The following is a 144,179-nucleotide window of genomic DNA, read 5'->3' on the forward strand; positions in this document are numbered from 1 at the left end:
ACGTGACACTTCCCACGTCGTCCATAGGCTCTCAGAGCCCGGGAAAAAAGAGAATGTCGTCATTCCAGCCCCAGGCTGAAACACATTATCGCCTTTCTCAAGTGGCCCATCAAGAGACACTAGCTTATGCGCGTGACCCCGACCGCCCCCGCCTTTGGGATTTTTTCCTCTGTTTGCCGAAAAGGAGATTCCCTGTCGGAATATTATCGCTTTTCTACGAGAAAAATGACGTAAAAATTGATTTTAAACAGCGGTTGACATGCTTCGACGTACGGCAATGGAATACTTTGAATTTTATTGTCAGGAATTGCGCCAAGCGCGCGACACTTCTTTACTATTTCGGATAGTGTCTGGAACGCATACGAACAAAACGCCGCTATTCGGATATAACGATGGATTATTTTGGACCAAACCAACATTTGTTATTGAAGTAGACGTCCTGGGTGTGCATTCTGACGAAGACAACAAAAGGTAATGACATTTTTATAATAGTAAATATGATTATGGTGAGTGCTAAACTTGCCGGGTGTCTAAATAGCGAGCCCGTGATGCCTGGGCTATGTACTTAGAATATTGCAAAATGTGCTTTCACCAAAAAGCTATTTTAAAATCGGACATATCGAGTGCATAGAGGAGGTCTGTATCTATAATTCTTAAAATAATTGTTATGCTTTTTGTGAACGTTTATCGTGAGTAATTTAGTAAAATGTTAGCGAATTCCCCGTAAGTTTGCGGGGGTATGCTAGTTCTGAACGTCACATGCTAATGTAAAAAGCTGTTTTTTGATATAAATATGAACTTGATTGAACAAAACATGCATGTATTGTATAACATAATGTCCTAGGGTTGTCATCTGATGAAGATCATCAAAGGTGAGTGCTGCATTTAGCTGTCTTCTGGGTTTTGGTGACATTATATGCTGGCTTGAAAAATGGGTGTCTGATTATTTCTGGCTTGGTACTCTGCTGACATAATCTAATGTTTTGCTTTCGTTGTAAAGCCTTTTTGAAATCGGACAGTGTGGTTAGATTAACGAGAGTCTTATCTTTAAATGGCTGTAAAATAGTCATATGTTTGAGAAATTGAAGTAATAGGATTTTGAAGATTTTGAAAATCGCGCCACAGGCTGGCAGTGGCTGTTACGTAGGTGGGACGAATTCGTCCCGCCGGTCCCATAGAGGTTAACGAGAGTCTTGTCTTTAAAATGGTGTAAAATAGTCATATGTTTGAAAAATTGAAGGTTTTGCATTTCTAAGGTATTTGAATAACGCGCCACGGGATTACACTGGCTGTTGAGTAGGTGGGAAGCAAGCGTCCCACCTAGCCCATAGAGGTTAAGCATGTTAACCCTCGCAAGTCTGCCGGCCCAGACAACATCCCTAGCCGCGTCCTCATGCGCAAACCAGCAGGCTGGAGTGTTTACGGACATATTCAATCTCTTCCTATCCCAGTCTGCTGTCCCCACTTAATTCAAAATGTCCACCATTGTTCCTGTACCCAAGAAAGCAAAAGGTAATTGAACTAAATTCCTATCGATCTGTAGCACTCACTTCTGTCATAACAAAGTGCTTTGAGAAGCTAGTTAAGGATCATATCACTTCCACCTTACACCCTAGACCTACTTCAATTTGCATACCACCCCAAAGAATTGAAAGACGATGCAATCGCCATTGCACTGCACACTGCCCTATCCCATCTGGACAAGAGGAATACAGTATCTATGTAAGAATGTTGTTCATTGACTACAGCTCAGCCTTCAACACCACACTACCCTCCAAGCTCATCATTAAACTCGGGGCCCTGGGTCTGAACCCCACCCGTGTAACTGGGTCCTATATTCCCTGACGCGCCGCCCGACGGTGGTGAAGGTAGGAAACAACACTTCCATTATGCTGATCCTCAACACAGGGGCCCCACAAGAGTGAATGCTCAGCCCCCTCCTGTAATTCCTGTTCACCCATGACTGTGTGGCAATGCGCGCCACCAACTCAATCATCAAGTTTGCTGACGAAACAGTAGTAGGCCTGATTAAATCAAATCAAATTGTATTTGTTACATGTGCCGAATACAACAGGTGTAGACCTTAGTGAAAAGCTTACTTACAAGCCCTTAACCAACAATGCAGTTTTAAGAACAATGCCAACAAAAATAAGAAATAAAAGTAACAAATAATTCAAGAGCAGCAGTAAAATAACAATAGCGAGGCTATATGCAGGGGGTACCGGTACAGAGTCAATGTAAAGGGCCCCGGTTAGTCGAGGTAATTGAGGTAATATGTACATGTCGGTAGAGTTATTAAAGTAGATAACAGAGTAGCAGCAGCATAAAGGGGGGCAAAGCATAGAGTATGGGTAGCCATATGATTACTCGTTCAGGATTCTTATGGCTTGGGGATAGAAGGTGTTTAGAAGCCCCTTGGACCTAAACTTGTTGCTCCGGTACCACTTGCCGTGCGGTCTTTCTGCCACAGGGTGGCTGGAGTCTTTGACAATTTTTAGGACCTTCCTCTGACACCGCCTGTTATAGAGGTCCTGGATGGCAGGAAGCTTGACCCCAGTAATGTACTGGGGCGTACGCACTACCCTCTGTAGTGCCTTGCGGTCGGAGGCCAAGCACTTGCCATACCAGGCAGTGATGCAACCAGTCAGGATGCTCTCGATGGTGCAGCTGTGGAACCTTTTGAGGATCTGAGGACCCATTCCAAATCTTTTCAGTCTCCTGATGGGGAATAGGTTTTGTCGTGCCTTTTTCTTGACTGTCTTGGTGTGCTTCAACCATGTTAGTTTGTTGGTGATGTGGACACCAAGGCACTTGAAGTTCCCAACCTCCTCTACTACAGCCGTGTCGATGAGAATGGGGGCGTGCTCGATCCTCCTTTTCCTGTAGTCAATCTCCTTTGTCTTGATCATGTTGAGGGAGAGGTTGTTGTCCTGGCACCACACGGCCAGGTCTTTGTACTCCATGTTCACTCACGACTGCACGGCCAGGCATGACTCCGCCACCATTAAGTTCGCCGATGACACAACAGTGGTAGGCCTGATCACCAACAATGATGAGACAGCCTAAAGGGAGGTCAGAAACCTGGCCGTGTGGTGCACTTCATGGCTACAGATGTGAATGCTACGGGTCGGTAGTAATTTAGGCAGGTTACCTTAATCCCTGTGCCCAAGAACACTATGGGGGTCTGCTTGAAACATGTTGGTGTTACAGACTCAGACAGGGATAGGTTGAAAATGTCAGTGAAGACACTTGCCAGCTGGTCAGCGCTTGCTCGGAGTACACGTCCTGGTAATCCATGTGGCCCTGCGGCCTTGTGAATGTTGACCTGTTTAAAGGTCTTACTCACATCGGCTGCAGAGAGTGTGATCACACAGTTGTCTGGAACAGCTGATGCTCTCATGCAAGTTTCAGTGTTACTTGCCTCGACGTGAGCATAGAAGTAATTTAGCTCATCTGGTATGCTCGTGTCACTGGGCAGCTCTCGGCTGTGCTTCCCTTCTGTAGTCTGTAAAGTTTGCAAGCCTTGCCACATCCGACGAGCATCGGAGCCGGTGTAGTACGATTCCATTGTAGTCCTGTGTTGACGCTTTGCCTGTTTGATGGTTCATCGGAGAGCATTGCGGGATTTCTTTAAGCTTCCGGCTTAGAGTCCCGCTCCCTGAAAGCGGCAGCTCTACACTTTAGCTCTGCACGTACAGTCACTGTGGGGACGACTTCATCAATGCACTTATTGATGAAGCCTGTGACTGATGTGTACTCCTCAAAGCCATCGGAAGAATCCCAGAACATATTCCAGTCTGTGCTAGCAAAACATTCCTGTAGCATAGCATCTGCTTCATCTGACTGCTTTTTTTATTGACTGAGTCACTGGTGCTTCCTGCTTTCATTGTTGCTTGTAAGCAGGAATCAGGAGGATAGAATTATGGTCAGATTTGCCAAATGGCGGGCAAAGGAGAGCTTTGTACACGTCTCAGTGTGTGGAGTAAAGGTGGTCTTGAGTTTTTTTCCTCCCCTCTGGTTGCACATTTAACATGCTGGTAGAAATGAGGTAAAACGGATTTAAGTTTCTCTGCATTAAAGTCCACGGCCACTAGGAGCGCCACCTCTGGATAAGCGTTTTCCTGTTTGCTTATGGCCATATATAGCTCATTGATGCTGGCACTAAGACCGCACTCAGTTTGTTGTGGTAAATAGACAGCTACGAAGAATATAGATGAAAAGCTGTAGACCACACTATCATGAGATACTCTACCTCAGGCAAGCAAAACCTTGAGACTTCCTTACCAACAATGACTAAACAGCCTTCAGGGAGGAGGTGAGGGCTTTGGCGGAGTGGTGCTAGGAAAATAACCTCTCCCCCAATGTAAAAAAAAAAAAGGAGCTGATCGTTTACTTCAGGAGACAGCAGAGGGAGCACGCCCACATCAACGGGACCGCAGTGGAGAAATAGAAAAGCTTCAAGTTCCTCGGCGTACTGACAATCTGAATGGTCCACCCACACAGACAGTATGGTGAAGAAGGTGCAACAGCGCCTCTTCAACCTCAGAAGGCTGAAAAATATGGCTTGGCCACTAAGACCCTCAAACTTTTACAGATGCACCATTGAGAGCATCCTTTCAGGCTTTATCACTGCCTGGTATGGAAACTGCACGGTCTGCCCAACGCATCACCGGGGGCACACTGACTGCCCTCCAGGACACCTACAGCACCCGATGTCACAGGAAGGCCAAAAAGATCAAGGACATCAACCACCTGAGCCACAGTTACTCAACCCTTCACCTTAGAGGCTGCTGCCCAATGTACTGTGCATTTGGAAAGTGTTCAGACTCCTCTGCTTTTCCCACATTTTGTCACGTTAAAAAAAATCTACACACAATACCGGAAAATGACAAAGCAAAAACTGGTTTGTAAAAAAATGATATTTCACATTTGCAAAAGTATTCAGACCCTTTACTCAGTACTTTATTGAAGCACCTTTGGCAGCGATTACAGCCTAGTCTTTTTGGGTATGACGTGACAATCTTGGCACACCTGTATTTGGGGAGTTTCTCACATTCTTCTCTGCAGATCCTCTCAAGCTCTGTCAGCTTGGATGGGGAGCGTTGCTACACAGCTATTTTCAGGTCTCTCCGGAAATATTAGATCGGATTCAAGTCAGGGCTCTGACTGGGCCACTCAAGGACATTCAGAGACTTGTCCCGAAGCCACTCCTGCATTGTCTTGGATGTGTGCTTAGGGTCGGTGTCCTGTTGGAAGTTGAACCTTCTTCCCAGTTCATCTTTCCTACGATCCTGACTAGTCCCGCTGAAAAACATCTCCACAGCATGATGCTGCACCACCATGCTTCACCGTTAGGATGGTTTTGGCCAGGTGATGAGCGGTGCCTGGTTTCCTCCAGACGTTACACTTGGCATTTAGGCCAAATAGTTTCATCTTGGTTTCATCAGACCAAAGAATCTTGCTTGTCATGGTCTGAGAGTCCTTTAGGTGCCTTTTGGCAAACTCCAAGTGGGCTGTCATGTGCCTTTTACTGAGGAGTGGCTTCCGTCTGGCCACTCTACCATAAAGGCAAGGGGTCTAAATACTTTCCAAATGCTCTGTATATCAGGCAATGGGTAAATCAGGCACTGGCTGAGAAGGACGTGGAGGTTTTTGACCAGGTAAAAATTGTCTGCTGTTCATTTATTTTCTGTCCCTCTAAGAGATATGTAAGAGATGTATTTGTAATAATGTGAAATATATTTGCATGTATTTCTGAAGGAAGAAAGGAAGGTGAGACCAAGGACACCTTGTTGCTCTTTCGTGCCTAGCTGTGGTCATCATCAGCTAAGGTGAGCATAGATCTTATCTGAGATTTTTTATTTGAATTTGCACACAAAATAACCCGTGCCCGGTCAGTATTCAGCCATGGGTTGAATTGAAACAATAGCTTTGCAAACGCTATGTGGGCCTTAATAGTATCATTGATATGACTTTTAAAGTATGGGTACATTTCAGTTGCTTTGTTAAAACCTCTTAGGGATCCCTTCACCCCCATTCCCGCTCAAATCCCGTTAACGGGATTGCTTTGACAATACAGTGAAATTGCAGTGCGCCAAATTCAAAAACAGAAATACTCATAAGAATTCATAAAACATACAAGTGTTACACGTCAAAATACAGCTTAACTTCCTGTTAATCCAGCCGCAGTGTCAGATTTCAAAAAGGCTTTACGGCAAAAGCAGACCATGCGATTATCTGAGGACAGCACCCCGCATACAAACACATGAAAGTCATATGTCAATCAGCCAGGTGCGACACAAAAGTCAGAAATAACGATATAATTCATGCCTTACCTTTGAAGATCTTCTGTTGGCACTCCAAAATGTCCCAGAAACATCACAAATGGTCCTTTTGTTCGATAAATTCCTTCTTTTATATCCCCAAAATGTCAATTTATTTGGCGCGTTTGATTCAGAAATACACTGGTTTCAACTCACCCAACATGCCTACAAAGTATCTGAGAAGTTACCTGCAAACTTGGTCCAAACATTTCAAACAATTTTCCTAATCCAAACGTAGGTACCCTAAAACGTAAATAATCGATACATTTTAAGACGGGATATACTGTGTTCAATACAGCGTATTCCAGTGACTTGAGTCACTCTGAGTGACACATGGAAAGAACAGGATTACTTCATCATTTCTCAAAAGAAAATTATCAACCAATTTCTAAAGACTGTTGACATCTAGTGGAAGCCATAGGAACTGCAACCATATTCCTATTAAAAAGGGCTTCCCATAGAAACCTAATGGAAAACAGATTGACCTAAAAAACAAATTCCCTGGATGGATTGTGCTCGGGGTTTCATCTGCCAAATCAGTTCTGTTATACTCACAGACATTATTCAAACAGTTTTAGAAACTTCAGAATGTTTTCTATCCAAATCTACTAATAATATGCATATCCTAGCTTCTGGCCCTGAGTAGCAGGCAGTTTACTTTGGGCACGCTTTTCATCCGGATGTCAAAATACTGCCCCCCCCCCCCGCCCAGCCTTAACAAGTTTTAAACCTGCCCTTTCAAATGACTTCAATAGCAACAGTGAATCAATTTAGTTATCAAGCGATCACTCAGTAACTATTCTCAAAATAGCACATTGCTAGTAGTCCGTGACAAATATCAAAGGACCGAGAGACAGCTTCTATCTCAAGGCCATCAGACTGTTAAACAGCCATCACTAAACAGAGGATGCTGCCTACATACAGACTTGAAATCATTGGCCACTTTAACGGATCACTAGTCACTTTAGTAATGTTTACATATCTTGCATTAATCATCTCATATGTATATACTGTATTTTATACCATCTATTGCATCTTGCCTATGCCACTGTCATTGCTCATCCATATATTAATATGTATATATTCTTATTCCATTACTTAGATTTGTGTGTATTAGGTAGGTGTAGAGGTAGACCGATTAATCGGAATGGCCGATTTAATTAGGGCCAATTTCAAGTTTTCATAACAATCGGAAATCGATATTTTTGGATGCCGATTTGTCCTTTCCCCCCCCCCCACCTTTATTTAACTAGGCAAGTCAGTTAATTAAGAACACATTCTTATTTTCAATGACGGCCTAGGAATGGTGGGTTAACTGCCTTGTTCAGGGGCAGAACAACAGATTTTTACCTTGTCAGCTCGAGGATTCAATCTTGCAACCTTACGGTTAACTAGTCCAACGCTCTAACCACCTGCTTTACATTGCACTCCATGAAGAGCCTGCCTGTTACACGAATGCAGTGAGAAGCCAAGGTAAGTTGCTAGCTAGCATTAATCTTATCTTATAAAAAACAATCAATCAATCATAATCACTAGTTAACTACACATGGTTGATGATATTACTAGTTTATCTAGCCTGTCCTGCGTTGCATATAATCGCTTAGGTACACGTTGCTCCAACCATAAACATAAATGTCTTTCTTAAAATCAATACACAAGTATATATTTTTAAACCTGCATATTTAGTTAATATTGCCTGCTAACATACATTTATTTTAACTAGGGAAAATGTGTCACTTCTCTTGCACCAGTCAGGGTATATGCAGCAGTTTGGGCCGCCTGGCTCGTTGCGAACTGTGAAGCGCATTTGCGAAAAAAGCACAATCGTTGCACGACTGTACCTAACCATAAACATCAATGTCTTTCTTAAAATCAATACACAGGTATATATTTTTAAACTTGCATATTTAGCTAAAAGAAATCCAGGTTAGCAGGCAATATTAGCCAGGTGAAATTGTGTCATTTCTCTTGCGTTCATTGCACGCAGAGTCAGGGTATATGCAACAGTTTGGGCCGCCTGGCTTGTTGCGAACTAACTTGCCAGAATTTTACGTAATTATGACATAACATTGAAGGTTGTGCAATGTAACAGGAATATTTAGACTTAGGGATGCCACCCGTTAGATAAAATACGGAACGGTTCCGTATTTCACTGAAAGGAAAAATGTTTTGTTTTTGAGAGTTTCCGGATTCGACCATATTAATGACCAAAGGCTCGTATTTCTGTGTCTTATTATGTTATAATTAAGTCTATGATGAGATAGAGCAGTCTGACTAAGCGGTGGTAGGCAGCAGCATGCTCGTAAGCATTCATTCAAACAGCACTTTCGTGCGTTTTGCCAGCAGCTCTTCGCTGTGCTTCAAGCATTGCGCTGTTTGACTTCAAGCCTATCAACTCCCAAGATTAGGCTGGTGTAACTGATGTGAAATGGCTAGCTAGTTAGCCGGGTGCGCGCTAATAGCGTTTCAAACGTCACTCGCTCTGAGACTTAGTTGTTCCCCTTGCTCTGCATGGGTAACGCTGCTTCGAGGGTGGCTGTTGTCGATGTGTTCCTTGTTCGAGCCCAGGTTGGAGCGAGGAGAGGGACGGAAGCTATACTGTTACACTGGCAATACTAAAGTGCCTATAAGAACATCCAATAGTCAAAGGTATATGAAATACAAATCGTATAGAGAGAAATAGTCTTATAATTCCTATAACTACAACCTAAAACTTCTTACCTGGGAATATTGAAGACTCATGTTAAAAGGAACCACCAGCTTTCATATGTTCTCATATTCTGAGCAAGGAACTTAAACGTTAGCTTTTTTACATGGCACATACTGCACGTTTACTTTCTTCGCCAACATTTTGTTTTTGCATTATTTAAACCAAATTGAACATGTTTCATTATTTATTTGAGACTAAATTGATTTTATTGATGTATTATATTAAGTTCAAATAAGTGTTCATTCAGTATTGTTGTAATTGTCATTATTACAAATAAAAAAAATTAAAAAATTGGCCGATTAATCGGCAGCGGCTTTTTTTTTTGGGCCCTCCAACAATCGGTATCGGTGTTGAAAAATCATAAATCGGTCGACCTCTAGGTAGGTGTTGAAATCTAACAATTCCACATGTTAGATACTGCTGCACTGTCAGAACTAGAAGCACAAGCATTTCACTACACTCGCAATAACATCTTCTAACAATGTGCATGTGACCGATTTGATGTAAGTAGGGCTTGGTTAACCCTGGATGGGAGACCAAATGAATGGCTGTAGATACAGTTGAAGTCGGAAGTTTACATACACCTTAACCAAATACATTTAAACTCAGTTTTTCACAATTCCTGACATTTAATCCTAGTAAAAATTCCCTGTTTTAGGTCAGTTAGGATCACCACTTTATTTTAAGAATGTGAAATGTCAGAATGACAGTAGAGAATTATTTATTTCAGCTTTTATTTCTCTCATCACATTCCCAGTGGGTCAGAAGGTTACATATCCTGTTGGGGATAGGGGGCAGTATTTGCACGGCCGGATAAAAAACGTACCCGATTTAATCTGGTTACTACTCCTGCCCAGTAACTAGAATATGCATATAATTGTTTTGATTTGGATAGAAAACACGCTAAAGTTTCTAAAACTGTTTGAATGGTGTCTGTGAGTATAACAGAACTCATATGGCAGGCCAAAACCTGAGACGATTCCAAACAGGAAGCGCCCTCTCTGACCATTTCTTGGCCTTCTTTGTCATCTCCATCCAAAACAAAGGATCTCTGCTGTAACGTGACACTTTCTAAGGCTCCCATAGGTTCTCAGAAGGCGCCAGAACGTTGAATAATGACTCTGCAGTTACTGGCTGAAAAACAGTAGCGCATTTGGTAAGTGGTCGATCTGAGAACAATGAGACGGGCGCGCGCATGCACGAGTCCATTTTACTCTCTGTCTTTGAACGAAAACAACGACTCCCGGTCGGAATATTATCGCTATTTTACGAGAAAAATCGCATCAAAATTGATTTTAAACAGCGTTTGACATGCTTCGAAGTACGGTAATGGAATATTTTGATTTTTTTTGTCACGAAACGTTTGAGAAATTGAAGTAATAGCATTTCTAAGGTATTTGAATATCGCGCCACAGGATTCCACTGGCTGACTAGGGTGGGACGCAAACGTCCCACCTAGCACAGAGAGGTTAAACACTCAATTAGTATTTGGTAGCATTGCCTTTAAATTGTTTAACCTCTATGAATTCGTCCCACCTACGTAACAGCCACCTGAATTCAGTGGCGCGATTTTTGAATCGTTTGAAATACTATTACTTCAATTTCTCAAACATATGACTATTTTACAGCTATTTAAAGACAAGACTCTCCTTAATCTAACCACACTGTCCGATTTCAAAAAGGCTTTACAACGAAAACAAAACATTAGATTATGTCAGGAGAGTGCCCAGCCAGAAATAATCAGACACCCATTTTTCAAGCTAGCATATAATGTCACAAAAACCCAAACCACAGCTAAATGCAGCACTAACCTTTTATGATCTTCATCAGATGACACACCTAGGACATTATGTTATACAATACATGCATGTCTGTTCAATCAAGTTCATATTTATATCAAAAAACAGCTTTTTACATTAGCATGTGACGTTCAGAAAAAGCATACCCCCCGCAAACTTCCGGGGAATTTACTAACAGTTTGCTAAATTACTCACGATAAACGTTCACAAAAAGCATAACAATTATTTTAAGAATTATAGATACATTACTCCTCTATATTCTAAGTACATAGCCCAGCCATCACAGCTAGCTATTTAGACACCCGTCAAGATTAGCCTTCACCAAAATCCTATTTCCTATAAGAAAAATGTTCTTACCTTTCCTGTTCTTCGTCAGAATGCACTCCCAGGACTTCTACTTCAATAACAAATGTAGGTTTGGTCCCAAATAATCCATCGTTATATCCAAATATCCTCTGTTTTGTTCGTGCGTTCTAGACACTATACGAATGGTAAATAACGGTCGTGCGCATGGCGCATGGCGTAACAAAAAATGTCTAAATATTCCATTACCGTACTTCGAAGCATGTCAATCGCTGTTTAAAACCAATTTTTATGCCATTTATCTCGTAGAAAAGCGATAATATTCCGACCGGGAATCTGCAATAAGCTAAACAGCCGAATGAAATTTCTCCACGGGGGCGAATCGTGCACGCGCCTCATTCAATGGTCCTCTGATCGGCCACTTGGATAAGGCGATAATCTGTTTCAGCCAGAGGCTGCCTCGTCATCGTTCAGGTTTTTCCCGGGTTCTGAGAGCCTATTGGAAACCTGGGAATTGTCACGTTACAGCTAAGATCCTTACTCTTCAATAAACAGATGCAAGACGCACGACTCCTTGTCAGACAGGCCACTTCCTGCATGAAACCTTGTCAGGTTTTTGCCTGCCATAGGAGTTCTGTTATACTCACAGACACCATTCAAACAGTTTTAGAAACTTTAGGGTGTTTTCTATCCAAACCTGAACAATAATATGCATATTCTAGCTTCTGAGTTGGTGTAGGAGGCAGTTAAAAATGGGCACATATTTCTTCCAAAATTCTCAATACTGCCCCCTAGCCCAAACAGGTTAACTTGGGACAAATGTTTTGGGTAGCCATCCACAAGCTTACCACAATAAGTTGGGTGAATTTTGGCCCATTCCTTCTGACAGAGCCGGTGTAACTGAGTCAGGTTTGTAGGCCTCCTTGCTCGAACACGCTTTTTCAGTTCTGCCCACAAATTTTCTATGGGATTGAGGTTAGGACTTTGTGATGGTCACTCCAATACCTTGACTTTGTCCTTAAGCATTTTGCAACAACTTTGGAAGTATGCTTGGGGTCATCGTCCATTTGGAAGACCCATTTGCGACCAAGCTTTAACTTTTTGACTGATGTCTTGATGTTGCTTCTGTGTGGCTCAGTTGGTAGAGCATGGTGTTTGCAACGCCAGGGTTGTGGGTTTGATTCCCACGGGGGGCCAGTACGGAAGAAAAAAAAAAATGTATGAAATGTATGCATTCACTACTGTAAGTCGCTCTGGATAAGAGTATCTGCTAAAATGTAAATATCATATCTATGTCATTTTCCTAGCTCATGATGCCATCGATTTTGTAAAGTGTACCAGTCCCTCCTGCAGCAAAGCACCCCCACAACATGATGCTGCCACCCCCGTGCTTCACGATTGGGATGGTGTTCTTCGGCTTGCAAGCATCCCCCTTTTTTCCTCCAAACATAACGATGGTCATTATGGCCAAACAGTTCTATTTTTGTTTCATCAGACCAGAGGACATTTCTCCAAAAAGTACGATCTTTGTCTCCATGTGCAGTTGCAAACCGTAGTCTGGCTTTTTTTATGGCGGTTTTGGAGCAATGGCTTCTTCCTTGCTGAGCGGCCTTTCAGGTTATGTCAATGTAGGAGTCTTTTTACTGTGGATATAGATCATTTTGTACCTGTTTCCTCCAGCATCTTCACAAGGTCCTTTGCTGTTGTTCTGGCATTAATTTGCACTTTTCGCACCAAAGTACGTTTATCTTTAGGAGACAGAACGCGTCTACTTCAAGTCTGGTTCATCCACCAAACTTGTGGAGGTCTTGGCTGATTTCCTTTGATTTTCCCATGATGTCAAGCAAAGAGTCATGGAGTTAAAAGGTAGGCCTTGAAATATATCCACAGGTACACCTCCAATTGACTCAAATGATGTCAATTAGCCTATCAGAAGCTTCTAAAGCCATGACATAATTTTCTGAAATTTTCCAAGCTGTTTGAAGGTACAATCAACTTAGTGTATGTAACTTCTGACCCACCGGAATTGTGATACAGTGAATTATAAGTTAAATAATCTGACTGTAAACAATTGTTGGAAAAATTACTTGTGTCATGCACAAAGTAGATGTCCTAACCGACTTGCCAAAACTATAGTTTGTTAACAAGAAATTTGTGGAGTGGTTCAAAAAGGAGTTTTAATGATTCCAACCTAAGTGTATGTAAACTTCCGACTTTAACTGTAGATCAATTCTCTAGTAGGAGGTGCTGCCCAGCCTATAGTTTGTTTCTGCTAGTGGATATAACGTTGAAGATTTGACCTTTCTAAAAGGTAATAATTCAACATACTAATTCATTTTGACCTTTCAAAAAGGTACTAATTCAACATATTTTATACAAGGTTTGTCTATGATGAAAACTGGTTACAATGATGACATAATCCTGTGATTGAAAAAACTGTTTACGTTAACTTTTTTAAATCCAATGTATTTTCCATGTAGATTCCATGTCACAATATGTTGACAAATTACGTTGATTCAACCAATTTGTGCCCAGTGGGAACCTGATACAAGGGAAGGATAAAAAAAATAAAAAATCAAGAACACATCAAGTTCCTGTTGACCTTCCATAGGAAGGATTACATAACCTTATTTGGAAGAGGAATTATAATGCAGAACAAAAAATTAAACACTTAGTTTCCATCCATTTTTACAGGTATTTTTTAATTACAGCTTTTACAATCATTATTGTTATAATATTTTCAATTATCATCACTACTCTTCATTAATTTAAATCATAAGTTGTTTTAAAAATGTACATATACTTGTATATCTTAAATGTCCATAATTTAAAACACATTTACTTTAAACAAAAATTACAGTCTTAACTAAGTATTAAATGAACATACAGTTCAGACACACACCATTAAAAAAATTACACAAATAAAACACACATTTTACAAATTACCCGTACCCACGCTTTCATGTCATTACATGATTGATATCATTAATCTCACTCTAAAATGTTTTTGTTTTGGCATGCATATTAACAAACTTTTTTGTTGTTGGAACAGGATTTTGTCATAACGCACTTCACTCATTGTCCATTGTGCACCTCATGGTGTATGTTATGGCTTAAGAACATGATTCCATTCCCTCATATACTCTCCCTTCATAACTGTTTATAACCCTTATAACTTATTTCGTAACCTCCCTCTCCCTCTGTCCTAACACAGTGTTCCTCAACCTCTGGTCCATGGACCGACCAGTTCCTTGGATGATGCTGACTGGTCCCTCAGATGGTTAGCTGTACCTGATTTAGTCAGTTCTCAAGTGCTTGTTTTAATGTAAATGGTTCCCCAAGAGAGAAGGACCATAACTTGTGGGTCCTTAGGAAAGACCTTATCTTGCCTGTCCATGTTACAAAAAGGTTGAGAAACACGATCCCAATACTATGTTCTGAGATTTTAACAAATAGGGTATGCATGTTCTCTAGACAGTCCCAAAAAATCTGGGTCATCATTCTGTTGATCAGAATAGGAATGCAGTTTTACATCTCAAAGAAAGAGTCATTATGTCAGTCATTTCACACTCACAACTGAAGATGGGCGATGGAGTCACTTTCTACAGCATCAAACAGCTTCATGCCACAACTGTAGAGAGAGAGACATGGACATTCACTCTATTTTCACATCTTTTCATTCTCTCACATTGTCCTTGTTTCTTGAAGGATTCCAATTGAATTCTTGTTGTATGTGTTCTATTCTCCATTTTGTTGATGATCTTCATCTTATTGTTCTTAAACTGGGTAGATTTGTTTTGGACCCTAAAACAAAGACATGGTTGATAAATAATGAAGCAACCAAAAAATAACTACATTTCAGTATGGGTCGGCTCTTTTCTGAAATGTGTTTGGATGACGGAGAAGACTGAAATGACAAATGTGTTCTGATGACAGGACTGAAATATTTTTGGATGATGGCTCACTGAAATTAGTGGAATGTTTTTGGATAACTGATCTTTTTTTATTTTACTAGGCAGGTCAGTTAAGAACAAATTCTTATTTTCAATGACGGCCTAGGAACAGTGGGTTAACTGCCTTGTTCAGGGGCAGAACGACAGATTTGTACCTTGTCAGCTTGGGGATTTGAATTTGCAACCTTTCGATTGCTAATCCAACTGTAATTTCTGAAATTACATGTTTAGGTGATTGAAATTCAGACACTTACAGAAGGTGACACAAGCACCATTCTAAATGTAAAAAAGTTGATGCTTTGTTGAGCCAGGAATGACCATTGACTACTTTACAACCAGTGGTGGAAAAAGTACCCAATTGTCATACTTGAGTAAAAATAAAGATGCCTTAATAGAAAATGACTCAACTAAAAGTGTAAGACACCCAGTAAAATCCTACTTGAGTAAAAGTCTAAAAGTATTTGGTTTTAAATATACTTAGGTATATTTTTACAATTACATTAAATGTTATACTTAAGTATCAAAAGTAAAAGTTGGAATCATTTCACATTCCTTATATTAAGCAATCCAGATGGCACCATGTGCTTGTTTTTATAATTGACAGATAGCCAGGGGCACGCTCCAACACGCAGACATAATTTACAAACAAAGCATGTGTTAAGTGAGTCCGCCAGATCAGGGGCAGTAGGGATGACCAGGGATGTTCTCTTGATAAGTGTGTGAATTAGACCATTTTCCTGTCCTGCTAATAAGCATTCCAAATGTAGCAAGTACTTTCAGGTGTCAGGGAAAACATACGGAGTAAAAAGTACATACTTTCGATAAGAATGTAGTGAAATAAAAGTTGTCAAAAATATAAATAGTAAAGTACAGATACCCCAAAAAATGACTTAAGTAGTACTTTCAAGTATTTTTACTTCAGTACTTTACACCACTGTTTACAACTTTTTGTACACGTTTATGATATTATTTGGCAATTAAGTATTTTTCTCACCTGGTGTGCTTATCTCTAGCAGGAATATGTTCTCACTGACCCTGACTCACCCCTGGGCCCGGAGTTCACTGAAACAGATAGCATTACGATTTTAAATACCAGTCAATGACACGAGATTTCCAGTCAATAACACTGAAATGATTGGTAAGCATGGAACCAATGACTCAAATAGCAGGTACCCAGGGGGAAGGAGATGAAAGAGACGACCACCTCACCTTCACTTTGGACTTTCCTCAGGGTGACGGAGGGCGTGGAGATGGCGGAGGCACGGAAGTTGGCGGGTAACGTTTCCGAGGAATCAGAGGTCACGCCCCGGAGGTCCTTCTCTCTGAACATCTTTCTCCACGAGGGTGAACGAGTGAACGTCTTAGTGCCATCCTGTCAACGAGACAATATTGTATGATGATACAAGATTTACCAAGTGCTAGTCAGAAGTTTACATACACCTTAGCCAAAAACATTTAAACTCAGTTTTTCACAATTCCTGACATTTAATCCAAGTAAAACATTCCCTGTCTTAGGTCAGTTAGGATCACCACTTTATTTTAAGAATGTGAAATGTCAGAATATTAGAGAATTATTTATTTCAGCTTCTATTTCTTTCATCACATTCCCAGTGGGTCAGAAGTTTACATGCACTCAATTAGTATTTGGTAGCATTGTCTTTAAATTGTTTAACCCCTGTGCGGCCTCCGTCCCGTATGCGGGACAGACATCCAGCGAAAAATCCTATCTCCATTAGCATAACAACATTTAATAATTAAAAAAATAAAAATAAAAATTCAAATTATATCGTTTTATAGATACACCTCTCCTGAATCGAACCACGTTGTCCGATTTCAAAAAGGCTTTACAGCAAAAGCAAAACATTAGATTATGTTAGAGGAGTATATCGTAAAAGTAGCCACATAGCCATTTTCCGACCAACCACATGCATCACAAATAACCAAAAAACAGCTAAATGCAGCACTAACCTTTGACAATCTTCATCAGATGACACACCTAGGACATCATGTTACACAATACATGCATTCTTTTGTTCGATAAAGTTCATATTTATATATAAAAACAGCATTTTACATCGGTGCGTAACGTTGACTAACTATTTTCCCTCAAATGCATCCGATGAAACAGAGCTACAATTTACTAAATTACTATTCGAAAACATTTTTAAAATGTAATATTGTCATTCTAATATTTATAGATGAATATCTCTTGAAAGCACCTGTAATGCCAGATTTAAAAATAACTTTACTGGGTAATCATACTTTGCGATGAAAGGGGATGCGATACTCTGAAAAATAGGCTAACGTTACAGGTCAGCGCCATCTTGGAACAATCGCATATCACATCTAGTCTTGTATACTATTGTCAATAATCCCTTACCTTTGGTTGTCTTCATCAGAAAGCACTTCCAGGAATCCCAGGTCCACAACAAATGTATTTTCGTTCGAAAAAGTTAATCCATTATGTTCCATTAGCTTGTTCTTGTTAGCGCGTCTGAAGGCTGATCCAAATCCTCCGTCGGTCACGGGCCAGCCATTTCGACAAAAAGCATTTTTTCCCCATTTAGGTTCGTTCAAACATGTCAAACGTTGTATAACACATCTTCAGGGCGTTTTTCAACTAGAGAGCCAATAACATTCGAGGTGGACGATTGCATTGTTTCAAAACGTTTCGAAAGGGGAGGGTAACCAGGGGCGCCGGCGTCATAATGGTGATGGCCCTCTCCGTGTGACCACGTTCCACAGCGTCTCATTCATTCAGTTTTCACAGTAGGAGTCTCAAATCACTTTGTAAAGACTGGGGACATCTAGTGGAAGCAATAGGAAGTGCTCAATGAACCATAGCTCACGGTGTGATTAATAGGCAACGTGATGAAGTTGAGTTCGCTATTCAGAATTCCACTTCCTGTTTCGATCTGTCTCAGGGTTTTGACTGCCATATGAGTTCTGTTATACACAGACACCATTCAAACAGTTTTAGAAACTTTAGGGTGTTTTCTATCCACAAGTATTAATTCTATGCATATCCTAGCTTCTGAGTTTGAATAGGAGGCCGTTTAAAATGGGCACGATTTTTTAAAAAAAAATCGCTTTAGCGCCCCCCATCCTAGGGGAACGCCAAGAGGTTTTAACTTGGGTCAGACGTTTTGGGTAGCCTTCCACAAGCTTCCCACAATAAGTTGGGTGACTTTTGGCCCATTCCTCCTGAGAGAGCTGGTGTAACCGAGTCAGGCATGTAGGCCTCCTTGCTCACACGCACTTTTTCAGTTCTGCCCACAAATTTTCTATAGGGTTGAAGTCAGGGCTTTGTGATGGCCACTTGAATACCTTGACTTTGTTGTCCTTAAGCCATTTTGCCACAAGTTTGGAAGTATGCTTGGGGTCATCGTCCATTTGGAAGACCCATTTGAAACCAAGCTTTAACTTCCTGACTGATGTCTTGAGATGTTGCTTCAATATATACACATAATTGTCCTGCCTCATGATGCCATCTATTTTGTGAAGTGCACCAGTCCCTCCTGCAGCAAAGCACCCCAACAACATGATGCTGCCACCCCTGTGCTTCACAGTTGGGATGGTGTTCTTCGGCTTGCAAGCATCCCCCTTTTTCCTCCAAACATAATGATGGTCATTATGGCCAAACAGTTCTATTTTTGTTTCATCTGACCAGAGGACATTTCTCCAAAAAGTACAATCTTTGTCCCCATGTGCAGTTGCAAACCGTAGTCTGGCTTTTTTAATGGCAGTTTTGGAGCAGTGGCTTCTTCCTTGCTGAGTGGCCTTTCAGGTTATGTCGATATAGGGCTCGTTTTACTGTGGATATTAGATCATTTTGTACCTGTTTCCTCCAGCATCTTCACAAGGTCCTTTGCTGTTGTTCTGGGATTGATTTGCACTTTTTGCACCAAAGTACATTCATCTCTAGGAGACAGAACGCGTCTCCTTCCTGAGCGGTATGACGGCTGCGTGGTCCCATGGTGTTAATACTTGCATACTATTGTTTGTACAGATGAACGTGGTACCTTCAGGCGTTTGGAAATTGCTCCCAAGGATGAACCTGACTTGTGGAGGTCTACAATTTTGTTTCTGAGGTCTTGGCTGATTTCCTTTTGATTTTCACCTGATGTCAAGCAAAAGGGGCACTGAGTTTGATGGGAGGCCTTGAAATACATCCACAGGTACACCTCCAATTGCCTAACATGATGTCAATTAGCCTAACATGATGTCAATTAGCCTATCAGAAGCTTCTAAAGCCATTAGAATTTTCTGGAATTTTCCAAGCTGTTTAAAGGCACAGTCAACTTAGTGTATGTCAACTTCTGACCCACTGGAATTGTGATACAGAGAATTATAAGTGAAATAATCTGTCTGTAAACAACTGTTGGAAAAATGACTTTGTCATGCACAAAGTAGATATCCTAACCAACTTGCCAACAGCATGTGGGGAGAAATACAAGCACATGGTTCCCAGTTAATGTTGGTAGAAACAAAATGCCTTTCTTCATGAGCAATAGCCTTCGGCAGGCAACTATCCATCTACCATTTCATAAAGATTGTAACGCTTGCTTGTATGAGTCATTAACATTGAGCAAAACTTTATTGATGTTTTCATTGGCATTCTTTTATTATTATTTTTACCTCATCTGGTCTTCTCTCAGTTCCAATGGAGATGAGAGCATTGTACTCCTTCTCCAGCATCTGCCTCGCCTGGGAGAGAAAGAATGAGTGTTAAGATTATCAAGGGAATTTATTGATTACATTGAATTACAAAACAGTTGTAAATGAAGTAGGTTGGTGATTGTGGTGAACGATGGTTGTTCTGATTAGACTACGATAGTAGAATGGGGAATGCCTGTGCTCTGATTGGATAGCGGTCAGCCCGTCGGCATGGCTGGATTTTAGAGAACATTTTAGAGGACCCCATCTTGGCTGTGTAGAGACTTTTTTTTAAATTTAAGGACATTTTCTGCAATTCTACAAGTTTCTCAATGGAGTTGAAAGAAACTGTGTCAGTTTTAAAGGTGTGATATGCAGAAATCGCATCACCATTTCCTGGTTAAAAAAATTCTTATAGTTTGCCTAATTTCAATTTGTGTGACAAAATAAGCAACAAAAACAAACATATGAATCATTGTACCATTTAAATTGCTGTGAAAAATATTTGAACTAAAAACATTGTATTTTCAGCTTGTTTGAAGCTGGTGTACAAAAGTACCAAAGTACGAGAGTAAAAGATGCAAAAACTAAACATAAGAATGGTAAGCATAGAATATGCACAATGAACACATCTACCGCTTCTTAGACTTGCTTTCAATGAGAATGACAGATCTATAACTCACATTTCTATATGAATTGAAAGGTGAAATGAAAGGTCACCCAAAAAGTTACATATTGCAGCTTTAAAGTAAATGCCTTAGCTTTTATTTTGGTGATTGTTAGTTCTTAAACATATTATTAAAATATATATTTTATTATCTTTGTCTGGTTTTAGTCATTTAAGTTTACACTGAAAGCATTTTTCCATCATAAAATAAATATGAAAACTTCGACGGCCCGTCCAAGGATTTCCATGGCAGAAAAATCCCTGGTGGTGAGTACTTGCATGTTCTGATTGGACTACTGTACACACATGCTGGGTTGTTTGTATGATCCAACTGCTGGGTTGCAGGCATTGGGCCACTTAGTTGGGTTGTTTACTTTAAAAAGAGCAAGGTTGGGTTATTGATGCTGATAGACCGTAGGCGTGGCTTAGCAGGGGCGTGGCTTTCAGGAAGTTTTTGGCCACACATGAGTGCAAATGTGATTCCGGTTAATCTGAACACTAATGCTTTTATAGCTTTAAGGGTTACACAAGTGTATGAGTCAAAAGCCTATGCATATCCGAATGTTGGGATAGTTACCACTTTGTTACAATATTAAAATACTATTGATATTAATTTCATATTAGAATATGGAAAGATTAAAAATATTCAAGGAAAATTGAAATTTGCAGTGTACAAACTTAACATGATGAACAGGACTAACATTTACTCTCACGGGTGGGCAAAAATAACTGCCTGAAAGCCACGCCTGCAAATTACCTATGGATTAGAATAAAAAAGGGTTTGTGCTATCCTTGGGATGTCCCTACCCTAACCTTAACGATTTTAAATTTCAACTGCCATGGGGTGACGTCAGCGTTGGGACGTCCCAAGGATTCCTGATAGCAAAGACCAATAAAAATGTGAATAGCAGCAGTCTTACCCCTAACCAATTCTGCCATAGTTTTTTTTACGCTGTTCTTAATTTTTTTTGTACATAATGTCTCCACCATCATTTCCTATGACCAAAAACAGCTTACTCATTCACTGTATTTATTCCTCGAGTCTATTTTAATTTTCTATTTTTTATCCTTAACTCTGCATTGTAGGAAAATAACCATAAGTAAGCATTTTACTGTTAGTCTACATCTGTTGTTTACGAAGCTTGTGACAAATACAATTTGAATGGATAAAGCCATCGATAACGGGACACCATTCATTCCTATGTGAAGACTCAATAGTGCATTGAAGCCAAATGAAGTCGGTTAAGATGGCGTCTCATGGAGACATACCATGCACAGTTTGAGCTACTCCAGGAAGTGATGTGGCAGGCTAGCTCAGTGCTTCACCTCTCACTGAGTAACTCAAGTTGAAGGCTGACCGGGGTACTGCAGGCTGCCATTAGCAACTAAATTATAACTTCTTCTGTGTGCGATTTTAAAATAATAACTTAAAGGACATAGGCCAGTTTATTAAGTACACCATCCACGGTCACGGAAATTATTATTTCTACAGACAGTGAGTCACGTGGCTGTGCCTTGCTATACAAAGCAGGCAGACAGGCATCAAGGCATTCAGTTACCATTCGATTGAATGGGCAAAATGAGTGACCTAAGCGACTTTGAGCGTGGTATGATCGATGGTGCCAGGCGTGCTGGATCCAGTATCTCAGAAACAGCCACCCTCCTGGGCTTTTCACACACGAGTGTCTAGGGTTTACAGAGAATGGTGTGACAAAAAATAAATAATCATCCAGTCAGCGGCAGTCCTGTGGGCGAAAACAGCTCATTGATGAGTGAGGTCGAAAGAGAATGGCAAGAATTGTGCAAGCTAACAGGTGGGCCACGAACAGGCAGGCAAATAAATGCGCAGTACAACAGTGGTTTGCAGAACGACATCTCAGAACGCACAACTGGTCGATCCTTTCTATGGATCAGCTATTGCGGCAGACGACCACAACGGGTTCCACCACTATCAGCTAAAAACAAGAAGTGGCTCCAGTGGGCACACGATCACCAACACTGGACAATTGGACGGTTTCTGTTGTGTCATGTTGATGGCAGAGTCATGATTTGGCGTAAGCAGCATGAGTCCATGGTGTACTGGTGTGGGGAATGTTTTCATGGCAGACATTAGGTCCCTTGATACCAATTGAGCAACGAATGTTTTCAACACCTTGTAGAATCCATGCACCGAAGATTTCAGGCTATCTGGAGGCAAAAGGTGGTCTGACCCGGAAGAAGACGGGTGTACTTAATACACTGTCAGGTGACTGTACATCTGGTGTATTAGAAGCTATTATTGGTACCATGACTGTGTTCAAAAACTTTACACAAACATTTACCACGAAGTTTGAAATTTTTCCATTCACTATAACGGGATCCTGTTTTCTGCTAACGATTCCTGCAGTACCGCGGTTGGCTTTGAACTTCCGTGGCTTCAATGAGAGGGGGCAGTCATTCACCCCTGGGTCAACCCAGCATGAAAGTGATGGTTAAATTAGCCTATGTTTGTGTAATCCAAACATATTGGGTTATTCACACAACACAACTGGCTAGGTCAAAATAACCCAGTGTGTGTTCTGTCCAATATTTACCCGAATATCCGAACAGAGATTATTCCATTACTTGTGAGAGTATATCTTTTTTTATTTCAAAAATGTATTATACTTTTTATTTTTATTAAAAGGCTTTGACTAAAATTGTATTATCTATGTGACATTGCTACATGCAAGGAAAGACCATGACATTGCAAAATGTTTATAAAACAGTTTTGATGACAGTTTTTATGAGTGTGCCCATAAAAAAAGACTTACCGGCAGCCTACACACTTTTCACGCGTGTAGCTTGTTATTGTCAGTCAATCAAAACAGCTTTACTGTCAGAGGCTCTATGTGTAGCAGTGAATGATCATCCAATAGGTAGGCTGTTGTTTAATATGAATGGAGTTGTTGGCCGGGGAGCGCAGCAAAATAGCCTCAATTAGCCTTGCTAGCTAGCTGGCTAACTTAGCTGGCTAGTGTAGCTAGCTAGCTTCTTTACTTCAATTTGATGCAGTCAAGACAGACACTACCAGATGAGATGATAAACTTGTTGCTGCAATAGGTTGTCTAACTTGCGCGAGTTGGTTTGGCTACTTTCTCTCTCCGTTCTGTGCTGAAATAAGCAGAGTACACCTCTTGAGTCGCACGAGCAAGTCCCCATTGAAGTTTAAAATGTATTTAGACTATCCGGATATCATGATATTATTCGAATAGTGAAATTATTTCAAAAGCCCATCCCTAGCATTGGGTTAGCAAACTGGGTCGTTTTTAACCCAGCATTTTTTGGAGTGTAGCAGGAAGGGAAGGTACCTGTGTGTTCTGATTGGGCATCTGGAGGAGCAGGGCTAGGTCGGTGTAATCAAACGTGTCATCCAGGGCTAGGAGGGCCCCATGGACCCCACTCTCTGTGAGATTATCTGCAAACTCCTTTAGCCCAATGGCCTGGACCCAACACATCACTCGATCATTGGACCATACCATCACATCTAGGAGGCGAACAGAAAGAGGCAGCTACTGTAGTACAATAACAATCAAGTGGGGTTACAAATACAGTGAACATTTGCATTTGAGAGACAAAGAATATGGCGACGTTATAGCCCAAGTTACCCGTTTTATTTGCAAGACAACAATCATTGGCAATATCAGACGAGCCCCCAAATACGTTATGGTTCAAGATACCTGTACGTATGCTCACCTTGGTTCTGATGTTGGTTCTCATCCCTCCTCCTTTCAAGCTCCTTCCTGTCATAGTTCAAACGCTTCAAGCACATGATGCCATAATGCAGACTGACCCTGAGAGAGAGAAAGAGAGGGAGAAAGAGAGCGAAAAGAGCATTATTGTTGATGTCCTCACAACCAAACACACAAACACATTAAAAACCCTGATGCAGAGAATCTGGAGAAAAGAAAAAACGTGAGAAGGGGAGACCAGGGTTGGTTGTCACAGTGCTAATTACTCCCAATCTAAATGTCACTCAATATTTTTAAGGTTAAAATATGTAAATTCTTTGAAAGAACTCAAGACACCTGGTCAATTCATGTCAACATGACATGCATCCAGTAACTAGCATCTTAATTAGCATGGGGGGGTAGTGGTTGGGGATGGTTGTCACACGGAATATGGGGTTGGTTGTCACTATCAACTCCATTATAGTAAATCCAAAGCTCTTTTGTGCATGTGCTATAAAGAGCTCCCTTTGTTGCCCCTCTCTCACACATTTGTTTCTGTCACACACCCACATGTGCAAAGACACGCATACACTCACACATTTACTAAAAAGGTAATTTGTTATTCTCACAGCCTAAAATGATGAATTTTGTTAGCCTTTCTTTGATCGAATGATATTCCTATTTTTTTTGTATGCTATATTGCTTTATTTCCTGTAACAAAAGGTATACGCTTCTAGCAAAAACCAACCCCATACTGTGTGACATCCTCCCACAATGGGGCTGGTTGTCACAAGTGGACAGTGTTTGATGGCTTATGGAATAAGATATGAGGATAAAAATGGTCCCCCGTTTCAAATCAAGTCCTTGGTCTTTCTCCTGATATTGAAAAAAATTATTGTAAGATTCACTACATAACCAAAAATATGTGGACACCTGCTCGTCGATCATCTCATAATATCATTCCACTAGATGTTGGAACATTGTTGCAGGGACTTGCTTCAATTTAGCCACAAGAGCATTAGTGAGGTCACGCACTGATGTTGGGTGATTAGGCCTGGCTTGCAGTTGGCGTTCCAATTCATCCCAAAGGTATTCGAGGGGGTTGAGGTCAGGGCTCTGTGCAGGCCAGTCAAGTTCTTCCACACCGATCTCAACAAACCATTTCTATATGGACCTCGCTTAGTGCACGGGGGCATTGTCATGCTGAAACGGGACTGGGCCTTCCCCAAACTGTTGGCACAAAGATGGAAGCACAGAATCGTCTAGAATGTCATTGTATGCTGTAGCGTTAAGATTTCCCTTCAATGGAACTAAGGTGCCTAGGCCGAAATATGAAAAATAGCTGCTCCAGAGTCCAATGGCGACAAGCTTTACACAACTCCAGCCGACGCTTGGCATTGTGCATGGTGAGGCTTTTTCATGAAAACCCATTTCACGACGCTCCCGACGGACAGTTCTTGTGCTGACGTTCCAAACTGCCTCTGGAAGCAACTTGGTAGTGAGTGTTGCAACCGAGGACAGACCATTTAAACGCGTTATGCACTTCAGCAGTCCCGTCCTGTGAGCTTGTCTGGCTATCACTTCTCGGCAAAGCCGTTGATGCTCCTAGACGTTTCCATTTCACAATAACAGCACTTACAGTTGACCGGGGCAGCTCTGGCAGAGCAGAAATTTGACGAACTCACTTGTTGGAAAGGTGGCATCCTATGACGGTGCCACGTTGAAAGTCAATGAGCTCTTCAGTAAGGCCATTCTACTGCCAATGTTTGTCTATGGAGATTGCATGGCAGTGTGCTCAATTTTATACACCTGTCAGCAAAAGGTGAGGCTGAAGTAGCCGAATCCACTAATTTGAAGAGGTGTCCACATACGTTTGTATATATAGTGCATACTGGTGCTAAGAAATACACACAAGAGTAAAACGTGTGACAACCAACCCCTTCTCCTCTAGAGAAGAGGAACAAAAGAGATGATGATAAGAAATACATGTAAAAACCATTGAAATATGTACATTGAGGGAAAAAAGTATTTGATCCCCTGCTGATTTTGTACGTTTGCCCACTGACAAAGAAATGATCAGTCTATAATTTTAATGGTAGGTTTATTTGAACAGTGAGAGACAGAATAACAACAACAAAAAATCCAGAAAAACGCATGTCAAAAATGTTATAAATTGATTTGCATTTTAATGAGGGAAATAAGTATTTGACCCCCTCTCAATCAGAAAGATTTCTGGCTCCCAGGTGTGTTCTATACAGGTAACGAGCTGAGATTAGGAGCACACTCTTAAAGGGAGTGCTCCTAATCTCAGCGTGTTACCAGTATAAAAGACACCTGTCCACAGAAGCAATCAATCAATCAGGTTCCAAACTCTCCACCATGGCCAAGACCAAAGACCTCTAAGGATGTCAGGGACAAGATTGTAGACCTACACAAGGCTGGAATGGGTTACAAGACCATCGCCAAGGAGCTTGGTGAGAAGGTGACAACAGTTGGTGCATTTATTCGCAAATGGAATCTCCCTCGGCCTGGGGCTCCATGCAAGATCTCACCTCGTGGAGTTGCAATGATCATGAGAACTGTGAGAAATCAGCCCAGAACTACACGGGAGGATCTTGTCAATGATCTCAAGGCAGCTGGGACCATAGTCACCAAGAAAACAATTGGTAACACACTACGCCGTGAAGGACTGAAATCCTGCAGCGCCCGCAAGGTCCCCCTGCTCAAGAAAGCACATATACATGCCCGTCTGAAGTTTGCCAATGAACATCTGAATAATTCAGAGGACAACTGGGTGAAAGTGTTGTGGTCAGATGAGACCAAAATGGAGGTTTTTGGCATCAACTCAACTCGCTGTGTTTGGAGGAGGAGGAATGCTGCCTATGACCCCAAGAACACCATCCCCACCGTCAAACATGGAGATGGAAACATTATGCTTTGGGGGTGTTTTTCTGCTAAGGGGACAGGACAACTTCACCGCATCAAAGGGACGATGGACGGGTCCATGTACCGTCAAATCTTGGGTGAGAACCTCCTTCCCTCAGCCAGGGCATTGAAAATGGGTCGTGGATGGGTATTCCAGCATGACAATGACCCAAAACACACGGCCAAGGCAACAAAGGAGTGGCTCAAGAAGAAGCACATTAAGGTCCTGGAGTGGCCTAGCCAGTCTCCAGACCTTAATCCCATAGAAAATCTTTGGAGGGAGCTGATGGTTCGAGTTGCCAAACGTCAGCCTTGAAACCTTAATGACTTGGAGAAGATCTGCAAAGAGGAGTGGGACAAAATCCCTCCTGAGATGTGTGCAAACCTGGTGGCCAACTACAAGAAACATTGACCAACGTGATTGCCAACAAGGGTTTTGCCGCCAAGTACTAAGTCATGTTTTGCAGAGGGGTCAAATACTTAGTTCCCTCATTAAAATGCAAATCATTTTATAACATTTTTGACATGAGTTTTTCTGGATTTTTTGTTGTTATTCTGTCTCTCACTGTTCAAATAAACCTACCATTAAAATTATAGACTGATCATTTCTTTGTCAGTGGGCAAATGTACAAAATCAGCAGGGGATCAAATACTTTTTACCCCTCACTGTTAACTAAGCAGAGGACACTAGATAAGATGCCCTTTGGTATTGTACATTTATTATTCCCATCCCACTACTCGTCTTTGCTGTTGATGATCAGAATTGTATTTGTTTTCACGCAGCACATAAATTAAGGAAGCAGATGTGCCAAATCAATACCAAGATTTTGGCATGAATCTGCTTCCATACATGGAATGCCCTTCGATGACAGCAAAGATTTATTGAAACTATTTGAACCAACCTGTGGAAGCTGTCCACCATTTTAAGCTGTCCTCTAAGCTCCTTCTTGGTGAGGTGGTCCAGCATGCGAGCGTCCACCAGAGACTCCATGAAGTAGGAACGGTACTGGGGCAGACCCAGGCTGGGCAACCACTCATTCCCTACCCACTCATGATTCATGTCCCCGTAGGCCAGGATCTAGGGGGGGGGGAGAGAAAAGGGGTGTTGGGATACAAAACATAGGAGGGGAAAGAGGGAGGTGGGATAAGAAAAAGTGGGTAAGAGAGAGCACCAGACAGTGAGAATCGATGTCCTCTGAGAGACAATTTATTTAAATTTACTAAATTTCCTTCCAAAATCTTATCTGAGAATAGATAAAAGAATTTAAAGGAACATTTGGATTTGGGATATACAGTTGAAGTCAGAGGTTTACATACACTTAGGTTGGAGTCATTAAAACTCATTTGTCAACCACTCCACAAATTTCTTGTTAACAAACTATAGTTTTGCAACTCTACTTTGTGCATGACAAGTAATTTTCCCAACAATTGTTTACAGACAGATTATTTCACTTATAATTCACTGTATCACAATTCCAGTGGGTGAGAAGTTTACATACACTAAATTGACTGTGCCTTTAAACAGCTTGGAAAAATCCAGAAAATAATGTCATGGCTTTGGAAGCTTCTGATAGGCCTTGAAATACATCCACAGGTACACCTCCAATTGACTCAAATTATGTCAATTAGCCTATCTTCAAATTCAGTGCCTCTTTGCTTGACATTATGGGAAAATCAAAAGAAATCAGCCAGGACCTCAGAAAAAACAATTGTAGACCTCCACAAGTATGGTTCATCCATGGGAGCAATTTCCAAACGCCTGAAGGTACCACGTTCATCTGTACAAACAATAGTACGCAAGTATAAACACCATGGGACCACGCAGGTCATTCCGCTCAGGAAGGAGACACGTTCTGTCTCCTAGAGATGAATGTACTTTGGTGTGAAAAGTGCAAATCAATCCCAGAACAACAGCAAAGGATCTGGTGAAGATGCTGGAGGAAACAGGTACAAAAGTATCTATATCCACAGTAAAACGAGTCCTATATCGACATAACCTGAAATGCCGGTCAGCAAGGAAGAAGCCACTGCTCCAAAACCGCCATAAAAAAAGCCAGACTACGGTTTGCAACTGCACATGGGGACAAAGATTGTACTTTTTGGAGAAATGTCCTCTGGTCTGATGAAACAAAAATAGAACTGTTTGGCCATAATGACCATCGTTTTGTTTGGAGGAAAAAGGGGGATGCTTGCAAGCTGAAGAACACCATCCCAACCGTGAAGCATGGGGGTGGAAGCATCATGTTGTGGGGGTGCTTTGCTGCAGGAGGGACTGGTGCACTTCACAAAATAGATGGCATCATGAGCTAGGAAAATTATGTGGATATATTGAAGCAACAGCAAGACATCAGTCAGGAAGTTAAAGCTTGGTCGCAAATGGGTCTTCCAAATGGACAATGACCCCAAGCATACTTCCAAAGTTGTGGCAAAATGGCTTAAGGACAACCAAGTCAAGGTATTGGAGTGGCCATCACAAAGCCCTGACCTCAATCCTATAGAAAATGTGTGGGCAGAACTGAAAAAGCATGTGCGAGCAAGGAGGCTTACAAACCTGACTCAGTTACACCAGCTCTGTCAGGAGGAATGGACCAAAATTCACCCAACTTCCTGTGGGAAGCTTATGGAAGGCTACCCGAAACGTTTGACCCAAGTTAAATAATTTAAAGGCAATGCTACCAAATACTAATTGAGTGTATGTAAACTTCTGACCCACTGGGAATGTGATGAAAGAAATAAAAGCTGAAAGAAATAATTCTCTCTACTATTATTCTGACATTTCACATTCTTAAAATAAAGTGGTGATCCTAACTGACCTAAGACAGGGAATGTTTTACTTGGATTAAATGTCAGGAATTGTGAAAAACTGAGTTTAAATGTATTTGCCAAGGTGTATGTAAACTTCCGACTTCAGCTGTATGGTCTGTTTGCAATGTGATATAATCAATATAGTTTTGCTGATCCTAACAATGATATTAACGACAAAAACAACTCACCTGGTCCCAGCTGAACTCCTTCACTTCCTTCAGTGGAGGCAAAGGAAAGAGAAAAAAAGGATAGATATGGAGGGAGAGGGAGGGAGAAGGAACGATTGCCAGAATGGTAAATGGCAGGAGGCATTATGGAGAGGAGAAGATATAAGGAAGGAGGGGCGGAAGGAGGAATAGTTTGTTAGTGAAGGAAAATTAGTTGGACAAACACTAAATTCAAAGAGAAATTGGGGGAGTAGTGGGGGAAAGGTGCAGCAATACATGCCTAATCAGAGACAAAGACAAAGAAAACAAATGATAAATGGCATTTCATTCAGCATAGTCTCAAGTTGCCTGATGATTTTAAGCCAGTTAAATGTGTACCATACAATCTTATACAGTTTCAAATTAATACACTATCGTTAGATAATTGAGTTGAACGAAATGTCTTCATTTGTTGAACATAGATTTAATCACTTTTGAAATAAGATACTTTCTAGGAGAATTTAAAGCAAATACAAAAATACAAAACAGCTTACTGGTTTTATGGCAGCGGTCAGTGACTCCATTTCTGCATGAGTCATCCAGATATTACTGGTCGACTGTGATGTCATTGAGGACAATTTGAGATTGAGATTGGAAAAGAATAAATGATTACAGTTTGAATACATTTTCACTCAGACATATTCAAACTACTGGATGTGTAGCAAGTATGTTACTGAACATATGCTAATGTTTGTGTGCAGGGTATTATGTATTGTATCACTTACAGAGTGTGTGCTGGCCGGTGCCGAGGGGCTGGTGAGGGACACCATCTCCTGAATTGCCAGGCGCAGTTTAAGGCGGTGCAGGGGGTTACTGATGCCAATCTCCCGCTGGATCTCTGTGTCCGACAGGTTGGACATAATGGCACCGCTCTTCACATTGGCACGACACGCAGCCACATACCAGGCGGGCATGCCCACCCACAACTAAGACGAGGGAGACAGAAAATGGGAATATTTACACACATAACCTGCCGATAAGGCTGAATTGAATTAAATAATATGTTCATCATCATGTACAATAACAGTAAAGAAGTTGACACACCTACTCATTCAATGGTTTTTCTTTATTTTTACTATTCCCTACACTGCAGAATTATAATGAAGACATCAAAACTATGAAATAACAAATATGGGATCATCTGGTAACCTAAAAGGCGTTAAACATATCAAAATACATTTTATATTTGAGATTCTTCAAATAGCCACTCTTTGCCTTGATGACAGCTTTGCACACTCTTGGCATTCTCTCAACCAGCTTCATGAGGTAGTCACCTGGAATGCATTTCAATTAACAGGCGGGCCTTGTTAAAAGTTAATTGGTGGAATTTCTTTCCTTCTTAATGCCTTTGAGCCAATCAGTTGTGTTGTGACAAGGTAGGGGTGGTATACAGAAGATAGCCCTATTTGGTAAAAGACCAAGTTCATATTATGGCAAGAACAGCTCAAATAAGCAAAGAGAAACGACAGTCCATCATTACTTTAGGACATGAAGGTCAGTCAACACTGGCTCTCCAGAGTTACCTCTGCTGCAGAGGATAAGCTCATTAAAGTTAACTGCAACTCAGATTGCAGCCCAAATAAATGCTTCACAGAGTTCGAGTAACAGACATCACTTAATGCAAGATGGCGCCAACAGAGATGGTCGCCTCGCTTCAGGTCCTTAGGAAACTATGCAGTTATGTTTTTATAATGTATTAGTTTATGCATTATTTCTTACATTGTTAGCCCAGGAAATCTCAAGTGTTATTACATACAGCCGGGAAGAACTATTGGATATAAAAGCGATGACAACTTACCAACATTACGACCAGGAATAAGTCTTTCCTGAAGCGGATCCTTTGTTCGGAACCTTCACCCTGGACATGGAATCTTATCCCAGAAGCTGACCCAAAACAACGCGGTCGCCGCAGGAGAGGCAGACGGAGCGGCCTACTGGTCAGACTCAGAAAGCGAGCACACCATCCACTGCTCACAAGCATATTACTCGGCAATGTCCCAATCTCTAGATAACAAGGTAGACGAATTTAGGACGCAAGTTGCCTTCCAGAGAGACATCAGTGATTGTAACATTCTCTGTTTCACGGAAATATGGCTCACTCGGGATATGTTGTCAGAGTCGCTACAGTCACCCGGTTTCTTCATGCATCGCGCAGACAGAAACAAACATCTCTCTGGTAAGAAGAAGTGCAGGGGTGTATGCCTTATGATTATCGACTCATGGTGTAATCACAACAACATACAGGAACTTAAGTCATTTTGTTCACCTGACCTAGACCTTACAATCAAATGCCGACCGCATTATCTTCCAAGAGAATGCTCTTCGATTTCGATTATAGTCACAGCCGTGTATAGCCCCCCCCCAAAGCAGATACCTCGTCGGCCCTGAAAGAACTTCACTAGACTCTATGTAAACTGGAAACCATACATCCTGAGGCTGCATTTATTGTAGCCGGGGATTTTAACAAAGCTAACCTGAGAACGAGACTTCCTAAATTCTATCAGCATATCGAATTCGTGACACGAGCTGGTATCATTCTGGATCATTGCTAGTCTAACTTCTGTGATGCATACAAAGCCTTCCCCTGCCCTGCCTTCGGCAAATCTGACCATGACTCCATTTTGTTGCTCCCATCCTATAGACAGAAACTAAAACAGGAAATGCCCATGCTCAGGTCCGTCCAACGCTGGTCTGACCAATAGGATTCCACGCTTCAGGATTGCTTCGATCACATGGACTGGGATATGTTCTGGATAGCCTCAGACAACAACATTGATGTATACGCTGACTCGGTGGGCGAGTTTATTTGCAAGTGCATCGGAGATGTCATACCCACTGTGCCTATTAAAACATGTCCTAACCAAAAACCGTGGATTGATGGCAGCATTTGCGCAAAACTGAAAGTTCGAAGCCCCGCTTTTAATCATGGCAAGGCAACTGGAAACATGACCGAATACAAACAGTGCAGCTATTCCCTCCGCAAGGCAATCAAACAAGCAAAGCGTCAGTATAGAGACAAAGAGTCACAATTCAACGGCTTAATCACGGGGCGTATGTTGCAGGGTCTACAGTCAATCATTGATTACAAAAAGAAAACCAGCCCCGTCACAGACATCGACGTCTTGCTCCCAGACAAATTAAACAACTTCTTTGTTCGCTTTGAGGACAATACAGTGCCACTGACATGGCCCGCTACCAAAGCCTGTGGGCTCTCCTTCTCCGTGGCCAATGTGAATAAAACATTTAAACGGGATAACCCTGGCAAGCCTGCCGGCCCAGACGGCATCCCTAGCCGCGTCCTCAGAGCATGCGCGTTTACGGACATATTCAATCAATCTCTATCCCAGTCTGTTGTCCCCACATGCTTAAAGACGGCCACCATTGTTCCTGTTTCCAAGAAAGCTGAGGTAACTGAACTAAATCACAATCGCCCCGTAGCACTCACTTCTGTCATCATGAAGTGCTTTGAGAGACTAGTCAAGGAGCATATCACCTCCACCCTACCTGATACCCTAGACCCACTCCAATTTGCTTACCGCCCCAATAGGTCCACTGACGATGCAATCGCCATAACACTGCCCTAACCCATCTGGACAAGAGGAATACCTCTGTAAGAATGCTGTTCGTTGACTACAGCTCAGCATTTAATACCATAGTACCCTCCAAACTCGTCATTAAGCTTGAGACCCTGGGTCTCGACCCCGCCCAGTGCAACTGGGTCCTGGACTTTCTGATGGGCCGCCCGCGAGTGGTGAAGGTAGGAAACATCTCCACCCCGCTGATCCTCAACACTGGGGTCCCACAAGGGTGCGTTCTAAGTCCTCTCCTGTACGCCCTGTTCACCCATGACTGCGTGGCCATGCATGCTTCCAACTCAATCATCAAGTTTGCAGATGACACTATAGTGGTAGGCTTGATTACCAACAACGACGAGACGGCCTACAGGGAGGAGGTGAGGGCCCTCGGAGTGTGGTGTCAGGAAAATAACCTCTCACTCAACGTCAACAAAACAAAGGAGATGATCGTGGACTTCAGGAACTCCCCCATCGATGGGACAGTAGTGGAGAAGGAGAAAAGCTTCAAGTTTCTCGGCGTACTGACAATCTGAATGTTCCACCCACACAGACAGTATGGTGAAGAAGGTGTAACAGCACCTCTTCAACCTCAGGAGGCTGAAGAAATTCGGCTTGTCACCTAAAACACACACATTTTTACAGATGCACAATCGAGAGCATCCTGTTGGGCTGTATCACCGTCTGGTACGGAAACTGCACCACCCTCAACTGCAGGCTCTCCAGAGGGTGGTGCGGTCTGCACAACGCATCACCGGGGGCAAACTACCTGCCCTCCATGACACCTACAGCACCTAAGGTCACAGGAAGGCCAAAAAGATCATCAAGGACAACAACCACCCGATCCACTGCATGTTCACCACGTTATCATCCAGAAGGTAGGTCAGTACAGGTGCATCAAAGCTGGGACCGAGAGACTGAAAAACAGCTTCTATCTCAAGGCCATCAGACTGTTAAACAGCAATCGCTAACATAGAGAGGCTGCTGTCAACATACAGACTCAAATCTCTGGCCACTTTAATAAATGGACTTAATAAAAGGTATCACTAGTCACCTTAAATAAGGCCACTTCAATGAAGTTTACATATCCTACATTACTCATCTCATATGTATATACTGTTCTGTACCATCTACTGCATCTTGCCTATGCCTATTAGTCAATTTAAATAATGCCACTTTAATAATGCTTACATATCCTACATCACTCATCTCATATGTATATACTGCTCTATACCATCTACTGCATCTTGCCTATGCCGCACAGCCATCGCTCATCCATATATTATATGTACATATTGTTATTCATCCCTTACGTGTGTGTGTGTATAAGGTAGTTGTTGTGAATTTGTTAGATTACTTGTTAGATATTACTGCATTGTCGGAACTAGAAGCACAAGCATTTCGCTACCCTCGCATTAACTTGTTAGGGACCCCTTTTCTCCATTTCCGCATGAATGACATGCCCATAGCAAACTGCCTGTTGCTCAGGCCCTGAAGCCAGGATATGCATATTATTGGTATCAGTTGAAAGTAAACACGTTGAAGTTTGTAGAAATGTTAAAATAATGTAGGAGAATATAACAATAGATATGCTAGGAGAAAATCCAAAGAGAGACCATCAACTTAGAAATGCAAGAGAAAGCTCATATTGTAAAATGTCTCCCTGGGAGCCATACAAAATATTTATTGGCATTTCTTTTTTTACAAAACACCATGCTACATGGGGGCACATCATGGGGGCACATTGTTAACCTGTTTGGGATAGGGGGCAGTATTTTCACGGCCGGATAAAAAACATACCCGATTTAATCTGGTTACTACTCCTGCCCAGAAACTAGAATATGCATATAATTTGTAGATTTGGATAGAAAACACTCTAAAGTTTCTAACACTGTTTGAATGGTGTCTGTGAGTATAACTGAACTCATATGGCAGGCCAAAACCTAAGAAGATTCCATACAGGAAATGCCCTGTCTGACAATTTATTGTCCTTCTATAGCATCTCTATCGAAAATACAGCATCTGTGCTGTAACGTGACATTTTCTAAGGCTTCCATTGGCTCTCAGAAGGTGCCAGAAAGTGTAATGGGGTGTCTGCAGTCTCTGGGCGAAGAACAGCAGGAGTATTTGTTAGTGGTCAGGCTGGGAACAGTGACACTGGAGATGCGTGTCCATGAGACTACTGCATTTTTTTCTTTCAGCCTTTGAATGAATACGTCGCCCGGTTGGAATATTATCACTATTTTACGAAAAAAATTGCATAAAAAATTGATTTTAAACAGCGTTTGACATCCTTCGAAGTACGGTAATGGAATATTTTGAATTTCTTTGTCACGAAATGCGCTCGCGCATCACCCTTCGGATAGTGACCTCAACGCACGAACAAAACGGAGCTATTTGAATATAACTATGGATTATTTGGAACCAAAACAACATTTGTTGTTGAAGTAGAAGTCCTGGGAGTGCATTCTGACGAAGAACAGCAAAGGTAATACAATTTTTCTTATAGTAATTCTGAGTTTAGTGAGCACCAAACTTGGTGGGTGTCAAATTAGCTAGCCTGTGATGGCCGAGCTATCTACTCAGAATATTGCAAAATGTGCTTTCGCCGAAAAGCTATTTTAAAAATCTGACACCGCGATTGCATATGGGAGTTCTGTATCTATAATTCTTAAAATAATTGTTATGTTTTTTGTGAACGTTTATCATGAGTAATTTAGTAAATTCACCGGAAGTTTGCGGTGGGTATGCTAGTTCTGAACATCACATGCTAATGTAAAAAGCTGTTTTTTGATATAAATATGAACTTTATTGAGCAAAAAATGCATGTATTGTATAACATAATGTCCTAGGAGTGTCATCTGATGAAGATCATCAAAGGTTAGTGCTGCATTTAGCTGTGGTTTTGGTTTTTGTGACATATATGCTTGCTTTGAAAATGGCTGTGTGATTATTTTTGGCAGGGTACTCTCCTGACATAATCTAATGTTTTGCTTTCGCTGTAAAGCCTTTTTGAAATCGGACAATGTGGTTAGATTAACGAGAGTCTTGTCTTTAAAATGGTGTAAAAATAGTCATATGTTTGAGAAATTGAAGTTATAGCATTTTTGAGGTATTTGTATTTCGAGCCACGCTCTACCATTGGATATTGGTGGCGGAACATCTGTCCCTAAAAGGTTATTAACAGAATGACCTTCACATTCCTTGCTAGAAAATAAATTATTCAACACAAAAACTAATAATAATAATAATAATAATACATTAATGAAGAAAGTAGTAATGAGGCAGCTATGGTGACGTCTCTACAAAGTGATGAAAGTCCCCCCAGACAGCAGTAAATTCAAAGGGTTTATTACGTAAATTGTATGTTATTTTTTTAGATGGAATATAGGAAGATAGTTAATTTGGCCACATCTGCTTGCTTGGCGGAGTGTCACTCCTCCATATAATAGCTGTGCATTTATTGGCTACAATGACTGACAATTTAATGAATCTGGTTTTGCTACAAATATTAACTGGTAGAACATCTCCAAGAAGAATAAGGGAAGGATTTAGTGGTACTGTCATATTAGTGACCTGTGATAAGATCTGAATAATGTCTTTCCAATAATTGCTTAGTCCAATAATTGCTCACTCCCGTTTTACACCTTACAATTGATCTTATACAGTCTCTCTGGTGTAAAGTAGACCCTATGCAAAATATTGAATTGCATCAACTTGTGCCTTGTGTTAAATGAAATTTACTGAGCATCTAAAAAGAGCTTTCCCCCCTTTTCTCATCCTCAGAAATAAGACCACGGTCATCATGCCACTTCATGCAAGCTTTCAGAGCTTCATCGTTCCCTAACAGAGCTTGAAGACTAGAGTAAATGTAAGAAATGAAACCTTTTACCCCTTTCCTCTCCAGCCACAGTTTATCAATAAATAGGTTTACTCATGGGCTGAATCCTACCTCCCTGCTGAGTGGCAATATAATGCCTAACCTGTAGGTACTTGAAGAAATTAGTTTGAGGTAACTGAAAACGAGATACCAGTTGTTGAAAGGATAGTAGTTTTAATTCCTTTGTTGAACCAAGAAAATGTAATACCATCTCTCAGGGCTTTGGGTAAGATGGGGTTATTATAGAAAGGTGTTTGTTCGTATATAGAGCTAAGCCCTTCTGTTTGTTTACCGACTTCAATCCATATATTTAAGTGTTTTTAATGAAAGGGTTGTTTATGAGACCTAGCAAAGCTTTAGGTGGGCTAATATAATATATAGATGCCAATGTAGCAGGGGTAAGACACTCCTCCTCTGTCTCCAAGAGGGTAAACTTGTATCTTGCCATACTCACACAGCCTTTAACTGAGATGCCCAGTAATACAACTTGGAAGTCAGGTAGAGTAATTCGTCCTTCTGAGTATGGTTTGCATAAAGTTGTGAGTTTCACTCTGGGGGGTTTCCCTTTCCACAGAAATGAAGAAACCTTCCTATTAAGTTGTTTGAAAAAAACTGGGGGAATAGGAAAGGGAAAGGTTTGAAAAAGGTACAAGAATTTTGGTAATATATTCATCTTTACACAATTGACCCGCTCAATAAGAGAAATTGGTAAATCCCGCCATCTATCCAATTCTTCCCCAACCTTTTTGAGAAGTGGAGTATAGTTCAGTTGATATGTCTTAATCATTTCAGAAGGAATTTGCAATCCAAGATATGTCATTTTCTGTGGTTTCCAAGAAAACGTCTGGACTAAGATTGGGTTCTTCATAGCTGCCCTGTTAAAAGGCATAATTACACCCTTCGATAGGATTATTTTATATCCTGAAAAGGTCCCATATTCTTTCAGGATGTCAACTAATGTTCAAAGTGAAATTTCTGGTTTAGTGAGGTAAAGCAAAATGTCATCGGCATATAGCGAGACCAGATGTTCACGCCCACCTATACGAACACCATGGATGGATGGATGGATGAGATCTAAAAGCTTCTGCCAGTGGCTCTATAGTCAAAGAAAAAAGGAGTGGACTAGCGGGACAACCCTGTCTTGGGACACGTGATAGGGAGAACTGTGAGGAAATGTTTCCATTAGTCAGGATCTGAGCTACCGAACATTTGTACAGTAATCTAATCAGACCAACATACTTAGGTCCAATATTCATCCTCTGTAAAACTTCAAACAGGTAGTTCCATTCTATGCGGTCAAAAGCTTTTTCCGCATCTAATGAAGCCGCAACTACAAATTCTTGGTCATTCGCTACATAATGCATGATATTAAATAATCTTCTGATATTATCAGGAGATGAGCGGTTTCTTACAAAGCCTGTTTGGTCCATATCAACCAAGTCCGGAAGAACCTTATCCAGTCTAACAGTTATGAATTTCACAATAATCTTATATGAAGTGTTCAATAGAGATATTGGTCTATACGACCCACAAAGCAGAGGATCTTTCCCAGGTTTTAACAAAACTGTGATCAGTGCCTGTTCAAGTGTGTTTGGGGGCTTTTCTGTCTCTATGGCATAATTAAACATACTGCAAAGAGGCTCAATTAGTTTGGGTAAAAAGGATCGATAGAATTAAATAGGGAATCCGTCTAACCCTGGTGATTTTCCCTCAGCAGTGTTGAAAATGATTCCCTAATTTCCTTTGATGTAATCTCTTTCTCCAAGTGCTCTCTATCCTCATCAGTTAAAGTTTGTAAATTTAGTTTGTTAAAAAAAAAAAAAAAAGCATTTTGGCAGGGGCCATCCCATTCAGACTTGTACAATGTTTCATAAAACTCCCTGAAGACTAGATTAATTTCCTCAGGACTGTGAACTGTGTTATTGGGTATCTTAATAGAGTGAATAACTCTACTAGCATCCTCTCGTCTTATCTGCCAAGCAAGCAACTTTCCCGCTTTAGCTCCATGTTCGTAGTAGTTTTGTTTTCCTAAGAGCATTTTCCGCTTTGTGTCGTCAGGGTGTTAATTTTACAGATCTCTAATTTCATTCTCCAACGAATCTATGATTTGCCCCCTCAGATATGCAAGGAGAGCTTCCCATAAAATTAGGGGGAGTCAGAGTTGTTATTGGTGCTAAAAAATATATGTCTACATGAGTGTTCAGAAATGTTACAAATGTGGGATTATTTAGTAAGTATGTGCCAAATCTTCTTGAGGGTGGTTGTGTTGTACTGATTGGTACTGAAGCCAGCAGGGCAGAATGATCTGATATACATCTTGGTAAGTACATACACCCAGTAGTTAAACATCCTTTGGCTGCAGGAATAAGAAATAAGTACATTCTAGAGTAACTTATGGACAGGGGACTAAAATGAGTATTCTTTAACCTTTTAGTTGTGAAATCTCCATAAGTCTACAAGTCAAAAATGTTTCATTTCTGCCTTTAACATTTTAGCTGCCTGTATGAGGTTGATACTACTAGAGGAAGATCTATCACTGGAAGGGTCCAGTACCAAGTTAAAATCCCCTGCCATTATTATCTCTGATGGTGGGCACATTAACTTCAAAAAGATGTCTTGGTAAAATTTAGGATCATCATGGTTAGGCCCATACACATTCACAATGGTAATGGGCTCAGCGTTGATGAAACCTTGAATGATCACAAACCTACCCACCTTGTCTTCAATCTGAGATTGTATCTGAAAGGGGCAATGCTTATTAATGAGTATGGCCACCCCTCTTGCCCGAGAGGGGAAAGATGAATAGTACACTTGACCCACCCACTCTCTCTTTAGTTTATCACGCTCAGTCAGGTGTGTCTCCTGAAGAAGAGCTATATCAACCTTATGCTGCTTTAGATCATTCAGAATGCGTTTGCACTTGACTGGGCATTTAGTACCCCTAATGTTAAGTGGCATAAATGTATAGTTATTAGATGCCGACATCTTTAAAGAAAATAAGAAATAGGGAAAAGGAAAGAAACAAAATTGCGTTGAGTGTATACAACTTGTACAAAATGAAAGTATAGAGTGGTAAACATCTCATGAACTAATAGCCTGACCCTACCACAAACCCACCCAACCCCCTCCCCAACTGAGGGAGTTAAAGAACCCATATCCTTAGACGCTAGTCTTTAAGCTAGATGTACTGTACCTGCTATGCATAGCATCGCTCGAATTAGGTTAATTCTAAATTATATGTATATGGAATTACAGGTACATTGACTGTTCCTTGTAGCATGAAAATATTGTTAGTCAAGTAACAAAATACAATTTGATAACAACAATAATGACCGGACTATTTAGCCCCACTTGAGCATGTCTCAACAACAACAAAAACCTCCGGTGCATCCATAGTCACCAACAGAGCCTACCCGCACACCCCAATGTCAACCAATCGGCATTCCCCAATGTCAACCAATCGGCAGAAATAATGGGGTGCAAAGGAGCAAAATAAATAAATAAATAAATACAGTACAAGCCAGCAAACGTAATAGTAGCTAAAATTCCCTGAAGTAATATAAACAACATAGTTAGGCTTGAAACCCAGTCAAAAGCCACATAACTATTTAACCAAACCCGACCTCTGCTTAAAATAAAAGTATACAGCAAAAATGTAACTACCTGGCATAGTGTGGATGTATAGTAGCTACACCGTTGTAAACTTAGCGAGCTGGCTAAATAGCACAGCCAACATTAGCTATGATCCAACGTTACCTCGCCAGTCATTATCGCACTAGCCATCTAGCCAGCCGTTTCCTGGAGGGGGTAGATCCAGAATTTTGGGAATCCATTCCTGTAGAAAGGAGATTGCGTCTCTTCCCTCCACGGCCTCCGGGAAACCTTGAAGTCTCGTAATAATAACATTTATCCTCGAGTTTAGAGATGGCGTCTTCCAACTTCTTGTAGTTTTGGTCCACTTCCTCGCGGAAGTCCAGGATAGCAGCCTGGTGGTCAGCATGGTCTTTTTCTAACTTTGTCACTCGTCCCTTTGTGACTTTCTGGTCTTCGTGGAGTTTATCGATCAGTACATACATTTTGCTGAGGCGTTCAGAAAGTGTCTCTTGGATTTTTGTTATACCCTTGTCCATCTCCATTCTGAACCATGCTGGTGCTTTTTCCGAGCTAGCATCCTCCGAGGCTGAAGAAGGGCTGTCATAGAAGGGCATTTTTCCATGCCTCGAGGCTTTGACATATTGGGCATCTTTTGCTTTGGCGATCCAATAGATGTTTTAACTTCCAACTCACTATTAACGAACCGTGTCAAAATGCCTTCATTTTTCAAAAGTTCGAGGATGCTACGCAGACGCGTCTTGTTAGAGCGTCGCCATTGCCAGAAGTCTCATGAAGACACTGTCTTGAAAATCTGTATCATCACGCGCCATGATGAAGTTGCGCACCTGATAAAATCGGTTTCCTATTGAACATACTTCTTTCCGAAAGATATATTATAGTTTGATTACATTTTAGGATGTCTGAGGAGTAAATACAAATGTATTTTGACTTGTTGAAACTAAGTTTAGGGGTAGATTTTTGCATTTCTTTCTCTGCAAGTTGAACGAGTGGATTACTCAAATCGATGGCGCCAACTATACGGACTTTTTCGAATATCATTTTTTTTTTATCTAACAAAACGACACTACATGTTATCTCTGGGACCTTTTGGATGACAAATCAGAGGAAGATTTTCAAAAAGTAAGTGTATTTAATCTTTATATGTGAATGTATGAAACCTGTGCCAGTGGAATTTTTTGTGGGGCGCCATCCTCAAACAATCACATGGCATGTTTTCGCTGTAATAGCTACTGTAAATTGAACAGTACAGTTAGATTAACAAAAATGTAAGCTTTCAGCCTATATAAGACACTTATGTACCTAAATGTTTAACCGCTACAATAAAGCTATTAGAATTTATTTGAATTACCGCGCTCCAGTTTGACCGGAAATTGTACCGCCAGTGGTACACTGATCTCGAACAGGTTTTAACATCTGCTAACCATGTGTATGTGACCAATAACATTTTATTTTATTTGACATTAACTGTTCAGAGGAGACTGCATAAATCAGGCCATAATGGTCAAATTGCTGCAACAACAAAAAAAAAAATACTAAAGGACACCAATAATAATAAGATACTTCTTCTTAATCCGTCTTTGGTCTGATGAGTCCAAATTTGAGATTGTTGGTTCCAACCGCCATGTCTTAGTGAGATGCAGAGTAGGTGAACGGATGATCTCTGCATGTGTGGTTCCCACCGTGAAGCATGGAGGAGGTGGTGTGATGGTGTGGGGGTGCTTTGCTGCTGACACTGTCTGTGATTTATTTAGAATTCAAGGCACACTTAACCAGCATGGCTACCACAGCATTCTGCAGTGATATGCCATCCCATCTGGTTTGCACTTAGTGGGACTATCATTTGTTTTTCAACAGGACAATGACCCAAAACACACCTCCAGGCTGTGCAATGGTTCTTTGAACAAGAAGGAGAGTGATGGAGTGCTGCATCAGATGACCTGGCCTCCACAATCACCCAACCTCAACCCAATTGAGATGGTTTGGGATGAGTTGGACCTCAGAGTGAAGGAAAAGCATCCAACAAGTGCTCAGCATATGTGGGAACTGCTTCAAGATTGTTGGAAAAGCATTCCTCATGAAGCTAGTTGAGAGAATGCCAAGTGTGCGAAGCTGTCATCAAGGCAAAGGGAGGCTACTTTGAAGAATCTCAAGCATAAAATATATTTTGATTTGTTTAACTGTTTTGGTTACCACATGATCCCATATGTGTTATTTCATAGTTTTGATGTCTTCACTATTATTCTACAATGTAGAAAATAGTAAAAAAAATAAAGAAAAATCCTTGACTGAAAAGGTGTGTCCAAACTTTTGACTGGTACTGTACGTTATTCAGATTCGCTCATAATTAAATGGAGCACCTTCAGGTAAAACACTGCACATCATTCATGATTTCCTCCCAGATAGTTAACCAATGAGACAACGTACCTCAAGCCATGTGACCACGGTGGGGCCATCCCATGAGGCAAAGGGAAGACCCTGACGACAGGCTTCTTCTAGCAGGTCTTGCTTCTTCTTGCTGCGGCGATCTTTCTCCACCGTGCCAGTTCCCATCTTGGCCAGGCCCAGGGGGTCGGCTGATCCCAGGTCATCAGAGGGCGTGGAGGCTGAGGTCAAAGGTCACTGCTTAAACCACAGGTGTCAAACTCATTCCACAGAGGGCAGAGTGTCTGGGTTTTCACTCCTCCCTTGTACTTGATTGATAAATTAAGGTCACTAATTAGTAAGGAACTCCCCACACCTGGTTGTCTAGGGCTCAGTTGAAAGGAAAAAACAAAAACCTGCAGACACTAGGCCCTCCATTGAATGAATTAGTTTGACACTGGCTTAAACCACCTCTGTCTAGGACAGGGTTCGCCATCCCTGTTCCTGGAGAGCTACCCTCCTGTAGGTTTTCGCTCCAACCCCAGTTGTAACTCACCTGATTCAGCTCATCAACCAGCTAATTATTAGAATCAGGTGTGCTATATTAGGGTGGAGTGAAAACCTACAGGACCGTAGCTCTCCAGGAACAAGGTTGGTGAGCCCTTGTCTAGGAATACTCCACATGATTACTGGAAAATCGGTTTGCCATCGGTTTATCTTCTTAAAACTGTGAAAGTAGCTGACCTTGTTGTATTTGTCTTTAGGGTAAATTATATTACTGTTATATTGCAAATAATAGTGTATACTGTATAAGTGTGCAGGCAACCTTACATTGTTTCTAACCCTCATACCACACACATGGTTAACACACTATATTGACTTACCCAGAGAGGCAGACTGACTCCCAGGTCCTCCAATCCTCCCTTTCTCCTTCTTTCCAAACAGGCGTCCAATGGAGGACTTGATGCTCTTCTTCTTGCTGGCTTTGTGGAGAGAGTCCTGACTACTGGTGGTTGCACCATCAGCAGACAGACTGACAAATTAATCTCAGAACATCACTGGTGAAAAATCATTACATCATTACATGAATCTTCCCTGTGGCTCAGTTGGTTGAGCATGGTGTTTGCAACGCCAGCATGGTGTGTGCAACGCCAGGGTTGTGGGTTCGATTCCCACGGGGGGCCAGTAAATAAAATAAAAATTAAATGCATGAAATGGTATGAAATGTATGCATTCACTACTGTAAGTAGCTCTGGATAAGAGCGTCTGCTAACTTACTAAAATGTAATGTAAATGTACATGAGGGTCACTGATCTAGTTGGTATTCTATTGGCTAGCTATTTTATATATTATACACTGCTCAAAAAAATAAAGGGAACACTAAAATAACACATCCTAGATCTGAATGAATGAAATAATCTTATTAAATACTTTTTTCTTTACATAGTTGAATGTGTTGACAACAAAATCACACAAAAATAATCAATGGAAATCCAATTTATCAACCCATGGAGGTCTGGATTTGGAGTCACACTCAAAATTAAAGTGGAAAACCACACTACAGGCTGATCCAACTTTGATGTAATGTCCTTAAAACAAGTCAAAATGAGGCTCAGTAGTGTGTGTGGCCTCCACGTGCCTGTATGACCTCCCTACAATGCCAGGGCATGCTCCTGATGAGGTGGCGGATGGTCTCCTGAGGGATCTCCACCTGGTCTAAAAGATCCGCCAACTCCTGGACAGTCTGTGGTGCAAGGTGACGTTGGTGGATGGAGCGAGACATGATGTCCCAGATGTGCTCAATTGGATTCAGGTCTGGGGAACGTGCGGGCCAGTCCATAGCATCAATGCCTTCCTCTTGCAGGAACTGCTGACACACTCCAGCCACATGAGGTCTAGCATTGTCTTGCATTAGGAGGAACCCAGGGCCAACCGGAGCAGCATATGGTCTCACAAAGGGTATGAGGATCTCATCTCGGTACCTAATGGCAGTCAGGCTACCTCTGGCGAGCACATGGAGGGCTGTGCGGCCCCCCAAAGAAATGCCACCCCACACCATGACTGACCCACCGCCAAACCGGTCATGCTGGAGGATGTTGCAGGCAGCAGAACGTTCTCCACGGCGTCTCCAGACTCTGTCACGTCTGTCACATGTGCTCAGTGTGAACCTGCTTTCATCTGTGAAGAGCACAGGGCGCCAGTGGCGAATGTCCCAATCTTGGTGTTCCCTGGCAAATGCCAAACGTCCTGCACGGTGTTGGGCTGTACGCACAACCCCCACCTGTGGACGTTGGGCCCTCATACCACCCTCATGGAGTCTGTTTCTGACCGTTTGAGCAGACACATGCACATTTGTGGCCTGCTGGACGTCATTTTGCAGGGCTCTGGCAGTGCTCCTCATGCTCCTCCTTGCACAAAGGCGAAGGTAGCGGTCTTGCTGCTGGGTTGTTGCCCTCCTACGGCCTCCTCCACGTCTCCTGATGTACTGGCCTGTCTCCTGGTAGCGCCTCCATGCTCTGGACACTACGCTGACAGACACAGCAAACCTTCTTGCCACAGCTCGCATTGATGTGCCATCCTGGATGAGCTGCACTACCTGAGCCACTTGTGTGGTTGTAGACTCCGTCTCATGCTACCACTAGAGTGAAAGCACCGCCAGCATTCAAAAGTGACCAAAACATCAGCCAGGAAGCATAGGAACTGAGAAGTGGTCTGTGGTCACCACCTGCAGAACCAGTCCTTTATTGGGGGTGTCTTGCTAATTGCCTATAATTTCCACCTGTTGTCTATTCCATTTGCACAACAGCATGTGAAATTTATTGTCAATCAGTGTTGCTTCCTAAGTGGACAGTTTGATTTCACAGAAGTGTGATTGACTTGGAGTTACATTGTGTTGTTTAAGTGTTCCCTTTATTTTTTTGAGCAGTGTATATATTATATAGTTATATATATTATTTTTTCTTTATTTCAACAGGAAGTCAATTATATTACCTAGCTTCCTAACAAACACCAAACAATGTAGACTAAAGTCATTTCTGTACCTGCGGAATTCGCGGTGATCATCCAGCCCCGCCCCTGGGTGTGTGTGAGTCATTCTGTCTAATCGCAGAGCGCGAGGAACTGGAGGATGGGTAGAGTCAATCAGGGCTAGCGCCCGGCAGTCGTCGCTCTCTTTGCTGTTCTGTATTGACAGAGAATCAGTTCAATTGAGTCACTGTAGACAACTCTTTTAATACATTTTAATTGCCGTAGGAATATGTGTTCATTCAAGTAACTGTGCTAGTTTAATTCATTTGGAACCCTATAAACAGTTCCACCCATTTAAATCACAATAGAAAACTATATTTATTTGTTGTACTGTAAACAATTCAGCTTGTTTAAGTCACAGCACACTTGAGACTTGCAGCAACAATAAAACCAGATTGGCATAATTGTTTTTCTCGCGCAGCTACATGAGAATATATTTAGAAGACCAAACACACAAACACAATCAAACACAGTGTAGGCATAAAGAAGAAGCTCCTTTACCCGGCGGGTAAAACATTACATTACATTTACATTTAAGTCATTTAGCAGACGCTGTTATCCAGAGCGACTTACAAATTGGTGCATTCACCTTATGATATCCAGTGGAACAACCACTTACAATAGTGCATCTAAAACTATTGAAATGTTACAACTAGGTTATAACCAGTTCTGATTGTAAACTGACATATGATGTCCTTTCAACTAGCCTTACCCGTTGGGTAGCAACAACCAAGAAGCGCACGTTGAAATGCTAGATGTGTCCAAACACAGACAGCCACCAGCAGTACGGTACTGTACCTGTCTGTCTGACTCTCGGGCAGGGGAATGTGACAGTCGGGGGGTGGAATGTCCAGAGCTAGGGGGAGACGGGGAGGCCAAGGTGGAGGAAGTGAGGGAGGGGGTCATGTAGCCCCTCCCCACACTCTCCCTGCCCCCGCCCAGCGAGGAGGGGGGGAGAGGGTTGGAGTCCAAGGCCACGCTGCTCACCCGGCTCTCGATCTCCTCCGCCCTCAGCTCAGTGTTCTCCTTCTCCTCCTGGATCAGCCTGAGAGGAGAGTGTCGAAGAGAGGAGAAAGGGGAGGAAAGGAAGAGTGATGAGACAGAAAGGGGCAAGTGAAGGGCATTGGATAAGTGAGGAAATGAGAAAAGAGGAAAAGAAAGAGAAGGGAGAAAAATAGGAAAATTACTCCTGAGGATAGCCGCAAAGAGATGTTTGCGGTATCACTATTTTATAATATGCATGTGCAGTAAACCTCTGGCTTGAGTAAAGCAAATGAGTGTGAGTTCTTCTATCTGTATCGGTGTTATTATTCACTCCTGGTTTGGACAAAGCAGAGTAGAAAGTCAAAGAGAGGTCGATTTTTAGATATTGTTGGGGTTTTGACCTCTGGATCACCCATTGAATGGGACAGAGGATATAGTAAGAGTGTAGTTTATTGACATATTTCTGAGGCAATTTTAGGTCCATTAGGAATTCAGTCAAACCCACCATTCCTGTTTGCGTTGTACCAGAAGACTTACTTGATCTCCTTGTTGATGGCCTCCAGTTGCTCCTGTAGCATGATGGCGAGGGTCTGCACGTCTGTCTGTCCGCTGGGCGAGAGCAGCTCAGAGCCAAACAGGGTCTCCCTGTCCTCCTCGTTGTCCGAGCAGCCCCCCTCAGCTCCCCCCTCAAACCTGGGACCCAGCATGGTGCCACTGTCCCACTCTCCATACTGCAGAGAGACAGAGGAGGAGAAAGAAAGAAAGAAAGAAAGAAAGAAAGAAAGAAAGAAAGAAAGAAAGAAAGAAAGAAAGAAAGAAAGAAAGAAAGAAAGAAAGAAAGAAAGAAAGAGAAAAGAAGAGAAGAGAAGAGACATGACTTGGAATTCTGTTAGCTACACTGTTAAACATTTCTTGTAAAATGTACAGTAAGACAGGGTTTCCCAAACAAAGCTTGATGATGAGTTGGTTATTTGAAAACCGCTGTGTAGCGCAAGGACAAAAACTACAATGTGCACCCAATGGGAGGCACCATGACCGAGTTTAGGAAACCCTGCAGTAACATACTGGCAGCAATTGGCCACTAATCCATTTTAGGGATTCACAAATATTACTGTAATCTAATTTACAATACCAAGTCAGTTACTGTAAACAAATTTACAGTACCAATGACAATTACATCATATTACTGTAATTACCCAGTGACATATTAACCAGTGTTCTTTGCAGGTTCATAAAAAAAAACAGCCATAGCAAGTAAAAGGTTTCTGTAACCGTTACTGAAAATGTAGTTAAGGATTCACTGATCTTCAGAATAACTGTTATTCATACGAGATATCTTATGATATACTGTATCTCTGGATAGTGATAATACATTACTGAGATATTCATGGTAATTTGATTCAGGCTTCTTGTAAATTACTATAATGTCCAAAGCAATGAAAAACAGTACAAAACAGCTATTTTTACAATATTTTACTGTACTTACAAGGGATTGTATCAAGCAAGTTGACCACTAGACCATTACAGCATATTAATGAATACTTGGTGTTTCATATAGTGATGTTACATTTGATACCGGAGCTACGATACATGCATCAAAATGACTAAGCCGTTCGCTTTGAAACAGTGTGCCAATGCTTATATCCCTTCATCAGAAGCATGTGATCAATGACGTCCGAAGCATCGTTTTGTCAAACCGCCACCTGATTGCTTTGGTATTGGTTTTGGTAGAAGACAAAAGGCTACCATGCACACGCACTATGGCGTGTGCGAAGTCATCTATTGTAATTTTGCTGTTCTAAATTATTTTGACCAGCAGGTGCCATTAGTGTACACTGTGTTGATCAAAGCCTTGCGTAATGAACAGTTTCGACCCAATTTGATGAAAATGTACTATGCTTCAGGAAGCTTTGTTTCCACATCACTAGTTTTATATCACTTGTAATTCTAGAGGGCTAAACAAAGGCTTCTGAACTGGCTGTGATTATAGGGCAAAATAGATCAAATGGATATGGTTAAATATTCAACCATTAAAGGTTTAAAACCTATTGCCACTGATCTGTCCCCTATATAAATTTGTTGAGGAACTACTACCACGTTTCACTTAAATTGGCACAGGACTCTCACTAATGGGTACAACAAATATAGCCACTTCAAGGCATGCCTTAAAATATGTTAATGAGCCAGCGATTATTTCCCCTCCCACAATGCACCATAATTTACATTACGCTACATTAAATATACAGCAAAACAGTACTTCATTGTTGAATTGTATTGAAAAACTATTCATAAATTGCTGATGGTGAATATGTAATTATATATTACAGCATGCCATGTTTTATATCGCTTGCACTTTAGGCCTCAACAATGGCTTCTAAACTGAAAAGTGAGTACAGGGCAAAACAGATCAAAAGGACATGGCTAGCCAATCAACCATTAACGGTTTGAGACTAGACGCCACACTGATCTGTCCCCTATATTACTTCAATTACTAGGGACCCACTACCACATATCAGCTAAATTCGTACAGCATTCTCACTAACAGTTACAACAAATATAGCCTCTTACAAGACACACCTCAAAATATGTTAATGAGTCAGAAACAACAATACTATGCACCCACTAGTGTTCAAAAGGTTTTTGGAGCTTCAAAAATAAAGTATGATACTGTATTCTGAATTATTGTAACGAATATGTTTGGAGAAGTATCGGAGTCAGGCGCAGGACACAGGGATGAGTGCAAACAAAACGTGTTTACTCAAAAACACAATAAACTTCTCCCACAGCAAAATAACAGGGTTGGGAGAAACACCTCCAACAACCACAAAACATGAACAATCACAGACAAGACAAACAGGGAAGCCAGAGGGTTAAATAATGAACATAATCAGGGAATCATAAACAGGTGTGTATAATTAAGACAAAACAAAACGAACAGGGAAACATCGATCGGTGATGACTAGTAAGCCGGTGACGTCGACCGCCGCCCGAACAAGGAGAGGGGCCGACTTCAGCGGAAGTCGTGACAATTCTAGTAAATTACTGGCAGAAAATAGTCAGTAAGTTACTGCAGAGGAAAATATTTGTAGAAATTCTTCTAATACAGTATATTACTGTATTCTGTGGGGGTACAGCGTTCCCATAATTAATTCTGTAAAACACATTTATGGTATTTTACTGTGCATTCAACAGCGTTTTACTGTTGAAATTAGAGAAATGTCTTAGTGTACTTTTATCCTTGCATGTCAAATCAAGACTCAAACGAAATGGCCCCAATGTGTAGGACTGACAGGTCACTCAGTCAATCATAAAACATTAAAACACAAAATTAGGCGCCACCCAGAGAGCTAGACTGGTCCAAGACTGTACATTGTGGGACAGGAGTTGAAACCCTTACAAAGGCAGCAAAGCTGTTAAAATGTTGGTATTTATTCAATTGCATCGGAACCACATACAGTGCCTTCGGAAAGTATTCAGACCCCTTGACTTTTTCCACATTTTATTACGTTAAAGCCTTATTCTGAAATGTATTAAATTGTTTTTTTTCCCTCATCAATCTACACACAATAGCCAATAGTGACAAAGCAAAAACCAATATTTTTAAACATTTTTGCTAATTAATATTTTTTTATTTTAAATATGAAATATATAATTTACACAAGTATTCAGACCCTTTATTCAGTACTTGTTGAATCACCTTTGGCAGCGATTATAGCATTGAGTCTTCTTGGGTATGACGCTACAAGCTTGGTACACCTTGGGGAGTTTCTTCCATTCTTCTCTGAAAATCCTCTCAAGCTTTGTCACAGCTGCTGCACAGCTATTTTAAGGTCTCTCCAGAGATGTTCGATCAGGTTCAAGTGCAGGCTCTGGCTTGGGCCACTCAAGGCATTCAGAGACTTGTCCCAAAGCCACTCCTGCATTGTCTTGGCTGTTTGCTTAGGGTCATTGTCCTGTTGGAGGGTGAACCGTCACCCCAGTTTGAGGCCCTGAGCACTTTGGAGCAGGTTTTCATGAAAGATCTCTTTGTACTTTGCTCCGTTCATCTTTGCCTCGATGCTTACTAGTCTCCCAGTCCCTGAAAAACATCCCCACAGCATGTTGCTGTCACTACCATGCTTCACCATAGGGATGGTGCCAGGTCTCTTCCAGATGTGACGCTTGGCATTCAGGCCAAAGAGTTCAATCTTGATTTCATCAGACCAGAGAATCTTGTTTCTCATTATTGACTGTATGTTTTGTTTATTCCATGTGTAACTCTGCGTTGTTGTATGTGTCGAATTGCTATGCTTTATCTTGGCCAAATGAGAACTTGTTCTCAACTAGCCTACCTGTTTAAATAAAGGTGAAATAAAAATTAAAAAATAAAATGGGCTGAGAGTCCTTTAGGTGCCTTTTGGCAAACTCCAAGCGGGCTGTCATGTGCCTTTTACTGAAAAGTGGCTTCTGTCTGGCCACTCTACCATAAAGGCCTGATTGGTGGAGTGCTGCAGAGATGGTTGTCCTTCTGGAAGGTTCTCCCATCTCCACAGAGGGCGGCCAGCTCTAGAAAGAGTCTTGGTGGTTCCAAACGTCTTCCATTCAAGAATGATGGAGGCCACACTGTGTTCTTGTGTACCTTCAATGCTACAGAAATATTTTGGTACCCTTCCCCAGATCTGTGCCTCAACTCAATCTAGTCTCAGGGCTCTACGGACAATGCCTTTGACCTCATGGCTTGGTTTTTGCTCTGACTTGCACTGTCAACTGTGGGACCTTATATAGACAGATGTGTGCCTTTCCAAATCATGTCCAGTCAATTGAATTGACCACAGGTGGACTCCAATCAAGTTGTAGAAACATCTCAAGGATGATCAACGGAAACAGGATGCATCTGAGCTCAATTTCGAGTCTCATAGCAAAGGGTGTAAATACTTATGTAAATAAGGTGTTTCTGTTTTTTATTTTGCAAAAATGTAAAAAATAAAACTGTTTTCGCTTTGTTATTATGGGGTATTGTGTGTAGATTGCTGAGAATTGTTATTTATTTAATCCATTTTAGAATAAGGCTGTAATGTAACAAAATGTGGAAATAGTCAAGAGGTCTGAATACTTTACGAAGGCACTGTAAATGCGCAGCCTTTCTTTTCTAGGAGTTGGCTATAGCCAATACGTTATGGGACCAGGCTACCAGGGAGCTACAGTACTGTAGATAGTCCATGAGATCCTCACCTTGTTGCTTTCATCCCTAGGGGAAGCCCATCGGCCGTGGTGTGCCCTCCGGACTACCACGGCACAGGAGGAGCTGCCATAGCCGGCTGGGAGGGAGCCACCACCCTGGGGGTAACGGAGCTCTGAGGCACTCCCTGAAAGAGATCTTCAAAATAGGTTGGAGGGAAGTGAGCTCACATTGCTCGCCCTGCAGCATTGGTGACAGTCGATCGTGATAGAATGGTCGATCTCCAAGTCATTCCTAGTTAATTGAGAAACATTTCTATAATAAAGCCTTGCATTCCTACTTTTTTCTGTCTTGCGTTGTTGGCCGTAGGTGCATTTGTTTCAGCTGCCCTGAACACCGGGTAGGTGAAGTATTCCCATTTTGAACCATTTCATGTGTCTGAAGGTACAAACTCTGCCTTCTCGGCGTGCTCGGAGAGCAAATCAAGTGCACCTATAGACTTTCTCGTTGATACTGTGATTCCAAAATATCTAAAACCATGACTAGAGAGAGACTGCCAACAAATACAGCAGTGCTGTTTTTATGAGTGAGTTTATGTTTAAGTTTCATTCAGCACAGTCAATACTTTTTATTCAACACTTTATAAGCCATGAAAGGCGCTGCTCCACTTGCGCTGCAACCAGCACTGCAGATTCAATGAATGAGTAGCAAAGTGTATCGATAGGCTTGCGTAGTTATTATTAGCGGCTGTGTTTTTTAATATCGTGGAATATTTAACTTTCTCTAGTCATAGGAGTAACAACATGAATTTGTGTATGAGGCAGAAATGATGCGGTGTGACTCGTTTCACCATCAGCTCGAAGACAGTTTCCCCTTTATGGTCAGTCTTAGCGGATGGGGGAGAGCTGAGGGACGGTCCAACGATGAGAGGCAGAACCTCTGATGTTATCCCTCCGCTGAGACTGACCATCAGATGCAGGCACCATCAGTCCAGTAAAATGTAGAAAGCAAATAATTTAAATGTATGCTCACTTAGCTGTGTCTCACAAGTAATACAACAAATGATGATCTATTTCCAGTGTGATCATATACATCAAGTTTTTAAATACAATTTGATAATGGTTTGAGAGGAACAACATTGGCAGGGCAATTCAATCATAGCCAATATGCAGTGATAATATATTGGGCCTATAGCATACTGCACAAACCTCATTGATACAAAACTGTTTTTAATAGGTTAGTGTTGCATAGTCTTACGTTTTTTAAGTCATGTAAAAACATTAAAAAAAAACATCTGTACTGTAGATCTCAGCCTGCATCGGGCAGTGGTCACCAAAAAAGAGTTTGTCATATTTTGTGAGATGAGAAAATAAAAATATTTTATTCGTTATAGCACATCTTTCAGAATGTATTTCACTAATTTCCTGAAAAGAAAAGTTATGCATTTCTTCAGGATCGGTGGGTCCCCGACTTGACGGTTGAGCTAACATAGGCTAATGCGATTAGCATGAGGTTGTAAGTAACCATAAAATTTCCCAGGACAAAGACACATTTGATATTGGCAGAAAGCTTAAATTCTTGTTATTAATCTAACTGCACTGTCCAATTTACAGTAGCTATTACAGTGAAATAATACCATGCTATTGTTTGAGGAGAGTGCACAGTTCTGAACTTGAAAAGTTATGAATAAACCAATTAGGCACATTTGGGCAGACTTGATACAACATTTTGAACAGAAATGCAATGGTTCATTGGATCAGTCTTAAACTTTGCATATACACTGATGCCATCTAGTAGCCAAAATCTAAATTGTGTCTGGACTGGAATAATACATTATGGCCTTTTCTCTTGCATTTCAAAGATGGTACAAAAAATAATAAAAAAATTTTTTTATTTTTTTTTATATATATTTTATTTTACCAGATCTAATGTGTTATATTCTCCTACATTCATTTCACATTTCCACAAACTTCAAAGTGTTTCCTTTCAAATGATATCACGAATATGCATATCCTTTCTTCAATGCCTGAGCTACAGGCAGTTAGTTTTGGGTATGTCATTTTAGGTGAAAATTGAAAAAAAGGGGCGGATCCTTAAGAGGTTTTAATGAAAAAAGTTAACATTTGTAAATTGAGTGAAATTGTGACATTTTATCCTGAATCACAATATATGCTTTATTTTTTACACTACATTAGAAAGAAATCTAATGCTACCTCAACTAACAGAAAGTGAGAAGAACAACGTAAACTTAAAGGTCCGGAACAGTCATTCTGATTCCTATGTTTTTTTTTGAGTGACTAAAGCATCACCTATAATATGTTTTATGGATAAAAATGCTACAAATGTTTTTTTTCTCTCATGTCAAACTACCAGGAAGTCTGAAAAGACAGATTGAGTGGGCGGGAGCTAGTAGGATGTTTGGGTGGGGGGGGAGCTCACCTTGACTGGCGATTCTTTGAAAACACCTACAGTACAGTACCAGTCAAAAGTTTGGACACACCCACTCATTCAAGGGTTTCTCTTATTTGTACTATTTTTTACATTGTAGAATAATAGTGAAGACATCAAAACTATGAAATAACACACATGGAGTCATGTAGTAACCAAAAAAGTGTTAAACAAATCAAAATATATTTGATATTTGTGACCCGATTCAGGAAACTAGGTGTATGTCGCAAGTCACAACTACACAGGAGAGCCAGTTGATGGTAAAAAATATATTTTTATCAAAATAATTTTTTGGGGCAGAAATGCCTTCTCGAACATGTGAACTTTCATGTGCCTTAAAAAACGTGTATGCCATCTGTAAATACGAATAAAATTGTTAAATTATGAGCCTTGTTGGTTAAGCCACATAAAAAGATAGCAACTTTCCCACTAGCCATGATTGGCTGAGATAATGAGTGGGCTGAACATGCCGAGAGAGGAGTTCGGATTGGTCTGCCATATTCAAGGCTTATGTCTACTTGAGCTCATCAGTCTGTGTTGGTAATCCGGTTGAACACGGCATTTAAAAAAATATATTGTGTAGTGGAGCTGCATAAGTGTTGTTCTCCACTTTCTGTAGGATCAAGTTTTGAAATCAGTGGAATTTGAGTATGATAGCTAAAGAGATGGCGAAAACACCTGTCTCCGGATTATATCTTCAAACTAAGGGCAACCATGGTATGGCATTCCTGACAGGGAGACGTCCATCATGCATAATGATGTATACAGGTAAGATAGTCTAGCGTTAGCTAGCTACATTTTCACATATTACACATTTCTAATTTTGACAGAAAGTGGTTTCATTTCAAGCTAAAGTGTACTGTTAGCTAGCTAGCTAATGTTAGCTGGCTGGCTCCCAAGCTGACATTATTATTTGTTTCCCAGAGCCGTTTGCTTTTCTAGTTTGAGCCTAATGTTAGCTAGCTAACATTGAACCTGGTTGGTTAGCTCCCAGCACCGTGGCATTGTTGTAACGTTGTTAATTGTTGTTTAACTAGATAATGTTAGCTGGCTGACTCGTTAGCTAACGTTACGTGACGTGTGATCTTAAATGTTGTTTACCTTGCTAGGTTCATTGTTTACCTAGCTAGCTATATGTCTTAAGCTGAAGTGTACTGTTAGCTACCTAGTTAACATTAGCTGGCTGGCTCCTTAGTGGAGGTTATTATTTGTTTTTCAGAGCTGCTTGCTTTTCTAGTTAGAGCCTAACGTTAGGCATTGTTGGAACTTTGTTCATTGTCGTTTAACTAGCTAACGTTAGCTGGCTGGCTCGTTAGCTAATGATACGTGACGTGTGTACAACACCCGTTGAATATTGCTGGTGTCAGTAAATGTCTTTAGGTTTTTTTCATGTTATCCAGAGGTAAACAAATCGTCAGCCAGAGCGTCAACTGTGCACTCCGAGAGCGAAACGAGATGGGTGGGGCTAAAGCTTAAGAGTGTGTGAATGATGCTGAATGGGTGTAGATAAAGAAAAGCTCTTCACTTGATACCAAAACATTCAAATGCAATTCTCTCAAAACTGAGTTTACAAGTTGATCAACTTTCAAAGCACAGTTACTTTCCCATTGTTCCTCAAATGCAGTGCATGATATGCCATTTTGTAGCTCTGAGTCTCTACTTTTATCCAATATAAAAAACAACATTTCCCATTTTGCTTCATTAGACTGAATCCAAGTTGTAGAAACATCTCAAGGATGATCAATGGAAACAAGATGCACCTGAGCTCAATTTTGAGTCTCATAGCAAAGGGTCCGAATACTTATGTAAATAAGGTGTTTCTGTTTTTTTTTTTAATTACACATTTGCAAACATTTCTAAAAAACAGTTTTTTGCTTTGACATTAAGGGGTATTGTGTGTGTGTGTGTGTGTGTGTGTGTGTGTGTGTGTGTGTGTGTGTGTGTGTGTGTGTGTGTGTGTGTGTGTGTGTGTGCGTGTGTGTGTGTGTATATTGATGAGGACAATAATTAATTTAATACATTTTAGAATAAAGCCGTAACGGTACAAATACTTTCCGAATAGCTTGTATGTAAACCATGCCCCTCAGCAAACCTTTCTCCTGCGATGTTGGTTACAAGGTGCAACTTATTTAAATTCGGTAAGAGAATAAGATTTTACCATTGATGTATTCAAATTACTACTTTTGTGATGTCACAAAAAGCCCTTAATAATCTTGCCTCCATCCAGCCTCCTGAATCCAAGTGTTTGACATGGGGGAGGGGACCAGTAACTTTATGATACAATTTTATGAATGTAGAAGCAACAGTCATTTTTCATATTTTGGTAGTCCTACTTTGATCTGGTTTCATCCAATTATCATCCAATTTCATGAAAAACATGATTTTGACTGTTCAGGACCTTTAAAATCAGTGACTTGTCACCAACCATTATTTTTGTTGGTTTTGAGGGTATTAGGGCAAAACATATTGATAATATCTCTGCTCTAGTCGTCTTAGCAAAATAGAAAACAAACATTTAGAAAGTCTATCATTTAGGAGTGGTTAAAGTGTTCATAACATGATCCTCAGACAAGGGGTGGATTACTTTTCCCTCGAGAGAACAAATGTGTTTATTTTATGCTTTTATCAAATGTATTTATAAATACCCTTGCAGCTCAATTGTGGCTAACCTGGAATAGGAAGAGCCAGGCCTCCCCCTCAGTTGATCCACCTCCAGCTGAATCCTCTCCAGCTCGACTATGAGCTGGTCCTGGGAGAGAGAGATGGGAGTACAGTACAGGATAACATTATATTCCTGTAAAGAAAAGTGCCTACTTGTTTACATGCATCTATTTCCATACTAAAATAACAAAACAAAGAACACATATAAGAATAACTAAAGAACAGACAGAACTGACAACTACAAGATCACAGAAGTCTTTGTCTGTTGGCAAAACTAACATCAGTGCAAAGCAGTGTGACTTGTCTCCAGTTCTCGCAGCGAAACAGACAAACCCTTGCGATGATAGATTCAATTGCATATTGAGACTGGGGAGGGAAAACTATCCACACTAGTATCCCAAAAAGGGTTTGCAAAAGTCAGTGTATAGCCCTAAAAACAACCGGTGAGAAAGACCAGAGTCCAAAGTTATAAATCAATATAAAGTACTGCTGATGTCCTCATTCCATGTATCGACAGAAGTACAACAACAATGTACATATTAAAATCTGATCAACTGGATACAATAAGGGGAAGATATGTACCTTGTTTGCTATAAGATCATCTTGGATTTTCTTCATGTTTGCTAACTCCTCTGACAGTGCATTCTAGAAGAGTAGAGGAGTGATTATGCCAAGTTTACTCATGTTTGACATTGATTGTGTTGATAAAAAAATACTTATGATTATTGATGGCAATATTAGCTTAATTTAGCATATGGTTAACAATGCTTTATAGTACCTTCTCTTCTAGGGCAGCCATTCTCTCTTTGAGGTGAAGCTGCAGTCGCTCGTTGGACTCAGACAGTAGCTTGTTCACCGTATCCGAGAGGCGTTTGTTGTGTTCGTCATTCATTTTCTCTCGCTGCCTTGCCTGAAACAGATGAAATTACGTAGTGAGGGTCAAGGTAGAGAAAAGAAAAAGCTGAAGAAACCATGAGCTTTTGGGTAAGTATAAGAGCTCATACAGTTCATAAAGACAGGATTGGGTTTAAATTGATTGGCCAAAATGCAGGGTAAGGAACACATTGTAACACATGACCACTTTAGCAGGTAAAGTATAGCAGGTATAATGCTTTGTAACTTGTTATAAGCATGTATGAGACTTTATAATAGACCACTGTAAACCCCAAGGCATTTTTGTATCAAATAATTATAGTAAGTTGACCTCAAAGTCAAGTTATGATAACAAATTAACTTTTTTCCCAGCTTGTTCTACTGTAGGTGAATTTTCTAAAATAGTTTTTAATACCTGTGTTTTGCATGTACATTGAGTGATTGATTAATCTTATGCTACACTAAAAATAATAACATACATTTTTCTAAAAAAAATCCAGTCATTTAGTTAGAATTTTTGCACCCTTGACTGAAATGTATGTTCCAGTTTAAAAGGCTTATGCAAACTCCTCTCACTGTTTCTAACCCTGGCAGTCATTATGAATGCAGGTTGCTGGTGAATAACTGATATCAACTGATATCCTAACTCTGGCTGAATTCCAATAGGAATTGCACATCAGTTTGCAAGCCATCATAATGTGACCTGCAGGTAGTGTTGTAGTGATGGGAAACTAACGTTTTCTGAAGGCTTCGGTGCTTTCACCAAATTGTGCCAAAAAAACGTCTCATTACTCAGAGCTTCATTATCTATTCACAATGCACATAAGTGACATCTGCTGGTTAGCAATAAAAAGCTGCGTGTGATTATACGATAGTCGTTTTTCTCTCCACTGTTTTCATCTAAGCGTCTTGATGCAATGGTAAGTCGCTGGCTATAATAGCCTATAATCAGTTGGAATAACAGGTATGCATGTTACATCATGCTTCCTTGTTTTTCCTTCAAGTTTTACTATCTTTCAAAAACTATCTATGGCATTATTTAGGATTCTTAACACAGACGCACAGTCACGTCCTGACCAGTAATAGGGGTTACTTGTTATTGTAGTTTGGTCAGGACGTGGCAGGGGGTATTTGTTTTATGTGGTTCGGGCTGGTTGTGTTAGTAGTAGGGTGTTTGATTTATTATTCCGGGTTTTGGGCACTGTTCTATGTTAATGTATTTCTATGTTCAGTCTAGTCATTTGTATTTCTATGTTTAGTTAATTGGGGATGACTCTCAAATGGAGGCAGGTGTTTTCTCGTTGCCTCTGATTGAGGGTCCTATAAATAGGTATGTGTTTGTGTTAGTATTTTGTGGGAGATTGTTCTTGTTTAGCTGTGTGTGTGCCTGACAAGACTGTCAAGTTCGTTTGTGTTTTTGTATACATGTTTATCTTGTGTTTTCCTTCTTCACCAAATAAAAAGAAGATGAGTGTACATTTTCCCGCTGCGTCTTGGTCTCTACCCTACGACAACCGTGACAGAATCTCCCACCAACCAAGGACCAAGCAGCAGGGTAAGGAGCAACGCAGGAACTATATGGACTATCAGGGGAATTGGACATGGGAGGAGATTCTGGACGGGGCTGGACCATGGCACAAGGCTGGGGACTACGTTCTCCCACCGGAGGAGATAGAAGCACCGAAGGCTGAGCGGCGCTGGTATGAAGCTATATACGAGCCGATAAAGCACGAGTGAGACGGCCTACAGTCCGGCACCGAGCGAGACGGCCTACAGTCCGGCACCGAGCGAGACGGCCTACAGTCCGGCACCGAGCGAGACGGCCTACAGTCCGGCACCGAGCGAGACGGCCTACAGTCCGGCACCGAGCGAGACGGCCTACAGTCCGGCACCGAGCGAGACGGCCTACAGTCCGGCACCGAGCGAGACTGCCTACAGTCCGGAACCGAGTGAGTCTGCCTACAGTCCAGAGCTCCTAGAGTCATCCTACAGTCCAGAGCTCCTAGAGTCATCCTACAGTCCAGAGCTCATAGAGTACAGTACAGGGTCTACAGTGACATGTGTCAGGTCGAGGTATTTGGGAGGAGTGGACTGGTCAGGGGGTGGTCTTAGGTCCGAGCCTAAGCCACCTCCACTGTAGGAGGTTTTGGGGAGGGGGGTGTATGCACGAGTGCCGTCGGTGACGGCAGCCACCCTCCCTTCCCCCCCTTTAGTTTAGGGGATTTCTTTTTGTTTTGGGGTGATTTTTGTTTATTTGTGTGAGGTGCAACCGGGGTCTGCACCTTTGGGGGGGTACTGTCACGTCCTGACCAGTAATAGGGGTTATTTGTTGTTGTAGTTTGGTCAGGACGTGGCAGGGGGTGTTTGTTTTATGTGGTTCGGGCTGGTTGTGTTAGTAGTAGGGTGTTTGATTTATTATTCCGGGTTTTGGACACTGTTCTATGTTATTGTATTTCTATGTTCAGTCTAGTCATTTGCTTTTCTATGTTTAGTTAATTGGGGGTTGGACTCTCAATTGGAGGCAGGTGTTTTCTCGTTGCCTCTGATTGAGGGTCCTATAAATAGGTATGTGTTTGTGTTAGTATTTTGTGGGAGATTGTGCTTGTTTAGCTGTGTGCCTGACAAGACTGTCCAGTTCGTTTGTGTTTTGTATACGTTTATTGTGTTTTCCTTCTTCACCAAATAAAAAGATGAGTATATATTTTCCCGCTGCGTCTTGGTCTCTACCCTACGACAACCGTGACATGCACACTATACTAAATAGAAAAACAAATATTTTAACAACAGTGCAGAAATTGTGGTTTCACATAAATCAAATCAAATTTTATTGGTTACATACACGTGTTTAGCAGATGTTATTGCCAGTGTAGCGAAATGCTTGTGTAGTGAAATTCAACTTCATTCGACCTCATACCCCTCACATCCCTGACTGTTCCATAGTTCACTACTCTACCTGCTAAGCTACTGGTCAGGTGAAACATTTTGTTCAAAATCCTTACTACTCTGAACAAAAATATAAATGCAACAATTTCAAAGATTTTACTGAGTTACAGTTCATATAAGGAAATCAGTCAATTGAAATAAAGTCATTAGGCCCTAATCTATGGATTTCACATGACTGGGAATACAGATATGCATCTGTTGGTCACGATACATTACATGGCCAAACGTATGTGGTCACCTGCTCGTCGAACATCTCATTCCAAAATCATGGGCATTAATATGGAGTTGGTCCCCCCCATTTGCTGCTACACCAGCCTCCACTCTTCTGTGAAGGGGACTTGCTTCCATTCAGTCACGAGCATTAGTTAGATCGGGCACTTATGGGCAATTAGGCCTGGCTTGCAGTTGCCGTTCCAATGCATCCCAAAGGTTTTCGATGTGGTTGAGGGCAGGGCTCTTTGCAGGCCAGTCAAGTTCTTCCACACCAATCTCAACAAAACATTTCTGTATGGACCTCGCTTTGTGCACGGGGACATTGTCATGCCGAAACAGGAAAGGGCATTCCCCAAACTGTTAGCATAAAGCGGAAGCACAGAATCATCTACAATGTCATTGTATGCTGGAGCGTTAAGATTTCACTTCACTGGAACTAAAAGGCCTAGGCCGAACCATGAAAAACAGCCTGTACAGTTGCCACTATGCATTCGGGTAGGTAGCGTTCTCATGGTATCCGCCAAACCCAGATTCGTCCGTTGCACTGCAAGATGGTGAAGCCGACTCTTTGTATTGCGCATGGTGATCTTAGGCTTGTGGGCTGCTCGGCCAATAGAAACCCATTTCATGAAGCTCCCGATGAACAGTTATGTTGACATTGCTTTCAGAGCAGTTTGGAACTCAGTGAGTGTTGCAACCGAAGACAGATGATATTACGCGCTAGCGCTTCAGGTCCCGTTCTCTGAGCTTATCAAATCCAATGTTATTTATTGCATGCGCCGTATACAACAGGTGTAACGGTCGTCGTACATAGTGGACCAAGGCGCAGCGGGTTGAGTGCTCATAGTGACTTTAAAAAACACTGACCAAACAAAACAAGAAAACGATCGAATGAACAGGATTGCAGGCTAAACACACAGCTATGCAACAACAACTTCCCACAAAGGGACAAGTGAAAACAGGCTACCTAAGTATGACTCTCAATCAGCAACAACGATGTACAGCTGTTCCTGATTGAGAGCCATACCAGGCCAACAAAGAAATACACAACATAGACAGAGTATAGAAATACGAAATAAAGAACATAACCCAAAAACCCCGGAATTCTCTAACCAAACACCCCTCTTACATATATACATATACTAACAAACCCCGAACCACATAAAACAAATACCCCCTGCCACGTCCTGACCAAACTATAATAACAAATAACCCCTTTACTGGTCAGGACGTGACAACAGGTGTAGACCTTACAGTGAAATGCTTACTTACAAGCCCTTAACCAACAATGCAGTTTTAAGGAAAAAAGTTAAGTATTTACTAAAATAAACTGATGTAAAAAATACAAAACACAATTAAAAATAACAAATAATTAAGGAGCAACAATAAAATAACAGTAGCGAGGTTATATACAGGGGGTACCGGTACAGAGTCAATGTGCGGGGGCAATGGTTAGTGGAGATAATTGAGGCAATATGTACAGTACCAGTCAAAAGTTTGGAAAGGCCAACTCATTCAATGTTTTTTCTTTATTTTTACTATTTTCTACATTGTAGAATAATAGTGAAGACATCAAAACTATAAAATAGCATATGGAATCATGTAGTAACCAAACAATTGTTAAACAAATCAAAATATATTTGAGATTCTTCAAAGTAGCCACCCTTTTCCTTGATGACAGCTTTGCACACATTTGGCATTCTCTCAATGAGCTTCCCCTGGAATGCTTTTCCTACAATCTTGAAGGAGTTCCCACATATGCTGATTGCTTGTTGGCTGCTTTTCCTTCACTCTGCGGTCCAACTCATCTCAAACCATCTCAATTGGGTTGAGATTGGGTGATTGTGGAGGCCAGGTCATCTGATGCAGCACTTCACCACTCTCCTTCTTGGTCAAATAGCCCTTACACAGCCTGGAGGTGTGTTGGGTCATTGTCCTGTTGAAAAACAAATGATAGTCCCATTAAGAGCAAACCAGATGGGATGGCGTATCGCTGCAGAATGCTGTGGTAGCCATGCTGGTTAAGTGTGCCTTGAATTCGAAATAAATCACAGACAGTGTCACCAGCAAAGCAGCCCCACACCATCACACCTCTTCCTCCAAAATTTGGACTCATCAGACCAAAGGACAGCTTTCCGGCAGCCCAATGTCCATTGCTCGTGTTTCTTGACCCAAGAAAGTCTCTTCTTATTATTTGCTAGTGGTTTCTTTGCAGCAATTCCACCATGAAGGCCTGATTCACGCAGTCTCCTCAACAGTTGATGTTGAGATGTCTCTGTAAAGCATTTTTTTGGGCTGCAATCTGAGGTGCAGTTCATTCTAATGAACTTATCCTCTGCAGCAGAGGTAACTCTGGGTCTTCCTTTCCTGTGGCGGTCCTCATGAGAGCCAGTTTCATCATAGCGCTTGATGGTTTTTGCGACTGCACTTCAAGAAACTTCTTAAGATCTTGAAAAATGTTCTGCATTGACTTGTTTTTCTTTGCTTATTTGAGCTGTTCTTGACTGTTGTTTCTCTTTGCTTATTTGAGCTGTTCTTGCCATAATATGGACTTGGTCTTTTACCAAATAGGGCTATCTTCTGTATACCACCCATACCTTGTCACAATACAACTGAAATTCCACAAATTAACTTTTAACAAGGCACTGTTCATTGAAATGCATTCCAGATGACTACCTCATGACGCTGGTTGAGAGAATACCAATAGTGTACAAAGTTGTCATCAAGGCAAAGGGTGTCTACCTTGAAGAATCTCAAATACAAAATATATTTTGATTTGGTAAACACTTTCTTGGTTACTACATGATTCCATATGTGTTATTTCATAGTTATGATGTCTTCACAGTTATTCTACAATGTAGAAAATAGTAAAAATTAAGAAAAACCCTGGAATGAGTAAGTGTGTACAAACTTTTGACTGGGACTGTACATGTATGTAGAGGGGCGGCAGGTAGCCTAGTGGTTAGAGCATTGGGCCAGTAACCGAAAGGTTGCTAGTTCTAAATCCCCAAGCTGACAAGGTAAAAATCTGTCATTCTGCCTCTGTTCCTAGGCCGTCATTGTAAATAAGAATTTGTTCTTAAATGCCTTACCTAGTTAAATAAAAAAACAAAAAATAAATAGAGGTAAAGTGACTATGCATGTATAATAAACACAGAGTAGCAGCAGTGTAAAAATGTGGGGTGGGGACAAAGTAAATACTCCAAATTGCCATTTGATTAGCTGTTCAGGAGTCTTATGGCTTGGGGTTAAAAGCTGTTAAGAAGCCTTTTGGACATAGACTTGGCGCTCTGGTACCGCTTGCCGGGCGTTAGCAGAGAACAGTCTATGACTAGGATGGCTGGAGTCGTTGGCAAATTTTGGAGCCGTCCTCTGGCACCGCCTGGTATAGAGGCCGTACGCACTACCCTCTGTAGTGCCTTGTAGTTGGAGGCCGAGCATTTGCCATACCAGGCGGTGATGCAACCAGTCAGGATGCTCTCGATGGTGCAGCTGCAGAACTTTATGAAGATCTGAGGACCAGGGCCAAATATGTTCACTCTCCTGAGGGGGAAGAGGCAATATCGTGCCCTCTTCACGACTGTCTTGCTGTGTTTGGACCATGATAGTTTGTTGGTGATGTGGACACCAAGGAATTTGAAGCTCTCAACCTGCTCCACTACAGCCCAGTCGATGAGAAAGGGGGCGTGCTTGGTCGTCCTTTGACTGTAGTCCACAATCATCTCCTTAGTATTGATCACGTTGAGGGAGAGGTTGTTATCCTGGCACCGCACTGCCTGGTCTATGACCTTCTCCCTATCGTTGTCTGTGATCAGGCTTACCACTGTCGTGTCTTCAGAAAACTTAATGCTGGTGTTGGAGTCATGCCTGACCATGCAGTCATGGGTGAACAGGGTGTACAGGAGGGGACTGAGCACGCACTCCCGAGGGTCCCCTGTGTTGGGGATCAGAGTGGCAGATGTGTTGTTACCTACCCTTACCACCTGACGGCGGCCCTTCAGGATGTCCAGGATCCAGTTGCAGAGGGAGGTGTTTAGTCCCAGGGTCCTTAGCTTAGTGATGAGCTTTGAGCGCACTATGGTGTTGAACGCTGAGCTGTAGTCAATGAATAACATTCTCACGTGGGTGTTCCTTTTGTCCAGGTGGGAAAGGGCAGTGTGGAGTGCAATAGAGATTGCATCATCTGTGGACCTGTTGGGGATGGTATGCAAATTGGAGTGGGTCTAGGGTTTCTGGGATAATGGTGTTGATGTGAGCTATAACCAGCCTTTCAAAGCACTTCCTGTCTACTGACGTGAGCGCTACGTGTCGGTAGTCATTTAGGCAGGTTACCTTGGTGTTCTTGGGCAAAAGGACTATGGTGGTCTGCTTGAAACATGTTGGTATTACAGACTCGGTCAGGGATAAGTTGAAAATGTCAGTGAAGACACTTTCCAGTTGGTAAGCGCATGCTCGGAGTGCGGCCTTGTGAATGTTGACCTGTTTAAAGGTCTTACTCACATCGGCTACGGAGAGCGTGATCACACAGTCGTCCAGAACAGCTGATCCTCTCATGCATGCTTCAGTGTTGCTTGCCTCGAAGTGAGCCTATAAGTAATTTAGCTCTGGTAGGCTCGTGTCACTGGTTAGCTCGTGGCTGTGCTAGTTAAATAGATTTTGTGCACCAGCTGTTATTGACAAATAGACACAGACTGCCACCCCATGTCTTACCGGAGGCAGCTGTTCTATCTTGCCGATGGACCGAAAACCCCGCCAGCTGTATGTTATCCATGTCGTTGTTCAGCCACAACTCGGTGAAACATAAGATATTACAGTTTTTAATGTCCTGTTAGTAGGATAGCCTTGATCTGAGGTTATCCATTTTGTTATTCAATAATTGTACGTTGGCTAATAGGACTGACGGTAGAGGGGGATTACTCACTCGCCGTTGGATCCTTACAAGGCCCCCCGACTTGTTCGAAAGGTTGCATCCTATGACGGTGCAACGTTGAATGTCACTGAGCTCTTCAGTACGGGCCATTCTACTGCCAATGTTTGTCTATGGAGATCGCATGGCTGTTTGCTCGATTGTATACACCTGTCAGAGACGGATGTGGCTGAAATAGCCAAATCCACTAATTTGAAGGACTTTTGGCCATGTAGTGTACATAAAAAAAAGTAGGGGCGCGGATCAGAAAACCAGTCAGTATCTGGTGTGACCACCATTTGCCTCATGCAGCTCGACACATCTTCTTCACATAGAGTTGATCAGGCTGTTGATTGTGGCCTGTGGAATGTTGTCCCACTCCTCTTCAATGGCTGTGCGAAGTAGCTGGATATTGGCATGAACTCGAACACGCTGTCGATCCAGAGCATCCTAACCATGATCTGTCTGGTAAGTATTCAGGCCATGGCAGAACTGGGAAATTTTTAGCTTCCAGGAATTGTGTACAGATCCTTGCACATGGGGCAGTGAATTATCATGCTGAAACATGAGGTGATGCGGTGGATGAATGGCATGACAATGGGCCTCAGGATTTAGTAATTTTTGAGAAATAAGATATTTAATTTTTTATTTAACCTTTATTTAACTAGGCAAGTCAGTTATTAAGAACAGATTATTATTTACAATGACGGTCTAGCCCAGACAAACCCTAACCTGGACGACGCTGGGCCAATTGTGCGCCACCCTATGGGACTCCCAATCACGGCCGGTTGTGATAATGCCTGGAATCGAACCAGGGTCTGTAGTAACGCCTCTAGCACTGAAATGCAGTGCCTTAGACCGCCACTTGGGAGCCCCCCTTTCAGCTTATTTCAGCTCATGAAGCATGAGACCAACACTTTACATGTTGCGCTTATATTTTTGTTCTGTGTATATTTGTAAGTACGGTGTCCATTGGAGGTCTGTGTTTGAAAGTAGCCTGGAATCGAAGAAAGCACCAGAACCAAGGCAAAATCAGTTGGATCTCACAGTTTGCAACACATGGTTTGAAAAAGCACGTGATCAAATTAAGCTTCAGACGTCATTGATGATGTACTTCTGATAAAGTGATACATGCATCGGCAAACTACTTCGAAGTTAGCTGATTAGCGATTGCTACGCATGCCTCTGAGCTCTGGTATCAAACGTAACATCATTAGTACATTTCCCTGGTTTTCCAGAAATCCCAGTTGGAAGATTCCAGGAAACCCCTCAAACAGTATTTTTTCTTTTTTTATCTGGGAATTTTAGTAAAGTTACCAGAGTTTTGCAACCCTACTTGCAGGTCTGATGTAGCCGGTAAACAATGATTTTCAGGCCATTCTATTAGGGTAAAGCTAGACCTTATGAGATATGTATTATCATAAAGAGTTATAACATTCACCTAAGAACTCTCTTGGTGAAAGCCACAGGTCTAAAATGAACGAATTCAACAACCGTGGGCTCCCGAGTGGCACAGCTGTCTAAGGCACTGAATCTCAGTGCTAGAGGCGTCACTACAGACACCCTGGTTTGAATCCAAGCTGTATCACAACCGGCTGTGATTGGGAGTCCCATAGGGTGGCGCACAATTGGCAAGGCGTCGTCCGGGTTTGGCAGCTGTAGGCTGTCATTGTAAATAAGAATTTGTTCTTAACCTGTCTGGGCTAGGTGGGACGTCAGCGTCCCACTCTATTCAACAGCCAGTGGTAGACCGTGGCGCGAAATACAAAAACCTTAAAAATGCTATAACTTCAATTTCTCAAACATATGACATTTTTACACCATTTGAAAGATAAGACTCTCATTAATCCAACCACATTGTCCGATTTCAAAAAGGCTTTACAGCGAAAGCAAAACATTAGATTATGTCAGGAGAGTACCCAGCCAGAAATAATCACACAGCCATTTTCAAAGCAAGCACATATGTCACAAAAACACAAACCACAGCTAAATGCAGCACTAACCTTTGATGATCTTCATCAGAAGACACTCCTTGGACATTATGTTATACAATACATGCATGTTTTGTTCAATCAAGTTTATATTTATATCAAAAACCAGCTTTTAACATTAGCATGTGATGTTCAGAACTAGCATACCCACCCAAAACTTCCGGTGAATTTACTAAATTACTCATGATAAACGTTTACAAAATACATTACAATTATTTTAAGAATTATAGATACAGACCTCCTTTATGCAATCGCGGTGTCCGATTTTAAATTGCTTTTCGGCGAAAGCACATTTTGTAATATTCTGAGTACATACCTCGGCCATCAAGGCTAGCTATTCAGACACCCGCCAAGGTCGAGGCTCAGTAAACTCAGAATTACTATTAGAAAAATTGGATTACCTTTGCTGTTCTTCATCAGAATGCACTCCCAGGACTTCTACTTCAACAACAAATGTTGTTTTGGTTCCAAATAATCCATAGTTAATATCCAAATACCTCTGTTTTGTTTGTGCGTTCAGGTCACTATCCAAATGGTAACGCGCAGGCACATTTCGTGACAAAAAAAATCAAAATGTTTCTTTACCGTACTTAGAAGCATGTCAAACGCTGTTAAAAATCAATTTTTATGCGATTTTCCTCATAAAATAGCGATAATATTCCAACCGGACAACCTTGTATTCATTCAAACAGGTGAAGAAAAAAATTGCCAATTCTCGTGAATGCGCATCTCCTGTCTCTGAGCCACCAGGCAGGCCACTGACAAACAGTGCTCCTGTACTTTGCCCAGAGACAGGAGACGCCCCAATCCACTTTCTGGCGGCTTTAGAGAGCCAATGGAAGCCTTAGAAAGTGTTACGTAACAGCAGAGATACTGTAATTTTGATAGAGATGCAACAGAAGGACCACAAATTGTCAGACAGGCCACTTCCTGCTTGTCATCTTCTCAGGTTTTTGGCTGCCATATGAGTTCTGTTATACTCACAGACACCATTCAAACAGTTTTAGAAACTTTATAGTGTTTTCTATCCAAATCTACTAATGATATGCATATTCTCGTTTCTGGGCAAGAGTAGTAACCAGTTTAAATCGGGTACGTTTTTTATCCGGCCGTGAAAATACTGCCCCCTAGCCCAGACAGGTTAACTGACTTGCCTAGTTAAATAAAGGTTAAATAAAATAAATAAAATGTCTGTCACTAACAATTACAGTCATAAGTGGTAATTCTGCAATTCACTCGAAAAGGCAAGCTGATACCGTCCAACTCAAATCTGGATCCCCCTATAGCATGTGTCAAACTCATTCCACGGCGAGTCGAGTGTAGATGAATTACTTGGCTGATGAACTAAGGTCACTAATTAGTAAGAAACCTACCCCACCTGGTTCTCTAGGTCTTACCTGAAAGTAAAAAACAAAAATCAGCAAACACTAGGCCTTTCATGGAATGAGTTTGACACCCCTGCCCTATAGGGTCACATCGACTCTATCGATTTGAGTAATGACTCCAAAATCACTTTAAGTAACTGTACTCAGATATATTTAGTGCAACAGGTTTCCTAAAAATGTTTGAATAATGACAGCACATTGGGGTTTACAGTGTACAAACAAATACTGCATTATTACCCTTTGCAACTCCTGATTCTTCTCTTCAAGTTGTGCCTCGATCTGTCGTAGTCGCTCCTCAAAGTTTCCATGGCGTTCCTCTGCCTAAATAGAAAAGATAGTGTCTGTATATGAGATCAAATATAAACTCAGACTAACACACGGACAGATAGTTGGGTTGCCAATAGGAGGACAACTCAGGTCATACAGATGGACGGACGGTAGAAAGTGGACAGACAGACAGACACAACCAAGCAGTTTCACAGACAGTCAGAAATATCCACATGAGTAAACAGAACAAACAGAGTGAATTTAGACATCCAGTACAGTACCTTGTTGAGGGCAGCCACTCTCTGGGCGAGCTGGGCCTCAATCTCGGGCAGTGTTTCGGCCCGCTGCAGGGTCTGCTGGAGCTTCTGCTTGGCGTCCTCCAGACGCTCCTGGAACTGCCTGTTCTTCTCCTCACTCTGACAGCACACAGGACGAGGAAGAGAGCAGATGAAGTCAGGGATATTTTTATACAATCCACGTCTGAGCCCGAGGGCCGATTTTCTGGACTCAGATTAAGCCTAGTCCTGGACTAACACACACTTTTAATGGAGATACTCCATTGAGAATGACTTAAATCTAGGTACAGGAAATTGGCTGTAAGAATCTGTCCCTAAGTTTAAAAGACAATGCTACTCTGGATATAACCTACTCATTTTTACAGGGTTATTGTACATGTAAGCCACCCTTGTAGTCATTACCTGTCTGTGCAGTGACTCTTTGCTGGCCAGCTCATTCTCCAGCTTGTCTTTGATGTCATGTAGAGAGGTTGCTTCCCTCTGAGCACTAAGGTACCTGCAAACAACATGGACACATTGTGATGTGATGGTAAGAAAGGTGGATAACACCAACGGTGAACGTTGGTCGGGCCGATGACCGGCAGCGAGTAATGTCAATGTTAACGCTAACAAAGCTTATTTGGCACAATAGGAGTGTAAACGTTTTCTAAACAAAGTTTATGTGCATTTATGCTCCACTACATCCCTGACCATTAGTTATGAACGTCCGCTCTTCACTGTATGTACAGTATGCAGACACAAGCCAACTATTACAGTGTGCTGTAACGATTGAAAATACCCAGGCATTGAGATAAAGACGAAAGGTACATGTATTGTGACACCTTGGTGACAGCTTTTCAGATAATGAAGGAAAAACCTGGTAGTTTGGCACCATTGTACTGGGTGTAAAAAAGGGGAAATGAATAAATACACAAGCCAGTATCATTCTGCAAATAGAGGGTTACCTGCGTTCTAATGTAGTAATCCTCTCCTCCATATCCTCCCTCTGGCACAGAGCCTGAACGATGCAGAAACGTAGTGAAGCATGGTTAATCATCCAAATAAACATATGATTATACATTACACATTGTGAATATCACAAACTGTATAAAATGGTAACCTAAACATTTGACAGAGAAATGTGCACATTTATATGAATTGACTATTCATTATCACATTTGTTCAGTCATTTAATATCTGCACAGCTCCTCTAGTCTTTTTTGTCACCTAGGGCTCGTCGACTCTTTCTTTCATATTCAATATTAATTTACATGCTTAATAATATTATAATATATATATATTCTTAGGGATAGCCCCCTTTATTTCAATTTTCGCCTAAATGACATACCCAAATCTAACTGCCTGTAGCTCAGGCCCTGAAGCAAGGATATGCATATTATTGGTACCATTTGAAAGTAAACACTTTGAAGTTTGTGGAAATGTGAATTGAATGTAGGAGAATATAACACAGGAGGATGCATGACTCGACCTTCACCTCTAACGAGCCAATTGGGGAGTTGCAGCGATGAGCCAAGCATGCTTGTGGCCATACCACCCTGAACATGTCTGATCTTGGTAACTAAGCAGGGTCGGGCCTGGTGAGTACTTGGATGGGAGACAGCCTTGGAATACCAGGTGCTGTAAGCTCAATTTTAACTAACAAAAAATAATTATACATCATTAATCATTTACTACATTTTTGGACTTTAACATTTATATTTGTAACCATTATTTAACTAGGCAAGTCAGTTAAGAACAAATTCTTATTTACAATGACGGCCTACCCTAGCCAAACCCTAACCCAGACAATGCTGGGCCAATTGTGCACCGCCCTATGGGACTCCCAATCACGGCCGATTGTGATACAGCCTGGAATCGAACCAGGGTCTGTAGTGACGCCTCTAGCACTGAGATGCAGTGCCTTAGACCGCTGTGCCACTTAGGAGCCACTCGGGAGCTATATGATATATTGCCACTAATCCATGATGAATATAACTCATTAATGCATCTTTTCCCGTAATTCATTCTAGGCATTCTTATGCTCTGTGCTTTGAGATATTTTGGATTGGATGCACATAATGGGATAGAAAAGCAGCTTGAACAGAGAAGCTTCGGGAACTGATAGAATGTAAGGCATGGGGTGGGCAGCCTATTTACTTTTTTTTTGTGTGTGTGTGTGTAAAAATCGATGCTCCTGGCCTTACTTGAGCGTCTAAAACTAGATAGGAAGTACTGTATGTAGAAATTATAATTGACCTATTTCAAAATGATATAACGGTTCTTTTTCTGTCATGCAAATTGATTTTGACAAACAAAAGGTTAAAAAAAATAACTTCAGCCCTCCGTTGAATTTCATAATACCGATGTGGCCCTCGAGCTAAAAAGGTTTCCCACCCCTGCCCAAAGGCCTTGGCCAGGAACAGATTGACCTGACTGACCTCCTTCACGTCCCTCTGGAGCTTCTGATTGGCCTCCTCCGACTTTGTCACCTCCCTCCTGGCGGCTGCAAGCTGTTCCTCTATTTCCCCAACCTGAAATGTCATGAGGAAGAGCAATAAGATGATAATGGACAATAAAGGACTATAACAGGATAGAGGGCCTTTATGTGTGAAGCCGTGAAGCACTGGTTTGGGTAGAGGCAGGTTTTTGGCAATTATATAGAAAAGAGTGTCATGTACAATGATCAGGCTGTGTGGGTTTTGTCAAACAGATGAAATGTTATGACTGTCCACAAGAAGGAAGAAGGGAACTGGTTTTAAGAATCTTCATACCCCCCTCCCCAACCCTAATCAATTTTTCTTTATATTTCTTCTCTTTTCTCTCTCTTTCACTTTTTCTCTTTCACACTCTCTCACACAATAGTGTTGGGAATGGTTCATAACAGTAACAGTATAGGTTGCATTAAGCTCATATTATTCAACGGGTGGGTCTAATCCTGAATGCTGATTGGTTAAAAACGTGTGTCTATTCCACAAATTACCACCTGCTAAATCCATGACGTTAAAATGTATATTTACTCTGTTCCATCTGACTGTGCAATCCACTGTCTCATCAGCCCAGACAGATAGACAGATAAACTTGATCTCCACTATAAAAAGCATCAAGACATTATCTCACATTTCTTTTAGACTAACATTTCATTTTCAACAGCAGAGATTTGTATAAACCTTAAGACATTTGCAACATTGTTTCAATATTAAAATATTCAACTGTCCCATGGTAATGAACGTGTAGGGATCGGGAGTCAGGACGAGAGAGAGGCAGGCAGCGTTTCTCAGACAGTCAATCATGAATCAGCTGGCATTTTTATGGATATATACAAAGAAATGTCAATTGAAAAAGGGTAAAACGAAACGAAGTGCAGGTAGCTTGCGGTCTTTCCAGCTTTAGTTTGTAGTTATTGTGTTAGCTGTGTTGTTGGCTAGCTCCTCTAAATGTCCTAACAAGAGAGCAAATGTTCTATGCCAGGTGAAATCGTACCTCATTAGCTCATTGTTATGGATGTCTCCAAATAAATGTCACCAGAAAACAGCTTTAACAAATGCAGCTACAGTTGTTATTCTGTCTACACTGTTTGACGTGACCGTAAGTTAGCCGTAGTTGGCTAGCTAGCAAGCAAAGCATAAGAACGTTGCCAGCCAGTATGGCTATGGAACATTTAGAACGAACGACTGGGTCGTGTCCATAGATACAGAACAAAAAGACTGAACGACTCGGTCGCGTCTCTGGCAACCGAACCAATAAAACGAATGACCAGCCGTCTTGGGTAGCAACCCTAGATTTGTTTCGGGACTATATCTTGTGGAAGGATGAAATAGTATGAATACATTCATCAAAATAACGTTTTTAATGAAAATATGTAAATTATTATTTGAATATGTTGGTAACCCGTTGTATAAAAGTGATAATGCCCTTGAAGGGCATTATATATCATCCAAACACCGGCTTCTCGGGCATTATCACTTAAATAAACTACACTGTAAAACTTTTAATGTAAATTTACAATAACATACTGGCAGCAATTGGCCAGTAAGTCACTTTAATTTATTTTACAGTACAGCTACTGTAATCCATTTTACGGTACCACAAATATGACTAATCTAATTTACAGTACCAATTACAATTACAGAATATTACTGTAATTACCCAGTGACATATTAACCAGTGGTCCAGTATTTCAGAAACGGCCAGCCTCCTGGGCTTTTCACGTACGACAGTGTCTAGGGTTTATCGAGAATGGTGCTACAAACAAAAAACATCCAGTCAGTGGCAGTCCTGTGGGTGAAAACAGCTCGTTGATGAGAGGTCGAAGGAGAATGACTAGTATTGTGCAAGCTAACAGGTGGGGCACAAATGGCACAGTACAACCGTGGTGTGTAGAACAGCATCTCAGAATGCACAACTTGTCGGTTCTTGTCACGAAAGGGCAATTGCAGGAAACGACTACACCGGGTTCCACTCCTATCAGCTAAAAACAAGAAGAAGCGGCTCCAGTGGGCAAGCGATCACCAACACTGGACAATTGAGGAGTGGGAAAAAATGGCCAGGTCTGACGAATCCAGGTTCCTGTTGTGTCATGCTGATGGCAGAGTCAGGATTTGGCATAAGCAGCATGAGTCCATGGCTCCATCCGGCCTGGTGTCAACGGTACAGGCTGGTAGCGGTAATAGTGTGGGGAATGTTTTCCTGAAACACGTTAGGTTCCTTAATACCAATTCAGCAACGTTTCCATGCACCAAATAATTCAGGCTGTTCTGGAGGCAAAGGGGTGTCCGACTCAGTACTAGATGGGTTTACTTTCCAGCACACTAACTGATATTTGGTGTTTTATATCACTTGCACTCTGATCTGTTCCCTACATACATTTAATTGTTAGGGAACCACTACCACATATTAGCTAAATTTGTACAGTATTCTCACTAACAGGTGCAACAAATATAACCTCTTACAGGACACCCCTCAGAATATATTAATGAGACACTAGTCTTCAAATGGTTTTCGTCGCTCAAAAAATACAGTATTGTACTGTGTTCTGAATTACAGAAAATTACTAACAGTGATATTCAGGACAAGGTTTGTAGAAATCCTTAAAATACAGTATATTACTGTTTTCTGTTGGGGTACAGCATTCTCACGGATGCAACAAATATAGCCTCTTACAAGGCACGTCTTAAAATACATTAATGAGCCAGAGACTCTTTCACCGCCCACAACATTTTCCCACAATGCACACATTTAAGGTATTTTACTGTGCATTTTAAAAATGTTTACTGTTGAAATTACTGAAACATCTTACAGTGTAGGCAATGCATACATGTACCAAAACATGTAGGGTAGGCTACATTCTCTCACTCTCTTGCTCTCTAACCCACCTGTCGACACATCAGGGCCAGTCTCTCTTTCAGCTGGGAGAGCTCAGCTCTTAGGCGCTCTATCTCCGTTTCTCTCTGTCTGTCGATCTCACCGTCCAATCCAGAAGACGGTCCATTGGGTAGGCGCTGATGTCACCGGCGACGATGGATTTCGAGAAAGGAGAGCGACGGGAAATTAGATCAATTAGACCCATGTTGAATATCAAAGAGACACATCATAATACCCATATACTGTAGTACTGTTATTAACTTTTGGACGCTAACAAACTTAAATACTGGAACCAACGTGCATAAATCCCGCCTTACATCTTTCCCGCCGTCCATCCCTTGTTGCCGTCTTTTAATTTGGTCTCTTAAAGAGATTACCTGCAAGAGAGGTAAATGACAAAAAATAGAGTGAATACATTTGTATCTTTCTTATTGTCAAGAAATTGAGATATGCTCTAATAAACATGCTCTAATAAAACATTTGTATCCCGTATGGCTTTTACCTCTTGTGCTGTTGCTTGTAGTTGATCCTCCAAAAGAGTCACTCTCTCAAGGGCCACCCGGAGTCGCTCTCGAACCTTAGGGCCAAAAATGAGAAATTAATGAGAAACGCTGAGAAATGTGTCTGTCTGGATCCCTTCATCAAAACAATAAAGCGACTGTTGAGAGAAAGCTACAGTAGCTGCTTATGAGTGGGATGGAGACCCAAAATGGGAGCCTGGTGGCCTGGTTGCCCACCTTCTCATCCAAAGCCTTGTGGTGTTCAAACAGGGACTTGAGGGCCTTGAGGACCTCCACTTCACTGGAGACCCCTGCTGGGGACTGGGCCTGTCTCTTCACCACCGTCATCCTCAGACTGCGCTCGTGACGGGACACAAGACACTCCAGGTGTTCTAGTAACAACTATATATGGGAAGGGAGAGGGAAAGATGGAAAGAGAGAAGGGGGGAAGAGAGTAGGAGAAAGAGACAGACAGAAAGAGGCATATAAAGAGATTGAGGGAGAAAGAGAGAGAGGCAGAAGAGTTAGCGACGCACGGAAGGAGATGGAAAGGAGAGAAAGACAGGCAGAGTAGCAGGTGGAGAAAAATAAAGTGGAGAGGAAGAAGGAAAAAGGAGGACAGAGAAGGTAAGAGAGGCAGAGGAGGAGAGAGAGAGAGAGAGAGAGAGACAAGGTGGCAGAATGACAGAGTTTAGAGGGAGTAGACAAGAGTGGAAGAGCATAAGGTAGCAGAAAGAGAAGGGGGAGAAACATGGAGAAAAAGGAGAGGGCAGAGGGACGGTAGGAGAAAAAGTGAAAGTGTGTACTAGGGAGGAGAAGAGGGAGTAATAGAATTAATCAATACCACAACTACAATGGGTGAGAAAGAACAAACACAACTGCTGGGAAAGTGCTAGTGAGTAAAATGGCTCTTAAACGTCTTACACGTGTGTTGTTTCTCTCCGCCTTGAGCTCAGAAATCTCCTCTTCCCTCTCCAGTAGCTGCTCCCGGCAAACATTCAGCTCTTTAGTCAGCACAGCAAACTCCTGCAGTACCCCCAAGCAACATAACATTCATGAACAATATGGACGACTTGTAACATGCTCACATATACTCAATCAATATAGACGCAATATTACTGGAAATATACTGTAATCAGCAAGGTGTGCAACCAACTCTGAAAACACACACACGCATATACAGTACACACATACGCATGTACACACGCATGCACACACACAGACAGACAGACAAACAGACACGCACGCACGCACATACACACACACACGTGCAGACATTGAAGCAGTAAGCAAGCATAATAATCATGTACTGATTCACTGACACAGATTACGCTGCGGTGACACTGTCAACTGGCCTTCAAGGATTAAATCACTGAGTTACACAATGATACTGCACTGAAATGCACTGGAAAGGTGAGAAACACAGCATTGATATATCACTTACAATACTAACTGGAAACACTGTCAACAACAGTGTGAGTAAAATATCTTGCCATCTGAAGGTAATACAGCATGCAACACTTTTATAATTATTCCTTACCCTTCCAAATAAAGTGAAAATGATCCCTATTATTTGGAAGAAAAAGGAAACCCACAAATGAAGCTTGGTTTTGGCAGCACAAGCTTTATAATGTTCATTTTGGAGGCACAAGCTTAGAACCTTTTTACTTGACTACCTTCAGACTGGAGGACTACAATGACAATGTATATGCTGCAATGTAAGCTGTCATCAACATGGCCTAAGACACAAAGAAACATACAGCATGAAATGCAATGCAACAGCGATGGGAGTCAGAGATAAGAGAAGGAGAGTATGCAGATGGTGACACAGTAGGATTGTTGGCACTCTGCTTTCTGGGGTTGGTCCTTGTTTGGATAAGGGTCAGAATTTCACTTGGCATCTCTGGTCATTTATTTTAATTCCATCTCTCTCATTCTCACTGTCTGTATGATCATTGAGAGACTTTGGGCTCTATTCAGTAGAACTCTTATTTAAAGAGTAGCATACACTTTATCACACAGTCCAATTAGTAGTTCTGAGCTATATACTGTACTGTTCACGTATGCTTTGTTTATTGTACAGAGTGTGTGTTGTGTACTTGTATGTACACTTACTAGTTCTAATTTAAAAAAAACACAGAATGGTACTGGGGTACCGTTCAGAAATCTTGTTTTCAGAATAAGCTGTGTGTGTGTGCAGTTGAGGCTCCGTAAACCAAGCATACATTTATTAAACTACATAATAATAAAAACAAAAACATAACATAAACTGTAGATGTCTGTAGGATCAGTAGTTTATGCAGTGTGTGGATGAGTGGAGAGGTTGTTGTATGGTGAAAACAGACAAAAAAAACAAAGGTGGTGGAAGCCAGCCTGCCAGTCAGGGAAGACAGAGTGTATTGGCTGATGTGGCCACCCTTTATAGCCTGCAGGCCAAGCCTGCCCAGGTGCACCACATCAGCTGACGATCCTCCCAGCTCTGCCCACTGGCCTCCTGCAACAAGTAAACTACCACACAGGAGATCCCAGCAGACAGAGTGGGAGGGATGTCACAAGCGCATAGATACCATAAGGAATTATACAACAAGCAAAGTGATGATGCTGTTTGTATGTGGCTGCTATGGAAGTGAACTGTGTGTGCGGCACAGGAGATTGGTGGCACCTTAATTGGGGAGAACGGGCTCATGGTAATGGCTGGAGCGGAATTCGTGGAATGGTATCAAATGTTTTCCAGATGTCTGATGCCATTCCATTCACTCCGTTCCAGCCATTATTATGAACCATCCTCCCCTCAGCAGCCTCCACTGGGGTTCGGGTGATCAGGGGTGTATTCATTCCACCAATTCTGTTGAAAAACGTTTCTTAAAAGGAAGCAAACAGAATGAAATGGGAAAAAGCCTACCTGAACTCTCATTTGCAACTGTTTGGACTAATGATTACACCTTAGATCAGCTAGATCAGGTGTGCCCCACCTTCTTTGACGTGAGATCTACTTTTTCATTTGCCAGCCTTATGAGATCTACCAGTCTCTAAATCTAAACCAACCAACAAAATGTATTAAACGCAACACACCACTGAGTGTGGACCTGCTGCTATGATACCTATTTGATACCCAAATATAATGTGGACCAATAACATGTTTTCCACAAATAAGTGCAACTCATTTCATTTCCTACCTTAGTGTGACTTTTGGCATAGGGTGGAGGCAAGTCGTTTTTCATAGTCAGGGCTGTAGCAGCTTGTTGCAAGTCTCATGCAGGCCACAAGGTGGTCATCAGTCATAACAGATCTGTACTTGGACTTTATCTTCATGTGAGAAAATGCAGACTCAGAGGTAGGTTGATCCAAAAAGGGCTGATAAGTTGAGAGCACATCTTCTTATGTTGGGATACTTCTCCTCTAGCAGTAGCTCCCAGAACTCTTCCTTCATCTCAGTGGTTGCCCTGGATTTCAGCTGAATGTCATTTTGAAGGGTGACAATTTCAGTTTCTGATATAGTTGTGTCCAACTGAAAAAGTGATCCCATTTTGGAGGCAATGACTTCCACATTTATGTCTGTGCCAAACGGAAAGCACATATAAGTGGCAATAGGCTCAAGTGATGCAAAGTCAGTGAAACGACTGTCAAACTCAGATAAGACGCTCTGGACGTGCTCCACGTAAGGTGCACTGTCAAGCTGTGCTGTATCCTTGCCCTGACGTTCAGGTTCTGAATGCATGTGTTGACAGAAGTGCAGGTCCTTACGTTGAAGCTTTCTTGTGAGCAGTTGTAGTTTGCATTTAATAGTGTGCACAGGGCTGATAATGTCGATTACATGTTTGCCTTCTCCTTGCAGCTCTACATTCAATTCATTAAGCATATAAGTTAGGTTAGTGAGAAAAGCTAAATCCAGGAGCCACTGTGTGTCCTCTAGCAGTGCATATTCTGCATGTTTGGAGACCTTGAGAAACTCCTTGATTTCACTGAATCTCCCTAAAAAGGTCCTTCGGCTCAGCCACCGCACATCCGTGTGCAGCAGCAGGTCTGTGTGCTCCGCTTCAGTCTTGTAACAGCTGTCTTCAGAAATGGACCAAGGCGCAGCGGGAATGTGGATACTCATAGTTTTTTAATAAACAAAAGTAAAGCATCCACAGGGAAACAACAATAACTGATACTCACGACAGGAACAGTCTTGCAGGCACACAAAACGCAATGCAAGAACAACTACCCACAACCCCAAAGAAAAACACACACTCCTATATAGGACTCCCAATCAAAGGCAACTCAACACACCTGCCTTCAATTGGGAGTCCCAATCACCAACACAACCATTCACACACACAAAACCCCTGCCACATCCTGACCAAAACTAACACTATTATGCCCTCTGCTGGTCAGGACGTGACAGTACCCCCCCCCCTCAAGGTGCAGACCCCGGAATGCACCTAAAAGAAAAAACAAACCCCCAAACAACAAAAAATATCCCCCTAAACAATAAGGGAGGGAAGGGAGGGTGGCTGCCGTCAACGACGGCACTGTGCTACACCCTTCTCCCCAACCCACCTCTCCTGGAGGTGGCTCAGGTGCAGGACGTGGACCTCGCTCCACCTTCGGCGTCGCCCACTTCGGTGGCGCCGATAGCTGCGCCGGGCAGACGGGCCACTCGGGCTGACCCTGGCAGACGGACCACTCTGGCTGGACCGGAGGACAGGCGGGCCACTCGGGCTGGCCCGGAGGACAGGCGGGCCACTCGGGCTGGGCCGGAGGACAGGCGGGCAACTCGGGCTGGGCCGGAGGACAGGCGGGCCACTCGGGCTGGGCCGGAGGACAGGCTGGCCACTCGGGCTGGGCCGGAGGACAGTCGGGCCGCTCTGGTGGCTCCGGGCAGTCGGGCCGCTCTGGTGGCTCCGGGCAGTCGGGCCGCTCTGGCGGCTCCTGACTGGCGGGCGGCTCTGGCGACTCTTGACTGGCGGGCGGCTCTGGCGACTCTTGACTGGCGGGCAGCTCTGGCGACTCTTGACTGGCGGGCAGCTCTGGTGACTCTTGACTGGCGGGCAGCTCTGGCGACTCTTGACTGGCGGGCAGCTCTGGCGACTCTTGACTGGCGGGCAGCTCTGGCGACTCTTGAATGGCGGGCAGCTCTGGCGACTCTTGACTGGCGGGCAGCTCTGGCGACTCTTGACTGGCGGGCAGCTCTGGCGACTCTTGACTGGCGAGGCTGGGCTGACGCACTAGACGCCTGATGCGTGGGGCTGGTACTGGACGTGCCAGCCTGGAGACACGCACCTCCATGCTAGTGCGTATAGCGGGAAACACCGGACCGTTGAGGCGCACTGGAGGTCTTGAGCGCAGGGTTGGCATCACCCCTTCTGGCTCGATGCTCACCTCACCCTGGCACATGCGGGGCGCTGGTACAGGGCGGACTAGCCTGTGCGTACGTATAGGCGAGATGGTGCGTACCTCAGCGTAACATGGCGCCCTCCACCTCATACGCACCTCCCTGTAATCACGGGTAGCTGGCTTACGGCTCTTCCTTGGCCTGGCCAAACTACCCGTGTGCCCCCCCAAAAAAAAAATATTGTGGCTGCCTCTCGGGTTCCCTTAGCTCCCTTAGTTTGTCCTCCCAGAATCGTCGTTCGTCCTGCCAAATCCATTCCTTTCGTTCCTCCTGGCGCTGCTCTCTCCTCCTCCGCTGCTTGGTTCTGGTTTGGTGGGTAGTTCTGTAACAGCTGTCTTCAGAAATGGACCAAGGCGCAGCGGGAATGTGGATACTCATAGGTTTTTAATAAACAAAAGTAAAGCATCCACAGGGAAACAACAATAACTGATACTCACGACAGGAACAGTCTTGCAGGCACACAAAACGCAATGCAAGAACAACTACCCACAACCCCAAAGAAAAACACACACTCCTATATAGGACTCCCAATCAAAGGCAACTCAACACACCTGCCTTCAATTGGGATTCCCAATCACCAACACAACCATTCACACACACAAAACCCCTGCCACATCCTGACCAAAACTAACACCATTACGCCCTCTGCTGGTCAGGACGTGACAAGTCTCTTCTAAGTGAGCACGAAATAGCCTCTGCTGTAGGCTTCTTGCTCAAACAGAACACGCAATCTTCATCGCAACATCCATCACCTCTTTCATGTTTAACATCTTCCCGCACAAAGCTTGCTGATGAATTACGCAGTGATAACTAAACTCAGCAAAAAAAGAAACGTCCTCTCACTGTCAACTGCGTTTATTTTCAGCAAACTGAACATGTGTAAATATTTGTATGAACATAACAAGATTCAACAACTGAGACATAAACTGAACAAGTTCCACAGACATGTGACTAACAGAAATAGAATAATGTGTCCCTGAACAAAGGGGGGGTCAAAAGTAACAGTCAGTATCTGGTGTGGCCACCAGCTGCATTAAGTATTGCAGTGCATCTCCTCCTCATGGACTGCACCAGATTTGCCAGTTCTTGCTGTGAGGTGTTACCCAACTCTTCCACCAAGGCACCTACAAGTTCCTTGACATTTCTGGGGGGAATGGCCCTAGACCTTACCCTCAGATCCAACAGTTCCCAGATGTGCTCAATTGGATTGAGACCCGGGCTCTTCGCTGGCCATGGCAGAACACTGACATTCCTGTCTGGCAGAAAATCACGCACAGAATGAGCAGTATGGCTGGTGGTATTGCCATGCTGGAGGGTCATGTCAGGATGAGCCTTCAGGTAGAGTACCGCATGAGGGAGGAGGATGTCTTCCCTGTAATGCACAGCATTGAGATGACCTGCAATGACAACAAGCTCAGTCCGATGATGCTGTGACACACCGCCCCAGACCATGACGGACCCCCCCACCTCCAAATCGATCCCACTCCAGAGTACAGGCCTCGGTGTAATGCTCATTCCTTCGATGATAAACGCAAATCCGACCATCACCCCTGGTGAGACAAAACCGCGACTCGTCAGTGAAGATCACTTTTTACCAGTCCTGTCTGGTCCAGCGACGGTGGGTTTGTGCCCATAGGCGACGTTGTTGCCGGTGATGTCTGGTGAGGATCTGCCTTATAACAGGCCTACAAGCCCTCAGTCCAGCCTCTCTCAGCCTATTGCGGACAGTCTGAACACTGATGGAGGGATTGTGCGTTCCTGGCGTAACACGGGCAGTTGTTGTTGCTATCCTGTACCTGTCCCGCAGGTGTGATGTTCGGATGTACCGATCCTGTGCAGGTGTTGTTACACGTGGTCTGCCACTGCGAGGACGATCAGCTGTCCGTCCTGTCTCCCTGTAGCGCTGTCTTAGGCGTCTCACAGTACGGACATTGCAATTTATTGCCCTGGCCACATCTGCAGTCCTCATGCCTCCTTGCTGCATGCCTAAGGCACGTTCCCGCAGATGCGCAGGGACCCTGGGCATATTTCTTTTGGTGTTTTTCAGAGTCAGTAGAAAGGCCTCTTTAGTGTCCTAAGTTTTCATAACTGTGACCTTAATTGCCTACCATCTGTAAGCTGTTAGTGTCTTAACGACCGTTCCACAGGTGCATGTTCATTAACCTGTTTGGGCTAGGGGGCAGTATTGAGAATTTTGGAAAAAATATGTGCCATTTTTAACTGCCTCCTACACCAACTCAGAAGCTAGAATATGCATATTATTGTTCAGGTATGGATAGAAAACACCCTAAAGTTTGTAAAACTGTTTGAATGGTGTCTGTGAGTATAACAGAACTCCTATGGCAGGCAAAAACCTGACAAGGTTTCATGCAGGAAGTGGCCTGTCTGACAAGGAGTCGTGCGTCTTGCATCTGTTTATTGAAGAGTAAGGATCTTAGCTGTAACGTGACAATTCCCAGGGCTCCAATAGGCTCTCAGAACCCGGGAAAAACCTGAACGATGACGAGGCAGCCTCTGGCTGAAACAGATTATCGCCTTATCCAAGTGGTCGATCAGAGGACCATTGAATGAGGCGCGTGCACGATTCGCCCCCGTGGAGAAATTTCATTCGGCTGTTTAGCTTATTGCAGATTCCCGGTCGGAATATTATCGCTTTTCTATGGGATAAATGGCATAAAAATTGGTTTTAACCTCTATGGGCTAGGTGGGACGCTAGCGTCCCACCCGTGGTGCACTCCATCAACAGCAGGTGCATTTCAAGAGCGGCAAATTTGAATCCAAATAAATGTCAAAATTCAAATTTTTCAAACATACAACTATTTTACACCCTTTGAAAGATAAACATCTCCTTAATCTAACCACGTTTTACGATTTCAAAAAGGTTTTACGGCGAAAGCATAAATTTAGAGTATGTTAGGACAGTACATTTACAAGAGTTGTGTGTAATGTTTTGTCAATTCAAAGACAGGGTCACCAAAACCATAAAACCAGCTAAAATGATGCACTAACCTTTTACAATCTCCATCAGATGACACTCCTAGGACATTATGTTAGACAATGCATGCATTTTTAGTTCTATCAAGTTCATATTTATATCCAAAAACAGCGTTTTACTATGGCATTGATGTTGAGGAAATCGTTTCCCTCCAATAACCGGCAGTCAAGTCAACACCACAAATTAAATAATTAAAATTAGAAAACATTGGTAAAATATTATATTGTCATTTAAAGAATTATAGATTTACATCTCTTGAACGCAATCAACTTGCCAGATTTAAAAATAACCTTACTGGGAAATCACACTTTGCAATAATCTGAGCACTGCGCCCAGAAAAATACGCGTTGCGATACAGACTAGACGTCATGTTGGGGAGATCTAAAATCGAAAATACTATGTAAATAATCCATTACCTTTGATTCTCTTCATCAGATGTAACTTCCAGGAATCACAGGTCCATAACGAATGTAGTTTTGTTCAAAAAAGCTCATCATTTATGTCCAAAAATCTCCGTCTTGTTAGCACATGATCTAAGCCAGCCGGACTTCTCGTCATGAACGAGGGGAAAAAATATATTTACGTTCGTTCAAACATGTCAAACGTTGTATAGCATAAATCATTAGGGCCTTTTTTAACCAGAACATGAATAATATTCAAGGTGGACGAATGCATACTCTTTTATAACGTATTGGAACGAGGGTACCCAACATGAACTCGCGCGCCAGGTGTCTAATGGGACATCATCGTTCCATGGCTCTTGTTCGGTCAGATCTCCCTCCAGAAGACTCAAAACACTTTGTAAAGGCTGGTGACATCTAGTGGAAGCAATAGGAAGTGCCAAAATATTCCTCAGCCCCTGTGTTTTTCAATGGGATAGGTTTAAAGGTAATACAACACATCAGGTATCCACTTCCTGTCAGAAAATGTCTCAGGGTTTTGCCTGCCAAATGAGTTCTGTTATACTCACAGACACCAGCCCGAGTGGCCCGCCTGTCATTGTTGTAAAAGACTTTACAACAAAAGCAAAACATTAGATTATGTCAGCAGAGTACCCAGCCAGAAATAATCAGACACCCATTTTTCAAGCTAGCATATAATGTCACATAAACCCAAACCACAGCTAAATGCAGCACTAACCTTTGATGATCTTCATCAGATGACATGCCTAGGACATTATGTTATACAATACATGCATGTTTTGTTCAATCAAGTTCATATTTATATCAAAAACCAGCTTTTTACATTAGCTTGTGACATTCAGAACTAGCATACCCCCCGCAAACTTCCGGTGAATTTACTAAATTACTCACGATAAACGTTCACAAAAAACATAACAATTATTTTAAGAATTATAGATACAGAACTCCTTTGTGCAATCGAGATGTCCGATTTTAAAATAGCTTTTCGGTGAAAGCACATTTTGCAATATTCTGAGTAGATAGCCCAGCCATCACGGCTAGCTATTTAGACACCCACCAAGTTTAGCCCTAACCAAACTCCGATTTACTATTAGAAAAGTTTGATTACCTTTGGTGTTCTTCGTCAGAATGCACTCCCAGGACTGCTACTTCAATAACAAATGTTTTAGTACAAAGAGAGAGAAAATAAAAACACGGGGTCGCCTTGTGCACGCGCCTCAGTCTCATTGTCCTCTGATAAACCACTTACCAAAGGCGCTAATGTTTTTCAGCCAGGGGCTGCCTCGACATCATTCAGCTTTTTCCCGGGTTCTGAGAGCCTATGGGAGCCGTAGGAAGTGTCACGTTACAGCAAAGATCCTATGTTTTCAATAAAAAGAGTCAAGAAGCCCAAGGAATGGTCAGAGAGGGCACTTCCTGTACAGAATCTTCTCAGGTTTTTGCCTGCCATATGAGTTCTGTTATACTCACAGACACCATTCAAACAGTTTTAGACACTTTAGGGTGTTTTCTATCCAAAGCCAATAATTATATGCATATTCTAGTTTCTGGGCAGTAGTAATAACCAGATTAAATCGGGTACGTTTTTTATCCGGCCTTGTAAATACTGCCCCCTAGCCCTAACAGGTTAATGAAGGAAACTCCAATTCCCTTTGGAGTTTAACTAAATCAGAGGACCACCCATGAGCACAGTTATGGTCTGGCGTCATGGGACAGGCCCTTTTCTGCTCTTCCGAATAAAACCCCCACCTAGGTTTTCTATCACCAGACCAGTTTACCTCGATAACGAGAGGGCCAAGGTTTGAGACCATGCATTTCTCTTGATGAACTTTTAACCATACTACGTGGTTAAACTCTTAGACTATCGATACCGACAGAATAAGAACAAGTCTTTGATATTAATTACTAGTCTGCAGCTAGGAATTCGGTATCATTGAACACGAAGACCGACAACTGCCAAAACCGCTATTCTATAACGACATGAATGAATGTTACTCTGAACTATCCATTCTAACCACGACAGAGAGGGAGAGAGAGAGAGAGAGCGGACAGACTCTCCAACACAAACAAACTTTTCAACAGAGATCCCGACGACACACTGAGCGTAAATATATATATTGATTGCAATTGTTCCCAAATGAGTGAGTGTACATGTGCAAAGGATTAGCATTTCAATTGTTATAATATTCAACTCTGGAGTGTCTCCTCAGATGATCCCCCACTCCCCTTTTGTCTAACAAGCCGCCATGCCGGTTTAGCCCACTAAGGCACATTCTCCTATCATTTCCTTGTAAACATATCTACTGTTTGTTATGCATTTCTGTGAATTACCTAGTTAGTAATTAAAAGATTTTAAGACTATTGATGTATGGATGACTCATAGTGAAGACTGGGTTCGTGCAGATAACCAACAATTTATGACGTTTGGAATGAGACTAACGTGAGGTAAATAATAATTCATTAATTCGAAGACTAATTGATCAGATATTAAAATATCTGAAAGTTATATTAGGAAAATTATAACTGTGTAATCTGAAGATTTTCCTTGGTGCCCCGACTTCCTAGTTAATTACTGTTACATGATTAATCCGTTTAATCGCGTAATAATAATTACAGAGAGTTATTTGATAAATACGTCTTCAGTTTAATGATGCCAAAGACACGACAACACGATGTCACTTGGTCCTTTTGTGGCAGGGCTGAAATGCAGTGGACATTTTTTGGGGGGATACCGTTCATTTGCATGACAAAGAGGGACTTTGCAATTAATTGCAATTCATCTGATCACTCTTCATAACATTCTGGGAGTATATGCAAATTGCCATCATACAAATTGAGGCAGCAGACTTTGTGAAAATTAATATTTGTGTCATTCTCAAAACCTTTGGCCATGTCTGTACAAAGTTAGTATATATGCCCACTGAAGTAGATTAGCCTTCACCTACTGTGGCCATGAAGGTCAATCTAATGAAAAATATGAACACAGTACTACTGTATAATGTCCTATCAGATCCATAGGCTATTACACCTATTACCAATGACTGTATGGTAATTACAGTGCTAAAAACAAACAAATGTTTCCCTCAATCTGAGATGAAAAATAGCTAAAAGAAAATGTCGACAGTAACGGAGCAAAGAGACAAAAGGGAACACAAGCACAAATCCTCTCCATGTGTAAGTACAATACCGGTTATTCTAAAGAGGCAGGAGTGGAATTAATTGATGTCCCTCTCTACAGTTGATCGTTTTTCTCTATATAGGGGAGCACCCAGATCTGCCACTGCAGGGATTTATTGTGAGCCAGCTTTGCTCTGCAACTGACGCATACACAGACAAGTATGCGCATGCATGAACACACGCGCACACATATGCAGTCGCACACCCGCACCACACACAAACACACACACATGCACGCACAAACACACAAATACACACTCAGACATACCAATCACACCCACATACTCACTCACATGAAAATACATTGATTGTACCCCCACTCATACATACTGTACCCCCCCACGCACGCGCACACACACACACTACTGTACCTGTGGCAGGGCGATGGACAACTGTCTCGAGAGGGAGTCCTTCTCATGGCCTAGCTCTCTGAGGCGTAGCTGGGCCGTCCCAAGGCTGTCCTGGGTCTCCCTCAGGCTCTCCAGCAGCCTCTCCCTCTCGGTCAGCATGTTGACCATCAGGGACTCCAGGTTCCCTGTGCTGCCTCCCTCATCACCCCCAGCCCTTGATTCTCCTCGGCCACCGTAGCCCCCTCCCCCTATGGCCCCACCAGGGCCCCCAGCCCCGACCCCAGGAGAGGAGGGGCCTCCACCGCGCCCGTCCTCCGAAATGGTGGGCATCACTTCGCACATCATCATGAGACTGGAGAGTGTGTGGCGGGTTCTGAGAGAAAACGTCTATGTTGGGAGTTTGTGTTTACCCAAAAGTCCTGTGTGCAGGTGGGTCAAAGTGTGTGTACGTGTGATTCGTTGACGGAATGTCTGTTACTTGAACGAGATCTTCTGTTTGAGTCTGTTCATCTCTGACTGAAATGACAGTGTACAAAAAAGATAAATTGTTCCTTTATTTCTTTGTAAAAAATAGCTTTTAATCATGTTTGACGCTTCCATTTCACTCCTTCTGCTTCCATCTATTGCATTACTTCTTCTCTCCAAAACAACACTAACAAATAGGCCTAGTGCACTTTTCTCTCTCGCTGCTTTTTTCTTACTGTGCAACAACCTGGGTTTTGTTTACCAGGAAGGAACTATGTCAGGGTTCCCCTGTGGGGCCGGGACAAATTTGGCCCACTGGTGATATTATTTGGCCCCCCCAAGTTTGCCGAGCAAAAATATTTATTTATTTATTTATTTTTGGACATAAATGACTGTAAAAACGCCAGCAAATCAGCTACAAGTGATTTTAATTTTGAAAATCTGTTCCAAAGTATTCTCATGCATAATAGAGAGATATATGTGATCATATACAAATGTAACAAAGATTTGAAATTATTATGTTTTAGTCCAATGTTATATCTGCTTGGGCTTCTTGCGGTCAGTTCCGCCCCCCTGACCATCCGCTCAAGAAAAAAATCAGCCCGCGGTTGAATCTAGTTGATAATCCCTGATCTATGTGCTCTTGAATGACCGAAGGAGGAAGTTTCTATGTGAAACTGGGCTGTGGTGGGAGTCTAGCTTTGGCTGAGGAAAGGGAGGGGAGGAATGGATAGTGGAAGGCCCACCTTCCGACTGGATCCACAGGTTGGGTCTTCACAACACCCGGAGCGATAGCTGAAAGAAATAAAGATAGACAAAGCGTCACACTAGGCCCACCTCAGTTAATGCACTGTATACAACATAGGAAAAGACAAGCTAGGCCAGTACTACAACTACTGTAAGACAATTCCACAACATAAACCTGTAGTGTAACTTGATGTACTGTAAGTGTAGTAATCTCAAGCATCTCTCAAACATGGACAGATAATGATACGAAATATGTAATGAAATATAGGTGCGGGACCTGGGTCGTGTTCAGCAGGGCACGTGTTTGCAAATGTTTTACACTGGAAAACAAAACAATCTGTGTTCTTATTGGTAGTACCTCCCCATTTCTACATGTTTTCTCCCTACTGAACATGACCCAGATATTGACCACATCTAGTGTGTTATACATATTAGTGTATTCTCTGGGATTAAACAAACAAAGCGTGTGCAAGCTTTTTTTCTTGCAGCCCAGCACTAATACACCTGATTCAGCTAACCAAGTTCTGAAAAAATTGCTGATTATTTGATTCAATCCTGGTCCTGGGGAGACACAGAGTGTGCAGGCTTTTGAGACCACACAGACTTATGTAACCTAATCTAAATGCTGAAGACATGCCCAGTTCCAGACCCTCCCCTCTCCAGATTGGGGAGCAGACCAGGAAATAGTGGCTCTGTAGTCTTTTCGAGAGAGACTACTAGTGGTACAGTAACAACAAAGGGCTGCCCGGGAAGCCTACAACTCCCAGCCTGTGTCCCAATACTTTACAAACCCTTCCTTCCCTTATATTTATCTAATGATCACAGATCAATAAGGTGACTGGATGAGGTTAAAAGCTTGTTTCCCACACCTGTCCAGTTTAGGTTTGTGAACAGAGAGGATAGGCCTAAAATAGAGATCTAAAGAAAGATCAATGTTTTTCTTCAAGCCTGGTCCTGGGCACCCACAGGCTGTGCAGGCATTTATCCCTGCCCCCTGTTAACACATACTTGATTTAATAAATCGGGGTCTGGAAACTGGTGTGTTAGTGCTGTAATAGATGAAAAGCCTGCACACCCTGTGAGTCCCCAGTCAGGACCAGTAAGGAATAACACTGGTCTAGGACCATTGTTACATTTTATTACATGATGTGGTGGCTGTAGATAGGGCAAGTCAGGCCATCAGAACCATGAGTCAGTCTGGGTAACCACTATAGCATTCCCTCCATGACCTGCCAGGAAGAGGATGTCTGGCAAACTGTAACCCACCCAGCACCTACTGCACCTGGGTTACTCCTGCTGCTATATCAGCATCTTCCATCTCATCCAGGAGAGCTAAGGAGGACCACCAAGACTGTCTCTCATGCCATCCTTCTACTGGTACGGGCAGTGGTCTCCAACCCTGGTCCTGAAGAGCTACTAGGTGTGCAGGCTTTTGTTCCAGCCCAGCACTGACACACCTGATTCAGCTCTGAGGTAGGGGTACTTAGTGATGGCCAGTGCACTGCCTGTACAGGGGACTAGAGAGACAGAGGACTAGAGATATTTACAGAAACACATTCAAAAGCAATGCAGAACACTGCCATATGATCAAAGCACAAACAGACTGGACAACCAGGCAATGTGACCCTTTAGCCCCTGCACTTCAGGACAAGTACTAGATGTGGCCCAAGTCTTTCCACCAAATATAATACCAATAGTAATGTAGTAGTATTTTCATTATCTTTGTGAGGTAGGCTATTCAAACATGTTAATGACAATACAAACAGTTGACACGAGGATACAAAGGTGACAAAGCTCTCAAGACAAACAAAGTCCCAAATTATGGACAAATTATTATATAAAGTCAAAGATGATTGGGCTTGTGATACCAGTTCCATCATTTTTCATGGCAAGAATAGGACTATAGGGGCAGCTGATTTTAAGCGTACTCAGCTTATGAACGCTAGTTGGTCGTCTAGCACCATGTCTTCTTTGTACCTGACACACTGACTAATATGCAATGTCGACTAATACTGCATCATTGAACAGCTACAAAATGATCTCTGTATACTATTTATCATCCTACTTGCCATCCCCCTCATCATCTCTGTCACCACCCCATAGCTGTCACATTCCTAGCATGGTTGTGGTTGCTCTTTCCAGCCCAGAGTAGTAGGCTATCTCATGGTTGCTCTCTATATGGCCAATTAGGAGCAGGCCTCAATCTTGTACAGTATTAGGTTACTAAAATAGCAGCTATCCACAAATGGGGGACTAATAAGGAAAATATGAAACGTTTGAGAGAGAGAGAGAGATATATTGATGAGGAAGGAAGGAGCAAGGCAGCCTACACAGCGCTGTTCACCAGACATTGGGGCGGAGAGGGGAGTGTGGCCAAGCCTTTCGCTATTACCGACATTGGAAGAAAGTGGGGCATGATCTGTTCAACATAAATGTTGTCTTATATAGGCTACTCAGCATTTACGCACACATTAAATTATTTACTTGACATTTTTTACACATGAATGATGACTGAGAAAGCGGCGGTTTGTCCTGTGCCACAACCAGCCTATTTAAATCCATCTCATATCACGAAACGCATCATTGAAATCAATAACGGATTGTCGGCAGCTGGGCAGAGTGAGACAGAATCAAAGGAAGGAAAGCCAGTCAAACATGCCTTTAATCGCATCCCCAACAGTGTTTCAGTGCTGAAAATGAGGCGTTTGGAGATGACAGCTATAGACTACTTCCATGTTTTAATGTATGGGGGAAAAAAGATCACTTGATAAAACACACACACACACAGCCCCACACAACTACAGACATTCCTGAATGTTCATAAAAACATCCACAGTTTGCAGGAAGATATCTCGATGGTTAACTCTCATCATGCCATAGGATATAGGCAACTCATTTTATGGAGAACAACACGTCAGAAATACACTGTACGGGATCCAAAATACATGTCACACATTTTGGATACAATTTACTCCAGAGACAAACGAGAGAAAAGCACTAAAATAATGGTTATTCTTGGAAATCGTTACTTAATAACGGTAGTTTATATACTAGTGTATTAGTTTATTATAGGCTTATAAGAACTTGGCAATGCATAGGCTACATATAACGTTATTTGTAGGCTACATTCTCTCTCTCTCTCTCTCTCTCTTGTGAGCGCCCTAAATACATCGAGGTGTGTGTTGCTAACGCACCTGTAGGTTAAGTACAGTACAGGTGCCTCATTTATTTTATTGCATCGTTTATTGTATTTATTTTCCTCCCTCCTATATTCCCCTCCCTTCCTGACAACACAATAAACATAGGCTAACTGGTTATCGGCTACACACAAACGCACACATTTTCACAGACTCTTCTCGTTTCATGCCATAAAATGGGTTGCGAGGGGCGGTGGAAGTTACATCCTTACCACAGTCATCGCGCGATGCTCATACTGTCCAAATCTGACGTTAAATATTTTTCGGACACATCTCAGCGGATTATGCCTCCGTGCCTGTGCTGCTTTGAAATACCCAGATATATGGTTCCCCCTGTCTCTCTCCTTTGCACATGTAAACGGCATAGGGGAGCGGGGAGCGGCGCCACACCACCTTATCATAGCCTCCCCCTCTGTCGGATTGGAAGGTAATGGGTCTTAAAGAAACATCCTCTCAGCATTCTCCACATCTCTCTGTGATTTCCGCGCGCACACACACACACACACACAGAACACACACACTGAGGCCCGCCAAACACGTGATTAATTACAAGTTCTCCTGACTGCGGCGTGCAATTCAGGGCCAGCTCGATGTGGGCGGAGTCAAACGACTGACCACAACCACTGGTTTTTGTCCATCTGAGGTTTGACAGTCACACACTGCATACAGTCACACACCGCATACAGTCACACACCGAACCGCATACAGTCACACACTGCATACAGACACCGAATACAGTCACACACCGAATACAGTCACACACCGCATACAGACACCGAATTCAGTCACACGTTGAATACAAACTTATTTCTTTGTGGAAGATACTAAGACATATTATATAAATGTGGTACCAGCAGATTTACATTTACATGTACATTTTAGTCATTTAGCAGACGCTCTTATCCAGAGCGACTTACAGTAGTCAATACATACATTTCATTTCATGCATTTTGTTTTTGTACTGGCCCCCCGTGGGAATCGAACCCACAACCCTGGCGTTGCACACACCATGCTGGCGTTGCAAACACCATGCTCTACCAACTGAGCCACAGGGAAGACCATGCGGAAGACACATTTCAGTTGAAGGTATTCAGTTGTACAACTGACTAGGTATCCCCTTTCCAGCATTGGGGAACATCCGGCGCCTCGTTGTGCATGTTGCATCTATTTCTATGGGCACAAGCACTGTTCATGACACAAACTGTTCACACCCCTCTTGTTGGTGGAGAGAATTTTTCAGGGTTAAAGCTTATTTCCTGCATCTCTGCACATTTTGTCATGGGGTGAAAAGAACATTTTGCAGTTTTAAAGCTCATTTTCTTGCAATTGATTGACAGGGGATTGACCTCTAACTAAGATGTGTTGTAACACTTTTTGCTTCCTGCTATATTTGAGACAAGCTACAGATATTGTTGCAGTGAACAGACTTGTTATGTGTAATGCTCGGGCGTCGTGGGTGAGGAATCAAACGCAGGAAGCAGCGAATACAGGGTAGTGGCTTTTAATGGGCCAAATGGCGAAAAACACCAGCCACCCCAAACAGCGATGAGAGCGCACACAAAACAAAGTGCCCCAAACACAGGGGAAAACACAGTCGGCGCAAAACCAACGCACTAGCGCAAAAACACAACCATCGTGTACACAAGCATACAACAGATAAACAATCCCGCACAAAGAGCAGGCGGGCAGCTAGCTCATATAGCCCCGCTAATCACCCCCACTAAGAACAGGTGCAAACAATAACAGAAAGGGGGAAAACAAAAAGGGAATCAGTGGCAGCTAGCGGGCCGGTGACGACGACCGCCGAGCGCCACCCGAGCAGGAGGGGGTGCCACCTTCAGTGGGAATCGTGTCAGTACCCCCCCCCGACGCGCGGCTCCTGCAGCGCGCCGACACCGGCCTCGAGGATGACCCAGAGGGCGAGGCGCAGGGCGATCCGGACGGAGGCGATGGAAATCCTTCAACATGGATGGGTCCAAGACGTCCTCCGCCGGCACCCAACACCTCTCCTCCGGACCGTACCCCTCCCAGTCTACAAGGTACTGCAGGCCCCTCACCCGGCGTCTCGAGTCCAGAATGGCCCGTATGCTGTACGCCGGGGACCCCCCGATGTCCAGAGGGGGCGCAGGGACCTCCGGCACCTCATCTTCCTGTAGGGGACCAGCTACCACCGGCCTGAGGAGAGACACATGAAACGAGGGGTTAATACGGTAATGCATAGGCTAACCGATAACACACCTCGTTTATCCTCCTCAGGACTTTGAAGGGCCCCACACACTGCGGCCCCAGCTTCCGGCAGGGCATGGGGAGGGGCAGGTTCCGGGTCGAGAGCCAGACCCTGTCCCCCGGTACGAACACGGGTGCCTCACTGCGGTGGCGGTCAGCACTCTTCTTCTGCCGTCCACTGGCCTCCTTCAGGGATTCCTGGACGGCTCTCCAGGTCTTGGAGCGCTGTACCCATTCCTCCACCGCAGGACCGGTTGGTAATTTGGTCACCTTCTTTTTACAAAAAGCGATCGCCAAATCGGCGTATTCAGGGGGAATGCGCACGGTGGACACCTGGTCTGGACTCTCCACCGACGTGGCACCTATGGAAACTCCTAGACACCTCCCTGAACACTCCTCTGACCACCCCTGGAGAACCCCCTGTTTCCACGAAATCCGGGGATTGTGATCAGCCAGCCAGTTGACCCCCAGCACCACCGGAAACGCAGGCGAATCGATTAGAAAGAAACTAATCCGTTCCTTATGATTCCCATGCGTTACCATGTCCAGTGGAACCGTAGACTCCCTGACTAGCCCTGACCCTAATGGCCGGCTGTCTAGGGAGTGCACGGGGAAGGGGGAATCTATCGGCACTCGCGGAATGCCCAGCTTAATGGCGAGTCCGCGATCCATAAAGTTCCCAGCTACGCCTGAATCGACTAGCGCCCTATGCTGGGAAGAGGGGAAAAAATCTGAAAACAAAATGAATAAGAAAACGTGACCAACGGGGGTTATGGGTGAATTTGGTGCTGACTCACCTGGGGTGACCGAGAAGTGTTCTGCCTGCCCTCTCGACTCCCAGACTGACTCCTCCAGTACCGGTCGGCCGTGTGTTCTCTCCAACCACAGCTGGTGCAGGATGAGCCACCTCCTCCGGTGCCCCTTGGCACAACCCCCCCTAACTCCAAAGGAGTAGGGGCGGGGGTGCACGGAGGTGAAACGGACAGGACCCTTTCCGAATGCCCGCGGGCAGCCAGAAGATTGTCCAGTCGGATAGACATATCAATGAGCTCATCAAGAGAAAGAGCTCCCTGCGGACGTCCGCCCGGAGACTACACCGGTAATGGTCTATGAGGGCCCTGTCGTTCCACCCTGCCACAGCAGCCAAGGTCCTGAACTCCAGCGCGAAGTCCTGCGCGCTCCTCATCTCCTGCCTGAGGTGGAACAGCCGCTCACCCGCCGCTCTTCCTTCCGGAGGGTGGTCGAACACGGCCCGAAAGCGGCGGGTGAACTCTGGGTAGTGGTCCCTTCGCCGAGTCCGGACCATTCCAGAGAGCATTGGCCCACTCCAGAGCTCGGCCTGTCAGGCAGGAAACGAGGGCACTCACGCTCTCCTCTCCCGAGGGAGCAGGTCTGATGGTGGCAAGGTACAGCTCGAGCTGGAGCAGAAATCCCTGGCACCCAGCCGTCACTCCATCATACTCCCTCGGGAGCACCAGACGAAGCGTGCCAGAGCCAGATGCAGTGGGAGGCGGAGGTGGCTGCGTCGGAGGAGCCGGAGGTGGAGAGAGGAGACCACTCCTCTCCCATCGGTCCATCCTCTCCATCATCTGATCCATCGCGGATCCGATTCGGTGGAGGACGGATGTATGGTGGAGCACATGTTCCTCCATCGAGGGAAGTGGGTTGGCTGCTGCTCCTGCTGACTCCATAGTCGTGGTGCAGGATTCTGTAATACTCGGGTGTCGTGGGTGAGGAATCAAACGCAGGAAGCAGCGAATACAGGGTAGTGGCTTTTAATGGGCCAAATAGCAAAAAACACAAGCCACCCCAAACAGCGATGAGAGCGCACACAAAACAAAGTGCCCCAAACACAGGGGAAACACAGTCGGCGCAAAACCAACGCACTAGCGCAACAATCAAATCAAATCAAATGTATTTATATAGCCCTTCTTACATCAGCTGATATCTCAAAGTGCTGTACAGAAACCCAGCCTAAAACCCCAAACAGCAAGCAATGCAGGTGTAGAAGCACGGTGGCTAGGAAAAACTCCCTAGAAAGGCCAAAACCTAGGAAGAAACCTAGAGAGGAACCAGGCTATGAGGGGTGGCCAGTCCTCTTTTGGCTGTGCCGGGTGGAGATTATAACAGCACATGGCCAAGATGTTCAAATGTTCATAAATGACCAGCATGGTCAAATAATAATATTCACAGTTGTTGAGGGTGTAACAAGTCAGCACCTCAAGAGTAAATGTCAGTTGGCTTTTCATAGCCGATCATTGAGAGTATCTCTACCGCTCCTGCTGTCTCTAGAGAGTTGAAAACAGCAGGTCTGGGAAAGGTAGCACGTCCGGTGAACAGGTCAGGGTTCCATAGCCGCAGGCAGAACAATTGAAAATGGAGCAGCAGCACGGCCAGGTGGACTGGGGACAGCAAGGAGTCATTATGTCAGGTAGTCCTGAGGCATGGTCCTAGGGCTCAGGTCCTCTGAGAGAGAGAAAGAGAGAATTAGAGAGAGCATGCTTAAATTCACACAGGACAGCGGATAAGACAAGAGAAATACTCCAGATATAACAGACTGACCCTACCCCCCGGCATAAATACTGGAGGCTGAGACAGGGGGGGTCAGGATACACTGTGGCCCCATCCGACGATACCCCCGGACAGGGCCAAACAGGAAGGATATAACCCCACCCACTTTGCCAGAGCACAGCCCCAACACCACTAGAGGGATATCTTCAACCACCAACTTGCCGTCCTGAGACAAGGCCGAGTATAGCCCACAAAGATCTCCGCCACGGCACAACCCAAGGGGGGGCGCCAACCCAGACAGGAAGACCACGTCAGTGACACAACCCACTCAAATTACGCACCCCTCCTAGGGACGGCATGGAAGAACACCAATAAGCCAGTGACTCAGCCCCTGTAATAGGGTTAGAGGCAGAGAATCCCAGTGGAGAGAGGGGAACCGGCCAGGCAGAGACAGCAAGGGCGGTTTGTTGCTCCAGAGCCTTTCCGTTCACCTTCACACTCCTGGGCCAGACTACACTCAATCATAGGACCTACTGAAGAGATGAGTCTTCAGTAAAGACTTAAAGGTTGAGACCGAGTCTGCATCTCTCACATGGGTAGGCAGACTATTCAATAAAAACAGAGCTCTATAGGAGAAAGACCTGCCTCCAGCTGTTTGCTTAGAAATTCTAGGGACAATTAGGAGGCCTGCGTCTTGTGACCGTAGCGTACGTGTAGGTATGTACGGCAGGACCAAATCGGAAAGATAGGTAGGAGCAAGCCCATGAAATGCTTTGTAGGTTAGCAGTAAGACCTTGAAATCAGCCCTTGCCTTAACAGGAAGCCAGTGTAGGGAGGCTAACACTGGAGTAATATGATCACATTTTTTGGTTCTAGTCAGGATTCTAGCAGCCGTATTTAGCACTAACTGAAGTTTATTTAGTGCTTTATCTGGGTAGCCGGAAAGTAGAGCATTGCAGTAGTCCAACCTAGAAGTAACAAAAGCATGGATACATTTTTCTGCATCGTTTGTGGACAGAAAGTTTCAGATTTTTGCAATGTTACGTAGATAGAAAAAAGCTGCCCTTGAAACAGTCTTGATATGTTCTTCAAAAGAGAGATCAGGGTCCAGAGTAACGTCGAGGTCCTTCACAGTTTTATTTGAGACGACTGTACAACCATCAAGATTAATTGTCAGATTTAACAGAAGATCTCTTTGTTTCTTTGGACCTAGAACAAGCATCTCTGTTTTGTCCGAGATTAAAAGTAGAACATTTGCTGCCATCCACTTCCTTATGTCTGAAACACAGGCTTCTAGTGAGGGCAATTTTGGAGCTCCAGCATGTTTCATTGAAATGTACAGCTGTGTGTACATTCCAGCATAGCAGTGAAATTTAACATTATGTTTTCGAATGACATCCCCAAGAGGTAAAATATATAGTGAAAACAATAGTGGTCCTAAAACGGAACCTTGAGGAACACCGAAATTTACAGTTGATTTGTCAGAGGACAAACCATTCACAGAGACAAACTGATATCTTTCTGACAGATAAGATCTAAACCAGGCCAGAACTTGTCCGTGTAGACCAATTTGGGTTTCCAATCTCTCCAAAAGAATGTGGTGATCGATGGTATCAAAAGCAGGACTAAGATCTAGGAGCACGAGGACAGCTGCAGAGCCTCGGTCTGACATCATTAAAAGGTAATTTACCACCTTCACAAGTACAGTCTCAGTGCTATGATGGGGTCTAAAACCAGACTGAAGCGTTTCGTATACATTGTTTGTCTTCAGGAAGGCAGTGAGTTGCTGCGCAACAGCTTTTTCAAACATTTTTGAGAGGAATGGAAGATTCGATATAGGCCGATAGTTTTTTATATTTTCTGGGTCAAGGTTTGGCTTTTTCAAGAGAGGCTTTATTACTGCCACTTTTAGTGAGTTTGGTACACATCCTGTGGATAGAGAGCCGTTTATTATGTTCAACATAAGAGGGCCAAGCACAGGAAGCAGCTCTTTCAGTAGTTTAGTTGGAATAGGGTCCAGTATGCAGCTTGAAGGTTTAGAGGCCATGATTATTTTCATCATTGTGTCAAGAGATATAGTACTAAAACACTTGAGTGTCTCCCTTGATCCTAGGTCCTGGCAGAGTTGTGCAGACTCAGGACAACGGAGCTTTGTAGGAATACGCAGATTTAAAGAGGAGTCCGTAATTTGCTTTCTAATGATCATGATCTTTTCCTCAAAGAAGTTCATGAATTTATTACTGCTGAAGTGAAAGCCATCCTCTCTTGGAGAATGCTGCTTTTTAGTTAGCTTTGCGACAGTATCAAAAAGACATTTCGGATTGTTCTTATTTTCCTCAATTAAGTTGGAAAAATAGGATGATCGAGCAGCAGTGAGGGCTCTTCGATACTGCACGGTACTGTCTTTCCAAGCTAATCGGAAGACTTCCAGTTTGGTGTGGCGTCATTTCCGTTCCAATTTTCTGAAAGCTTGTTTCAGAGCTCGTGTATTTTCTGTATACCAGGGAGCTAGTTTCTTATGACAAATGTTTTTAGTTTTTAGGGGTGCAACTGCATCTAGGGTATTGCGCAAAGTTAAATTGAGTTCCTCAGTTAGGTGGTTAACTGATTTTTGTCCTCTGATGTCCTTGGGTAGGCAGAGGGAGTCTGGAAGGGCATCAAGGAATCTTTGGGTTGTCTGACAATTTATAGCACGACTTTTGATGCTCCTATCCTGATTTATAATGCAATTTACTTTCCTCATGAGAATGAACACAGACTATACAATATAGACATCCTGACAAGCTGAATTAAAAATATATATATATATATTTCACCATTATTTAACCAGGTAGGCTAGTTGAGAACAAGTTCTCATTTACAACTGCGACCTGGCCAAGATAAAGCAAAGCAGTCTGACACAAACAACAACACAGAGTTTCACATGGAAAAAACAAACATACAGTCAATAATACAATAGAGAAAGTCTATATACTGTGTGTGCAAATGAGGTAGGATAAGGGGGGTGAGGCAATAAATAGGCCATAGTGGCGAAATTATTACAGTATGGCAAATTAAACACTGGGGTGATAGATGTGCAAAAGATGAGTGTGCAAGTAGCGATACTGGGGTGCAAAGGAGCAAAATAAATAAAATAAATAACAATATGGTGATGAGGTAGTTGGATTGGCTATGTACAGGTGCAGGGATCTGTGAGCTGCTCTGACAGCTGGTGCTTAAAGCTAGTGAGGGAGATATGAGTCTCCAGCTCCAGTGATTTTTGCAGTTCGTTCCAGTCATTGGCAGCAGACAACTGGAAGGAAAGGCATCCGAAGGAGGAATTGGATTTGGGGGTGACCAGTAAAATATACCTGCTGGAGCGCGCGCTGCGGGTGGGCGGTGTTATGGTGACCAGTGAGCTGAGATAAGGCGGGGCTTTACCTAGCAATGACTTATAGATGACCTTGAGCCAGTGGGTTTTGCGACGGATATGAAGCGAGGGCCAGCCAACGAGAGCGTACAGGTCGCAATGGTGGGTAGTATATGGGGCTTTGGTGACAAAACGGATGGCACTGTGATAGACTGCATCCAATTTGCTGAGTAGAGTGTTGGAGGCTATTTTGTAAATGATATCGCTGATGTCAAGGATTGGTAGGATAGTCAGTTTTACTAGGGTATGTTTGGCAGCGTGAGTGAAGGATGCTTTGTTGCGAAATAGGAAGCCGATTCTAGATTTAATTTTGGATTGGAGATGCTTAATGTGAGTCTGGAAGGAGAGTTTACAGTCTAACCAGACACCTAGGTATTTGTAGTTGTCTACATATTCTAAGTCAGAACTGTCCAGAGTAGTGATGCTGGACGGGTGGGTAGGTGTGGGCAGCAATCGGTTGAAGAGCGTGCATTTAGTTTTGCTTGCATTTAAGAGCAGTTGGATGCCACGGAAGGAGAGTTGTATGGCATTGAAGCTCGTCTGGAGGTTTTTTGACACAGTGTCCAAAGAAGGGTCAGAAGTATACAGAATGGTGTCGTCTGCGTAGAGGTGGATCAGAGAATCACCAGAAGCAAGAGCAACATCATTGATGTATACAGAGAAAAGAGTCTGCCCGAGGATTGAACCCTGTGGCACCCCCATAGAGACCTCCAGAGGTCCGGACAACAGGCCCTCCGATTTGACACAATGAACTCTGTCAGAGAAGTAGTTGGTGAACCAGGCTAGGCAGTCATTTGAGAAACCAAGGCTGTTGAGTCTGCCGATAAGAATGTGGTGATTGACAGAGTCAAAAGCCTTGGCCAGGTCGATGAATACAGCTGCACAGTATTGTCTCTTATCGATGGCGGTTATGATATCGTTTAGGACCTTGAACATGGCTGAGGTGCACCCATGACCAGCTCTGAAACCAGATTGCATAGTGGAGAAGGTACGGTTGGATTCGAAATGGTCGGTGATCTGTTTGTTAACTTGGCTTTTGAAGACCTTAGAAAGGCAGGGTAGGATAGATATAGGTCTGTAGCAGTTTGGGTCTAGAGTGTCTCCCACTTTGAAGAGGGGGATGACCGCAGCAGCTTTCCACTCTTTGGGGATCTCAGACGATACGAAAGAGAGGTTGAACAAGCTAGTAATAGGGGTTGCAACAATTTCGGCTGATAATTTTAGGAAGAGAGGGTCCAGATTTTCTAGCAATGCTGATTTGTAGGGGTCCAGATTTTGTAGCTCTTTCAGAACATCAGCTATCTGGATTTCGGTGAAGGAGAAATGGGGGAGGCTTGTGCAAGTTGCAGTGAGGGGTGTGGAGCTGTTGACCGGGGTCGGGGTAGCCAGCTGGAAAGCATGGCCAGCCGTAGAAAAATGCTTATTGAAATTCTCAGTTATCGCGGATTTATCGGTGGTGACAGTGTTTCCTAGCCTCAGTGCAGTGGGCAGCTGCGAGGAGGTGCTCTTATTTTCCATGGACTTCACAGTGTCCCAGAACTTTTTGGAATTAGTGCTACAGGATGTAAAAATTTGTTTGAAAAAGCTAGCCTTTGCTTTCCTAACTGCCTGTGTATATTGGTTCTTAACTTCCCTTAAAAGTTGCATACCGCGGGGGCTATTCAATGCTAATGCAGTACGCCTAAGGATATTTTTGTGCTGGTCAAGGGCAGTCAGGTCTGGAGTGAACCAAGGGCTATATCAGTTCCTGGTTCTACATTTTGTGAATGGGGCTTTTTTTACCTTTATTTAACTAGGCAAGTCAGTTAAGAACAAATTCCTATTTTTATTGACGGCCTAGGAACAGTGGGTTAACTGCCTTATTCAGGGGCAGAACGACAGATTTGTACCTTGACAGCTCAGGGATTCAAACTTGCAACCTTTCGGTTACTAGCCCAGCGCTCTAACCACTAGGCTACCCTGCCGCCCCAATGCGGTCAATATCCTTCCAGGATACCCGGGTCAGGTCGATTAGAAAGGCCTGCTCACTGAAGTTTTTTAGGGAGCGTTTGACAGTGATGAGGGGTGGTCGCTTGACCGCAGACCCATTACGAACGCAGGCAATGAGGCAGTGATCGCTGAGATCCTGGTTGAAGACAGCAGAGGTGTATTTGGAGGGCAGGTTGGTTAGAATGATATCTATGAGGGTGCCCGTGTTTACAGGTTTGGGGTTGTACCTGGTGGGTTCATTGATAATTTGTGTGAGATTGAGAGCATCAAACTTAGATTGTAGGATGGCCAGGGTGTTAAGCATGTCCCAGTTTAGGTCACCTAGCAGCACGAGCTCTGAAGACAGATGGAGGGCAATACATTTGCATATGGTGTCCAGCGCACAGCTGGGGGCAGTTGGTGGTCTATAGCAAGCGGCAACGGTAAGAGACTTGTTTCTGGTGAGGTGGATTTTTAAAAGTAGAATCTCAAATTGTTTGGGCACAGACCTGGATAGTAAGACAGAACTTTCCAGGCTATCTCTGCAGTAGATTGCAACTCTGCCCCCTTTGACAGTTCTATCTTGTCGGAAAAAGTTATAGTTAGGGATGGAAATTTCAGGGGTTTTGGTGGTCTTCCTAAGCCAGGATTCAGACACGGCTAGGACATCCAGGTTGGCAGAGTGTGCTAGGGCAGTGAATAAAACAAACTTTGGGAGGAGGCTTCTAATGTTAACAACCATGAAACCAAGGCTTTTTCTGTTACAGAAGTCAACAAATGAGAGCGCCTGGGGAATGGGAGTGGAGCTAGGCACTGCAGGGCCTGGATTACCCTCTACATCACCAGAGGAACAGAGGAGGAGTAGGTTAAGGGTACGGCTAAAGGCTATAAGAACTGGTCGTCTAGTATGTTCAGAACAGAGAGTAAAAGGAGCAGATTTCTGGGCACGGTAGAATAGATTCAAGGCATAATATACAGACAAGGGTATGGTAGGATGTGAATACAGTGGGGGTAAACCTGTGCATAGAGTGACGATGAAAGAGATATTGTCTCTGGAAATATCATTTAAACCAGGTGATGTCACCGCATGTGTGGAAGGTGGAACCAAAGTGTTAACTAAGGCGTATTGAGCAGGGCTAGAGGCTCTACAGTGAAATAAGGCAATAATTACTAACCAAAACAGCAATGGACAAGGCATATTGACGTTAGGGAGAGGCATGCGTAGCCGAGTGATCATAGGAGTCCAGTGAGTGGCTTCAGGCAGCTAGCAGGCCGGGGCTAGCAAGCTAGCAGAAAGGCCTTTGAGGGACGTTGCGACGGAAGAAAGTCTGTTGTGGCCCCCTCATGCTGTTACGTAGGCACACAGATCAACAGGGCTCCGTGTGGTAAACCAGGCCAATTGGCAAAATAGGTAGAGTGGCCAAAGAATTTGTCCGATGGGCCTCTAAAGCTAGCAGTCCGATGAGCTCTAGACAGCTAGTGTAATGTAAGGGAATGTGTATACAATGTGCTTTGTACATTAAGTTATACCAGCTCCAGTAAAGAGATCAGAGACTCGGTGACTTCTACATCATCTTTACTAAACACAATTAACAATTAACAATTGAAGCAATTAACACAGCAGACAAAAACAAGGTTTGACCTCTCCTCAAAAATGGCTTCACTCCTGCTCCTCAAAAGAGGCAAAGACAGTTATTTTCTTGTTGTCAACTGCCTCCACATAGAACATCTCATAATCTCTCTGTAACATGAATGGTTACTTGAGGAGAATATGTTCCTCTTCATCCAGGCCATCATACCACCGTAGTTCTTTAAGGGTTGTAATGCGGTCTACCCCGTCCATCCGAATTACACTAGGGAGGGAAACAGTGCCTTTAAATGTTTGGAGTTCGCCACACCTTGCTGCTTCTAGGGTATCCCTGGGAAGAACATCTGCTTCCTTGAAGAAAAAGGAAGAATAAATATTAAGAGTATTGCCTCATTGGGTGATTAAGTCAAATTACACCCCACTTTCACAATACCACCATGCAAACAAAATACACTATTACTAAAGAGGTTTTCAGTGATATCTATAACTACTCAACAAGTCATCACAAGTAGTATATCTTGCCATTCATCAAGCTTTCAGCATTACACACAGTAGATTACATACCCAGTTTACAGCTCCCAGTTCGCCTTGCATTTTGTTTTCAGTATCGTCTAGAAAGAAAAGATTGTGGTCATTAAATAATGTAAGGGAAGCTCTAGGGACGTGTGTACAAGAATGCACCTTACTTTAGCTAATAGCCTATACAGTACCTGACTTCTTGGGGGGGACGTCTTCGACATCATCCTGAAATATACTGGAGAGGGGGGGGGTTAAGTCTTTAAACATCGGTTTGAGACTATACCACTCATCATGTGACACCTGCCGTTTTCGATCTTTCAACCTCTCTTCTTCAGACCTTAGTGAATGAATGACATGCATTCAACATGAAAATATATTCAGGTCAGTCTGGCTACAGTGAAACAAGTGATTTTAAGGATGCATATGAAAAGTTTTTATAATGTTCATGTAACGTCTCTCTACGAGAGATGGGTGTAGGAGTCAGGCGCAGGAGAGAAGATAATTCCAATCACAAGAGTTTAATAAAGTCCATCAAAATACATACAGGCGCTGAAACCAAAAATACACAGTCCAGCAATGACCAAAAGAACGAAATCCAAAGGACATAACCTGAATGAAAAATGATGAACAAAATAACGTCACCCAACATAAAACAGGGAAACTGAAATAAACCCGCACGACACAAAGCGGGTAGAGAGAAAATAAATACCCACACTAATCAACCCAAACAAGGAACAGGTGCACAACCAAAACAGACAAGACTAAACGAAAAAGAAAAAAGGATCAGTGGCAGCTAGTAGACCGGCGACGACGACCACCGAGCACCACCCGAACAGGGAGAGGAGCCACCTTCGGTGGAAGTCGTGACAGTTCAAGACTTACGGCATGGGAAAGTTCTGCAGGAGAACTAGGCACCACCGTCGCCTAATTTGCTGCATGTTATCCTTTGAAAAAGAAAATCACACAATCGGATGAGTATCCAAAAAACATTATATCCACTAGTGATGAGAATTTCATAATTTATACATACCTCAGTGAAATCACACTGTGCTTCCATTCCAATGTACAGAGTGTACTGTAAGTTAAGAAATAGTAGGTTGTTAAGTTTGATAGTTATGATAACAATAATAGTAAATAATAATAATAATAATAATAATAATAATATATTTCATAGTAAATCATAATAATAATGATAATATATTTCAGGATGTAGAAGACCCCCCCCCTCCCCCCTCAAGAAGTCACAGCATGTCACATCATCATCCAGGAGTTTGATGTATGAATTGTGTATGTAGTGTAAAAACAGTAGGAAATAGATCCCCAAAAGTGTCAAGAATAATAAACAAGAAAAAGTATGAGCAATAACAATAGTGTGGTTTGATTGCTGCAAGCACAGAAATAATAATAACTTTTCATATGTTATAACAGAAAATAGGACTAATATAATATACTGAATAGCCAGCATCTTACCATCAAAACAAACACGCCATAATTGATTGAGAAACCTTGCTTTGGTAGGCCCTGTGGTGCGAACAAGGTACCAATTTTCAATAAAGGAATGGCAATCAAATGGTACAATTCAGTGGAATAATTTAAAGGAATATCTAACCTGAACATCATCCACACCAAAAGTCCTCAAAGGTCCAGGGGACACGATCCAAGCAATGTTTCTGTGAACACAGTGTATGTGAAAGTAATGGAAAAAGTAAAATTCAACAGCTTTTTATACTTCAGCATGTATAACAGTTTTGAACACAGTTGTAACTGAATTAGCCCAAGTATTTTTCACAACATGTGTTGCTAGACCAGAAAATGTATTTTCAATTGCAAACACACCATTTCTCACATCAATGCACTCACATGCCAAAAACCGTTCCTCGGACACTGTTTCAAAGCAATGTGTATGCTTTCTTTGTAAATGTGTTTTGAAGTTTTTCTTATTTAACTTCAGTTTGCAGTGTGGACAAGTTTCAATGACTTTTCTTGACTTGACATGTATGTTGGGACCAGGTGATTTCATTATTGTATATACTATGTGTAGGCTATGTAGTCTCACTATGTGTAACTAAGGGAATGGCATCAACGATACACATTTAAAGCCAGCCAAACACAACAAGACATACATTGAAGAAACACAGAAAATCAACGATCAAATTGATTACATAACTGTACATGTAAACCCAGGCTTACTGCTCAAGTAGGCAAATTTGTCCAAATAAGATTCCCTCATTGTGAGCAATTAGCTAGCTCACGTGGAAATGGGTGCTAATTAACGCTATGCTAACATTGGTGCGGTAGTTGGTCATATAAAAATATACCACTGCACTGGTATAACATGAATATTACAAAGTACATTATGCATAATGACAGTCTCACTTATTTCCATGGTTTATATTTTTATCCATGTAGATTAGGTTCGATTAAGATTCGCTTTCGTTGATGGTGATACCTTAGACGTTTACCTCAACTTGGGTGACCTTGAAGGAGATGGGAAGGGTTCGGGTTAAACGCGTTTGACTCCGCCCATATTGAGCCCGGCCCTGACGTTTGACTCGGCCAACATTGAGCCCGGCCCCGAACTGCAGTCTGAGGTCAGGAGCTTCTCTGAGAGACAGCTAGGCCATGTTGACAGACAGACAGACATACTTAACCATCACACCATGCATAATGCATGTTTCTGTAATTTCAACAGTAAAACACTGTAAAATGACCTTAAATGAGTTTGATAGAATTAATGATGGTGCATTGAGTAAAATGTTGTGGGCGGGAAAAGTATCTTGCTCATTAACATATTTTGAGGTGTGCCTTGTAAGAGTATATTTGTTGCACCCGTGAGTAAGAATGCTGTACCCCCACAGAATACAGGAAAATACAGTAATACAGCTCAGAGTGGCAGCAAGTCTCACACCTGAGTGGCTAGTCATGTCCTTTTGATCTGTTTTGTCTTGTCAGTTTAGGAGCCTTTGTTGAGGCCTAAAGTGCAAGTGATATAAAACACCAAATATCAGTTGGTATGATGTACTATATAATTACATACTCACTATTAGCAGTTGATGAATCATTTTTCAATACAATAACAAAGTACTGTATTATTTTACTAGGCAAGTCAGTTAAGAACAAATTCTTATTATTAATGACAGCCTAGGAACAGTGGGTTAACTGCCTTGTTCAGGGGCAGAACAACAGATTATTATTTTATTTTCTTTTTTTTTACCTTGTCAGCTCAGGGATTCGATCTTGCAACCTTTTGGTTATAAGTCCAACGCTCTAACCACTAGGCTACCTGCCGCCCCATATTATGGTGCATTGTGGAAAAGTATTGTGGGGGGGTAAATAATCACTGTCTCATTAACATATTTTAAGGTGTGCCTATAGCCGTGGGAAAATCTTGCTGTTTTGGGGTGGGGGTACTGTGATCTTTTTTTGCTGACGGGAAGTTTGGAAGCCTTTGTTTAGGCCTCTAGAAGAGCAAGTAATATAACACTACTAGTATTAATTAATATGCTGTAATATACAGTACAAATGCCTAGCATCCAACCTGCTTGCTTCAATCCCTTGAAATGTCTGTAAAATACTGTCAAAATATCTATCATACAATTTATTAGTCACTTCTACAGTATTGTACTGTTTTTAATTGCTTTGGATATTGTATTCATTTACAGGACGCTGGCATCAAGTTACTGTGAATAGCTTAATACTGTATTGGCACTATCCAGAGATATATATTCTGAAGACCAGTGTATGCTTAACTACAGCATTTTCAGTAATGGTTACAGAAATATTTTACTTGCTATGACTGATGTGTGTTTTTTAACAACCTTACTGTAAGTTGCTAAGGACAAGAGTGTCCACTAAATGACCAAAATGTAAAGGAAAATGTAAAAATAAAAACTTGCAAAGAACACTGGGTAATATGTCACTGGGTCATTACAGTAATATGCTGTAATTATAATTGGTACTGTAAATTAGATTACAGTAACTGACTCGGTAATGTAAAGTAGATTACAGTAATATGTGTGGTAACGTAAAATTTTACAGTGGCTTTACTGTAAAATAAATGACAGTAACTTACTGGAAAATGAATGCCAGTATGTTACTGTACATTTACAGGAAATGTTTTACAGTGAATAACATGATAAGAACCTAACAAACAAAAAGTGAATATAGTGTGCTTTAGGCTAGTTTGAATATAATCTCAGCAAAAAAAGAAACGTCCCTTTTTAAGGACCGTGTCATTCAAATATAATTCTTAAAAATCCAAACAACTTCACAGATCTTCATTGTAAAGGGTTTAAACACTGTTTTCCATGCTTGTTCAATGAACCATAAACAATTAATGAACATGCACCTGTGGAACGGTCGTTAAGACACTAACAGCTTACAGACGGTAGGCAATTAAGGTCACAGTTATGAAAACTTAGGAAACTAAAGAGGCCTTTCTACTGACTCTGAAAAACACCAAAAGAAAGATACCCAGGGTCCCTGCTCATCTGCGTGAACGTGCCTTAGGCATGCTGCAATGAGGCATGAGGACTGCAGATGTGGCCAGGGCAATAAATTGCAATATCCATACTGTGAGACGCCTAAGACAGCGCTACAGGGAGACAGAATGGCAGACCACGTGTAACAACACCTGCACAGGATCGGTACATCCGAACATCACACCTGCGGGACAGGTACAGGATGGCAACAACAACTGCCAGAGTTACACCAGGAACGCACAATCCCTCCATCAGTGCTCAGACTGTCCGCAATAGGCTGAGCGAGGCTGTACTGAGGGCTTGTAGGCCTATTGTTAGGCAGGTCCTCACCAGACATCACCGGCAACAACGTCTCCTATGGGCACAAACCCACCGTCGCTGGACCAGACAGGACTGGCAAAAAGTGCTCTTCACTGACGAGTCACAGTTTTGTCTCACCAGGGGTGATGGTCGGATTTGCATTTATCGTCGAAGGAATGAGTGTTACACCGAGGCCTGTACTCTGGAGCGGGATTGATTTGGAGGTGGGTGGGGGGTCCGTCACGGTCTGGGGCAGTGTGTCACAGCATCATCGGACTGAGCTTGTTGTCATTGCAGGCAATCTCAATGCTGTGCGTTATAAGGAAGACATCCTCCTCCCTCATGTGGTACCCTTCCTGCAGGCTCATCCTGACATGACCCTCCAGCATGACAATGCCACCAGCCATACTGCTCGTTCTGTGCATGATTTCCTGCCAGACAGGAATGTCAGTGTTCTGCCATGGCCAGCGAAGAGCCCGGATCTCAATCCCATTGAGCACGTCTGGGACCTGTTGGATCGGAGGGTGAGGGATAGGGCCATTCCCCCCAGAAATGTCAAGGAACTTGCAGGTGCCTTGGTGGAAGAGTGGGGTAACATCTCACAGCAAGAATTGTCAAATCTGGTGTAGTCCATGAGGAGGAGATGCACAGCAGTACTTAATGCAGCTTGTGGCCACACCAGATACTGACTGTTACTTTTGATTTTGACCTTACAGTGAAGTGCTTACTTACAAGCCCTTAACCAACAATGCAGTTTTAAGAAAAATACCTAAAAAATAAGAAATGAAAGTAATAATAATTAATGAGCAGCAGTAACAATAGCGAGGCTATATACTGGGGGTACTGGTACAGATTCAATGTGAGGGGTGCACCGGTTAGTCACGGTAATTCAAGGTAATATATACATATGAGCAGAATTATTAAAGTGACTTATGCATAGATAATAATAGAGAGAGTAGCAGCAGCGTAAAAGAGGGGGGAGGAGGGGATGCAAATAGTCTGGGTAGCCATTTGATTAGATGTACAGTAGTCTTATGGCTTGGGGGTAGCAGCTGTTTAGAAGCCTCTTGGACCTAGACTTTGGTAGCAGAGAGAACAGTCTATGACTAGGGTGGCTGGAGTCTTTGACAATTTTTAGGGCCTTCCTCTGACACTGCCTGGTATAGACATCCTGGATGGCAGGAAGCTTGGCCCCAGTGATGTACTGGGCCGTATGCACTACCCTCTGTAGTGCCTTGTGGTCGGAGCAACAGAAAATGTAAATTATTATGTGGATTATAATTAATGGAATTTTTTTTGTCGGGGTTGAAAAATGTTTTGTTACGGCAAATGAAGTCTGATATTTAAAAGTGAAAATTACACACTTTAGAAGCCTTTTTAAACCTCAAATACACTACACGTTTGCATTTCCTGCTATGCAGGAAAATTCTCAGCAACAAAAGAGTTATCAAATTAAGATAATACATCCTACACCTTTTATGTTACTCTATTATAATGCAGGAGCCTTTTTTCTTTTAAGAAATACATGACATAAAAGTAGGCTAAGCTATCCATTCCGGCCTGAGTACGGTATTGTATTGACCATTATAGTCAATACAATATGACAATAATATTATTATATGTTTATTACATGAATTAGTGTGCAGTTTGTAAATGTAGTTGTCATGTTGTATTCTGAATATGTTGATGTGTGAGTAGTAGACCATGTACATACCGTATACTAGCCTATATTCAATTCTATTGCATTGAATGTTCTTTAAAATAAATAAACTAACAACATTGTTTGATATAAATGTAGTTTCGATATAAAATATACCGATATTGATAGCATATCTCAGGTAAACAGATAAGCTTGTTGAGTTTGGTACAGTCAATTCAGAAGGTAGGGCTGTTTTTAAGCTGCAAGAGAGCCCAGCAAGTGGTGATGTAATGTGTTCTCAGACAATGATGTCATTGACTGAGACACAGCACGGATTTAAAGTGACAAAGGCGTTTAAAAAAATACCAGCACAATTCTGCATTAGGCCTGGTCAGAGAAGAGTTAATCAGAGGGAGTAGGAATCTAGAAGACCAGTGTTGAAGGAAAGAAAGCACTATTGATGAAACAAGAGCAAATATACATGCATTACTCCCACATATGTCATTTATGTTCCTAATTTTATAATATACTGCTCAAAAAAATAAAGGGAACACTTAAACAACACACCCTAGATCTGAATGAAAGAAATAATCTTATTAAATACTTTTTTTCTTTACATAGTTGAATGTGCTGACAACAAAATCACACAAAAAAAATCTATCAACCCATGGAGGTCTGGATTTGGAGTCACACTAAAAATTAAAGTGGAAAACCACACTACAGGCTGATCCAACTTTGATGTAATGTCCTTAAAACAAGTCAAAATGAGGCTCAGTAGTGTGTGTGGCCTCCACGTGCCTGTATGGCCTCCCTACAACGCCTGGGCATGCTCCTGATGAGGTGGCAGATGGTCTCCTGAGGGATCTCCTCCCAGACCTGGACTAAAGCATCCGCCAACTCCTGGACAGTCTGTGGTGCAACATGGCGTTGGTGGATGGAGCGAGACATGATGTCCCAGATGTGCTCAATTGGATTCAGGTCTGGGAAACGGGTGGGCCAGTCCATAGCATCAATGCCTTCCTCTTGCAGGAACTGCTGACACACTCCAGCCACATGAGGTCTAGCATTGTCTTGCATTAGGAGGAACCCAGGGCCAACCGCACCAGCATATGGTCTCACAAGGGGTCTGAGGATCTCATCTCGGTTCCTAATGGGCAGTCAGGCTACCTCTGGTGAGCACATGGAGGGCTGTGCGGCCCCCCAAAGAAATGCCACCTCACACCATGACTGACACACCGCCAAACCGGTCATGCTGGAGAATGTTGCAGGCAGCAGAATGTTCTCCACGGCGTCTCCAGACTCTGTCACGTCTGTCACGTGCTCAGTGTGAACCTGCTTTCATCTGTGAAGAGCACAGGGCGCCAGTGGCGAATTTGCCAATCTTGGTGTTCTCTGGCAAATGCCAAACGTCCTGCACGGTGTTGGGCTGTAAGCACAACCCCCACCTGTGGACGTCGGGCCCTCATACCACCCTCATGGAGTCTGTTTCTGACCGTTTGAGCAGACACATGCACATTTGTGGCCTGCTGGACGTCATTTTGCAGGGCTCTGGCAGTGCTTCTCTTGCTCCTCCTTGCACAAAGGCGGAGGTAGCGGTCCTGCTGCTGGGTTGTTGCCCTCCTACGGCCTCCTCCACGTCTCCTGATGTACTGGCCTGTCTCCTGGTAGCGCCTCCATGCTCTGGACACTACGCTGACAGCCACAGCAAACCTTCTTGCCACAGCTCGCATTGATGTGCCATCCTGGATGAGCTGCACTACCTGAGCTACTTGTGTGGGTTGTAGACTCCGTCTCATGCTACCACTAGAGTGAAAGCACCGCCAGCATTCAAAAGTGACCAAAACATCAGCCAGGAAGCATAGGAACTGAGAAGTGGTCTGTGGTCCCCACCTGCAGAACCACTCCTTTATTGGGGGTGTCTTGCTAATTGCCTATAATTTCCACCTGTTGTCTATTCCATTTGCACAACAGCATGTGAAATTTATTATCTATCAGTGTTGCTTCCTAAGTGGACAGTTTGATTTCACAGAAGTGTGATTGACTTGGAGTTACATTGTGTTGTTTAAGTGTTCCCTTTATTTTTTTGAGCAGTGTAGTTTCAGTGCAACACATGGTAATGGCAAATATATGTTTATTAATTAAGACATTTGAGATACAAAACACAAGCACAATTAATGTTAAACAGTAAAAATAATAATAAGTGATTTGTGAATAATGAACCCCCATCCAGCTGTGATACGTGTGTATTTGCTGGGTGGAATGACTCTGTAACCTCAGACATTTGACATGTAGATTAGTTTATTGCTAGTACTTTAGCTTAAATTATATTCATACTACAAATGATCACAATGTATACGAGTTGACTAACAAATAGCCTACCAAAATGTCGGAAATTATAAGCAGAAACATATCTAAATCAGGGAACAACAAAAAATTCTACACCCTGTCAAACAAATATTTCTCTTGCAGGTGAATTCCATGTATGTATTTTTCTGTTGGTAGCATATCCTGATCATAGATTTATTTTCTGATAGTCAATTTTTCCAGGATATAACATAAAAAATAACTTTAGATGTTTAACTGTTTTTATTGGTAACCATCAATATCTCTCCCTGAAACGGGATCCTATTGCATCATTCTCCTATTCTGATAACAGTCCCATTCCCCCAAATTCTCTCTTCTCTTCTCCTCAATACACTATTTCCCTCTATCATTTTTATACTTCGCCCCATCTTTCTCACTACTCTAGTCTCTATTGTACTACATATGTTTTGTCATCCTCAATTTTTGTGGTCTCTCTATAAACTTGTCCGCAGTACTGTTACTCTCCCTCTTCCAAACGAGGCACTTCGATCCACGCTTTCACCCTCATATAGGCCTAAAGATTTGGTTTTGGATAGGCTACCTCTTTTTTGGACCGCCTCTTCACTCTCTCCACCTAAACTGATATTGCCCACATTCAACTCTGAAGATCCCTCCTGTTCTACCTTCATATCTACTGTCTCAACTATTCCACAATTACCTTCTCCTGTTTTTGCCCTTCGACATGTATCCATAGAGGGAGCCTGTTCTGATTCAGGATTACCCAACGATTCGGGATTAGGTTTCCTTGATTCCTTACTTTTCTTGATTTTCCCTTGACTCTCTTGACTGGGTTCCTCCGTTGCTTTGGACAAGGCGTCATTGTCCGGTATCTCTTCATAGATGCATAGGTCATGTACTGGTTTGGTTGATGCACATGATGTTTGATTACCAGATAGTGTTAGTTGTGCGCTCAGGTCCATAGATGTTGAGTCTTGCTGCTCATTGGTTGTAGCGATGTCTCCACTATCGTCTGTGGCTGTACCATGACTTGTGGAGGATTCTGAAGGGTGGTAACCTTCGATTTGTTGATATGTTGGTCTTACCACACTATAGGTCACTTCATCTGCTCTTGAAATCTCACTGATTGCCCCTCCATCTTCTCTCCCTGATTGGATACTGATTGTCCATCAGTCAGTCTGTGTCTGATAGATTGATGTCATTTGTGATTCTATAGAAGAGGGCATGATTCTCCAACATTTTCTCTAAACTTTCACTGACAGAAAATGTGTCGCCATTGGAATCAGTTCCTGCATCATGAGATATTGGATAATTGTCCACATTCAAGGTTTCCTCATGCCACAACGACTCTTTTCCGTGGACTCGTAAAGGTATGAACTCTTGCCACTGATTGATTAAGAGGAACCATTCTGCTCTCCGATTGGTGGACAGAGAACTGCTTTCACCATGATTGGCTGAGAGTTCTTCTTGGTCCTGCTCTTGTTCTTCCTCCTCGCACCTCCTCTTGAATCGCCGGCCTCCATCGGTCTGGTATACAGTCATTGAGGATATCTGATTGGAAGAAGTGGACGTTTCTTTACTTTTTTATGTTTCATGATACCCTTTCTTTCACTCTGACCTTCGTGTTGTGTTTTGTTCCCAATATGACGTTCATGGTCTTTCATATGTCCCTTTCCCTCATCTGCATAAAGTAGTGTCTCTCCAGGGGTGGGAGGTTCTACTGTCCTGTTCCTACGTAGAACTGCTCCGTCACTATGGCATCAGCCTCCGCATACATCCTCATAAGGTCCAGAAACTTAAAAGTACAAAAAGTTCTGGAATTGGTGTGATTCTCTGAATGTAGTAAAGTGTAGACTGTATATTAACGAGAGTAATGTAGCAGAAAGGACAAACTTTCAGCATACATTTCTAAAAATAACTGATTGAATGTTTGTACCTAAGCATTATGGCTAAATGAGTACCTGACATCTCCCTGCTATTTCTGGCCTTGTCATAGGTTTGTGTAGAAGGGGTGTTGTGGAGCTCCTGTTTCTCCCTCCTGGTCAGTGGATGGCCGGTCGCCACGGCACTCTCTCTGACTGCACTGAGAGAGAGCGCGAGCGAGAGAGCTAGACATAGGGAGGAAGAGCAGAAAGAGGAGGTGGAAGAAAAGCCCTGAGATTAAAGCTAGATTTGTAGATGCATGCAAACGCATAAGAAAAACACATAACAAGAACATATAGCAAGACAGAGACAGGTCTATGGACATGGGAGTTAGAGTAATTGATTGCCCTTCTAAGTGTCTCTCTACATAGTGAAACATATTGAGCTGTCAGAGAAGACCCAGCTATCTGAATGACACACACACACACACACACACACACACACACACACACACACACACACACACACACACACACACACACACACACACACACACACACACACACACACACACACACACACACACACACACACACACACACACACACCTCTGGATGACTCTCTCCCTGATCCTCTCCACACGTCTCAGTTTGGCCTCTCTCTGCTCAGGGGTGAGGCAAAGGTTAGGGTCTGGGGCAGGGGTTTTAAGAGAGTAGCATGTCCCTCAACCTGTAACATGAAGGAGTCTTTGTCTGTGTTTCATGAGGCATTCATAAGTTGTATCTTTCGGAATCAATGGATGTATATCATTCATCGAAATGGCAGTTGAATAGAAGGACATCTACCAGATTGTGACTTTTATATATGTGGCATGCTTAATTGTACTAGAGTAAAAGGCCAGGTAAAACTGTGATAAGACCTAACGTGTTACAGTTGATTGGCGATCAGTAGCTAATTAGCTTGTAAAAAGCCTTTATTCGAATATCACGTTTTATAACTGAATTAAGAGATGAGATGAAATGACCTGTAGTGAACAACAAGTCCACATCAACATCTCATCTTCTGTTCCTCCTTATGACCTCCTCCCAACACTCTTCTTGTAGTCATGACTCCCATCCTCCTGTCTTACCCTGGGAACAGAAGCCACACACTCATTTTCCACCATGGCCCAGTCACAAGCCTGATGGGGCTTCAGGGCCTCCGCAGCAGTCTCCGCCTTTGTCCAGGGGTCGTCTCTGGAGGACTTGGTGGTGACATTGTGGCTCTGCTGGGCCATAGTTGCATTGAGCCCAATGGAGTTTTGTTCCTGCCTCTCTGAAGCTATCTCCTGTAGAACCTTAGCCAACCGTTGGGCTGGTGGCTGCTCCTGGCTCATCTCCCTTATCTCTGCCTTGGAATTTTGATCAGGCGTCTCGAATAACTACCTGGTCTCGAATAACAAAGCACCCCATGGTGGTTTCTGGATTATTTTCTTGCTCTTCTCTGTCAATCTGTGTTTCATCCCTGAAAGAATCTGCTCAGGCAGCGGAGTGGCCAGATCATGAAGAGGCTCCTCCATAGAAATGGGTCGGGCAATCAGAGAGGGGGCGAGATTTCCCCTGAATGATTCATTCACATGTATAGGCCTGCATGTATGCAAATACAGGTAACTGCCAAAATAAAGGAAACACGCGAGTAAATGATGGCTAAAAAGTATAATGAAAGCATGCGCTTCACACAGGTGTGGTTACTGAGTTAATTAAGCAATTAACATCCCATCATGCTGAGGGTCATGAATAAAAATGCCCAGTTGTCCATTATTGTGGCTACCATGGCTCAGTGACTTTGAAAGAGAGGTCTCAAAGGAAAATAGGGGGGTTAAAGTTGTATGTATGTATGTATGTATGTATGTATGCATGTATATACAGTTGAAGTCGGAAGTTTACAGACACCTTAGCCAAATACATTTAAACTCAGTTTTTCACAATTCCTGACATATAATCCAAGTAGAAATTCCCTGTCTTAGGTCAGTTAGGATCACCACTTTATTTTAAGAATGTGAAATGTCAGAATAATAGTAGAGAATGATCTATTTCAGCTTTTATTTCTTTCATCACATTCCCAGTGGGTCAGAAGTTTACATACACTCAATTAGTATTTGGTAGCATTGCCTAAAACTTGTTTAACTTGGGTAGAAACATTTCTGGTAGCCTTCCACAAGCTTCCCACAATAAGTTGGGTGAATTTTGGCCCATTCCTCCTGACAGAGCTGGTGTAACTAAGTCAGGTTAGCAGGCCTCCTTGCTTGCACACATGCTTTTTCAGTTCTGCCCACAAATTTTCCATGGGATTGAGGTCAGGGCTTTGTGATGGCCACTCCAAAACCTTGACTTTGTTGTCCTTAAGCCATTTTGCCACAACTTTGGAAGTATGCTTGGGGTCATTGTCCATTTGGAAGACCCATTTGCAACCAAGCTTTAACTTCCTGACTGATGTTGCTTCAATATATCCACATAATTTTCCTTCCTCGTGATGCCATCTATTTTGTCAAGTGCACCAGTCCCTCCTGCAGCAAAGCACCCCAACAACATGATGCTGCCACCCCCGTGCTTCACGGTTGGGATGGTGCTCTTCGGCTTGCAAGCTTCCCCCTTTTTCCTCCAAACATAATGATGGTCATTATGGTCAAACAGTTCTATTTTTGTTTCATCAAACCAGAGGACATTTTTCCAAAAAGTATGATCTTGTTGGTCAGCTCATGCTCGGAGTACACGTCCTGGAAATCCGTCTGGCCCTGCGGCCTTGTGAATGTTGACCTGTTTAAAGGGTCTTACTCACATTGGCTACGGAGAGCATGATCACACAGTCGTCCAGAACAGCTGGTGCTCTCATGCATGTTTCAGTGTTACTTGCCTCGAAGCGAGCATAGAAGCAAGCCCTTCCACATCTGACGAGGATCGGAGCTGGTGTAGTACGATTCAATCTTAGTCCTGTATTGACGCTTTGCCTGTTTGATGGTTCGTCGGATAGTATAGCGGGATATCTTACAGTATAAGCGTCCGGGTTAGAGTCCCGCTCTTTGAAAGCGGCAGCTCAACCCTTTAGCTCAGTGCAGATGTTGCCTGTAATCCATGGCTTCTGGTTGGTGTATGTACGTACGGTCACTGTGGGGACGACGTCATCGATGCACTTATTGATGAAGCCAGTGACTGATGTGATGTACTCCTCAATGCCATCGGAAAAATCCCGAACATATTCCAGTCTGTGCTAGCAAAACAGTAGCTTAGCATCTGCTTCACTTATTGGAGATTCTGGAGTGGCACCTGAGAGACCATGTTTTCCACCACCATCAACAACGCAAGAAGATGGAATTTCTCATGGAAGAATGACACAATGACACATTCCTCCAATAGAGTTCCAGATACTTGTAGAACCTATGCCAAGGCGCATTGAAGCTGTTCTGGTGGCTCGTGGTGGCCCAACACCCTATCAAGACCCCTTATTTTGGTGTTTCCTCTATTTTGGCTCTTACCTGTACGTAGATATATGTTTGCATATACACTATGTATATATCCATACAATGTTGGATCATATATTAATATATACATGGATCGTATGGAAATCCATTACACACTCATCCTCCCGAGTGGTGCAGACGTCTAAGGCACTGCATTTCAGAGGCGTCACTACAGTCCCTGGTTCGAATCCAGGCTGAATCACATCCGGCCGTGATTGGGAGTCCCATAGCGCGGCGCACAATTGGCCCTGCGTCTTCCAGGTTTGGCTGAGGTAGGCCGTCATTGTAAATAAGAATTTGTTCTTAACTAACTTGCCTAGTTAAATTAAAAAAAATTTTTAACCAACCTCTTCTTTTGGATCGAACTTTGACACTGGGTTTGGGTCGTGAGACCCGGGAATGGGCAGTTTCCTCCAATTGGCTAGCCTTTCCTGATGTCTCTTCATCCTCTCTATCTGCTACTCTTCACTCATCCTCTCCTTATGAGGAAAAGTTGATGCTTTAGTACAACGTGTATGACTCCAATGCACAGAATGAATGGAAGTCATGGATGTTGTGTGTGAAAAAAGGGAATGGTAGCAGGAAAGCTTGAGAATGCCAAAGTAGTAATAGTGCCAATAAAAATGTATGATATTGTGTGTGTGTGTGTGTGTTTGTGTGTGTTTGGTTTTACTATCCTTGTGGGGACCATAAGTCCTCACAATGATAGTAAAACAAGGAACATTCGGATAAGTGGGGACATTTCGCTCGTCCCCACAAGGAAAAGGGCAATTTTAGGCTTAGGGTTTAGGTTACACTTAGAGACATACAGTATTTCCCTCAGATTATACAGATCCACAAAGAATTAAAAAACAAATCCAATTTTGATAAACTACCATATCTATTAGGTGACATAGCACAGTGTGCCATCACAGCAGCAAGATTTGTGACCTGTTGCCACAAGAAAAGGGCAACCGGTGAAGAACAAACACCATTGTAAGTACAACCCATATTTATTTTTCCTTTTGCAATTTAACTATTTGCAAATTGTTACAACACTGTACATAGCCATGGTATGACATTTGAAATGTCTATTCCTTTGAAACTTCTGTTGCAGTTTGTTGTAAACAGTAATGTTTACTGTTCGTATTTGATTGCGTATTTCACTTTCGTTTATTGTCTATTTCACTTGATTTGGCGATGTAAATATATGTTTCCCATGCCAATAAAGCCCTTTGAATTGAATTAAGAGAGAGAAAGAGAGAGAGGGGTTTGGGTGTAACTACATCGAGAATCATAGAGCCATGTGTCTCTGTTTCCCTCTGTTGACTGTCAGAGATATTGCAACTTGACCTAGTTGTAAGGAATCAGATGAGAATCAAAACATTTGAATTTGGCTTTGATTGAAAGAAAACATCATTTTTAAAAATCTGTCAGTTATTTGTATTCCATCAAGTGATTTACATTTTAACAAGGTGCAGATTATGGAAACTGTAATTCATTTGACAATTGTGGACCATCTAGAACTAGACTGAGATTCTGAGGATGACAGAGATAGAGGGAAAATAAGTGTATAAGAAAGAGCAATTGATAACATGAAAACCTGACAAGGACAATATTGTACAGTATAACACCAGCAGAAGAGACATTTGCTATAGTTATATCATACCCATATTTGCTCAACTCTGGAAATCGATGATACCAAGGTGGTTAATGTACACGATTGTCTTGGGCATAGTCAAAAACTCCATATCATACTAGCTACCTGATGTCTCTCTCTGTGTTCTGTCACCATGGATATCGGACTGTCTGTTTCCTCTTCTGTCCAATGGATATACTGGGCCACTGTAGTACATACTGGAGTACATACTGTACATTAACAGAGATCATGGAAGCAACAGAGATGTTTACTGTGTCATTGTTGAGGATTCAAAGTGGTATTATCAGTATGGTTGCCTCCTGATTCTCTACCCTTCTCACAAAGTGTGCGCTTGCACACTACCTGTCATGGATTTGAAACATTGCATTGGTGTAAGCATTGGCTGGAGTTTCCACGATTGCTAAATCAATGATAAGAAGTGTACACTTCGAGAAAAGGGTAGAGAATCAGAATGCAACCTACTGTGTCTCTCAGTACTCACCTCGTAGTTTGGATCTATCCACACATGCCCCTGGTCTCTTCCCTGATTGGTGTCTTGGAGCTCCTGAGGTAAAGGGGGGCGGGCCGAAGGCTCTGATTCCACCCCCTAACAAAATCATACCCATCATTAACCAGTCAAAGCTTATTGTTCAGTTCATTACATCAAACAGCACCCTTATAAGAACATTGTCTTACATGCCCTTTCCAATATCCCTTTGGATATATGATAGAGTGCTGGGACCCCACTCTGAATTGGTATTCCACAGCACTATGGTAACCAACTAGGTCACTGGTATTGTAGTATGGTAGTCGTACCATTGGCAATCCTTTCGGCATCCTCTCTGTTGAAGATCCTGGTGTCCCCGGGTGGGAGGATGACTTCTGGAAAACTCCTTTGGGAACTTAGAAAAGACACAGAGGTGAAGAGAATAAATTGCTACAAGAGCCATACTGTATATTGTATTTCTATATACAGTACTAGTCAAAAGTTTCGACAAGCCTACTCATTCAAGGGTTTTTCTTTATTTTTACTATTTTCTACATTGTAGAATAATAGTGAAGACATCAAAACTATGAAATAACACATATCGAATCATGTAGTAACCAAAAAAAAGTGTTAAAACAAATCTAAATATATTTTATTTTTTTGATTCTTCAAAGTAGCCACCCTTTTCCTTGATGACAGCTTTGCACACTCTTGGAATTCTCTCAACCAGCTTCATGAGGTAGTCACCTGAAATGTATTTCAATTAACAGGTGTGCCTTTTTAAAAGTTCATTTGTGGAATTTCTTTCCTTCTTGTGTTTGAGCCAATCAATTGTGTTGTGAAAAGGTAGGGGTGGTATACAGAAGATAGCCCTATTTGGTAAAAGACCAAGTCTATATTATGGTTAGAACAGCTCAAATAAGCAAAGAGAAACAACAGTCCATCATTACTTGAAGACATGAAGGTCAGTGAATCCGGTACATTTCAAGAACTTTGAAAGTTTCTTTAAGTGCAGTCGCAAAAACCATAAAGCGCTGCAGAGGATGAGTTCGTTGGAGTTACCAGCCTCAGAAATTGCACCCCAAATAAAATGCTTCACAGAGTTCAAGTAACAGACACATCTCAACATGAACTGTTCAGAGGACACTACGTGAATCATGCCTTCATAGTCGAATTGCTGCAAAGAAACCACTACTAAAGGACACCAACAAGAAGAAGAGACTTGCTTGGGCCAAGAAACATGAGCAATGGACATTAGAAATCTGTCCTTTGGTCTGATGAGTCCAAATTTGAGATTTTCGGTACCAACCGCCGTGTCTTTGTGAGACGCAGAGTAGGTGAACGGATGATCTCCGCATGTGTGGTTCCCACCGTGAAGCATGGAGGAGGAGGTCTGATGGTTACATTGTCAGTGACACTGTCAGTGATTTATTTAGAATTCAAGGCACAATTGACCAGCATGTTTACCACAGTTTTCTGTAACGATACACCATCTCATCTGGTTTGCTAGTTATCTTGGAGAAATTACAAGATTATGTTAATAATACTAATATTGCATCAAATGGTTGTTTTATGCAACACAATAGGGTTCTTAGAACTCTATTGTGTCTGTGTGAACTGAGAGGAGCTTCTGAGATTTAACTCTAGCAACTGATTTATGATGGTCTTGTCTTCTCTCGGAGCCCGCATCCATAGAATGAGTTGGTGTTTGTGTGCCAGGAGGTACCAGGGTGGAGATCGCTCCGGTATGGATAATTATGAGAGGAACTTTGTTTTGGGGGCCAGACCCTGGTTTCTATACAATGAGAACAGTCTTTACAGCAGATACTGTCTGCTGTGAATTATTAGTATCTTTTATACAAATCCTAACCTTGTGACCCATTCCATACATCTGTTGTTTGTCATGAACATTCAGGAGGATGTACTTTGCTATTAAATGCTGTGGCTCAAATCCGCTCGTTGGGCTCTCAACAAATCATCTAGGGGTGATTCGTCGACCAGCTTCATTATTGCATTAATTAATCCATGTTATTAATACGTTTTGAATAATATAATATCCTAATTGGAGATTGGATTGACATTGTCTCTCCTCATTTTTGATTAGAATTTCCACAACAGCTCAGTGGGACTATTATTTATTTTTCAAGAGTACAATGACGGAATGGGTCACAAGGTTAGGATTTGTATAAAAGATACTAATAATTCACAGCAGACAGTATCTGCTGTAAAGACTGTTCTCATTGTATAGAAACCAGGGTCTGGCCCCCAAAACAAAGTTCCTCTCATCATTATCCATACCGAGCGATCTCCACCCTGGTACCTCCCGGCACACAAACACCAACTCATTCTATGGATGCGGGCTCCGAACACCTGCAGGCTGTTTAAGGGTTATTTGACCAAGAAGGAGAGTGATGGAGTGCTGCATCAGAAGACCTGGCCCCCACAATCACCCAACCTCAACCCAATTGAGATGGTTTAGGATGAGTTGGACCGTAGAGTGAAGGAAAAGCAGCCAAGAAGTGCTCAGCATATGTGGGAACTCCAAGACTGTTGGAAAAGCATTCCAGGTGAAGCTGGTTGAGATAATGCCAAGACTGGTCAAAGCTGTCATCAAGGCAAAGGGTGGCTACTTTTAATCTGGATACTACTCCTGCCCAGTAACTAGAATATGCATATAATTATTGGCTTTGGATAGAAAATACCCTAAAGTTTCTAAAACTGTCTGAATGGTGTCTGTGAGTATAACAGAACTCATATGGCAGGCAGAAACCTGAGAAGATTTCATGCAGGAAGTGGCCTGTCTGACAAGGTGTCGTTCTTCTTGTCTCTGTTTATTGAAGAGTGAGGATCTTAGCTGTAACGTGACACTTCGTACGGCTGCCATAGGGTCTCAGAAGGCGGCAAAATGCTGAATCGTGGCTTTGCAGGCTCTGGCTGAAAAAAAGTAGCGCGTTTGGGTAGTGGCTGGTTACAGTACTGTGAGACTCAGGCTCGTGCCCGCGTCGACCGAAAGCTTTGTTTTCTTTCCTCTGTTTAGCTAAATGGAGATTCCCGGTCGGAATATTATCTTTTTTTTACGAGAAAAATGGCATAAAAATGGATTTTAAACAGCGGTTGACATGCTTCGAAGTACGGTAATGGAATATTTAGATTTTTTTTGTCACGAATTGCGCCATAGCGAATAGCGTGCGACCCTGAATTACCATTTCGGATAGTTTCTGGAACGCACAAACAAAACGCCGCTATTCGGATATAACGATGGATTATTTTGGACCAAACCAAAATTTGTTATTGAAGTAGCAGTCCTGGGAGTGCATTCTGACGAAGACAACAAAAGGTAATCAAACTTTTGTAATAGTAAATCTGATTTTGGTGAAGGCTAAACTTGCCGGGTGTCTAAATAGCTAGCCCGTGATGGCTGGGCTATGTACTTAGAATATTGCAAAATGTGCTTTCACCAAAAAGCTATTTTAAAATCAGACATATCGAGTGCATAGAGGAGTTCTGTATCTATAATTTTTTAAATAATTGTTATGCTTTTTGTGAACTTTTATCGTGAGTAATTTAGTAAATTGTTAGTAAATTCCCCGGAAGTTTGCGGGGGGTATGCTAGTTCTGAACGTCACATGCCAATGTAAAAAGCTGGTTTTTGATATAAATATGAACTTGATTGAACAAAACATGCATGTATTGTATAACATAATGTCCTAGGGTTGTCATCTGATGAAGATCATCAAAGGTTAGTGCTGCATTTAGCTGTGGTTTGGGTTTTTGTGACATTATATGCTAGCTTGAAAAATGGGTGTCTCTGCTGACATAATCTAATGTTTTGCTTTCGTTGTAAAGCCTTTTTGAAATCGGACAGTGTGGTTAGATTAACGAGAGTCTTGTCTTTAAATAGCTGTAAAATAGTCATATGTGTGAGAAATTGAAGTAATAGTATTTCTAAGGTATTTGAAAATCGCGCCACTGGATTAGACTGGCTGTTGCGTAGGTGGGACGAATTCGTCCCGCCTAGACCAGAGAGGTTAATCAGCAATCCCAAAGTATTATTTATAAACCACACATGATAATGGTAAATCGACTTTCCTTAATCCAATTATTAAATGTTTGTTTTAACCCCTGTGCGGCCTCCGTCCCGCATCCAGCGAAAAATCATATCGCCATTAGCATAAGAAAATGTAATAATTAAAAAATAATTAAAAAAAATTCAAATTATATCGTTTTATAGATACACCTCTCCTGAATCGAACTACGTTGTCCGATTTCAAAAAGGCTTTACAGCAAAAGCAAAACATTAGATTATGTTAGAGGAGTATATCGTAAAAGTAGCCACATAGCCATTTTCCAGACCAACCACATGCATCACAAATAACCAAAAAACAGCTAAATGCAGCACTAACCTTTGACAATCTTCATCAGATGACACACCTAGGACATCATGTTACACAATACATGCATTCTTTTGTTCGATAAAGTTCATATTTATATATAAAAACAGCATTTTACATCGGTGCGTAACGTTCACTAACTATTTTCCCTCAAATGCATCCGATGAAACAGAGCTACAATTTACTAAATTACTATTCGAAAACATTTTTAAAATGTAATATTGTCATTCTAAGATTTATAGATGAATATCTCTTGAAAGCACCTGTAATGCTAGATTTAAAAATAACTTTACTGGGTAATCACACTTTGCGATAAAAGGGGATGCGATACTCAGAACAATAGGCTAGCAATAGCAATAGGCTAGCCATCTTGGAACAATCGCATATCACATCTAGTCTTGTATACTATTGTCAATAATCCCTTACCTTTGGTTGTCTTCATCAGAAAGCACTTCCAGGATTCCCAGGTCCACAACAAATGTATTTTCGTTCGAAAAAATGACTCCTTTATGTTCCAAGAGCTTGTTCTTGTTAGCGCGTCTGAAGGCTGCTCCAAAACTTCCGTCTGCGACGGGACAGCCATTTAGAGAAAATGCATTTTTTCCCCATTTAGGTTCGTTCAAACATGTCAAACGTTGTATAACATAAATCTTCAGGGCGTTTTTCAACAAGAGAGCCAATAAGATTCGAGAGGGACAATTGCATTGTGTTTCAAAACGTTTCGAAAGGAGAGGGTAACCAGGGGCGCCGGCGTCATAATGGTGATGGCCCTCTCCGTGTGACCACGTTCCACAGCGTCTCATTCATTCAATTTTAACAGTAGAAGGCTCAAACCAATTTGTGAAGACTGGGGACATCTAGTGGAAGCAATAGGAAGTGCTCAATGAACCATAGCTCACGGTGTGATTAATAGGCAACGTGATGAAGTTGAGTTCGCAATTCAGAATTCCACTTCCTGTTTCCATCTGTCTCGGGGTTTTGACTGCCATATGAGTTCTGTTATACTCACAGACACCATTCAAACAGTTTTAGAAACTTTAGGGTGTTTTCCATCCACAAGTATTAATTATATGCATATCCTAGCTTCTGAGTTTGAGTAGGAGGCCGTTTAAAATGGGCACTAATTTTTTTCAATAATCGCTTTAGTGCCCCCTATCCTAGGGGAACGCCAAGAGGTTAATCCACCCCGTTCTTTATTTAACATGTATTACACAATTCACTCCCATGTGGTGTTTATATGATTGGTCTCTCTCTTCCATAACCATGTACAATTATCCTGGTATCGTTAATAGACCAATGTCCAATCAACATATATAATAGCTGATTCACCTTTCACCTTTCTAAATGTAATACTTTTTCCTGTCACAAATGTAGTCATTTTCTCAGCTTAAGGAATCAGTGGTATTTGATCCCAGGCATCTAATAAAAAGTTGTTTGAGACACGGTCTCCTGTCTCCCTTAATTACCATACATACTGTATTGGACTTCCATCAGTCCTGGAAGCAAGAATCCTATTCAAGACACATCAGATAATAGTGTTCCATTAACTTCTTATAGGACGGAAGCGTCCCACCTGACCAACATCGGGTGATATTGCAGAGCGCGAAATTCAAAAATACTAAATTCAAATATTTAACATTCTTGAAAATATACGTGTTATACATCAAAATAAAGCTTAACTTCTTGTTAATCCAGCCGCTGTGTCAGACTTCAAAAAGGCTTTACGGCGAAAGCAAACCATGTGATTATCTGAGGACAGCGCCCCGCATACAAACAAAAGTCAGAAATAGCGATATAATTAATGCCTTAACTTTGAAGATCTTCTTCTGTTGGCACTCCAAAATGTCCCAGAAACATCACAAATGGTCCTTTTGTTTGATAATGTCCTCTTTATGTCCCAAAAATGTCCATTTATTTGGTGCGTTTGATTCAGAAATACACTGGTTTCAACTCGCCCAACATGCCTACAATGTATCTAATAAGTTACCTGTAAAATTGGTCCAAACATTTCAAACAACGTTCCTAATCCAACCTCAGGTACCCTAAAACGTAAATAATTGATAAAATGTAAGATGGAATAAACTGTTTCTAATACCGGATAAAAACAACGTGACGCGCGTTCCAGTTCACATGCATCAAAACAGTAGAGTCCACCTGGAGTGACATATACAATGAATAGGACCACTTCTTCATTTCTCAAAAGAAAAACATTGAACAATTTCTAAAGACTGTTGACATCTAGTGGAAGCCATAGGAACTGCAAACAGGTTCCTAATAAGAAGGGTATCCCATAGAAAACAATTGGAAATCCTATGACCTCAATTTTTTTCCCCCTGGATGGTTTGTCCTCGGGGGTTTCACCTGCCATATCAGTTCTGTTATACTCACAGACATTATTGTAACAGTCTTAGAAGCTGTAGAGTGTTTCCTATCCAAATCTACCAATTATACGCATATCCTAACTTCTGGGCCTGAGTAACAGGCAGTTTACTTTGGGCATGCTTTTCATCCGAAAATACTGCCCCCTACCCAAGAGAGGTTAAGTGGAATTGACCCCATCTAAAATAAACAATCCCAGAGCCCCTTTCCAGTAATCCTATCAGTTTAGCCTGTTGCATTAGTTTAGTAAAATACAAAACTGTTGTTTAACAAATGTAGAACCTTCAAAAGTTGGTGCTGTCTTATCAGCTTGATAGTGAATACTTATTTCATTCTACTTTTATTACTGGGCACTGTTCCACATAATAGAAACATGTTATAATTTCTTGAATACATTAACTTCCTGCTCAAATTCACTGGTGTAACCTAACTATAAACCAAGCAACAATAATCAGAAACTGTCAAAGAATGTTTCTCATACCTCTACTTAAAATATCCCACTACCTGCTTGTTTTCAACTGCAACTAATCGTTTTCAATCTCAAGGCTCAATCCCTCTACTCATCATATAACCTTGTATTGAAACCTCAGCTTTTCAAATGACTACAATATCGCATCAATAGAGTGCTATAAAAAGACAATAACATATTACCATTCACATACTGTCAACACTCATTACGTTTACATCAATCCTCCTTATCAATATAACTTATTTTTATCACTAACCACTGCTTCACACTCATTAAACATCTATTATTTTAAGATGAACCTGTAATGCGCCAAATGTAGAAAATACATCAGTCAATTCTTAATCAATCCAAACAATTCAAATTCGAAATTCTTACTTTGCAATCTTACTTTCTCTTTTGTTACCTTCACTAGTCTACATCTCTTCCCTTAAACTCAGAAAGCTCTCTACAATCTCAACCATACTCTACCTGTCTTTCCGCTAACGTTTATGTTTTTTATTATTTATTTATTTAACTAGGCAAGTCAGTTAAGAATAAATTGTTATTTACAATGACGGCCTGGCAAAAGACCTCCTGCGGAGATGGGGGCTGGGATAAAAAAAAAACATATAACAAATACATATAGGACAAAACACACATCACGACAAGAGAGACAACACAACACTACATAAAGAGAGACCTATAAGACAACAACATAGCAAGGCAGCAACACATGACAACACAGCATGGTAGCAACACAACATGACAAAAACATTGTAGAAAAACAACATGGTAGCAGCACAAAACATGGTACAAACATTATTGGGCACAGACAACAGGACAAAGGGCAAGAAGGTAGAGACAACAATACATCACGCAAAGCAGCCACAACTGTCAGTAAGAGTGTCCATGATTGAGTCTTTGAATGAAGAGATTGAGATAAAACTGTGCAGTTTGAGTGTTTGTTGCAGTTCGTTCCAGTCGCTAGTTGCAGCGAACTGAAAAGAGGAGCGACCCAGAGATGTGTGTGCTTTGGGGATCTTTAACAGAATGTGACTGGCAGAATGGGTGTTGTATATGGAGGATGAGGGCTGCAGTAGATATCTCAGATAGGGGGAAGTGAGGCCTAAGAGGGTTTTATAAATAAGCATCAACCAGTGGGTCTTGCGATGGGTATACAGAGATGACCAGTTTACAGGAGGAGTATAGAGTGCAGTGATGTGTCCTATAAGGAGCATTGGTGGCAAATCTGATGGCCGAAATGATAAAGAATATCTAGCCGCTCGAGAGCACCCTTACCTGCTGATCTATAAATTATGTCTCTGTAATCTAGCATGTGTAGGATGGTCATCTGAATCAGAGTTAGTTTGGCAGCTGAGGTGAAAGAGGAGCGATTACGATAGAGGAAACCAAGTCTAGATTTAACTTTAACCTGCAAATTTGATATGTGCTGAGAGGAGGACAGTGTACTGTCTAGCCATACTCCCAATAACTTGTATGAGTACAAGCTCTAAACCCTCAGAGGTAGTAACGACACCTGTGGGGAGAGGGGCATTGTTCTTACCAAACCACATTACCTTTGTTGTGGTGTTCAGAACAAGGTTAGGGGTAGAGCATTTAACACAAAATCCGGGAAGAGGCCAGCTGAGTATAAGACTGTATCATCTGCATATAAATGGATGAGAGAGCTTCCTACTGCCTGAGCTATGTTGTTGATGTACATTGAGAAGAGCTTGGAGCCTCGGATTGAGCCTAGGCAGGCAGTAGCTGAGACAGCAGATTATCTGACTTTATACACTGCACTCTTTGAGAGAGGTAGTTAGCAAACCAGGCCAAAGACCCCTCAGAGACACCAATACTCCTTAGCCAGCCCACAAGAATGGAATGGGCTACCGTATCAAAAGCTTTGGCCATGTCAATAAAAATAGCAGCACAATATTGCTTAGAATCAAGGGCAATGGTGACATCATTGAGGACCTTTAAGGTTGCAGTGACACATCCATAACCTGAGCGGAAACCAGATTGCATACCAGAGAGAATACTATAGGCATCAAGAAAGCCAGTCAGTTGATTATTGACAAGTTATTCCAACACTTTTGATAAACAGGGCAAAAAAGAATAGCCCTATAACAGTTAGGATCAGCTTGATCTCCCCCTTTAAATAAATGACAAACCGTGGCTGCCTTCCAAGCAATGGGAACCTCCCAAGAAAGGAGAGACAGGTTAAAAAGGTCAGAGATAGGCTTGGTGATGATAGGGGCAGCAACCTTAAAGAAGAAAGGGTCTAAACCATCTGACCCAGATGTTTTTTGGGGTCAATTTTCAGGAGCTCCTCAGACTCAGTGACTGCCTGCAGGGAGAAACTTTGTAGCGGGACAGGGGAAAAAGAGGGAGAAGCTTCGGGGATAGTTGCATTGGAAGGGGTGGGAAATGAGGAAATGTTGAACGGGCAAGGAGGCATGTCTGAGTCAAATAGGAATCCTGACTTAATGAAGTGGTGATTAAAGAGCTCAGCCATGTGTTTCTTGTCAGTAACAACCACATCATCAACTTTAAGGGACATGGGCAGTTGTGAGGAGGAGGGTTTATTCTCCATGTCTTTAACGGTTTTCCAGAACTTCTTGGGGTTAGACCCACAGAGAGAGAACTGTTCCTTAAAGTAACTAAGTTTGGCCTTCCGGATAGCCTGAGTGCACTTATTTCTCATTTGCCTGAACGAGAGCCAGTAAGATTGAGTATGCGTGTGCCGAGCAAGATATACTGTTGCATGTTCAGTAGGTCTAGATTATTTATGGGTTGATTATATAAAAATATCAAATCATTATTTAAAAAACTCCAAAGCAATTGCCTGTTGATGGCGCAGTAGCCACTGACTTGCTGCCTTGTTCTATTATCAAGACACCTGGTGTTAACTCTTCACTGGTTAGGACAGTTCTCCTAGATATCTGTAGACTAGGTGGAGCTCTAATGACTTCATGCATAGCTTTTATTTTTACTGATAAGAGTAGGAGTAAAATGTCTATTCTCAGCACATATTTGACAAATTTTGAACTCTGAGACACTTTATAGATATGGGCCCAGCTCTTCGAGCCAATGATGGGCAACTTATTGGCTCGAAGCCAATGATGGGCAACTCAGGAAAAACTGCCGTGACTTCAGCAAGGTCATAAGACACCGTCCCTGGCTTTTGCCAGCCGCCACGATAATGCAGTCCGGCCTGAGAAACAGTTGGGAGCCAGCTAGATAGCATGGTCCCATTCCTGAAATATCTAGGTGATCCAACGACATTGAGGTCACAGGGAAATTTGGGGTCAGATATAAAATTCAACGACGATGCAGCCCATGTTTCACAGCCTCCTACATAATCCAATGATGACGAGTATACAGTGCCTTCAGAAAGTAGTCATTGTTTGTGTGTATCTGTAAGTTGTTTTTCGTATGTATAAGTTAGTATCTGGAATAAAAATAAAATTAAAATTAAAATATTATTAAAAAAAGCAAGTATCCATACCCCTTGACTTATTCCACATGTTGTTGTGTTACAGACTGAATTGAAAATTGATTAAATAGATTTTCTCTCCCATCTACACACAATACCCCATATTGACAAAGTGAAAACATGTTTTTAGAAACGTTTTCAAATGTATTGAAAATGAAATAAAGAAATCTAATTTACATATTTATTCACACTCCTTACTCAATACATGTTATAATCACCTTTTGCAGCGATTACAGCTGGGGCTGAAAGTATCTCACTGGGGAAAGTGAAACAAAACAGCACCCCCTCTGTCTCAGTATGTGTATCATATCTATCTGATGCTGTCTGGTCAGAAAGAGTATGACATTGTTGCCACCCGTAGAATTGCAAGTGAAGCCAGCGAGCATTTGGCCTCCCTTAATATATATATTTTTAAATAAGCTAAACTAAGTGAGCACAGCTGTGAATGGTTCTAGCGCACCAAAAAAAAAGTGTCATAGATTTGTCTTCAGACTAATCACATCACAAGTCAAACATCTTTATTGACAGAAAAAAACTTGAATTGTTGTATCTCGTTGTGTTGTTGTCCTCCGGTGGCTTGCTAGCTAAAATTGTACCTTTCTTAATTAAATTAGCCACGGATGGAGAGAGGGATTTGGACTTCTGCTTTTACTTAATTCTCCGTATTGGCCAATGATTAAAACGGCGATTCTGATCCAAGTATAAATTCACACATTGTGACCATGTCTTGAGAAGATACAAGTTTAGCATTTAGCTAGATGTAGTATGCTAATGTAAACTAGCTGGCCTGGCGTATCGTTACCCATGAAAGGAAGTTAGGCTAGTGAGCAAGTGTTTTAGCCAAGTAGCCTAGGACAACAAAAACTAAAAGTGTACTGTATGACAGAGTCATATACCGTTTAGGCAAGATGAAAGAGAAGGATGGCATTGGCGTTTCTCTACAAGTAGGGTGATGTTTTTCTACTTGCACGCGTGCATGCATACACTCACACACAGGAATCAGTACCATGGACATTCACATCATATTTAGCTTATGTTGATTGGACTAAGTCGTTTTTGGTACAGCATCTTTTAGTTGTCACTGTATTAGACTAAGCAGAGGTGATTCAATTATGTTGAAATATTGAAGTTGAAATGGTGCTGGAATATTGGAGGCAGCGACTGTTTTTTGTGTGACTTGTGGTAACTCTCTGTGGTTCTAAATCAATAGTTGTTTAGTAGTCTGAAAATGTCAAAAACATTGCCTTGCTTGACCATGCTGTAATCATTTAACTGTTTGTTACATGCAATATACTTTGTGGAATTCACCTATTCAGACGTTGCTCTCCGGTTTTGTAATGAAACAAAGGTGTGGTTGAATTTATTTTGCCACTGTGTCTTCTTATTTTCTTGGCCTTAGGCCTATACAGTATATCACGGTGTCAAGGAATATGAACTAACAAGTTATAGAGCAAACAATGCAATTAGCACAACACATAGGTTATAATATGGCTTTTCTTTCTCGATTGGCTTCCCTGTGATTTTACCCATACACCGCTACTGACTGTTTATTATCTATCCTGTTGCCTAGTCATTTTATCCCTACCTATCTGTACATATCTGCCTCAATTACCACTTACCCCTGCACATCGACTTAGTACTTGGGACCATGCATGTAGCCATGTTATCGTTACCCATTGTGTATTTATTCCTTGTTTTATTATTTTTCCAGTATGAAGGGAGTTATTGGTAGTTTCATGAGCCAACGCTATCTGGCGTTATCATAATGACTGGAAGTCTATGGGTATCTGCTAACATGAATCCCTAACTTCTTCTATACTGAACACAGAGACATGAAAATGTTATCCACGGGTTCATCTTGCTCTGACAGCCTCTGTCACGGCTGTCAGAATGAACTTGAAATAACGAAAACAACAAACCGTGACGCAGAGAGAAAACACACTACTCAAAATGAATCACCCACAAAAACAGGTGGGCCAAACATCAGCTTAAATATGACCTCCAATTAGAGACAACGACAAACAGCTGCCTCTAATTGGAGATCATACCAAACAAAACCAACATAGAAATACAAAACTAGAAACTGAACATAGAAATACAAAACAGACAAACACCCCCTGTCACGCCCTGACCTACTCTACCATAGAAAATAACAACTTACTATGGTCAGGACGTGACAGCCTCATTACCAAAATCCCGAAGTAACCCTTACCTTAACTGTTTTAAATAACGCCCCTGTCCTGAAGCTAGCACCAGTTAGCCATGAGCCAGGCGCATCTCCCGGCTAGCAAACTAAATTACTACAACCACAATACCTCTTTTGCCAACTGGCCTGGACCCGTTGTTGACACGAAGCCCTGCCATTCCACCACGACTGGTCTGCCGACATAACTCCATCCTCTGTTCCCCCAACCGGCCTTTTCCGGATGTTGGAGAAGGCGCTTCTACTAGCCCCAGCTTACTAACTTTAAATGCCGTGTCTCCCGCTTGCTAGGTAGTAACGAATACCCAGCGGCTTCCCTGTTTCATCTATTGCTGTTCACTGGACCTTATGATCACTTGGCTACATAGCTGATGCCTGCTGGACTGTTCATTAATCACGGTACTCCATTTTGTTTATTTTTTGTTTATCTGTCAGCCCCAGCCTCGAACTCAGGCCCTGTGTGTAGTTAACTGACCCTCTCTGCCCATTCATTGCCATTTTACCTGTTGTTGTCTTAGCTGATTAGCTGTTGTTGTCTTACCCGTTGTTGTCTTAGCTAGCTCTCCCAATCAACACCTGTGATTGCTTTATGCCTCGCTTTATGTCTCTCTCAAATGTCAATATGCCTTGTATATCGTTGTTTAGGATAGTTATCATTGTTTTAGTTTACTGCAGAGCCCCGAGTCCCACTCAACATGCCTCCTTTGTCCCACCTCCCACACATGCGGTGACCTCACCCAGCATAACTAGTACGTCCAGAGATGCAACCTCTCTTATCGTCACAAAATGCCTGCATTTACCTCCACTGTACCCGCACCCCACCATACCTATCTGTACATTATGCCCTGAATCTATTCTACCACGCCCAGAAATCTGGTCTTTTTATTCTCTGTCCCCAACGCACTAGACGACCAGTTTTGATATCCTTTAGCCGTACCCTCATCCTACTCCTCCTCTGTTCCCCGGGTGATGTAGAGGTTAACCCAGGCTCTGCGTGTCCCCAGGCACTCTCATTTGTTGACTTCTGTAACCGAAAAAGCCTTGGTTTCATGCATGTTAACATCAGAAGCCTCCTCCCTAAGTTTGCTTTACTCAATGCTTTAGCACACTCCGCCAATCCTGATGTCCTTGCCGTGTCTGAATCCTGGCTTAGGAAGGCCACCAGAAATTCTGAGATTTCCATCCACAACTACAACATTTTCTGTCAAGATAGAACTGCCAAAGGGGGAGGAGTTGCAATCTACTGCAAAGATAGCTTGCAAAGTTCTGTCATACTTTCCAAATCTATGCCCGAACAGTTTGAGCTTCTACTTAAAAAAAAAAAATCTCTCCAGAAATAAGTCTCTCACTGTTGCCGCCTGTTATAGACCACCCTCAGCTCCCAGCTATGTCCTGGACACCATATGTGAATTGATTGCCCCTCATCTATCTTCAGAGTTCATTCTGTTAGGTGACCTAAACTGGGATATGCTTAACACCCCGACACTCCTGCAATCTAAGCTAGATGCCCTCAATCTCACACAAATTATCAAGGAACCCACCAGGTACAACCCTAAATCCGTAAACATGGGCACCCTCATAGATATTATCCTGACCAACTTGCCCTCCAAATACACCTCTGCTGTTTTCAATCAGGATCTCAGCGATTGCTGCCTCATTGTCTGCATCCGCTAGGGGTCCGCGGTCAAACGACCACCCCTCATCACTGTCAAATGCTCCCTAAAACACTTCTGCGAGCAGGCCTTTCTAATCAACCTGGCCCGGGTATCCTGGAAGGATATTTACCTCATCCCGTCAGTCGAGGATGCCTGGTCATTCTTTAACCTGTTGGGGGTAGGGGGCAGTATTGACAAGGCCGGATAAAAAACGTACCCGATTTAATCTGGTTACTACTCCTGCCCAGTAACTAGAATATGCATATAATTATTGGCTTTGGATAGAAAACACCCTAAAGTTTCTAAAACTGTTTGAATGGTGTCTGTGAGTATAACAGAACTCATATGGCAGGCAAAAACCTGAGAAGATTCCATACAGGAAGTGGCCTGTCTGACAAGTTGTTGTTCATCTTGGCTCTTTTTATTGAAGACTGAGGATCTTTGCTGTAACGTGACACTTCCTACGGCTCCCATAGGCTCTCAGAGCCCGGGAAAAAGCTGAATGATATCGAGGCAGCCCCAGGCTGAAAAACATTTACGCTTTTGGCAAGTGGCCGATCAGAGGACAATGGGCTTAGGCGCCTGCCCGAGTCGACCCCATGCTTTATTTTCTTTCGTCTGTTTACCTAAATGCAGATTCCCGGTCGGAATATTATCACTTTTTTACGCGAAAAATTGCATAATGGATTTTAAACAGCGGTTGACATGCTTCGAAGTACGGTAATAGAATTTTTAGAATTTTTTTGTCACGAAATGCGCCATGCTCGTCACCCTTCTTTACCCTTTCGGATAGTGTCTTGAACGCACGAACAAAACGCCGCTATTTGGATATAACAATGGATTATTTTGGACCAAACCAACATTTGTTATTGAAGTAGAAGTCCTGGGAGTGCATTCTGACGAAGAACACCAAAGGTAATAAAAAATGTCTTATAGTAAATCTGACTTTGGTGAGTGCTAAACTTGCTGGGTGTCTAAATAGCTAGCCCTGTGATGCCGGGCTATCTACTTAGAATATTGCAAAATGTGCTTTCACCGAAAAGCTATTTTAAAATCGGACATATCAAGTGTATAGAGGAGTTCTGTATCTATAATTCTTAAAATAATTGTTATGCTTTTTGTGAACGATTATCGTGAGTAATTTAGTAAATTCACCGGAAGTTTGCGGGGGGTATGCTAGTTCTGAATGTCACATGCTAATGTAAAAATCTGGTTTTTGATATAAATATGAACTTGATTGAACATAACATGCATGTATTGTATAACATAATGTCCTAGGTGTGTCATCTGATGAAGATCATCAAAGGTTAGTGCTGCATTTAGCTGTGGTTTTGGTTTTTGTGACATTATATGCTAGCTTGAAAAATGGGTGTCTGATTATTTCTGGCTGGGTACTCTGCTGACATAATCTAATGTTTTGCTTTCGCTGTAAAGCCTTTTTGAAATCGGACAGTGTGGTTAGTTAATTGGGGCTCGGGGGCAGTATTGAGAAATTTTGAAAAAAATATGTGCCCATTTTTAACTGCCTCCTACACCAACTCAGAAGCTAGGATATGCATATTATTAACACATTCGGATAGAAAACACTCTGAATTTTCTAAAACAGTTTGAATGGTGTCTGTAAGTACAACAAAACTCATATTGCAGGCAAAAACCTGTGAAAAATAGATCAAAAAATTTTGTGAATTTTGTGACTGTACTATTTAGTGTCATTGTTTTATAGATACCATAGTGAGAAAGGATTCATTTCGCAACTCCTACGGCTTCCACTAGATGTCAACGATCTTTATAAAGTTGTTTGAAGCGTCTATGATGAACAGAGACCGGATGACAAGGAAGAGAAGTTGACCTCCCTGGGATGTCGTCACTTCATTATTGGCTGCACCTGCGCAATCATGTGATGCGATACATTTTTCAAAGACGTTTTTCAAGACACAGGAGAGGTCGGGTTGAAACATTACTGATGTTTCACGTTAAAAATGGCTCTAAAGATTGATGCTAAACAACGTTTGACATGTTTGAACAATGTAAATAGATTATTTTTTTACTTTTCGCCGTGACTCCCCCCGCGCTACTTTTTAGTAGCCTACCGAAGCGCTAACAACTTGGAGTTATTGGGACATCAATTATGAACTTTGTTGAAAGAAACCACATTTGCAGTGGACCTGGGATGCGTGGAATTGCCAATGGATGAAGAGAATCAAAGGTAAGGGAATATTGACAATAGTAATTTTGATATTACATGGTTACAAGATGGTGCTAACCTGTATAGCCTAGCCTATTGTTCTTAGCACAGCACCCGGTTTATTGCAAATTGTGATTTCCCAGTAAAGTTATTTTGAAATCTGGCATTGCAGTAGCATTTACGAAATGTTAAACTATGAATATTTGAATGACAATAATATAATTTACCAATGTTATCGAATAGTAATTTTGTGATTTGTAACGTTGTTCACCGGAAGCATTTGAGAGAAAAAAAAATCTGATTTTCACCGCTTCGGTAAAATGCTGTTTTTGGATATAAATATGAACTTGATGGAACAAAAAATGCATGTATTGTGTAACATAATGTCTTAGGAGTGTCATCTGAGGAAGATTGTCAAAGGTTGGTGCATAATTCTAGCTGGTTATCCGCTTATGGTGACGCCTGTCTTTGAATTGACAAAACATTACACACAGCTATTTTCAATGTACTCTCCTAACATAACCTAACTTTATGCTTTCGCCGTAAAGCCTCTTTGAAATCGGACAATGTGGTTGGATTTAGGAGATGTTTATCTTTCAAATTGTGAGAAATAGTTGATTTTTTGAGAAATTAAAATTATTAGATTCTTGCAGTTTTTGAATTTCCCGCCATGGTCTCTTGACAATGAATCCCGATATCGGGATAAGATCCCCAACAGGATAAAGGAGAGTCTAGCGGCGTTTTGTTCGTGCGTCCCAGACACTATCTGAAATGGTAAATCAGGGTCGTGCGCATGGCGCAATTCGTGACAAAAAATATCTAAATATTCCATTACCGTACTTCGAAGCATGTCAACCGCTGTTTAAAATCATTTTTTATGCCCTTTTTCTCGTAAAAAAGCGATAATATTCCGACCGGGAATGTCCATTTAGCTAAACAGAGGAAAGTAAACAAAGCTTTCGGTCGACGCGGGCACGAGCCTGAGTCTCACAGTACTGTAAATAGCCACTACCCAAACGCGCTACTTTTTTTCAGCCAGAGCCTGCAAAGCCACGATTCAGCTTTTTACCGCCTTCTGAGACCCTATGGCAGCCGTAGGAAGTGTCACGGGACAGCTAAGATCCTCACTCTTCAATAAACAGAGACAAGAAGAACGACACCTTGTCAGACAGGCCACTTCCTGAATGAAACCTTCTCAGATTTTTGCCTGCCAAATGAGTTCTGTTATACTCACAGACACCATTCAAACAGTTTTTGAAACTTTAGGGTGTTTTCTATCCATATGTAATAAGTATATGCATATTCTAGTTACTGGGTAGGAGTGGTAACCAGATTAAATCGGGTACGTTTTTTATCCAGCCGTGTCAATACTGCCCCCTAGCCCTAACAGGCTATCTATCCATTTATCTTTCTCTTTCCCTCTCTCTAGGACTGGTTCAGTATTTATGAGCACAACAGAAGGACAAACTGCACAGCCTCAGACCTGATCATGGAGAACGAGTACATGTTCAGTGTCTTCAGTGAGAACCTCAGACGTCATACCTTAAAACAGCATGTACATGCTTACATACATTATATCAACAAGGCCTACAGTATGTGCTTCAGAGACATCCGTTACAGTATGAATTCATTACCACTCCATATTAATTCACTGTATAATAACCTCCTTTTCAATCAGGATTGGAGTACAACCCACCTCCATTCAAGGAGAAGGACATGCAAACTGCCCCCAAGTTCATAGTACAGCCCCTGCTTGACTGATCTGTGGTGGCAGGCTACAGTACCACCATCAGCTCTGCTGTCAGTGGCTTTTTTTGGGACAAACAGTCTGAATGCGCTAACTGTAGATGCAGGGGTGTAAATTGGGGCTCTGTGCCAAATGTCTCCAATTGCTTTGTCACCATCTTCATGGCCACTGACCTGAAAGGACGTGTAAACATATTCAGTTTTCTTTCTTCGTCATGAATGCACATTAGAGCAAATTAGATAACATGTTATGGCCAGGGGGCAGTATTTTCACGGCCGGGTGAAAATAACGTACCCGATTTAATCTGGTTACTACTCTTGCCCAGAAACTAGAATATGCATATAATTAGTATATTTGGATAGAAAACACTCTAAAGTTTCAAAAACTGTTTGAATGGTGTCTGTGAGTATAACAGAACTCATATGGCAGGCCAAAACCTGAGAAGATTCCATACAGGAAGTGGCCTGTCTGACAATTTCTGGCCCTTCTGTTGCCTCTCGATCGAAAATTCAGCATCTCTGCTGTAACGTGACAATTTCTAAGGCTTCCATAGGCTCTCTGAAGGCGCCAGAAAGTGGAATGGGATATCTGCTGTCTCTGAGCAAGGTTTAGGAGCTCTGTTTGTGAGTGGTCAGCCTAGTGGCTCAGAGCCTTGAGATGCGCGCGGTCACGAGAGTACTCCATGTTTTTCTTCACCTGTTTGAATGAATACAACATCGTCCGGTTGGAATATTATCGCTATTTTATGAGGAAAATCACATAAAATTTGATTTTAAACAGCGTTTGACATGCTTCTAAGTACCGGTAAAGGAACATTTTGACATTTTTTGTCACGAATGTGCCCGTGCGTCACCCTTCGGATAGTTACCTGAACGCACGAACAAAACGGAGCTATTTGAATATAACTATGGATTATTTGGGACCAAAACAACATTTGTTGTTGAAGTAGAAGTCCTGGGAGTGCATTCTGACGAAGAACAGCAAAGGTAATCCAATTTTTGTAATAGTAATTTTGAGTTTACTGAGACTCGAAGTTGGCGAGTGTCTGAATAGCTAGCCGTGATGGCCGAGCTATGTACTCAGAATATTGCAAAATGTGCTTTTGCCGAAAAGCTATTTTAAAATCTGACACCGCGATTGCATAAAGGAGTTCTGTATCTATAATTCTTAAAATAATTGTTATGTTTTTTGTGAACGTTTATCGTGAGTAATTTAGTAAATTCACCGGAAGTTTTCAGTGGGTATGCTAGTTCTGAACATCACATGCTAATGTAAAAAGCTGTTTTTTGATATAAATATGAACTTGATTGAACAAAACATGCATGTATTGTATAACATAATGTCCTAGGAGTGTCATCTGATGAAGATCATCAAAGGTTAGTGCTGCATTTAGCTGTGGTTTAGTTTTTTTGGGACATATATGCTTGCTTTATGGCTTTATTACTTCTGGCTGGGTACTCTCCTAACATAATCTAATGTTTTGCTTTCGCTGTAAAGCCTTTTTGAAATCGGACAATGTGCTTAGATTATCGAGAGTCATCTTTAAAATGGCGTAAAATAGTTGATTGTTTGAGAAAATTGAATTGTGGTATTTTAGTGGTATTTTAGTTGGTTTTGTATTTCGCACGGTGCGATGCCATTGGCTGTTGGCTAGGGGTTCCGCTAGCGGAACGTCTGTCCTTAACCTCTCTAGGGTATGTGGGACGAAATCATCCCACCTACTCAACAGGCAGTGGAATCCCGTGGCGCGATATTCAAGTACCTTAGAAATGCTATTACTTCAATTTCTCAAACATATGACTATTTTACACCATTGTCCGATTTTAAAATAGCTTTTCGGCAAAAGCACATTTTGCGATATTCTGAGTAGGTAGCTCGCCATCACGGGCTGGCTATTTTGACACCCACCAAGTTTGGCACTCACCAAACTCAGATTTACTATAAGAAAAATTGGATTACCTTTGCTGTTCTTCGTCAGAATGCACTCCCAGGACTTCTACTTCAATAACAAATGTTGGTTTGGTTCAAAATAATCCATAGTTATGTTCAAATATCCTCTGTTTTGTTCGTGCGTTCAAGACACTAGCCGAAGGGTAACGAAGGGTGACGCGCCGGCGCATATCGTTACAAAAAATCTCTAAATATTCCATTACCGTACTTCGAAGTATGTCAAACACTGTTTAAAATCAATTTTTATGCGATTTTTCTCGTAAAAAAGCGATAATTTTCTGACCGGGAAACCCTGTTTTCGTTCAAAGACTAAAAATCTAAAATGGACTCTTCTCGTGCATGCGCGCGCCAGTCTCATTGTTCTCTGATCGACCACTTACCAAATGCGCTACTGTTTTTCAGCCATGGCCTGCAAAGTCATCATTCAACGTTCTGCCGCCTTCTGAGAGCCTATGGGAGCCGTAGGAAGTGTCACGTTACAGCAGAGATCCTCAGTTTTCAATAAAGAGAGTGTAGAAGGCCAAGAAATGGTCAGAGAGGGCACTTCCTGTAAGGAATCTTCTCAGGTTTTTGCCTGCCATATGAGTTCTGTTATACTCACAGTCACCATTCAAACAGTTTTAGAAACTTTAGGGTGTTTTCTATCCAAATCAAACAATTATATGCATATTCTAGTTTCTGGGCAGTAGTAATAACCAGATTAAATCGGGTACGTTTCTTTATCCGGCCGTGCAAATACTTCCCCCTACCCTAGAGAGGTTAAGAAGTTAAAAACAATGTTTTACAACGTGAAAGAAACAGAAACAATTTCATATTGTCACGTCCTGACCAATATAATGGGAATTATTTGTATTATATTTGGTCAGGACGTGGCAGAGGTATATTTGTTTTCTATTGTGGGGTTTTGTGTGTGGTGTAGTGGGGTGTGTTAGTTTTGGTATAGGTTCTAGGTTTGTTTTTCTATGAGTGGTTTTGGGTGCTGGACTCTCAATTGGAGGCAGGTGTTTCTAGTTGCCTCTGATTGGGAGTCCTATAAGTAGGTGTGTGTTTGTTTGGTAGGTTGTGGGTAGTTGTATTTTGCACTGCGTTTATTCTGCCTGTGAAACTGTTTCTTGTTTTTTTCACGTGTTCACATTCATTTAATAAATTAAGATGATGAGCATTAACTCCTCTGCGTATTGGTCCACGTTCTCCGACGATGATTTCGCTATATCGTCTGACGACGAAGATTTCTGTGACATATATACTGTATGGTAAATTCATACATAAACATTTATGGTCATTCATAAAGGGATTTATATACGCATTTCTAAACATTTACAAGCATTTCCATGGGCTTATTCATGGGAAATGTAATACCATGTTACCAAATCTTTTCCCTGATTTGTATTAGGCCATTAAGGTCACATACTTGTCATGAAGTCTCTTTTGGGGTCTCTTTTGGGGTCCCTCTCAGCCTAAGCTCAAGTGGATGAGGAGAATCTGAGAATCCTAGGTTCCTGATGCAGAACATCCAGGGGGTGTTGACTCTGAATATCCGCAAGCCCAGCCAGTATGACAGGGGCAAGTTCACCTGCACGGCCATCAACACTCTGCTCGGACAAGGTATGGGGGAGGACATTGTGGAGTGCACTCTGCTCGTACAAGGTATGGATGGAGAGGGACGGAGGGGAAGGGAGGTGGAGAGAGAGGGGATGGATGGAGGAAAGGATTGAGGGAGAGAAGAGATGGAGATATGAGGTATGGAAAGAGGGGGAGGGTGAGGGGGTGGAGAGATATGAGGTGTAGTGCAAGCTAGAGATAGGAAGTATGGAGATGGGAGGGTGGAGGGAAGGATAGGAGTGGTGTGTGTAGGGCAGGAGAAAGGGATGGAGAGAGAAGAGATGGAATACAAGCTGGAGAGAGCGGGGAGGGAGGGGGTGGAGGGAAGGATGGACGAAGGAAGAGAGGTGGAGTGCAAGCTGGAGATAAAGTATGGAGAGAGGGAGGGATGGAGATGTGTTAGGACGAAAGGATGGGGAGAGTAAAACAGGGAGAGGAGAAAAATGCTTTGTAGCAACACAAGGTAAAAATATGCATATACTGTATTTGTACTGTATTTGTATATAA

The 144,179-nt window shown here is 42.3% G+C and overlaps 1 protein-coding gene across 6 annotated transcripts; it reads right to left on the bottom strand.

Moving 5' to 3' along the window:
- Window positions 1-13,818: 13,818 nt before the first annotated feature.
- On the bottom strand, window positions 13,819-93,673 carry LOC106578301 (liprin-alpha-3). 6 transcript variants are annotated; one of them, XM_014156974.2, is made up of 33 exons: window positions 93,399-93,673; window positions 91,272-91,506; window positions 89,989-90,037; window positions 88,799-89,293; window positions 77,381-77,482; window positions 76,694-76,858; window positions 76,459-76,533; window positions 76,274-76,333; window positions 75,968-76,093; window positions 73,034-73,126; window positions 71,561-71,613; window positions 71,019-71,112; window positions 70,602-70,736; window positions 70,291-70,374; window positions 58,521-58,652; window positions 58,325-58,387; window positions 57,727-57,830; window positions 52,687-52,831; window positions 48,013-48,206; window positions 47,290-47,536; window positions 46,506-46,645; window positions 44,349-44,470; window positions 43,528-43,706; window positions 30,762-30,962; window positions 30,531-30,593; window positions 30,019-30,045; window positions 27,928-28,103; window positions 24,126-24,223; window positions 23,741-23,916; window positions 19,727-19,795; window positions 16,298-16,460; window positions 16,083-16,150; window positions 13,819-14,939 (listed from the first exon to the last, which is right to left on the bottom strand). In XM_014156974.2, exons 4-32 carry the CDS (start codon window positions 89,123-89,125, stop codon window positions 16,098-16,100), a joined length of 3,666 nt encoding a protein of 1,221 aa, XP_014012449.1. In that variant the 5' UTR covers window positions 89,126-89,293; window positions 89,989-90,037; window positions 91,272-91,506; window positions 93,399-93,673; the 3' UTR covers window positions 13,819-14,939; window positions 16,083-16,097. The 6 variants fall into 6 exon arrangements, with proteins under 6 accessions (XP_014012449.1, XP_045557947.1, XP_045557948.1 ...); XM_045701991.1 differs by having other exon boundaries at window positions 57,751-57,830; window positions 88,799-90,037; XM_045701992.1 differs by having other exon boundaries at window positions 47,479-47,536; window positions 88,799-90,037.
- Window positions 93,674-144,179: the final 50,506 nt, after the last annotated feature.

Source organism: Salmo salar, chromosome ssa19 (genome assembly GCF_905237065.1).
Source record: "Salmo salar chromosome ssa19, Ssal_v3.1, whole genome shotgun sequence".
Taxonomy (NCBI): Eukaryota; Metazoa; Chordata; class Actinopteri; order Salmoniformes; family Salmonidae; genus Salmo; species Salmo salar.

What these genes read in the sequence shown, in the direction of transcription:
- LOC106578301 (XM_014156974.2), bottom strand. Translation starts at nt 89,125, where the DNA reads ATGATGATGTGCGAAGTGATGCCCACCATTTCGGAGGACGGGCGCGGT. An exon ending in AAGAGTCACTGCACAGACAG is followed by an intron (nt 70,737 to 71,018) that starts GTAATGACTACA and finishes GTGTGCTGTCAG; the next exon opens with AGTGAGGAGAAGAACAGGCA. An exon ending in CTGAGAGAAGACCAGATGAG is followed by an intron (nt 16,461 to 19,726) that starts GTAAAAATAATA and finishes TCTCGTTGACAG; the next exon opens with GATGGCACTAAGACGTTCAC.